Source organism: Thunnus maccoyii, chromosome 9, assembly GCF_910596095.1.
Source record: "Thunnus maccoyii chromosome 9, fThuMac1.1, whole genome shotgun sequence".
Taxonomy (NCBI): domain Eukaryota; kingdom Metazoa; phylum Chordata; class Actinopteri; order Scombriformes; family Scombridae; genus Thunnus; species Thunnus maccoyii.
Genome location: NC_056541.1, coordinates 3224176 through 3368354, shown reverse-complemented (window position 1 = coordinate 3368354; position 144179 = coordinate 3224176). Strand labels below are relative to the sequence as shown.

General features: G+C 40.0%; 7 protein-coding genes across 18 annotated transcripts in view; 4 read left to right on the top strand and 3 right to left on the bottom strand.

The window, feature by feature from the left end:
- The window catches only part of adamtsl2 (ADAMTS-like 2), a 44347-nt gene extending 1304 nt beyond the window's left edge, over window positions 1-43043 (bottom strand). The window contains exons 1-18 of one of the 6 annotated variants that reach the window (XM_042420328.1): window positions 42656-43043; window positions 27758-27863; window positions 22631-22773; window positions 22258-22333; window positions 21835-21937; window positions 20875-21020; window positions 19359-19482; window positions 19106-19186; window positions 18798-18973; window positions 14372-14675; window positions 10571-10925; window positions 7108-7211; window positions 6857-6983; window positions 6226-6439; window positions 5053-5208; window positions 3817-3987; window positions 2298-2474; window positions 1045-1189 (exon numbers count right to left, since the gene is read on the bottom strand). In XM_042420328.1, the coding sequence (XP_042276262.1) occupies window positions 1045-1189; window positions 2298-2474; window positions 3817-3987; window positions 5053-5208; window positions 6226-6439; window positions 6857-6983; window positions 7108-7211; window positions 10571-10925; window positions 14372-14675; window positions 18798-18973; window positions 19106-19186; window positions 19359-19482; window positions 20875-21020; window positions 21835-21937; window positions 22258-22333; window positions 22631-22773; window positions 27758-27862 (2707 nt within the window). In that variant the 5' untranslated portion in view covers window position 27863; window positions 42656-43043. Of the gene's footprint in view, window positions 1-1044; window positions 1190-2297; window positions 2475-3816; window positions 3988-5052; window positions 5209-6225; window positions 6440-6856; window positions 6984-7107; window positions 7212-10570; window positions 10926-14371; window positions 14676-18797; window positions 18974-19105; window positions 19187-19358; window positions 19483-20874; window positions 21021-21834; window positions 21938-22257; window positions 22334-22630; window positions 22774-27757; window positions 27864-28794; window positions 28889-29619; window positions 29650-33236; window positions 33952-38649; window positions 38709-42655 lie in introns of those variants that run through there. The other 5 variants (XM_042420330.1, XM_042420327.1, XM_042420332.1 and 2 more) reach the window with 5 other exon arrangements.
- A 16260-nt stretch (window positions 43044-59303) lies between these two features.
- On the top strand, window positions 59304-65113 carry mymk (myomaker, myoblast fusion factor). Its single transcript, XM_042420435.1, has 6 exons — window positions 59304-59452; window positions 60322-60436; window positions 61761-61909; window positions 62353-62469; window positions 62703-62843; window positions 63508-65113. Exons 1-6 carry the CDS (start codon window positions 59318-59320, stop codon window positions 63709-63711), a joined length of 861 nt encoding a protein of 286 aa, XP_042276369.1. The 5' UTR covers window positions 59304-59317; the 3' UTR covers window positions 63712-65113.
- A 1657-nt stretch (window positions 65114-66770) lies between these two features.
- On the bottom strand, window positions 66771-75340 carry LOC121903385 (tetratricopeptide repeat protein 16). 3 transcript variants are annotated; one of them, XM_042420355.1, is made up of 13 exons: window positions 75211-75340; window positions 73820-74007; window positions 73475-73565; window positions 73212-73349; window positions 72698-72798; window positions 72343-72472; window positions 71478-71692; window positions 70777-71066; window positions 69699-69843; window positions 69372-69537; window positions 68470-68609; window positions 68113-68257; window positions 66771-67628 (listed from the first exon to the last, which is right to left on the bottom strand). In XM_042420355.1, the coding sequence occupies exons 1-13, from the start codon at window positions 75241-75243 to the stop codon at window positions 67458-67460; spliced, it is 1953 nt and encodes a 650-aa protein (XP_042276289.1). In that variant the 5' UTR covers window positions 75244-75340; the 3' UTR covers window positions 66771-67457. The 3 variants fall into 3 exon arrangements, with proteins under 3 accessions (XP_042276289.1, XP_042276290.1, XP_042276292.1); XM_042420356.1 differs by having other exon boundaries at window positions 73820-74001; XM_042420358.1 differs by having other exon boundaries at window positions 73820-73998.
- slc2a8 (solute carrier family 2 member 8) lies at window positions 75278-90415 on the top strand. 3 transcript variants are annotated; one of them, XM_042420364.1, is made up of 11 exons: window positions 75278-75441; window positions 76119-76248; window positions 77552-77714; window positions 79831-80037; window positions 81054-81153; window positions 83213-83424; window positions 83742-83891; window positions 84668-84776; window positions 84885-85061; window positions 85949-86094; window positions 87704-90415. In XM_042420364.1, exons 1-11 carry the CDS (start codon window positions 75363-75365, stop codon window positions 87848-87850), a joined length of 1620 nt encoding a protein of 539 aa, XP_042276298.1. In that variant the 5' UTR covers window positions 75278-75362; the 3' UTR covers window positions 87851-90415. The 3 variants fall into 3 exon arrangements, with proteins under 3 accessions (XP_042276298.1, XP_042276299.1, XP_042276300.1); XM_042420365.1 differs by lacking the exon at window positions 75278-75441 and adding an exon at window positions 75451-75688; XM_042420366.1 differs by lacking the exon at window positions 75278-75441 and adding an exon at window positions 75695-75938 and having other exon boundaries at window positions 76058-76248.
- A 2215-nt stretch (window positions 90416-92630) lies between these two features.
- LOC121903375 (protein HIRA) lies at window positions 92631-113849 on the top strand. The gene is made up of 25 exons (XM_042420323.1): window positions 92631-92901; window positions 94220-94282; window positions 95741-95851; window positions 97272-97362; window positions 97580-97674; window positions 97801-97896; window positions 98515-98675; window positions 99666-99833; window positions 99921-100034; window positions 100445-100515; window positions 101089-101194; window positions 102036-102257; window positions 102527-102612; window positions 103536-103736; window positions 103863-104006; window positions 104134-104350; window positions 104708-104815; window positions 105422-105570; window positions 106446-106607; window positions 107559-107617; window positions 108163-108268; window positions 108486-108608; window positions 108702-108865; window positions 108955-109043; window positions 111154-113849. The coding sequence occupies exons 1-25, from the start codon at window positions 92865-92867 to the stop codon at window positions 111268-111270; spliced, it is 3060 nt and encodes a 1019-aa protein (XP_042276257.1). The 5' UTR covers window positions 92631-92864; the 3' UTR covers window positions 111271-113849.
- Window positions 113850-126182: 12333 nt separating this feature from the next.
- LOC121903781 (interleukin-6 receptor subunit beta) lies at window positions 126183-141949 on the top strand. Its single transcript, XM_042421168.1, has 15 exons — window positions 126183-126742; window positions 127535-127639; window positions 129245-129353; window positions 129455-129588; window positions 129671-129795; window positions 131931-132081; window positions 132260-132342; window positions 133568-133793; window positions 135123-135302; window positions 136278-136376; window positions 137271-137411; window positions 137665-137790; window positions 139129-139213; window positions 140286-140367; window positions 141617-141949. Exons 1-15 carry the CDS (start codon window positions 126673-126675, stop codon window positions 141947-141949), a joined length of 2049 nt encoding a protein of 682 aa, XP_042277102.1. The 5' UTR covers window positions 126183-126672.
- The window catches only part of nudt12 (nudix (nucleoside diphosphate linked moiety X)-type motif 12), an 18239-nt gene continuing 9281 nt past the window's right edge, over window positions 135222-144179 (bottom strand). Inside the window, exons 8-9 of one of the 3 annotated variants that reach the window (XM_042420374.1) lie at window positions 143324-143465; window positions 135222-135290 (exon numbers count right to left, since the gene is read on the bottom strand). In XM_042420374.1, coding sequence (XP_042276308.1) covers window positions 143355-143465 — 111 coding nt within the window. In that variant the 3' untranslated portion in view covers window positions 135222-135290; window positions 143324-143354. Of the gene's footprint in view, window positions 135291-141883; window positions 141900-142708; window positions 143466-144179 lie in introns of those variants that run through there. The other 2 variants (XM_042420375.1, XM_042420373.1) reach the window with 2 other exon arrangements.

The following is a 144179-nucleotide window of genomic DNA, read 5'->3' as shown; positions in this document are numbered from 1 at the left end:
GGTAAACAATGCTTATTTTGAGACCTTACTTTGAGAAAATATAAACATGTTTTCTACAAAACTGCAAAACTTTTTTTCATTTAACAACAGAACTCAGGGATCTCAAAAGTTAAATGTTGCCTAAGAACAAATAGCTGTATAAGAACTTGAACTTTAACCTAAATAAAATGCCGTCTAAAATCAGCAAAATTATTATTCAAATCACCAAACATCTTGCTGCCAGAAATACTCAATAAAGAAGAGCAACAAATGTGGATTCATCCGCTGCTGAAAATAGTCCCCAACAAACTCACAGTTTCCTTCTTTTTAACCTTCTGAGTAACATTTGCTAAAATCTCCAGTGTCTTAGGAAATTATTGAGCCTTTTAAAAAAGTGAAACTATATATTTGTGAGAAGTAGAATATAATATTCATAAATATGTTTTAATTAGTATATAATCACCTGAACATAAGACTTGTGTTTTCGTTAGCTTAGAATGAGCCTTTATATCTACAGAGGGAGCGGCTCCTCTTCCAGCCCACTATGTTGCACCACCATGTTTCTACGGTAGCCCAGAACGGACAAACCAAACACTGGCTCTAGAGAGGAACTTTCCCGTTTCTCACGAGTTTCACGGCCACCGTAGGTTCTCTTGCACACTCGGAAGGGGGGGATGGGTGTTCAGTTTGTTGCAATCTGCAACCTCACCACTAGATGCCACTAAACCCTGCACACTGGTCCTTTAAAGATTTACGTTTTCAGCAGGAACCAATGGGCTTGAAGCTGAGAGTAGGGAAGTCTGAAAGTATTGAGAGACAGATTGCTGGTTTTGATCGCTTCAATAAGAAAAATACAGAGTAAAACCAGCTTTATCCTATAAATATTGCAGTGAAAACAACAGCTTGTAAGATGCTGTCTGGCTATGTGCTACTATAACTACTGCAACTATTAAGAGTTATATTTTTGTGGCTATAATGATCAATATGAGCTCGACAGGCCGCTTTTGCTCTATGAAATAGTTGCAGGACGTCACTGAATGAGACTCTCTCTTCCTGCCGTGTTACCTGGAGGCTCAGTGGGGCAGGGCTGCAGAGTGCAGGTCTGTTTGGCCACCGGTTTGGTGAGGGGGTCGCAGCCTCGGACCAGCTCCCTGCCCTGGTAACACTTCACGTCCCTCATCCTCACGCCCACACCGCACGTCTTAGTGCACTGAGGACACACAAGGGGCAGAAACACACATCGTTACACATCGATGATCAACCGGAGGCAAAGATATTTTATTCATTTGTCCTACAGAATAAAATAACAAAGAAGTATGAATGCAAACTTAGCAGAGAGAGAGAATAAAACAAGATGGAGGTAGTCCTGACACACTAAACTAAAAGCCAGTCAGGTTTTTACTACATATTGACAGCAGTAAAAAGCTAAATTATCATCTGCAGAGCTGCAACGATTAATCGATTAGTTGATTGACAGAAATTTAATCAGCAGCTATATTTTGATAAGCAAATAGTTTCTTGTCAAGCAAAAATGTCAGAACCACCTTTGACTTTGAGGAAATTATAGCAAAACATACAAGAAAACAATCATCAGGTCGATCAATAATTTAAATAATGATTAGTTGCCCTAATCATCTGCAAATAAAAGATGATTTTTGACACTACTCTTCTGTGCAGGCATCTGTGAATATTGTCCATCAGCATGATACTGGACTGAAAGTGATTTTAAGGTTTGAGGTTTATTTGAGTTTTGTTGTGTTATCATTGGACAAACCATCCTCGTAGCTCAAACCTGTGTGGAATTTACCTTTTCCTGACACATTTGCACTTTTTGTACATTTTTCTGAATCATATCTTGAATGAAAAGATTTAAACAACTTATAGTTTTGCTTTGCTTTTGCTCTGATCTCTCCTCTGTTGTATTTAAGCAGAGCAGCAGCTACTGTATGAACAGCAAATCTGAAAAATGAAATATATATTTAGTATATAGACTATCTCTTGTGTGTTGTTGGAATAGTGTGTCTGAGTCAGAGGTCCAGAGGTCCAGCTTTAGCAGCACCAAACTGTGAATTTCACAGTTTGAATTTATGAGCCGCATTACTTGGATAAAACTGTGTCTGCCGCTGCTGTGACACGAGGCAGTTAAAACCAAATCTACTCAAACTTTATGCATTCCAGTCATGGAAAAAAGGCAAATGTCTTTCAAATGAACAAAAACAACTAACTGTGCTCCAGCAGCTCCAGAGACTCCTACATTATTATGATCCACTCTTGATATCAGGAGCGTGTAAAGGTGAAATGTAAAAGCGTGTTATTACCTCAGACCAGGGTGTCGTGTACCATTTGAAACATGGCCTCTCAAAGCAGGTATTTTCGTCCTCGGGCTTCTCGGCGCCGCCGCATGCCTCGTCATCTAAGATCTGGAACTTTCCGCTGCTGATGCCGACACACAGGACGATCCTCCGCTTCACACCGCGACCGCAGGTGGTGTTACACTACAAACGGGAACTTAAAGTTACTGGGTTCATGTCTACATTTGTTCAGTTTTTTCCAGAACAACTCAGTGGACACAATGCAATTATTACACAAAACGAAGACAGCATTTCAATCATGCTTCACTCACTCTTTAAGAGTAAAAAACTAAATCAAACAAAAACTGAGAGAGATACATGGAGCATTTTGTCCTTAGCACCAGTTGCTGCATCTAGCTTATTGTGGGTTTTTAAATTCCAACAAGCATTTGAACCAATATGGAAAACTTTCCATAGCAGTAATGAAAATGTTACACAATTGAAAGAAGATGAGGTGTTAAATGGATGGATTATCTTTCAAGCAAGTTTCAAGCCTGTAAAAATTTAGATTTTTTATAGCGTAGTGAAATGAAACAAAAAAAGGCTGCCTGGAGAATAGATGCTCCGTTTAAACTTCAGATGTTTTTTAAGACATTTGACTGTAAATCTGGAGCCAAACACTAATATTATCCCCAGTTGTTCTGTGGACAATGAAACAAAAGCATCTGATGATTCACCTGAACTGAATTTGAAAACAAGACTCACTGACTTTGTGTTTTAAATCATCATTAAATTTAAGTTGGTCTCATTTATATACAGTAATGTACTTTTTTCAGATATATATCGATGGCTGAAGAGCAAAACCTCCTATCTGAATAATGCACTTTTTTGAGAAAACTAAATTCTTGCAGAATGCTATTTGTTAAGGATACCCAATATATAACACACTTTGTTTGGACTATATTACTATATTATGTGTTAGCAATACCGTAATAACCATACAAAGATACGGTAAACAACACCACATAATATAGTAGTATAGTCCAAACACAGTGTGTTATGTATCGGGTATCCTTAACAAATAGCATTCTGCAACAAGTTTTCTCAAAAAAGTGCATTTTTCGATATCATTAATGCTGCTACGTTAAGGAGAACTGTGATCAAAAAGGGGGGAATGTAATTTCTCATGCATTTCAAAAACACTACTTAATAATTAATAATAGGGCTGTATTGAACAGTTGTTTCGGTCATTGATTAATCCGTCGATATTTTCATTTTTTGTCTATAAACCGTCAAACAAATGTGAAATCTGCCCATCAGAGTCTCCAAGGTCTTGATGGTGACGCCTTGAAACGTTTTATTGTGTTGGATTTGTTTGTGGCAGCAAAAGATTTTTACAACAATATAAAATAGAGAAAAACACTAAATCCTCACGTTGGAGAAGCTGGAACCAAAGAATCGATTGATTTTCACAATAGTTGAATAAAAATAACTGTGTGTCGATTAGCTGATCGATTAATGGACTTGATGGAAATCATGAACTCACCCTCTCCCAGTCCTGACTCAGCCAGTGCGGAGTGCAGTCTCTCTCCCCACAGGGGTGGATGGCCAGCGGCTTGTCCTCCGCGGAGCACTGGTTCTCAGGAACCACGCGACCCTCAGGAGCCTTACAGTACACATGACGCACCATCTTCCCCTGGCCGCACGACCCCGAGCACTGCAAACAAGGGTCAAAGGTCAGAATTTTATGATTCATAAGAAGAAGAAGAAAAAAAAAAAGCAGGAATCCCCTCATTACTGCCTTCTGCCAGCCAAGTTTTATCACGGAGCTAAAACAGAAACAAAAGGTCAGATCAGCTCACCTCACATCGTATTAAATAAAATCAAACATTCAGATGAATTCATAGCACATAACGTCACTTTGTAACATCAACATTGTAACTTATATTTTTTATAATATGAGTTATTGCATGGGGAATTACATTTTACAGAATATCTCACAGCCGTCCATGTTTCTGCTCCACGGGTTATAAATTCGACCTCATAGTTTCCAAACTCTGACTTGAACATCAGAATCTACATTTATCTCAACAACATGATGCGGAGCTGAAGTTTTACACACCTGTAGATCGACAGGTGCGTCAGAGAGAAGACAAGTCAGGTGCAGACGACGGCAGAACAAAGATGAACGCCGTCTTCTTCGCTTACAATTAGAGAAGATTTATTGGGAACGTTTATGGTACAAAGACCTTCAGAATAACCTGATGAAGGTCTGTGTACCGAAACGTTGTTCCCAATAAATCTGCTCTCAACAACACAATAAATTCACACTGTAGCACTTATAAAAATGGTTATAAAGTGTTTCACTGTGTTTTTTTTTTTTTTGATAAATCCTATTAATCTCAAAATTATCAGATGGAGGAAAAAATCTAAAGCAGTGGTTCCCAATCTTTTTGGCTTTGACCCCTTAAAATGAAGCAAAGTCTATCTGTGACCCCATGTCACATGTTCCAGCATCTACCAATTAAATACTAGAGGACTTTCTTTTGTTTTATTTGAATATTTTTAGATGCTTGAAGAGATAAAGTAAAGTAATTTGCTGTACATAAAGCAAAAAGTGGAGGAAAGCTGACGTGTCCTGTCATCTCGTGACCCCTTAGATGAATCCAGTGACCCCTTGTGGGGGGAACCCTAGTTTGGGAACCATTAATCTGAGGGAACAATCCAGATTCTGTCATTACATACTATATTTATTGTATTCAGAGAGTAAAGATACACTCACAGGCCCCCACTCGGACACGGTCCAGTGGCGTTCGCAGGGCGGACCGGTGCAGTTTTTGATATTTAGTGGTCTGGTCATCGGGTCACATGGTCTGGTTTCATCAGAGCAGCGGACATCGCGGGTCACCTGGGCTCTGCGGCCACATTTAGCAGGACACTGGAGCGAGAAGAGACACGCAGAGACACACATTCAAACTGCATATGTAGTAAAATATACATATATATATATATATATATATATATATATATATATATATATATATATATATATATATATATATATTCATGTAGTATTAATGCAACAGGCAGGTCTTTAATCAGGGAATCACTGTTCTGAAGCACTTTAGGGAAACATTTAGCTTTTGAAAAGACTCAAGACACCTTTCATGTAATCTCCACTTTAAATGTACAAGACACCATCTGATCTGAAGAATCCAGAGATTACAATTAATCCTTTAAATCATAATCCAGATAACTAACTCTGCACTCTAATATAAGCTGTTGTAGTTGTTTTTACTGCGGTTTGTGTTGCTGAACCTCTGAATTAGTTCTTGTTTGATACAGCATATAAATTTAAAAAAGGTGAAATATTTACAACTTACTTTTGAAAACAGGGCAAGTGACTGCTGCGAGACTTCATGTGAAATAACACAAGATAATAAAATAATAATCATAATAAATGTTTTCAGGAATTGCATTTAAAATGCAGTGGAAACGACTGATTTAGTGTGAATTAATGGCTGGTTATGGTTAAGAATGATCAGTGAGTTTTGCATATAAATAATGTTTCTATGTTGTTTTTCAAACCTTATTGGCCCAAATCACATCTAAGGTTTTTGGTGTCTCGTAAGTCTCTCTGGAGAATCCATCAGTGACCACAATCAGACAATCATAAGACTGCAGCTGCTAAACCAGAGCCTGACAAGTGCAAGAGAGAGATGTCTGCACTTCAAGAAAAATAAGTCCCTCTGAGTTATGGGGGAGATCATTTCAGGTGCCTTTCTTCAAAAAATCAAACATAACAAAAATCAAAATGATTAAAAACCAGGAAAAAAAATCCAAAGAGGGAAACTGGTTGAAAAAAATACTAAAAATTATTTTCTTGAGCAACAAAATAAGAAAAAACTCTGCTTGACTATCTTTAAATGTTCTAGTTTCCACCCAGCAGAGGTACCTCGGTCCACTCGGCCACCTCCCACTGCGGGCCGCAGGCGGGGCTCTTGCAGGCTCGTCTCTCCATGGGTCTCTCCAGGTCGGTCATGGTGCAGAGGTCGCTGTAGACCGAGCTGTCCAGGCCGGGCGAGAGCATCTTCCAGCAGCGCACCTGACGAAACTGGAAACCTTCCCCGCAGGTCCTGGAACACTCGCTCCAGCTGCTCGCCTCCCACCTGAAAGACGAGATGTGATCCAATCTGATCAGCTCGGTTCAGATCAAAATACGATCTATTATATTTAGAGTCATATTAGACACTAATCAGGGAGTCTCGTGTTTGTATTAGATTACATGAAACTCCCAGCAGCTGCAGCAAAGAGTAAACGAGTGTCAAAGAATTAAAAGGTAAGAATGAAAGAAAAATATGAACTGGCTACAGCGCCATGAGGGCAGTTACAGCAGCGAGAAAATAATTAACATGCAAATGTTAAAATAACTTCTTTAGCTCATGAGTGAGCTACTGCACACTGTGTGGATCTAAGGATGTACGATCCGATACGCTGCATCGGTAACAGTTGATGAGCCTGAGTCAAGGTATCTGAATTATTTATTTCGTTCAGATTTATCCAGATGTTTCGCTCCTGGATGGTACCTGGGCTGACATTCTCTCCCGATGCAGAAGTCGTGAACCGGCTCCGGTCTGGTCAGAGCGTCGCAGTACATGTCGTGCACCTCGATGCCGTCGTAACGAACGCATGAGACGAAGGACTTGGACACTCCTGGAAGAGACAAACGACATAGCAGCATCTCATAGCAGGAATGTTACAGCTACAGTGCATCACTCCTGCAGTCTGTTTGGTTTGATGTTCAGTGATGATGAGGGTGTTTATGAACTTTTTGTACCTATAGAGCAGGTCATGCTGCACGGCTCCTGAGAGGAAAGTTTCCAGCGGTACATGTCAGCAGGACTCAGCTTCAGGTTCTTCTGGTAGAATCTCTGATTCCCTCTGAACACGAACACAAACAAAAACGTATGATGATTAACAGAAACTGTGTGTTTAGTCAGTGGAGAAGCGGATGATAGTGCAGGGTGCTGTTAACATGCTGTTATCAGGCTAAAATAATCCTGTTAATTCTCATACAGCTAGTTTGGTTTTTTGATTGCAGTTTGATTTGTTAATCCTGGATGAAGTTATCTTAAATTATAGGAACAAAACAAGTAGAGAGTCTAAACCTGAAAAGTTCTACATTGGTTCTACATACATCCTGTTAAACTATCAGACGATACTGGTGAATGTGGTCAGACTGGGAGTGTTGTTGGGTGCATGACTGGTCAGGTTCTCCTCATTGGACATGCAAGAGACGTTTAAGTGATAAATATAAACCCGCCATGAAAATGAAACCATACTAAAACTACCAAAAAGCAGCTTTAATTACATAAACAATTTACAGCAACTGAATTCTGAAATTAATTTAGTGTTCAAATATACCATTCTGCGTATATTCCACCATGAGTGAATGTGTATTTCCCTCCTTTTTCTGTTCCTCTCTGTCACTTCTGCTTTCCCACGCTGTCAAAATCCCTTCATTCACAATTCTGACGTCACCACACCTGACCGGCGATCTTTCTCCGCCCTTCCTTCCTCAAGCCAATCAGCCCCCAGATGCTGCTCTTTAAATATTGCTGCATATATGTCATTCTGTCTTTTAGACGCACTATTGCACAACCCACCTCCTGCCCATCACCACCATGACCTCCATGGTATCCAGAGAGACTCATCCAAAGGTTTTCATCCACCACCACCAGTGTATAGACTTTGAGAGGGGGTGGGGGGGATCCTATCCTATCAAAACTCTTTTCGTCACATCAATAAATATTGTTATGCACTTCCAATTGATCTCTCCTTATTGAACTGTCCATAAGCTGTACTTTTGCAGGTTTGGGCTTAAGGAATTGTTGCGACAGTTCCAGATGAATTTCAAGCCAGCTTCAAAGAACCAAAAGATCCAGATTTGTGTCAAATCGTCAACAGTCTAATCTGGGTAACTCGTTTATCTAAAGAACGGGGCCCAGTGCAGGAGTGGTTTTAAGTGTCTATAAAATGAACCGTTGTAACTGCCGGGAATCCAAACTGACTACAGTACGACTTTTTCAGAGCCACATTGTAAGAGTTAAATGATAGATTTTCAGTGAAATATTCCTTTAAGGATATTTAAGGATATACTAGAAGTGCAGAGCGTGAAGCACACACTCACACAGTGAGAGAGTCTCCCAGGCCTCAGACGACCACAGTGTGACAGCTGATTCACAGCCTGCGTCCCAGCAGATGCAGTTTGTTTTTTCATCACATCACATAAAAGTCATGTGCACATTCTTGTCATAACACCGGTCGTTGCCTCCGCCAGCCTCCAGACGTTTATTTAAAAATCACAGGCACTTTGAGTTATACCTCGCCGGCATCTCTCCATGTAAGCCAGACTGATTCCTGCACATTATTTTCTCCCCAGAGGTGACTCCAGTCTGACAGAAACACTCTTCCCCTTTGCATCATATTTTTCACTTTTCTTGCGAATACCTTGAATTATTTGTTTCTAAGTGTGGCTGCATTTCCCCGCTCCCCCCCTCTGAGCTCCTCTGCTCGGCTCGTTTCCTCTCCTCTCTCTCTCTCTGTCTCTCAGAGGAAAGGGCGTGTCATCGTGTGTTTTATAGCTGCTGGCTGCAGAACTGGTGAAGCCGTGTTTGGACACAGAGCAGCAAAGTCAACATGAATTATAAATATGATGAATGCAAAAACCTGCCAGGTCTACCTGTCTGTCTCTTTACAGCCTGTATATCTACCTGTCTGTCTCTTTACAGTCTGTATATCTACCTGTCTGTCTCTTTACAGTCTGTATATCTACCTGTCTGTCTCTTTACAGCCTGTATATCTACCTGTCTGTCTCTTTACAGTCTGTTTATGTACCTGTCTGTCTCTTTACAGCCTGTTTACCTACCTGTCTGTCTCTTTACAGCCTGTATATCTACCTGTCTCTCTCTTTACAGCCTGTTTACGTACCTGTCTGTCTCTTTACAGCCTGTTTACGTACCTGTCTGTCTCTTTACAGCCTGTTTACCTACCTGTCTGTCTCTTTACAGCCTGTATATCTACCTGTCTGTCTCTTTACAGCCTGTATATCTACCTGTCTGTCTCTTTACAGTCTGTTTATGTACCTGTCTGTCTCTTTACACCCTGTATATCTACCTGTCTGTCTCTTTACAGCCTGTATATCTACCTGTCTGTCTCTTTACAGCCTGTATATCTACCTGTCTGTCTCTTTACAGCCTGTTTACCTACCTGTCTGTCTCTTTACAGTCTGTTTATCTACCTGTTTGTCTCTTTACAGCCTATATATCTGCCTGTCTGTCTCTCTACAGCCTGTATATCTACCTGTCTGCCTCACTTTCAGCCTGTATATCTACCTGTCTTACTGCCCGTAGTGTATATTTACCTCTCTGTCTCTCCTACAGCCTGTTTATCTACCTGTTTACCTTACTGTCTGCTTATCTACAGTGCCTACTGCCTCACAACCAGGCAGTCTACTTGTCTTCACCATTTTACTGCCCTTCTACCTGTCTAACTGTGTTTTCTGTCTCGCTGCCTTACTGCCTGTCTGTCAACCTGCCTAATAGCTTTACAGTGTGTATATCTACCTATTTACCAGCCTCACTGCCTGCATATCAATCTAACTACTCTGTTGCCTGACAAACCACATATCAGTCTGTTCTACTGTTGTCTGTCTACCTGTCTGTTTGTCTGCAATCCTAGCTGGCTGTTTTTCCTACCTGTCTATCTGTCTTAATTGCCTTGTAATAAATCTGTCTTGCTGCTTTTCTTTGTAACTGGTTGTTTGTCTACTTGTCTGCCTGGTACAATACTTTCCTCTACTTGCTCGCCTTGCTGCCTGCACTCCTGTCGTCTTGCTTTGTTTCTTGTCTTTTTCTCACCGTCTCACTCGCTTTTTTCTGCCCTTCCTGCCTCACTGCATGTTTTGTTTTCTACCTGATAATCTGCCTGTCTGGCTTACTGCACCTGCCTGTGTTTTTCATTGTTCCGTCTGCTTCTCCTGCTGCCTTGCAATGTTCTCGCTGCTGCTCGCTTCCCTGTGTTGTTGTCTTGTCTTGCTGCCTCCTTCACCGCCTGTGTTCATTTGGCTACTGTGTCTCCGAGGAAGTCTTTAGAGGAAACGAGTGTCCAGTTCTCTGAATGGAAAAGGCTTTTTGGGAGCCCAAACCTGATTGAAACTGTGAACAGTAGAACTCTGCTGTGTGTAAGCTTTAGACAAACTCAGTTCAGATTTGATGTACTTTGTTTGTCAGTTGGATTACCTGGTTCTGTTGGAGCGGCTGGAGGTCCTCCCACCACTCTGCACTGTTTTGTTCTGATAGGGAGCATCTCCGCTGTCGTTGCGTTTGCGACCCAGAGTGAACTCCAACGTGTCATTTAGACTGTCTCGCTCCAGGCTGCTCAGTTCCACCTCCACTGGTCCCACTTCCGATGAGAACAAACTGTCTCCTTCTGTCAGCAGCTGATTGGTTGAGATGTTAATAAGCAGCTCATCTGGGCCTATTCGGCCATCCAGGAGGACCCTCCAGATGAGGTTTGGGGAGTCTGGTCCTGCGTCCAGGGGCCCCCCGGCAGGGGCAGGGTGAGCAGTGCTTCCTGTATGGCTGCTATTTCCTTCTGATGGATAAAAGTGCAAAAATACATCTTTATTCAAAGCACAAACTGTGAAGTAGTTTTTAAGCATGTTTGTACTAATTTACATATTCAGCTTGGCTTGAGTGACTTGCAGCTGTTGTCTGGCCCATATTTGTTTTCAGTGGGAATTCATTTCTTGTACACTAAGGCACCACTTTATTAAGTACAGCTGTACAACCTAATGCCAATTCAACAGCCCTGCAAAACATTCTGTCTCTGTGAATCTTATAAAGTTCAGTCTTTGAATTTACAGTATATAACAAAACTGAGTCAACTCCAGGTCAATATCACTAAATGTTATGTCATTACAAATCCTGTCCATTTAATACAATTTTATTTGTTTTTAGACAAAACCCAAGAAGAATTAAGCCAAATAATTAAAAAAAACATAATGTTGGACTAATTAAACTATAAAGAAAGGTCCATATATTTAAAAACAACAATCACTTACATTAAAAGCATGTTTGAAGAGGATCTGACTGTTGTTTTAAGACATACATGAAAAATTGTGAACCTACCCTTTAATCGAACAACCTAAAGATGCTTAAGAGTGATCAAAAGGGGTGTAAAATGTACTTTAAGGGTTTTTTTTAACTGGGTTTCTAATGGGGGCTAGAAGGCCTCAATGTAATGCAGTCCAATAGATCACCATCACCACCACTGGTCTCATAGATAACCACAGAGTTGAGTCGACTTCTATCTGACACAGGCATCAAAAACTGAACAATATAAGCATCACAAAGGAAGGATTTATTCACAGGCTGATAAGTAGGTATGTGCTGGTCCGTACTATACATTTAACTCCAGAGCTCATAATTTAAAACAACATTTTTTGCAGGAAATTTCTAAAAGACTGAATGAAATAAAAAATATCACAGAGAGATAAGAAGAAAGAAAATGAGAAGAGAAACTCAGCATGTGGTGTGTAGTATGACATCAGTCTGTGTAGAAAGTGCATGATGAGCCTTTCAAGCACCTCTCCATCTCATCTCACCACCCAAAGCGGTGGTGTAATGGCCTCGGCAGTCAGCTGAGCGAGCTAAGAGCCCGCAGGAAGGCCATTACCGCTCATGTTTGTGATGCAGCCATTTTTAAAAGGAGAACACACCGCAAAACTGAATTTTTCATCTGCTCCTGATCCTCTTTATGTGTCTGTAGCATGAATAATTCAGAGCTCTAAAAGGCCATCACACACACACACACACACACACACACACACACACACAGGAAAAGAGTCTCAGCGAGAGAGAGGATTAAAAATCTGACCTGTTTCGTCTCATCTACCAACGGACCACAGAACCACCCTCTGAGTTTTTAGGTTTCTTTCCCTTTCTCACACACTCTTTTTCTCTCTCGGCATCCGATCAATATATCAGCACAGCATATTAGCTTGTCACCAATGTTTAAGTATGGCTGTTGATAAGTTACGAGAAATTACGGTTCAGAAATGTCAAATATAAGTTTAAGTTTAATTTAGAAACAGTCCCGATCAGTATACATGTTGGTCACAACTCTTTAATAATCTAATTTAATGAATCCTAATCAAAAATGTTTGTTGATTAATGTTAAAAAAGGGACTTTTTCAGACTCAACGCTTCCACCGTTTCATTGTTACCAGGAGCATATTTCAGTCAACCAACTGTAATAACTGGACTGAAATAGATACAGTGTGATATTTGACATTTAGGTTTTGACCTCATTGTTCGCCACGAGGAAGCTCAGCACAGCGGGGAGTGAGGAGTTACATTAATAACTTCCCCTTATAGCTCTCAGGTGAGCGGTGTGGCAGATGGCACGCGATAAAAGAGCGAGCAGAGCGCTGATGGCTTAAGTGCACTGGCATGATGAAAGGGCTGTTTTGGATACTGTATATGTCACAGTGAGGAGAGTAGTGCTCATACAGAATATGTCACTATTTGGCACAAGCAGACATAGAGGAAAAAGTATCAGACCTATTTCTCAGAGGATCTGCAACACTGTTTATTTGCTGTAATCTACACTGTGTTCCTTACTGTTACATTGGTGTTTGTGTCAAGGCTTTATTGAACATCAAAGCAATGACCTCTTATTACCAAAGTTGTTGGCAGATTCATTTGAAAATCTCACAGATGATTAGTTCAGCCTGTCTATGACCTCTAATATTTAAGAGTATAAATCTAGGTCATCAGAGGTCACATGGTCTGTCCATGGGGGAAGTTTTTCCTTTTCCGAATTGAGGGTCTAAGAATAGAGGATGTTGTATTGGTGTACAGATTGTAAAATATGTGATTTGTGACAATGGGCTGTACAAATAACTTGACTTGACTTGACTAGATAAAGAGAAATATCTTCAATTTAACCTTGACCACCAAGGGTTTAGATAGATAGACCAATAGATAGATAGATAGATAGATAGACCAATAGATAGATAGATAGATAGATAGACCAATAGATAGATAGATAGATAGATAGACCAATAGATAGATAGATAGATAGATAGACCAATAGATAGATAGATAGATATATAGATAGATTGTCCTTGAGCCAGACACTGAACCTATGGACAGACCGGTGCCTTGCATGGCAGCTCTACTGCCATTGGTGCGTACGTGTTGGTACGTGTTTTTGTTACCTTGTGGAGACCGTTTCTGGTATAAACACTGACCTTATTGGGACCAATAGTCCTCATGGGGACCAAAACCTGGTCCTAATGCGGCAAAATGTCATTTCAGAGGTCCCGGTTAAGGTTAGGGGTAAGGTGTCAATTGAGATTAGGTTAATGTTAGGGTTAGGCATGAATTGGTTAGGGTTAGGGTTAGGGGTTGGGGTTAGGATGAGGGTTAAGGGTTAGGGTTAGGGTTAGGGTTGGGGTTAGGGTTAAGGTAGCTGCAAAAACTGCACAAATCATAAATCGCTTTGTCAGTTAAGGTAAAAAAGTGATACATAGTGCAGTCCATTTACCCTTGATGCCTTGAACCGAGCATACAGCACATTATTCATCTTCAGTATGAGGGTAAAAAAATCTCCAGAAAGTACTTGAAAGTACTTCCATCTAGTACTGAAATGATTAGCCAATTAACCAATTAGCCAACTGACAGAAAATTAATCGGTTTTGATAATCAAGTAATTTAAGTCAGTTATAAATCAAAAACTGTGATTTGCTGTTTCTCTCTGTTTTTATATTATTGTACATTGAATATATTTGGGTTTTGGTCTGCTGGTCAGACAAAACAAGGAATTTGAAGGGCTCCAGGAAAACTCTCTGTGATACGCATTAAATAGTTGTAGTCTTTCTACCTTCAATGCATACATTTTTAGGATTTTGGTAGAAATCAAACCCTTATGCTTCTGACCCTGGCAGTGTTACTGTCTTGTTAGATATGGTGTCTGAAATGTTTCAGAGTCACACAACCAGACATATCAAAGGTGTTACATGCAGCAGTCCCTACCTGTAAATTTTGGTGCAGGTACTCCATCCTGGTCGCAGTCGATGTCCGCCGTCTCCTCATACACCTCGTTGGTCTCTTGGCCCTTCTGTCCGTCGCCACCACCCGGCTCTAACTGGCCGTCGGGGGCTGTCTGGTCGTAAAGGCTGCTGTTGGGGGCCAGCATACCTCCCACCTCCACAGAGACTTCCCCGGCTGAGGTGTCCGTTCCAGTGTAGACAGGAGGAGGTGGGACAGGGGGCAGGGAGTCTCGGAGGACGGTGTATTCGTAGGTGATGTACGGCGTGCGACCGTTCTGGTTCCACACCTGAGTGATGAGAGGAGAGTGAGAAATGAAACTAAAGATCAGGTTATTTCATATTGCATAAAGATCAGTAACAAGCAGAGTAGCTAACAAGACAGCAGCATGCAGAGGAAGAAATCCTCCAAAGACGCTGACGGAGACGGATTGGTCACACTCTTCACAAGTCTACATCCAGAACCACAAGACATACTCTCTTTTGGAATCCACAAGGGAAAAGGAAAAGAGCCAGACCAAGAAACACCTGGCGCCGTGACCTGGAGGCAGACGTGAAGAGAACTGGCCATACATGGGGACAGCTGGAGAAATTGGCCCAGGACCGGGATGCCTGGAGAGCCTTTGTTGGCGGCCTATGCCCAAAGTGGGGTCACAGGCTTAAAGTAAGTAAGTAACAAGGAAAGTCAGAAACAAAACCAGGATCAATACAAACTGAAGCAAATTTACAATTAAAGACTTTGTACAGAGAGTCTGTTATTTCTGTCCAACCTCATGTTCAACTTCATGTTTAGTTTATTCTGTTCACACAACAACTCTGAAACTTTTGTGCCTCATTGTCATGTTGACACCGGCTTTTTTTTCCCTTTTCAGCCTCAGACTTTCCTCCTCCCCCTTCAACTTTGTGAAACCCTGTCATCGATCACCTCTACACCAATAACCCTCAGTCAGCGCATTTACATGTACTCAAAGGACAAGTTCACAGTTTTTAAGTTCTGTCCTAAAACAACAGTCAGGAGCCCAAATCAACATTGATGCATGTTTTTCTTGCTGTAATCATTCTTCCTGTTCATACTGACCATTAGAAGATCCCTTCATAATGACCTTACAATGTAAGTGATTGGGGACAAAATCCACAGTCCTCCTTCTGTGCAAAAATGTATTTAAAAGTTCATCTGAAGCTAATATGAAGCTTCACTGTCCAAATGAGTCAAATCAAGTCAAAATCTTTCAAAGTTAAAGTCTTTTTAGTGCCAAATTCCCTCTTTTTGTTATGATCCTTCCACTGCAGCTGAAGAGGAAAACACTGTCCTTCGAGACACAAAGAGGGACATTTTTTACTAAAAAGACTGTAACTGTGGAAGACATCCAGTTTATTTGTGGATTTTTGATCAAAACAAGGACTGTGGATTTTTTCCTCCATCAATTACACTGAAAGCACATTTGACTTCTACTTCTAATAGCCAGTACGAACAGGAGGAATGATTACAGCGAGGAAAACCTGTTTCAGTGTTCATATGGACACCTGTCTGTTGCTTAAAGACACACTTGAGAAAACTGTGAACCTGTCCTGAAAGGAGATATAATTATACGGAGCGATGCATCCTCATATTTAAATTAAAATTCAATTTGAGGTCTGATTTATTGTCGTCTGTATATAAACCACAGGGATTTATACAATGAAATACTTGAACCAGGTGCACTCTTGATTAAAAACACAAAAATTTAAATCTAAATATAACAGAATACAGTATAAAATGTAAAATTTAAGGTGGACAGTGTGTTTAAAATAATACCACTGCCCTTTTTTCATCTGACAAAACACTCAAAGGTCAAAGGTGGACTTTTTATTTACAGTATGAATGAACACATGTAAATAATAAGATACCTTATTTTCTTAAAATAAGTATAAAAATCATCTTATGCAGCAAGTTTTGGACAGATATCTACTAGTTTCATTACTTTTCTATAGATTAGTGTCTGTATCTTCTAAAAGGAACACTAAGGCTGGTTAATGCACTCGAATCAAGGACAATAAAACTTGATTTAAGGTAGTAATTGAAACAATACACTCAAGTAAAGTCAAAACATTGACTTGACAAGAAGATATTTTGCAGTTTGCATGCATCTTGGCTCACTAAGCATCCAGGACAGTCTGATCCATATGACGAGAGATAAATATCAGATATCATCCAGACTCCTACGGGTCCATCTGATGATAAAAGCTCCGTGAGAGCAGAGATGAACCAGCAGAGTCGCAGCGAGCGTCTGCGAGCAGCTCTGTGTTCCAGCATCCTGCAGAGAGATCTATCAAACCTGGCTCGTGATGTGGATGCTGCTCGGGATATATGGCCACTGTCAGAACACAAGGCCTGCACTCAATCAGAGCGAGACACAGACTCACAATCATGTCTGCATTATATTTACATCTTAGCCATTAGACAGGCACTCTTAAAAAAAAAAAAAGGCAATGACACACCTATTTTGGGCATCTCTAATGGGCTGCAGGGGCTTCACTCCTACAACATCACATCTTTAATCACACAAGAGCATCTCGCTGCCAGGAAATATCTGACCAGACTCTGTTTTCACTTTTGTCTGTTGTTGCTGTAAGTGTTGGCAGTCTCTGCTGCTCTGCCAAAAAGCTGCTTCATGAGTCAGCAGTCTTAATCAGAGTGACCTTTATGAAGTTCAAGAGTTAAGAACAGCAGCCTTAAGCTTAAAATCCTGGGCTTCTTATTATACAATTAGCCAGCGAGGACTGCCAAGGCCATAACAACAAATATGTCTTTGTTTCTGTAATTTAAAGGGATTTAGGGAGATTCAGTTGAATATTACAGTGTAATTAGGAGTAACTTTTTGCCTTTCATTAATGTGCACATTCACAGGGGGGGGGTTAGAGGTAGGAGGGCAGGGGGGTCAGAGTTCCTTTACAGACACAGAGGAGGTTACTACACCGAACAAAGTGGTGTAGATGAGTTCCACTGGCCTTTAGAGAAGGATTTAGGTAATAAAACAAATTAAACATGTAAAAAGGACTGCAAATTAAGAAAGAAAAAACCCTACAAGCCCTCAGAGTCAGCCACACGCTGATGCAGACGCTTTGAGATATCAAAGGATATTCTTGCCTCTGGAAGTTTGTGTAAATAATTTGATTTTATTACGTTACATTCACGCTAGAGGGCTTTTAATTTGTATGTCGTCTGGTTACCATCAGACGGCAGCATTTTTAAGATGTTTGTTTTGTTTATTTATTAGTAAAGCACTTTTGATAAAGTAGTTGTGACTCAAGTTGCTGCACACATAAGAAAAAACATTAAAAATACATAAAATACATTGTGCCAGATTTTGAGTGTAGACTATATGGTGCTGTTGAAAGAAGGGTTGAGTTAAGATTGAAGCTTTTTTTCAGTGTGTTTTATAAATTATTTCATTTACCCACAACCCGAAAATAGTTTTAATGCAGTAACTATCAGGTTAATCATTAATGCTAACTGTGTCTGTTACATATGTTCTGTTTGAATTAAAGAGAAGCTTGACTTCAACCAACCTCAGCCTATTGATAATTTATCCTTCAGACCCCAACACAGTGTGTTTCCTTCCTAAATGTATTTGTTGTATTGCTTTTTTATTTTATTTACTATGAACCTGGAAATGCTTTATTTTGAAAAGACACTAGACGCATGTAACATGTGGAAATTGACAGAAAGTCACACTGGCGACGCACAGATCCTCTTCTCACGTAAATGTCACATGACAGAGTCTCCTTCGGTGGGTAATCGTGGCACTATGCGCTCACCATAGACTGCTAGTAGCTGACACCCGGTCAGCAGCTCCTCACGTCTCCAAAAACATCAGAAAAAATAGGTGTTATTTGGATAAACTGACCACATATTGGGAATCTAAATGTTTACTTTCTAGCCTGAAAAAATATTAAAATTCAATAAATTGACATATTAACAGTCCTACAGTGAAAATTACAACAGTTTAATCTCCAGCACTGCTGTCGGTTGGTGCAAAATGCATTCTGGGATACTTAGCTTTGGCTGCCTTTGGCCGACCATTAGTGTAACTTCATCACTCAGTCAGTAACAGACATTCGCCCCGCTGTTGCAGTCCAGCCAAAAACCGGATTGCTTTTATATTGATTTTCATTTGTTTGGACTTCAACAGCCAGTAAAACGTTTCCTAAATTCTCTCTGAATCCGTTTGAGTGCTCAGTTGCACAACAACTCTTTACCACTGCAGCGGTGTTTACATGGTTACTTCCCAGTTTAATTTACAATGTAGTTGCTGACCGTTACTCTTATCTCCTATTACACATGAAGTTTGAAGATGAAGAGGCAAAAGATGAGGAGGAGGAGGAGGAGTTAAAGTGAGACTGGTGGACAGAGGGAGGAAGGAGAGTTGTACCAGGATATTGATGGCCTGGTCAATGGGCCCTTTGGCGACAATGTACTCGATCCCGGTCTCGTACACGTCCATGGGTCGGCGGTATTTGAAGACGGTGCCTGCAGCGTGGAAGTTCTGGGGACTGTCCACCTTGTAGGCCCCGTTGAAGAAGAAGTTGCCGGCCTGATCGGTCACAGCTGGGAAACGAGAGAAACACAAAACTCAGATTCTAGTAAAAACGAACCATTTCCATTAAACGCTTGTCTTTTTGAGAGCATAATATATGAAATCAAGACACAGATATACTGTAGATATTAGCAAATGCCAACCTAGAACATCAGCAGACTTTTTCCTCTCAATGATCTGGATGTCCCATGATCCTTCAGGGATTTGAGTGATAAAGGAGTAACCTTGACGACAGGAAACGGCAAAAGGTGAGCGTCAACTTATTTATCTCATAATGACTGCAATCAACTCAGTTTCTCTCTAAATGTTTAAGTGTTAACATCCAGATCTTAAAATGTAAATCACAGAATAAATATTTCTTAAAACTTTTGTGGTCAGACAGGAAGCGACGCTCACCCAGAGTCGTGGCGCCGCGGCGGAAGTTTCCGGTGACTCTGCTGCAGCTGCTGCCGTCGCCCTGACAGACGCCGCACTTATCCAGGATGTTGGAGGAGAAGAGTACGCCGTCACATCCGATCGGCTGAGCAGCGAAGAAGAAGGAAGTGGAAGTAGAGAGGATGGAATAAAAAATATCACGAATGAATTATAAACATATTGAATTACTTGTAATAACGGTGACGACGCAGAAGTATTTCTAATGATAATATTCATTCAGTCGTGTTGCTCCGTCTTTTGGGAAAGTGATTGAAAAACATTACGTGTGACATTAAATGATTCATCTTAAGAATAAAGTGAACAAAATGCTTCACAAAGGCAGTAAAATACAAAACAGACAAATCATAAAATCATTAGGTTTTAAAAAAAACAGAGAAAACCAATTTAGAATAAGATAAAACAAGAGAAATAAAAACAAAACTATAAGACAGTTCAAAAGGCTCTCTGATAAAAGTATGTTTTAAGAAGAGACTTAAAAGAAATCACTGATCTGTGTTACTGACACTTCAACTCTTCATGTTTACTGTCAACATACTGTGTTCAGTTTTTTATATAAAGGTTTTTTTTGTGTGTGTTGTCATCTTTATTTCATGCCGTCACATCAGATGTTTCTGCGTTTTCTTTCAGCCTTTAGAAAGTTCAAATTATGAACACATGTTATCAAATGGAAATAAACACTGGTCACAAACAAATGTGTTGTTTTTAAAGCATATGAGTAATCTTTTGTGTAAAAAATAATTTTCATAGAGCTTGACGCGGCTGTTTCTTATTAAACATTGCGTCTGACTGACAGTTATTGTATCTAAAGAGGACAGGAGAAACTGTTGCGATGCCAAGGGAGAAAACAAATAACCAAATCTGATTTTATTTTTCATTTTTTAAACACTAAAAACATTTAACAGTAGAATGTTTATGAAAAGTCATGCAGTTTATTTTTATAGAAGCTTTCAACAACGAGGAAATCTGAAGTAGTTTACATGAGACATAATAGACATTAACATTAAGATAAACAAAAAAAAGACAAAATAAAAAGACATTTAAAACATTTACATAGGAAACAGTAAAATAAAACATATTAAGCTAAAAAAAGAATAAAACAGGAGAATAAAAATGACAGCACATTACATTGCAGTGCAAGAAATGAATAAATAGTTTTATTTTGAGTGTTGTTGGAAATAAGACACCGACACCAATGTCTCAACACCCTTTAAACGCTCTCAACAAACCTTTATTAGTAGTAAAGGTTTGTTCAAACACATCACCATTTTACTGCAAAAGTTACCTCTAACTTATTTACTTGTTTGTTTGTTTGTCTGCAGCTGCATGTCTGTTTGTCGCACAAACTTCAGCAACGCTACAAAAAACAGAAACTGGAGTTGATAACGACGGCATTTTCATTCTGTGGTTTAGTAAAATCACATACATGTGTTAAGAGGAAGTAAAAACAGGTACAAAGTAAATAAGAAGCTGGACTCACCTCACACTTACCGTCCACACAGACGCCGCGGTAGCTGCTGTACTTGCAGGAAGTGCCGTCTCGCGCCGTCACCATCAGCTGCCTCTGGCCGTCGGTTGTGGTGCAGTGGAGGTCGCAGGGGTTACTGGAGATGTGAACGTAGTCGTCTGGAGATGGACGGCACAGTACAGGTCAGAGGTCACTGTCTTCTTACCGCCAACGCTCAAAATGAGACAATTACTACTTTTAATTATACGTTTCTGATCACTTCAGTTAACACAACGATTTCTTTTACTACAACTGACATTATTACTTCTGCATTACTTATACTGTTATTTCTATTTCTGTTTCTGCTACTTCTGCTTTTATTAAGGACGTTGTTGTAGCTTAAAACTGCAGTAAACCCACAGCCTTATTATGGCCTTATGAATTATTACGGCTAATATGTTTGCAAACAGTTGGAGTCGTGTTTCTGTCCACCTGGTGAATGTAAGTCCAATATTCACTCTCTACCAACTCCTGAGGGAAATATCTGGCTCTTTAGCTGCTAAATGCTCCACTATGTTCACCAGCTAGTCTACAGCTAACTGTGTCTGTTTGCTGTTTGGTGCTGAGCAGGTAGTGTACAGTGGCTTTTTAGAGCTTTTCTTCTGAAAACAGCGCTGCCATGAGAGCGCTGAGCAGTAAAGTTGCTGCCGGACAGATAAACAATGAGATGAAACTCGCTATAAAGCTCCGTGAAGCCGAGAGGAGCTGCAGAGTCGCTGATAATTCTCTGTAGGTTCATCACTACGAGCCACGACTAACATATTACACACTGACAGCTGTGTTATTATAAAAAATATCGATTATAGCCGGTATACATGTATGCTACTGATTTGGAGGTAATGCATGTTGAGCAGCAAAGACCTCAGTCACCTCTGGTTCGTTTACTGCGGTAAAAAAAAAGGCTGTCAAGGCGTTTTGTGGGTGTTATTATACCAGGATACAGAGGTTTCCACTGATAGTTCCTCCCATTGTAAAGCTGGGAGTTGAAGGACCAGCACTGCTCCTCTCTGAAACTCCTCCCAGTGGCAGGGCATTCCTGCAGAACAGAGAGACAACACAGATCATTAAAACAGGTCTGTTTCACACTTGTTAAGACTCGGTTTGACAGTATGTTATACAAATATATTCTTTTGAAGCGTTTATTTGAGCAGGGACGGTTTTTCTGACCACGCACGATCATTTTTCGAGCCCCCGCCCGGCTTCTCTTTCAAACAGCTACATACAGTCGGGCCTGAGAGCTGCCCGGTACAACCACAGTCCTCCCACTGTCAGCCAGTCAGAAGGACTGTGTTTGTTTTTTTAATGAAGACGTGAAATAAAGAGATGAGAAATTAGCTGGAAGAGTGTGTGACTCACTTTAGTGTTGCAGAGGTGATATTTCTTAGCGGTTCCTGTACAAGTCATGTTGTCCTTCCCAGCAGCAACTTTCTTTCTTTGGACAGAAAACAAACATTTGGAGAAATAACAGCATATTTTAAAACAAAAGATTGGATATAATGAAACAATATTAGGTATTATATCAGGTTGAGATCTGTCATCTCCAGTTCAGCTTAAATCTATTACTCGATTAAATTTGATTTATTCTAGTTTGCTTGCAAAAAAGAGGAGTTGACTGTTTCCCCTGCTGAAGTAGAGGGTGCGTGTACAACACATGCATTAATGTGTGTGTGTGTGTGTGTGTGTGTGTGTGTGTGTGTGTGTGTGTGTGTGTGTGTGTGGGCTGACTGACCTCTGTTTGAGGCAGTGTCTCTCCTGTGCCATCACTCCTCCTCCACAGGTGCGGGTGCAGGCCGTCCACTTGGCCCACTCCCCCCACCAGTATGTGGTCACCTCCAGCTCCTCCTCCAGACTGTTGGAGGCCACGCCCTCCTCCTGCACACACACACACACACACACACACACACACACACACAAACAGCGGCAATTCATTTGACAGTTGTTGTCGATCAAATCAGAAGACTTTCGCTATTTCATTTATCTTTTTCTACAGCTGTGCACTCCTAGCAGTTTTGCGTGAAGAGTTTAATCAAATAACATGTGATTTTGTTTGATTTATGATACGATACAGCACTGGGACTGAGCGATGAATCCATCTGAATGCAACGAGACAGTAGCCATGTGGTAGACTCGAGCTTAATCACTGAGTTCAGGTTTTACATCCTCCAAGCGAGCCAACAGCCACGCCTGTCTGTATCCCTACAAGCAGATTACATCTGATTTGTTGCATTTGGGCCAGAATCCCAATTCTGCCTCACTCCAAATAATACATCTTTCATGTGGTTGGTTACTTTTTTAACTTTTATTCATCCAAGGGAAACTTCAGTGAAAGTAATGCTCTCTTTTTCAAAAGGGCCACAGTACTGCTGCTGTTGCCATAACAGCCTAAATTCAACCATGTTTTGGCCATGTTGTAGTTGCTGAGTAACACCAGCAAAAGTAGCAGTAGAAGTGGTTGTCATAGCATTAATGGGAGTGGTACAAAAAAAAAAAAGTAAACAGGGCTGTTTAGCTGGTGTGAGAGATTGAATGTCACAAATGTTTTTGTCCTTATCATCAGTCCTGAGCACCTCCATAAACCAGTCCAGCCGCTGCTTGGTCCTTTAAAGGGCAGTGGGTTCACTGGTGGTGTTATCTTTGACAGCAAGCTAAACTTCAAACAACACACCAAAAAATTATTCCAATCATGTTTTTTATCAACTCAGGAATCTTTCCAAGATCTGAACCATGTTGTCTTCTAGCAAATACCAAAACATTTTTCATGCTTAATATCTTCATGCCTGAACTATTATAACTCTTTGTTTACCTGCTTTAATGCTGCTGCTGTTGCTGCTGGAGCTTCAGACTGAGCAGAACAAACGTTCTTCTCACATCACCACAGTTTTAGCCCCTTTGCACTGGTTACCAGTTTCTTTCCATTTTAAAATCCTACTCATGGGCTTTACATGGCGCCCGAGTACATCAGTGAACTTTTAACTCCTTACTGTCCAAAAAAGGCCCCTTAGATCTGCTGGGTTAGACCTGTTAGCTGTTCCAGGTTAAGCTCAAAGGGTGATTGAGCGTTTTCTGTACTGGATCTTCAGCTTTTGAATAGTCTTCCATTTAGTATTCGGTCTGCTGATGCTGCCTCAGCTTTAACCCTCCTGTTGTCTTCCAGTCGACCGTGCAACTTTTGTCCTCCCGGGTCAAAATTGACCCGGGAGGACAAAAGTCCACAGATGCTATAAATTTTAATAAAACACCCAAAATTCAATGAAAGTAGTGATCATTACTTTTACTTGCAAAGTGTGTGGTATGGAACCATCCATGTGATTTTCAGGCAATTAGATGAAAGAAATCCATATTTCTGATGTAAAAACATTTGAAAACGGGTCAAATTTGACCCGAGGACAACAAGAGGGTTAAAATCCTTAAAACACATTTAGAATGAAAAAATGATTATAATTATTGTTATTATTATTATTGTTATTAGTAGTAGAGATAATAGTTGGAGTAGAAGCAGAATAGAATTAGTACAAGCCGTTGCAGTGGTACTTGTGACAGTGTTAGCGACAGAAACACCAGTAGCAGTGGTTGTAATAGTTTTTGTTGTATTCTGACTCCACTGTGTAAAACACAGCCTGTAAGGAGTCCATCAGAGCCAAATAGAACCACAGTAGATGAGCGTCAGGAGTGTTTTTCTACTGAGACTCCACAGTGTGAAGATGGTCAAGGTTTCACACATTCCTGATGTGCAGGAGCAGCATTATTTCAGACCGATGGCTGCGTCCCTTCATTCAGACAGATCCTTCAGAGCGACCGCTGGAATGTGTGCACTGAGCTCCTTGTAAAGGTGTGAGACAGAGCAGCTGTGAGAGAGGGCGAGAGACACTGGAAATACCAGACGGAGAGCGTAAGTGAGAGAGATGCAAGGAGAGATGGGTACAGAGAGACCATGAGAGTGAAGAGAGGGAATGACGGGTGGACTGACAGCAGCCCATCATAGCGCTCAAATTAGTCGAGTTAGTGTTTACTTTACTATGTTTTAGTTTGGTTACACTTTTAATTTTTTAATTGACATTTTTAGCCATTTTTTTAGCAGTATGATCTCTTTAAGATGTTAATACCATGTTTAAGAGAACAAAAAGGCAACAACAAGGCAGACAAACCAACGCAGAGTCAACTATCACTGAAGAAAGAAGAGTAAGGACAGGAGGAAAACCTAAAAAAGGACCAAACAACAAGTATAAAAGGCATTAAAACACATTAAAACGCAACATTTCCAACTGAAAGTACATCTAAGCATTAAAACCAGTAGTGAAAGAAGTGCTGAGATCCTTTACTTAAGTAAAAGTACCAATGCAGCAATGTCAAAATACTCCATTACAAGTAAAAGTTCTGCATGAAAAATCCTACTTAAGTAAAGCAGCAAAATGTAGTTGAAGTATTAAAGTAAAAGTAGTGGTTTGGTCCCTCTGACTCATATGTTATTATATATGACATCATTAGATTATTAATACTGAAGCATCTGTGTGTTTACTGGTAAGAGTGGAAATCCTGCAGGACATCATGCAGACAACATGGTATTGGTTAAATCCCAGTCTACTGTATCCTGACTCAAAAATCAATGAATTTGGTGTCCTTTTTTGACAAGCTGCATCCACTTACATGTAGTTACCTACTGGCTGACTGATCAAGACACAGTATCCGGCCAGATTTCTGCTCATTTTACTGGCATGCTAATAATCAGTGAAAGAAAAGATTAACTGCAGTGAAGTCAAAGATCCAGCTGAGAGTTAAAATGTCAGACAACATCATCATCAGCAGGGATTGACAATAGAAAAAGTGATTCCAGCCTTACTGGTGATGACCAGACGCTGTGACTCTGATCTAAACAGTCTGGAAGACTTTAATGTCACTGCTGAGGAAGTGGGTGTTGTTTTGCGAGGGAACTTTTTCTTCCTAATTTGTCATGTCATGTCGTCGTTGAGGGAAAATGTCAACAGGTGCGGATGCTGCGACTGATTTGATCTGCAGAAGTTTACAGAGAGCTGCAGTCCTGACGCACTTATGAGCTACAGTAGCCTTTGTTCCACTAGTACTATCCAGACAATGCTCTTATCTACTACTCAATCTCATAGAAGGTTTCTCTCATTGGCTTTTCATAAAATAAATATAGATATAGATAAAAATAGGTAAATGGGCATATACTATACAGTAAAAGTAAAACAAAAAGTATTATATTAACATTTAAGAACCACATAAGGTTATGATAATGTGTCTATGGCTAAATGGTAGGGATGTACAGAGAGCTCAGTATTTGTATTTGTATCTGTATTTGTTGAGGCAGCAAAATTATTTGTATTTGTATTCGAATACAAGTGGAAAGAGGCTTAAAAATCCTGTTTTTGTTTTTATTACGCTTATAATTTTAGAAAATTAAAGATGAAAATTAAAGTGATGTCCAAATAAGGAAATGTGCGTCATGTAGCAGGTGGATGTGACTCCCCTCGTTGAGACCTGCTGATAGAGATAACAGCGGAGCAGAGGAGAGAGACTGAGATAGCGACTATAACTGACCTGTGTGCTGGTATTTGACATGTTTTTTTTTCTTCCCAAAAACAAATAATTTTTAAAATATTTGTATGAAACAAATATTCATTTAAAAAAAAAAAACCCACTATTTGTGCTTTACCGAATAACGTATTTGTATTTGAGTACATCCCTACTAAATGGTGAAACAAACCAGCCAGATGTCATAATGTCATGTTATATGATTATTCGTAGCACACACAGGACACAGAAAAAGTGGTCAGTGGACAATAGTCAGAAGGTTGCTGCCCATTTACCTTAGAACAAAATCCCAGTTTCATATTTCAGCTTTTCAGAAAGAGCGATGAACAAAACATCCCAAGTGAAAATACTAAATACTGATAGTCAAACGATAGTAGACCACAAGCTGGTCCAGAGAGAGACTTTGACCCTCTGATTCTTCCCAGATTTGGTGATCAACAGGTTTAGACATTCAGGTAAAACTGGGATAAATTTGGTTGAAAGATTCTTAGATGTCTCGGCTATATATGACCATTGTTTGACCATTTCAGTGTATATATTCTAAGGTGTAACTACAACCTGATTCAATATTTAGACAAATTTATATAAGTTATAAAGTTATAAATTTAAAAGACGGGTTCACAATTTTACAAGTGTGTCTTAAAACAACAGTCAGGAGCCCAAATGAACATTAAAACGTGTTTTTCTTGCTACTGACCATTAGAAGATCCCTTCATAATGCACTTACAATGGAAGTGATGGGAGACAAAATCCACAGTCTTTCTGTGCAAAAATGTATTTAAAAGTTTATCTGAAGCTAATATGAAGCTTCAGCATCCAAATGAGTCAAATCAAGTAGATATCTTTCAACGTTACAGTCTTTTTAGTGTCAAAGTCCCTCTTTTTGTTACTATACTTCCACCTGCAGCTCAACAGGGAAACACTGTGGATTTTGGCCTCCATCACTTACATTGAAAGCACATTTGAAGGATCTTTTAACAACCAGTATGAACAGGAAGAATGATTACAGCGAGGAAAACCTCTTTCACTGTTCATTTTGACACCTGACTGCTGGTTTAAGACAGATTGGGAAACTTGTGAACCTGTCCTTTCAGTATTAAGTTTAACTTAAACTGCAGATCACTAAGACAATGCTTACTGGGCTGAAAAGACAGCAAAATATAAGAATAGTACTTTTTAAATAAATCAGCACAATCCAGTCAAACGTGTCACACACACACTCACTGGATTTTATCCCCCTCCCCGAAAAACACTGTGGAAGACAAAAACAGTTGGTCATCAGTGTTTTGTTGCATGTGTTGTTTACCTGCAGGCCCCTGGTGGACAGGTTCCCCACAGACACCGCCAGTGTAAGGAAGCCCAGGAGGACCACGCCTGTCTCCCCACACTGTTCCAATGACCACACCCTCATCCTGGCCAATCAGAGAGACGGAAAGACAGAAAGAACATTAATATGGAGACAAATTTGGAGGATTTCATGTCTTCACTACGGCAGCCTTAAGTGTCCTGAAACAATGAAGAAATTTCCTTTATTTCATAGACTAAACCATTAATCAGTGAATAAAAAATGAATAAATAGCAGATTAATTGATTATGAAAATTGTTAAATGCGCTAAATAACATCACATAACAATAGAATAATACATATAATGTAAAGGTTATAGTCATATAATTTCTGACATGCAACATGCACTTGCACATTGGCACTTGGCGCTATTAAACAGTTGAAAATAAACAGACTGACGTCAACAAAGAGAAAGGAAAACCCTTGCTGTTAGTAATGTTGGGAAAATGTGAAGCTACGCTGCAATAATTCTGCCTAAATCTGCCTTGTGTCCTGTTTGTGATGAAAGACAGTCAACTGCCAGAAATCAGCAACCTCTCAAGCGCTCAACACTCAGACTGACATCATACACGTGACAGTTTTCACTAAACACAGAGCAGCCAACATTATGATTAATGGAGGCGGTCAGAGCCAGAAACCTGTCTGTGTTTCTAGATGGAAGCACCCAGTGCTGAGTCTTTAACAATGGCTTAGGGGTATGAAGGGAAATATCATGACCACTAATGAGTTCTCGTGGCATTAAAAACCCCAGGTCCAGGCACTTATGTGAATTGTGGATGAAAGCATATTGCTGAGATGTGTGGGTGTTTTTTCATGTTTTTTTCCCTCTCCAAATTGAGGCTTCTCAACTTCCAAACCCACAGAAGGGCCTGAAGTTGGGTTTTTTTTTTTTTTTTTTTACGCCGCGAGAACACATTGTGGTCGTAATATTTCCTTTCTGACTCTCCAGTGAAATCCCTCGCCTCCAAGAACATCTGTGGTTGTTTAGGGGGGGATACCTGAAGTGCTGCTGCTGCTTTTTACCTTTGCAGAGAGAGGAGGCCGGGTGCCTGACAGTAAACCACATCAGTGTTGATCCAAGATTCAAGAGCACAGAGCGGTAATAAAATAGACAATTTGAAACAGCAGAAAGTCAATGCACAACTAAGCTGCTTTAACTTATTGCTGTGATTTAAATTAAGACAAATTTACATTTTAGGACCCCGATAAGTTTAATTTATCCTAATCAAAAAGGTTAATAATAGATAAAGAGTTTAGATGATTCAATTATTTGTTTTTGACAATTCAAAAAGAAATTAAAAACTGAGCTTCATCATCAACAACGTGAGGACTTCATGCCACTTAAAGAAAGAGTTATACGTTTTGGGACATATGCTTACTCGCTTTATTTCCGAGACTTAGATGAGAAGATCAAAATCACTCTCATGTGTACAAAGAGAATAAAGCTGGAGCTGCTAACCTAGCTTAGCATCATTACTGTAAGCGGCTAGCCTGGCTCTGTCCAAAATTTAAAAAAAACACAGACTAACACCTCTAACACAAACTAATTTGTTGTACCTTGTACATTTAATATGTACAAAAACTGAAATGTAAAAAGGACAATTTGGGGTTTTAAGGGCAGTTATGTGCTGGAACTATTTCTTAGTTTTGACAAAGTACCGGGCTGAAGCCAATTATACTTTAGTGGGTTGTCAAATACAGTTTAGGTTTTTACTTTTGGTCTCTGTACAGGTAAAACGTGGAAAGGGCTAGGGTTGTCACTGAGCCCAGCTGTTAGAAGACATTTCAGTCATTACCCCCCCCCCCCCATGCTAAAACCATACCTTGTAGTTTTTTCTGTTTGAGTAAGTTTGATGTGTCCATTTTCTTTACTGTGTGTTCAGATAGAACACAAAGTGAATTTTAAATGTGTTGCAATTACGTACAAAGTCAATGCAAAGATGTGAGTAAACGCAAATTTGCTCCCGACGACACGAATTGACATGAATACGAAATTTAAAATGTTTCAACTTGACAGAAATTCTCATGTATCCCAGCGGTTTATGTACTTTAGTAACATTCAGAGAAGAGAGGGGATAAAGAGAGAGAAATAGGGGGAAATAACAGAAAGAACCAGAGTTTTTGGTGAGTTCTGAGTTCAGTCAGAGGCTGACACAGACACGGTCAGTGCGTCTGTTGCTAGCTAGCATACAGCTAACGTAGTAATGTATTTTGGTTGTTTGGGGTGAATAAACACAAATGGTCCAGCGGTCAAATATGCGTGAATGATGCAAGGCGAAAATTTGCTTCACGTTCTGTCTGAATACACCTTTGGAGGTGTTTGTTTGTTTGTTTGTTTTTACTGCTTCCAGTCTTTATGCTAAGCTAAGCTAATCGCCTCCTGACTCCAGCTCTGTTCTTAATCCACAGACATGAAAGTGGTCCTCTGATCTAATGTGTATTAACTATTCCTTTAAATGATTAATGCAATTAAAATCTATTAATGCAACTATAATTCTAATTCACATTTCAAAGATTAACAATAAAAAAGGCCCAACTGACCAGTTTTAATCAAAATATGGAAACATGTTACACCATACAAGAAAATAACTTTTATGATTACTGGTTTTGGAAAAGGTAAATATAGTAGGATGGTAGTTCTTGCCACCAATACTAGTTTTAGTAATTCTAATTTTTTGTCAGATTGTTTCTAATGCCTCTAGCTGTTGCATCGAACTCTCCATTCTGTGTCTCCCTGAAGGGACTCTTCTTCTGTCTAAAGGTTTCATAAAAGCTCTCACATAAACAGAGTAAAGTGTTTATAAAACTCCTGCCTGACTTTCATTATTTTCATGATTGCATTAGACTTGTATCTTATGAGTGCATGTAAGGCTGATAGTTGAAAGATATTCTGGATTACAGCATCAGGTAAATCTGCTTCGAATGTAACCCAGTATGCGCTGTCAGGTTTCCAAGCACGTCAGAGAAACGCCAGTGTAACAACAGCATGGCAAGTGAGGGGCATTTTCTCAGACAACGAACACTCACGCCAAAACCAGCGTGCCGGCTGCAGGTATTTGAATGTGTTGGCAGTCCGCGGCGTGCTGGCGCTGGCGGGTGGAGGGTGACACAGACAGACTGTTGAGAGGCCACAGGTGTTGGAGACGGGAGTTGGACGGCGGAGGGGCCCGTGTAAAAGTTAAACAAGACCCAGTGTGCTGGAAGGACGAAGGTAAGTTTCCTAGACCTTAACACAGGTACAGTAAGCCTTTGTTTGGCTCCGCTGTAGGAAGGCAGCAGACTGCCTCAGGCTATAGGGAAATGTACTGTAGATGTCTGTATGTAAAGGCTGACACGAACAGGCACGGACACACAAGAAAAGAAGATTATCTGAAGAGTTCTTTGGGTGCAGACAAAAATGTTTAGATAATCAAACATTTGGCTTTAAAGGCAAAGTCCGTTGATATTCTATATTTTTCTCATTGCCAACAAATTCCACAAAAAGAATAAAACCAACAATGTATTGATCTACTAACAAGCATTTTTGTATCCAAAGCCTAATATATTATCCCTCTGTGCCATAAAACTCTGTTATTGTCCAAAAACTATTAAAAACATGTTGTTAACGAGCCTCACCGCTGCATTGGGTGACATGCTCCTTCATTACCACACCATGAACACACACAATGTAGTTTATTTTGACTCAATCCCACACACACCATCCTGCTGCCAGAACTACTCACTAGCACATCATATCTGTGGGTGAAAATAGGCCCCAACAAATGCACTACTTCCTCCTGTTTGAGTATTATTTTCTAAAAACTACAGCGTCCTGCTGTTTTAGGAAATTAGACACTTCTTTAAAAATGAAACTATATATTTGTAAGTTGTTTTTAAAGACTGAAAAAAAGAGTGCCACAGACAGGGTAGAGAAGTCTTGAGTGGTGGACTAACACACTAACTGGGTCTCCATCCAAATTTAACGCAGAAAATCGACAGAAGAAAATGCAAATTAATGTGCATTTCTATCCACTACTATTATGAATGAATAACTACTATGAATATCTGGAGCAACAAGATGATGTAATAAGAAGTAAGCAGTCAAACCTGTTGTTTTTTTGGTTAATCTCAGTCCCTCTCCTTGTGAGGAGCCTGGCATGCAAATGCATGTATGTATACACAAAGGCTCACACTGGTTTAATCATACATATATAAATGCATTCTAACGTACTGACAAACACACACTGTGCTTGCAGAAAATATTTAACCTGCTCGACTTGACTGTGTTGAGTGTCTTGAGTTGTTTTTGTCTAAACTTAGAATCAAATTAGGATTATTCCTCAAAAATGAAAATTGGCGAATGTGTTAATTAGTATGTGTTACAAATTTATTGAAAATTGAAACCCATGAAAATATTTCACTTTCTGAGCCAAAGCTCCTAGGAATCACTTTTGGTTGCAGCTTCTGAATCAGCAAAAGTTGGGGAGCTGAATGATTTCTGGAGGCTGTGCTGCACACATGCACACATATACATCCATACACACACACACACACACACTGAGCTTCTAGGAAAGGGCTTATAGTACATCCCGTGTCCTCAGGTCCAGTTAGGCAGCCTTGTTAAAATAAGCAAACAGCTCGTCTCGCCCTGTTTGCAGTCTGGCTTTCTCTGGCACTAAATATTGGTGACAGGTGTCTTAAAGCAGGCGCAGCAGCACCTGGACTTCATTATCCAACCAGACACAGCTGGAGCCCGGCCAGCTGCCAAACACACACACACACACACACACACACACACACACACACACACACACACACATACACACACAGACGAACACTGAGTCAGACACAGCTACACATGCGTATGCACTCAGCCAGTGGCGTAAGTGAGTGCACACACTCATACACACACAGTCAGCCGTGCACACTTATGCTGAAGCATGAGCCATGTGCACTTACAGGTATGCAAACGATCTAGTATGAACGTACACACTCAAACTTGCTCTTGCTGTGTGCTGCTTACGCACATATATACATTTATATGGCTTTACTCATGGCCCTAATCTTAATCAGCACAACTACCTTAACATTAACATAGACCTAAACCTGAGTCTAAACTTAAATCTAAAAGTTATTGCCCTAAAATGGCCCCTTGAAGAAGTGCGGACTGGGCCAGAATGTCTGTTTTGGTCAATCCTCCTCATTTTGACACAATGTCCTCACTTTACCTCAGTTTGCAGCAGTGTCCTGACTATGCCACAATCCTCTTACATTGCTAAAATGTCTGCACTTTGCCACAATTTACCCACTTCACCGCAAAGTCCTCACTTTGGTCAACCATCCTTGTTTTGCCACAATGGCCTCTTTTTGCCAAAACGTCCTCTCTCAACCACCAACATTCTCATTTTGCCAGGATGTCTTCATTTGTTCAAATTTCATCACTTTGGTTCAGGGTCCTCACCTTATAGCAATGCCCTGATTTGACAAAATCTCCTCGATTTGCCAAAATGTCTTCACTTTGTCCAAGTGTCCATAGTCAAGTCACCTATTGGGTCAGCTGATCACAACTGGGTGCTCCTTGTCCCAGTCTACGAAACCGTTCTGAGATGGGAGAAAACACAGACTAAGAAGGTGAAAGCTTGGACTGATGATTCCATCCAACGTCTGCTGGGTGCTATGACTGCATAGATTGGAAGGTATTTACTGTCTCTTGTTCTGATATAGATGAGCTCACCGATGTTATCAGAAGCTATGTCACCTTTTGTGAAGACATGGTAATTCCAATGAAATCTGTTGAAGTGTGTCCAAATAATAAGCCCTGGGTTACAAAGCCAATAAAGGCCCTCATAAATGAGAGAAACAAGACATTTCACAAGGGAGAATTTAGTTGAGAAGCACAGACTGCAGCGTGAAATCAAATGTGAAATAAGGAGGGCAAAACAAGACTATAAGAAAAAGCTAGAGAGAGACTTGAGTACAAATACTTTGGGGTCTGCTGGGATGGAATGCACACAATCACTGGAGCTAAAGCAAAAAGCAATAGGAGGTTTGATATTGATGGGTCCAAATCTGATAAGCAGCTGGCAGAGGAGCTGAATGAATTCTATCTCAGGTTTGATGTTCTAGATTTTGCAAATGAAATTCGAGCTCTGAGGTTAGAAACTACCCCCCTCCCCCCTCCCCCCTTTTTTTTGGATGAACAAAGTATGATCAGTCAGGAAGGGTCCAGGGACGGATACGATAGGTGGTCGTCTGCTCAAGTCGTGCTAAGCAGCTGTCTTCTGTCTTCTGTAACATATCACTTAAACAACAGACAATGCCTGAACTATGGAAGCAGGCCACAGTTGTTCCCATAGCAAAAGTCAAACACCCCAAAGTCCTTTATGATTTTGCAGTTTGCTTACAGGGTCAATCGAAGGGTGGAAGACACGACACACACTGCAACTGCTTTTTATTGATTTTTCATCTGCTTTTAATATGATAGTGCCCAATATTTTAGCTAATAAACTCATTGCAAATCTAGATATGAATGTGGGGATTTTAGACTTTTTAATCCAGAGAACCCAGAGGGTCAAAGTCAATGGCTGCCTCTCTGAACCGCTGGTGTCCTCTACTGGATCTCCACAGGGGTGTGTCCTGTCACCTCTGTTGTATATCCTGTACACAAATGACTGCTGTAGTCAGTACAAAAACAGACACATTGTGGAGTTTACTGATGATTCTGTTATTGTCAGCTTACTGGAGGTGGAAGAGACAGGCCATAGTCCAGTTGTTGATGATTTTGTTGCTTGGAGTGATGCGGCCTTTTTACAGCGTAATGCAACCAAAACCAAGGAGATGTCCATTGATTTTAGACAAAAACCCCTGGCTGCTATACATACCACCATCAAGGACTAGATGGTGGAGAGTGTCGAGACATATAAGCATCTGGGAATTGTCATTGACAGCAAACTATGCTTTGACGCAAATACTGATGTCTTATGTAGGAAGGGTCAACAACACTTGTTTTGCTTGAGGAAACTGAGGTCTTTCAATGTTGACAAGACACTAATGACAATTCTTTTCAAATATTTCATTAGTCAGTATTGTGTTTTTCTACGGTTTGTTGGTCTGGAAATCTAAGTGTGAAAAGTAAACGATCTTAGCAGGATCATGAAGCACTGTAGAAAGGTTATAGGAGTCGGACAGGCTGGACTGCTCAAATTATTCAAGAGACAAGCCCTGCAGGAAGCCCATGCCATCCAATCTTGATGTTGACCACCCATTACACTCAGATTTCTGCACTCTCCCCTCAGGTACCCATTTCAAGGATTAAAACAGACACAAGCACTCATTTCTTCCAACAGCTATTAACCTGTTAAACAGACACGCACTCGCACCTTGTTTTAGTAATGTTTTGCTATAATGCACTTTATTTTACCCTTGACTACCCTAAGAAACCCACAGCAATGTGTGTTTGATTATGTCTTTTTTAACTTTTGTATTGTTCTTTGTGCTGTCTATTGTAGTGTTACTCTTGGCCTGTGAGACAGTCGCCCTCTGGGATAATAATAATAAAGTTAAATTTGAACTCCTTAATATGTGCAATCTCCTAACTTTAAGAAATGTCCTCATAAAACAGTTTAGTCCTTACAGAGACAGAAGTGCAAGCGCACGCACATACTGAAATGCCCTAATTTTGCCAAAATGTCCTCACTATACCAACATGTCCTCACTTCCCCAAAATGTCCTCATTATACCAACATGTCCTCACTTTGCCAGAATGTCCTCACTATACCAACATGTCCTCACTTCCCCAAAATGTCGTCATTATACCAACATGTCCTCACTTTGCCAAAATGTCCTCACTATACCAACATGTCCTCACTTTGCCAAAATATCCTCATTATACCAACATGTCCTCACTTTCCCAAAATGTCGTCATTATACCAACATGTCCTCACTTTGCCAAAATGTCCTCACTATACCAACATGCCCTCACTTTCCCAAAATGTCCTCATTATACCAACATGTCCTCACTTTACCAAAATGTCCTCACTATACCAACATGTCCTCACTTTCCCAAAATGTCCTCACTATACCAACATGCCCTCACTTTCCCAAAATGTCCTCATTATACCAACATGTCCTCACTTTGCCAACATGTCCTCATTATACCAACATATCCTCACTTTACCAAATTGTCCTCACTATACCAACATGTCCTCACTTTCCCAAAATGTCCTCATTATACCAACATGTCCTCACTTTACCAAAATGTCCTCACTATACCAACATGTCCTCACTTTCCCAAAATGTCCTCATTATACCAACATGTCCTCACTTTGCCAAAATATCCTCATTATACCAACATGTCACTCGCTTTGCCAAAATGTCCTCACTATACCAACATGTCCTCATTATACCAAAATGTCCTCACTATACCAACATGTCCTCACTTTCCCAAAATGTCCTCATTATACCAACATGTCCTCACTTTGCCAAAATATCCTCATTATACCAACATGTCACTCGCTTCACCAAAATGTCCTCACTATACCAACATGTCCTCACTTCGCCAAAATGTCCTCACTATACCAACATGTCCTCACTTTGCCAAAATGTCCTCACTATACCAACATGTCGCTCACTTTGCCAAAATGTCCTCACTATACCAACATGTCCTCACTTTCCCAAAATGTCCTCACTATACCAACATGTCCTCACTTTGCCAAAATGTCCTCACTATAACAACATGTCCTCACTATACCAACATGTCCTCACTTTGCCAAAATGTCCTCACTATACCAAAATGTCCTCACTATACCAACATGTCCTCACTTTGCCAAAATGTCTTCACTTTACCAACATGTCACTCACTGTGCCAAATTGTCCTCACTATACCAACATGTCCTCACTTTCCCAAAATGTCCTCATTATACCAACATGTCACTCACTTTGCCAAATTGTCCTCACTATACCAACATGTCGCTCACTTTGCCAAAATGTCCTCACCATACCAACATGTCGCTCACTTTGCCAAAATGTCCTCACTATACCAACATGTCCTCACTTTGCCAAAATGTCCTCACTATACCAACATGTCACTCACTTTGCCAAATTGTCCTCACTATACCAACATGTGCTCACTTTGCCAGAATGTCCTCACTATACCAACATGTCCTCACTTCGCCAAATTGTCCTCACTATACCAACATGTCCTCACTTCGCCAAATTGTCCTCACTATACCAACATGTCCTCACTTTGCCAAAATATCCTCACTATGCCAACATGTCCTCACTTTGCCAAATTGTCCTCACTATATCAACATGTCCTCACTTCACCAAATTGTCCTCACTATACCAACATGTGCTCACTTTGCCAGAATGTCCTCATTATACCAACATGTCCTCATTATACCAACATGTCACTCACTTTGCCAAAATGTCCTCACTATACCAACATGTGCTCACTTTTCCAGAATGTCTTCACTATACCAACATGTCCTCACTATACCAACATGTCCTCACTTTTCCAGAATGTTTTCAATTTGTCAAAGTGTCCTTAATATTTGTAATGTCCTAACTTTGCTAAAATGTCCTCATAAAACACAATTTGGTCCTTACAGCAATAGAAGCGCAAGAGCACACACATACCCAAGCCCATGCACACATAGAGAAACACCCAGAACCTCTGCATCTTTCCATCGCATGCTCTCATGGGTCTCCCTGGCTCACAAACACAAACACACACACAGAATCAGAATTGGCCTGTTGCCTCTCGCTCGCCCAGACAGGGTCTTCCTCCTTCCTCCTCCCCTCCGCTGTCGTTTCCCAGCCAGCCGGGCAGGGCAGGCACAGAGAACAAAAGTAAACACAGTCCCCTTATCCTCGCTGTCTCCCCCCCTCCCTCACCTCTGTGCCTTCCCCACCCTGACGGCCCCCTGGGGCCCCTCGCCGTCCTGTTTTTGTAGCGCTGGCAGCCTCAGCAGACAGACAGGACAGCGGTAGTCTGTCCCATGGGAGGCTGGAGAAGAGCGGTCAGACCGATATATCAGGCCGATACTGGACATTTATTATCTAACACTGAACATCAGCCAGTCACTGTTGGTCACCTGTGATATGAATGATATTATTTAGTTCAGAACTGATCAATATTTTACTAGTTTGCTTTATTGTTTAAAACTTTATTTTGTTTTATGTTTAAAAAACTATATATACATATATATATAGTGCTGAAATGATGAGTTGATTAATTGATTAGTCGACTGAGAATTTATTCACAACTGATTTATTTATAACTCATTTATCCAGCAAAAGTGCATGTGAATATCTTTAAGTTTGATCTTAGAAAACAAGCAATTTGAAGACGTGGGCTCTGGAAACTTGTGATGGGCTTTTTCCACTATTTTGATATTTTTAGATGAAACAATGAATTGGAAAAATACTCAATAGATTCAGTGATACTGAAAATAATCATGAGTTGCAGCCCTACAATAATGTATTATTGAATCTTAATGGCAACAGAAAGCGAGGGGCGACGTTGGTGCAGCTGTTTCAAGACAGACGAAGACAATGGACCTTGAAGTCAGGCCAAAGACGAGGTGTTGGACAGAGTTGAAAATGTTTTAACATGAATGAAAGATTTGTGCTTATTCTGAGGTTTTATGAATGACAGATGATAGGAAAAATAGAAAGAGACTGGAGGAAAAATAACTGAAAGAGCTGGATTTCCTTGTAGGAGCTATTGTCTGTACAGTCAGTAAAACTTTGTGGTGAAAGCAGTGAAAGTTTGCTTCATGTTCTGTCTGAACACACCAATAAGATCTTAGCAAGACTATTAGTATCATCTCCTCTGCAGACTCCGTAACCGTTGATGTGTTCGTCCTGCTCACCTCTTGTCCTTGCATGATTTGCCACTGCACTCTGATATTGTAGATCATCTTGTGCAAACATCTACAGCAAGCAAACCAGAAAGGTTTACTGAAGATTCCTTTCTACAACATCATCTGGCGCTGAAGTAAATATGAGTTTGTCTGTATTTTTAAAGTTAATCCACTATTACCACAGTTTACTCCGGGCTGATGCATTGACTCGGGGGAAATCAAGGAAATCAAAAGTGTGCGACCTGGTCATACAGTAGTTCAGTAACTGTTTGTCTCTCCTGTGTGGCTGCCGACAGCTGAAGAGTCGATCCCACTGGACGACAGTAGAGGAGGATGTACCAGCATCTGATTCATAAGTAGTTAACATTCAACACCTGAGTCGACAAGCAGTAAGCAGAAACAAGTCGCGCACTGTTCTGTGTTCCCATCACAGTTGTGTAGTTAGTTAATTTCAATACAAAACTCTGTGTGTTTACAGCCTGTCATGCTGTTATCTTTCGTTACTCTGTGTACAATCATGTACAATCGACTCGGGCTTCTCGACTGATGATTCAAGTCATGGATGCTTACAGCTAATCCACACAGAAGGTGTAAAGACGTCCGTCAGTCACACGTCTCATAGAACAGTTTTATCAAACGTATCAATCTACACTAACTCCAAGACACACGCTGGGACCTCCTGTATTTTTACGTTCCGAGTCTTTTTTTTTTCCCCTCTGGCACGTTTATTAAAGCGTTACAGTTGTACTTATGCTGTGCTTACGTCTCGCTTTTGATATGGATTCCCAGTTAGGGGGAAGCACTACAGTTTACCCAGGATACTTCAGCACGTTTGGGAAGACATATCAGAACTGTGTTCAATGCAAGTTGGCAAAAGAACATCAGTCTGTGAGACCAAGAGATAATTCGGAGTGTTAGAAGTGAACAAGGAGTCATGTGCTGTAAGGGCCTTACGGTAAGACACACTGAGGATAAAAAGCATGTAGTAACCCTTGGTGTATGTGACAAATACATTGCAAACCAAGGTCCACTGACAGTTTTCAACCACATCTAACTGTCTTCATCAGCAAATGGAGTTTTGTCACAAAGAGCTTTCTGATCCCTAGGTCAAGTATTTTCGAGTTACAAGTTCAAGTCCTAATAAAGGTTTAGACAGCTGAGAATAGACAGGATGAAGGGAAATGTAGCAGGTCAGATTTAAACCCAGGATATTGCTGTTTCATGGTGGTAACAGATGTCGTCTAGATAGTACCAGCGATAGTAAGATGCAACGTTTTAGTAAAGGGTTTGATGGATTTATGAAAAAACTACATGAAAACAGTCAAAAATGATAAAAAGCGGTACAAGGTACGGACAATTAGACACATCCCAGTGTGTTGCAGTCTGCCCTCCTAAGCCAGTATCGGTCCAACTCAAGGAGGAGTGTGTGTGTGAGAGGTGGGGTTGGGGGGAGTGGGGGGGAGTGGGGGGGGGGTGTCTGCTTGTCAGCGGGCAGACTCATCCTTTCTGCCTTCTGCTCCACGAGCCAGACTTTCTTCTTTTTTCTCAGCGGCAGTCCCTTCTCAAGTACACATGCAAAGTGGAAAATGGATCTGGGCTCTCCTCAGCCTCATGTATACGCAAAAAAAACAAAATAAAAGAGGGCCGACAGACAGATGGATAAGATGATGGATAAGAGACAAAGTGAGCGAGAGAAAGAGGGAGAGAGAGAGAGTCAGAGGATGAGTAAGCGGGGCAGTCTGAGAAGTTGAGGGGAGGTCAGCAGAGTTTAGTTGCCCCCAGGGCAAACAGAGGCCGGAGTGGATTGCTCACACTTGAACTCTGACCTATTTATTGACTAGCTCTTTGGGGCCGGCTTTCCCAGGAACACAACCAGCCAGTTCATCTGTATTACATTTACTCGCAATGAAACAAAAATGAAATTACTCTCAGGCAGGTTTTTGCAAAGGCAAGTGAGGCCATTAGTGGTTTTTTGACCACCAGACTTCTTGGAGAAAGTCTGTGCAGTTTAATAGCACACTGGTAAAACACACAATGCTGCCGCTCCACAAAAAGACTTTTACCTATTAACAAGCTGCACAGTGATGTTGTCTTCATGTGTATTCAGTATGAAAAAGGTTTCGTTCAGAAAAATAAATGGAGATTCTGGCAGTTATTTTGAGCAGTGATAAGCAACATGGCGATACCAACAGCCACAGCTTCAGTATCGCAAAACCGCCTTTCTCGATGCTCCGAAGTGAAGGAGAAGTCAATGTATTTAGTCATATTTGGGAAAAACAAAAACTGTTCGGAACATTCTTAGCATAAAAATATACAGCGGAGAAATGGATCATGTTGTAGGAGTGATTTGAGAAGTTTCTACAGATATTTTAGTTCTCTTTATGAAAGTTTCTTGCGTAAAATGTGTCATGATTGAAATCCACTTTTTGCACGAAGAAACTTTACGGTCACCTTTCAAGTCTACAGAGAGTCAAAAAAAAACAAAAAACATTTTGGATGGAATATCCCTTTAAGTTGTAAAAGTTGAGAGATGTGTTTTTGAGGCATCATTTACTGGAGACTTGTGTTTGTTCCTTAGTTGTTGTAATATATTGATGTAATGTAATTTGTAGCTCTAACTTAAGACTCACATTAGAACGATTTAGAACAAGTTCATGCATAAGTTAACTGGATAAGTTAGATAAATAGGACAAGATACATTAATACTGTTGCTGTAATGCCACTTGAAGACCACTATTAGACATCGGAGGATACTAATCTTTATCGTAAATAACATTAAGTTTTAATTTTATCCAAAAAACTAGAGCATCTCCTCATTTTTAGCCCTAAAACAACTCTGGCAAGTACACTAACTTTAACTCTTAACTGATGAGTTAACTGTTCCATTATTTAACTATATTTCAACTCAAAATTTATTGGGGCATTTTAAGCCTTTATTAGATAGCACCAGCAGAGAGATGACAGGAAATGAGTTGGCGAGAGATGCAACAAAGGCCGGACTCGAACCAGCAACATTGAGGTTCATGATCCATGGACGCCCCTCAACTCATAAGTCAAAAGACTTTAACTAATGATTATAAGGTTTGAAATAGTTTTAAATGTGGTAACTAGATACTTATAAGTTGTCCTCACATGAAACTGAATGGATTGAAAAGTGAATGTTTTTAGACAAGTAGGTTACAGATGACTGCTTTAACAGTATTTAAATGCATTTAAATTTAATATGGATTAAAAAAAAAAAGCTTGATGTTTGCACCAAGAGTCACTTTGTGCACATTTTTACACTATCAAGAGAGAGTTTAGCAAGTTTTGAGAGTGAAACTCGACAGGCAGGACGTGGGGAGGTTTTATCCTGTAATTCTCTGCAACAGTTTACAGCCACAAAAACCAGAATCCACAGTTTGACAAGTAGCATTGGCATGAATATTAGCCTCTAACTCACTAGTTTACACACACACACACACACACACACACACACACACAAACTCACACACACACAAACTCACACACACATCTCCCATCAGCTGACAAGTTTCCAGACAGACTCTGGCCTCTCTGGGTACACACACTCACAAACACATGCGTGCATGCACAAACACACACGCACACACGTCTGAAAGAGAGTCAGCATTATTTTGTGGATTTGTTTTGGTCTGGTGCAAAACACAAGTCTCATTGGCTCTGGTGTGCCTCGTAAAACACACACGCTAACACACACACACACACACACACACACACACAGACACACACAGACACAAACACACACAAACACACATAGGCAGAGTAGATGCAAGAGAAACCACACCAGCACATGCAGACATACAAACAGCCATACACACACACACAAACACACAAGAGGGCATGTGCACACACACACTGAATCACAAAACACACAAAGAAGCACACACCAAACACACTTAACACAACTTACACAAACTCCAATAGTCACAATCACATGCACAAACATGCACATACACACACACACAGAGGAGGTTTCAAATATTTACCCACTCACCTCGCCTGCAGCAGTCCAAGGGCGTCTCGGTCTGTGTTGAGGATGCCGCTCAGTGTGTGTATGTGTGTGTTTTTGTGTGTATGTGTGTGTGTGTGTGAATGTGTGTGTGTGTGTGTTAGCGTGCCAGCGACAGCGGTGGTGTGTTGTGGTGTGTTGGTGAGTGCGGCTGTCGCTGTGGAGTGAAGAGGGAGAGACAGAGAGAGGGAGGAAGAAAGAGAGGAAGGGAGGGAGGTAAGGTGTGCTCTCCCTGCATCCCTCTTCCTCCTCCCTCCTCCTCCTCCTTAGTCAGCAGGAGAAGCAGAGTGGCAGCGCAGGGAGAAGGTGGGAGGATCAGAGGAGTTAGGAGAAAAAAACAGGAGCAATCCTGGCTGGCTGCTCTCTGAATGTCTGTTGTTTTTTTTTTGTTTTTTTTTTTCTCTAAGTCAGACTGAGTTTATTAACATCTCAAGTCTACCAAAGCACTTGTGGATATTAAAAATCAACACAAACAATTCACAAACTTTACACCTTCACACTGTTTGCCCTCATCTTTCCTCTTTAATCTGTTCTTTTGGGTAAAGATTATCACTCTGAGAGACAGACAGACAGGAGACAGAGGAGAACTCACTATTTCCCACAGTGCTCTCCTCCCTCGGGTCCTCCAGACGGAGCTGAAACATCAGTTTCCGGAAGAAACGTTCTCATTCATTTCTCTAGGGTTGCACTGATAGGGTTGTTTTGAAAGCCAATACCAACATCTGAAAACTCCAAACTCAATAAAAACAATATGTCTTCCAGTAAGACAGTGGTAGATGCAAAAAATATAACACTGCTAATATGACAGCTGTGACACATCCCTTGAAAAAACAGAGTTGAAGTCCGATAACCAGTTCAATAACTGTTCTAGAGCTTTAGTCGGTTCATCTATTAGTCGATTGATAGAAATTTAATTGATTAAAGGGGACATATTACGCTTTGCCGATGCCGATGAGCTGACATTGGCTCTTCGTGCATGCCCATAAACGGGTGTCCATTCTGTAGCCTTGGTTGCTAAGGTTGTTCCTTGTGTTGTTCACGTTGTCTCTCAACTCTCATATTTCACATCGGATATCGGCTCCAACATATACGAATGTATTTGAGAAGCTGACGTTTCAAGTAAAGATCGAGAAAAAGTAGTGAAATCCTGCTACTGTTGTCTGTTTACGTAGCTTCCCTGCCGCTAAAAGTCTGGCAAGACACAGCTTCCGGAAACTAACCAATCAGAACAGAGTGGGCTCATCAGGAGGGGGCCTTATGGCTTGATCCCACCGAGTGAGCTGCACTGAGCAGATTAGCCGGACAGGAAGTCAGACACAGGAACGGCAAAGAGCATCCAGTCAATTTTCAAAATAAAACACCCTTTGCAGACTCCCGATCGTATATCATATCACTACATCAACATTACGTTATAACCGGTGACACCAGGCCAGAAGTCAACCAGTCAGAGGATATTTGTCACCATGGACGACAAGAGGTTCATCTTGGACGTGGAAAATCACAAGATTTTATATGACATCACTGCTGCCATGACTGCCCCGGTCCCCGGTTTCCTCTTCAGGTAAAGGGGTGGCTCTCTTCTCTCTGGCGCTGCCACAGTAAAACGCTCCGCTTCTGAAATGCTCCTGGTGGGGTATGACGCCATGCAGAGGACGGAGCAACAGGACACAACCATGCCTGGTGGAATAAAGGCATTAAAGAGCCAGGAGCTATAACAGCCTGTTTCATAGAGAGGCTGAGGAGCTGCATAAAAGGTCAATGTGAGTTAAATAAGGAGCTTTTTGAAGTCATGCAGAGCCCCAGATTCAGAATATAAACCTGTAAATGTGCAAAATATGTCCTCTTTAAGTGATCACGGAAAAATGCCAAACTTCCTATCAAGAAGCCTGCAGTACCTTCCAATCCAAACTGCGCACCCTTAAGAATGATTGTTGGATTGCCCTCACAGAACATATTCAACGTCTTACTGATGCAGGGGACATCGGCTCCCTCTATGAGGCACTCAGGGCAGTGTATGGCCCCCATGACCAAACCCAAGCTCCACTACACTCTGTTGATGGGTCAACCCTTCTGATGGACAAGGATGCAATCATGCAGTGCTGGTCGGAGCACTTTGAGAGCCTCTTCGGCAACAAGCATTCCATGCCAGAGTCCTCGCTGGACCTGATCCCCTAGGTGGAAGTAAAGCTGAACCTTGACCACCCACCAGACTTCCTTGGGATTGAGAAGGCTATTACCCAGCTGAGACCCGGGAAGTCACCTGGCAGTGGTGGAATCCCAGCAGAAGTCGTCCAGCAAGGTGGCGACCCAGTGGGAGACGGACTAGAGAGCCTGTTCACTTCTTGCTGGGAGTGTCGGATCATTCCACAAGACCTCAGAGATGCAAATGTCAGCCCCCTGTACAAGAACAAGAGTGAGAAATCAGACTGTTCCAATTACAGGGGCATCACACCAGAGCCCTGCACCGGACTGTTTTCTTAATCCCACTCTCACCCACTCCTGCTGGATTTCTGACCATTACTGCCCAGTCCCGCAATGTGTGTGTCCACTCCCGCCTGCACCCACAAACACCATTCACACCCTTATTGATTTTGTGTCTTCTCCTGTCCCGCAGGGAAAACATGTTATTTTTCTATATAGTGTTAATAAAGAGATGCATATCTGTCGGTAATAACGTAGCGATATTATGTACTAGTGCATAATTACTCTGCCTGGCTCTGTGAGAGTCCGCTTGCAGTGCAAGCTGAATCCCAGGACTGGCAGTTTATTTTTTGACCGCTGATTCCCACCCACAGCAAAGTTAAAACTGCCTGCTCCTGTGAGATTTCCATTCTTGCCGGACCCACAGTGTCCCATTCCCAATGCAGTCCTCTACATCACACTACTCTCCATCGCTGGCAAGATCCTAGCCCAAGTCCTCCTGAACAGGCTCACGCTACGATTGCAGAGAACACACCAGAAAATCAGTGCAGCTGCCGTGTAAAAAGGGGCACCACAGGTATGATCTTTGTGCTGAGGCAGTTACAGGAGAGGTGCAAAGAGCAAAACATGGGTCTCTACACCGCCCTCATAGACCTGACCAAAGTCAAAGTCAAAACAGTGAGCCGTGAGGGTCTGTGGAAAATTCTAGCAAATCTCAGCCTCACCATCCTCCGCTAGCTCCACGAGGATCAGTTAGAGCAGGTCAAGCTAGCCGGCTCCCTGTCAGACAGCTTTCCCATCTCCAATGGCGTCAAGCAGAGATGTGTACTTGCCCCAACACTGTTCTCCATCTTCTTCAGTATGATGCTCCACGAAGCCAAGAGAAACATAGCCAAGGACAACACAGCAGATGGCACCTACAACCGCTTCCGAATCGACGGCAGCATCCTCAACCTACAGCATCTGTTTGCCAAGACGAAGACCCTGGAGCAACTGGTCCTGGTGCTCCTGTTCATGGATGACTGTGCCTTGATTGTTCATATAAAGGAAGCATTACAAAGCATAGTCCACCGCTTTGCAAAGGCGGCAAAGGCCTTTGGCCTCACAATCAGCCCGAAGAAGACAGAAGTGATGTACCAACCTCCACCTGGTGAACCCTATAGTCCACCACACATCCCCATTGACGGCATCAAGTTCAACACACTGGAGCACTTCACATACCTGGGTAGTATCATGTCCAACGATGCCACAACCAGCAAAGACCTAGACAACTACCAAAAGACCACTATCTGTGCCCCTCCATGAAGCAAAAGGTATACAGAGCGGTTGTAGTCCCCACTCTCCTATATTGAGCAGAAACATGAGTCGTGTACAGGAAACAGGTGCATCTGCTAGAGCACTTCCACCAACGAAACCTTTGAACCATCCTCAACACAAATGGCAGGAGTACATCTCCATTGAGGAAGTGCTGGAGAAGGCACATCTACTGAGCATCGCAGCCATGGTACTGAAACACCAGCTGTGATGGACGGGGCATGTCACTAGGACGGAGAGCTTGTGACTGCCAAAGGCTGTCTTCTTTGGCAAACTCCGTGAAGGAAAGTGCAAGAAGCCCACAGAAAGCGCTTCAAAGACCAGTTCAAGCAGCTATCTTTATTTTCTGACATTTTATAGACAACACGATTATTTGAGAAAATAACCAACAGATTAATTGATAATAACAATAATTGTTTAGTTGCAGCCCTAATCAGCTGTAAAAACAAGACTGGTAAACTGGTGCTACCCTGTATTTTACCCAGTTTATCATCAAGTTGTGAAACTGAACGGATACTGGAGGAACTTTGAGTTGGATAATTGTGTTTTTTGCCTTCAACAGATGATGGCAACAGGTGGCAAATGGAATCACAAGAAAAAGTAGGAGTAGGAGTGGTAGTCATTTGGAAAATGATATAACTCAGCACAAAATATGTAACTTTTGACTGAATAGAACATGGTAAATGTATTTTCTCCAACACTTAAATTATGAATTATTTTGACTGCTTAGAGCAAGTTTATTGTTTACATCTTTTATCACTTTATCACATTTAAAGTCTAAAGCTGCATTAGTGGCACCTAGAGGCTTCAATGTTCATCACAGCTGAGCTGCATTGAACAAACAACATATTGCCGATTTTCCCATTCTGCATTGCACCATTCTGTGTAGAGCATCATTTACTTTTTTTTAAAGAAAAATAACTCCATAACATGTTGAAAGACACATACCTCTGGAATATAATCCTCTAATAAAGTTGTTATGGCTAATGCGTTATTAGTTAGTCCAATATTCACTTTCCTTTTAGCTCTGGTTTAGTCTCCACTAACTCCTGAGAAAAATATCTGGTTCTTTAGCTGCTAGAAGTTCCACTTTCTTCACCAGCTAGTGTCTAACTTTGTCTGCTATTTGGTGCTGAGTAGGTAGTGTGTGACAGTTTCTTAACAGAAAACGTCACTTTCTCTGGGTTCAACACTACAACTGACTCCTACATACTCAAAGAACATTTGATTCATTGTTAATTTAAAAAATAGTGATGAATAGATTTAGGGTCCATTCAGACTAATGGCAAAGCAGAAATTTGAGGCAGCTAAAATATAGATGAAGTCAAGTGAAATTAAATTGTCTATAATTAAATAAAAATGAACTCCAATATCACTATAATCATGATGAAACAACAGATAAATACAAATGTTTCAACTCAGTCTGTCACAATGGACTGTGAAGAACAAATTTCTCTAAAAACTCCAGCAGTTTTATGACCAATATGAGTTTCAGCAGATAATCTTATCAATCAGCATCTACTTTTCCTTTTCATGCGAACTATTCCTTTAAGTGATGGTGAACCGAGATTCCTCCTTTTCCGAAACACACTGAGAAACCAAGAGAAAGCCAAAAACAGATGGGAGGACGGCAATTCAGACGGAGGAATGAGAGACAAGGAGAGAAGAGTGAATGATGAGAGGAGGACGAGCAGACGTCTGAGGACCACCATGTCTGCCCACCATGTCGTCTTCCCCTCTTTTTCCTCATCTGTCTGTCTCATTCCCTCCTGCTTTATTACTATTTCTCCTCTTCTCTCTCTCATGTTTTTCCCTATCTTCTTCTGCTGTTATTTCTCACCCCTCCCTCTCTTGCTCTCTGTATGTTTCTTTCTCTCTTCTTTCGCTCACGCTCTTTTCTTCGCTTCTCTGTTTCTACAGCTGTCTCCTTTTCTCTCCATTGCCTCAGCTCTTCCTTTCTTTCTCTAATCCCCTCAATCTTTGCACTTGTTCTCTCCGTTACTCCTTCATGTCTGTCTCTGTCCTCTGTCTTGATCTTGATCGTTTAATTCTGTTCACGTCACAGGGATTCAGCAGCTTGAATGAATTGTTCACACAACTTTAAATGTATGATGTTTAAGTTATAATTCTTAAAGGATAAAACTGGCATTATTATATGTTTTTTATTGTCATCAGATCCCATAAGAAAATGAAAACCAACAATATGTTTGTCCGTCTCTTAATACTTTCTGACCTCCCTACCCCGTCTGTGTCTGGGGCCCCAAGCCCGCTGGTTTCTGCTGAACTGTCTCACAAATATGTAGTTTCACTATTAAAAATGGCTGAGTAACTCTCCAAAAACAGCTGGTCATTGTAGTTTTTAGCAATTATTACTTGAATCGGAATAAATATTGCGTTTGCTGAGGACTGTTTTCAGCGGTGGATGAATCTACATTTGGTGCTCTCGTGAGTATTTCTGGCAGCAGGCTGGTGTGTGTGAATTGAGTCGAAATAAATTAGTGTGTGTGTGTGTGTTCATGGTGATGAAGGAACATGTCACCTAGTGCAGCGGTGTGGCTCATTGACATGATTTTAACAGTTTGTGGACAACAACAGAGGTCTACAACACAGAGGAATAAGATGGATGAACACACAATACTTGTTAGTAGATCAAGTATGAAAAATATAGAGTATCACCAGCCTTATCACTTAAGTCGGGATATTTGTGGTTACTGGTGGTAACAGCTTGTGGGTTCATGCAGCGTCCACTGGGGGCAGCAAACACATTCTGAGGAAGCAGCAACTTACCACGACTTGCCTCTAAAGTCAATGCAGAATAGCGTTGTGCCCAAATACAAATACGTTATTCGGCAAAGCACAAATAGTGGGGTTTTTTTTGTTGTTGTTTTTTTTTTTTTACAAATATTTGTTTTATACAAATATTTTTTAAATTATTTGTTTTTGGGGAGAAAAAAAAAGTCAAATACCAGCGCACAGGTCGGTTACATCACTATCTCAGTGTCTCTCCTCTGCTCCGCTGTGACGTCTATCAGCAGGTCTCAACGAGGGGAGTCACATCCACCTGCTACATGACGCACATTTCCTAATTTGGACATCAGTCCCAGAGTTGGGGGTGTTCCCCAGAGATAAAGCTGAGCTACTGACACAAGCAAAGTGCTCCCAAGAGACTCTCCATAACCTGTTGTTCCCTTTCTCCTTTCCACAAATTTAGGTTGTAAAAAATAGGCAATAAATGTGCAAAGCAAGAATCACCTTTGAAGTTCTTCTCTACACATTACATGCTGTGTCTCTGTGTTATGGGTGTATAAATAGGTAGAGGTCTGTCTGCAATGAGGTGATGAGTAAAGTTTTAGCTCAGTAGTCAGCGCAGTCATCTATGATCTGGGAGATTTCAGTTCGAGACCTGGTGTGGGGACCTCCTTCATAAGATAGCTTATTCATGAACACTTATTGTAACACTTTAATTTTCTTTTATTCGAATACAAATACAAATAATTTTGCTGCCTCAACAAATACAGATACAAACACAAATACTGGGCTCTCTGCACATCCCTAGCACCAACAATGGCTGCTAGATGCTCCGACTGACTCCTGTTCAAAAAACCTCAACTTCTCACTAGAAATATCAGACCTGCCAACACTCCCGTTTTTCTTGGGTTTCACCTGTATTTTCACACCCTCTCTCGCTGTGCTACCGTTTTGTTGTTTTTCCCAGGAAACTCCCGTAATTTGCATGGTCCTCAGCCTTCATTATGAATAATCGTCATACACACGGATCCATAAGTTTTGTATGTTTGTCTGATGTTACTCAGGTTGCCAGATCATCTATGAAACACAATCCACACGACATACAATTTGAACTCATCTGTCACCACTTGTGCACAGCAGCTCTCTGTCCTCCTCCCTCTGCAGCTGATGTGATTCACTGCCTGCAGGTACCTCTTGTAGAGAGGACGGGCTGCTTTGTCTCAGCCAGCGGCTAAGTTTACAAGAATTTGCCAGACTTTAAGGCAGATAAACACTTAAACTCAGATAAACAGCTGGACTACATACAGACAGCTTTCATGTTATTAGCTTATCCAGCACACTGTGGTTATGTAAAACATACCGGTAGTGGATGGGACAAAGCAGTCGTAAATATCGCTTTTCTACATGTTTATGCTTGTTGAACAGGTAGTTTGATAGAGTACTTATTGGCTTTTATCCCGTAACAGTTTAATGACGTCACACCTGGTTACGTCCATCTATATATACAGACTATGGCTTTTAGCTGCTACTCTGTCAGAAATACTACAGTAGAAGAGCAACTGTTATATATGTTTACAGCACAGCCAAACAAACTGTTAGATAAGACAACTCAGCATGTCAATGATCATACTGAACTCATGATCAAATGCTGTCTTTTGCATTACGTGAAATGAGTGCACGTCTTCTGCAATGACACTGTTCATCATCAGAACAGTGACAGCAATGGTCAATAGTTTAAATGCCTAAAATGACAAACAAAACAAAGGTGATGGTAGCCTGACGATGTTACAGAGCCACAAAACCTCTTGTAGAGGAGGTCAACGTGGATGGATGGGTCCATTAAGTTTGTGACAAAAAAGTTTTCCCCTAATGCAGTGGGGTCCTTGATTCCATCCATAAGAAACACAATGACAGAACTGTTTTGGTCATGGGTTTCATACACTTTCTGTAATGAAAAATCTTATCAGATGGGGTTCCGTGGTCTAATTTGTGTTCTTGATGTGAAAAAGTTTGAGAACCATTGTCCTGATGTTCTTTTCCTCTTAACCTCCTCTCACTTTCTTTTTCTCCCACTTTCATGTCCATGTCCCTCTACTTCTCTCTTCCTCTTTGTCTCACGCTCCATCACTTCATGTATTCCTCTTACTTCCCCCTGATCTGCCTCTTTCTTTCTTACCTCTCTCTCCCTCCTCTCTCTGTACCTCTCAACCTCTTGCACCCTTTCTATCCCTCTCTGCTGCCAGTGTGTCTGCTGGCTACATTAGCTGCCGCTTTGCTCCATCGCCAGATTTATAAGCTGATACACAAAATTCTGGGTGGCTGTCAGACCCAGAAGAATAAGCTCCGCCCATCACCAATAAAAGCCCCCAACCCTCCAACAAACCAAAAAAAAAAAAGTACAAGAAAATGTGTTGCACAAGGGCTTACAACACTCCCATGGGTGTGTTTGTGTTTGTGTGTGTGCGCCCATTTGCAAGATGCCAAACAAAGTCTGGAGTCATTAGGGTTGGCGCAAGAAAGGGCAATTAAAAAGTTATAAACACAACTGCAAATAGAGAAAAAAAAGAGAAAAGAAAAGAAAAAAAGTTGCCCGTTCTGGCTTCACCTCGGAATGTGTGAAACAAAACACCCTTCTTCCTGAAAAGACTTCCAGAAATATAGATATTTATATATAATAGTTTTCTGTCTGTTTCTCTCTAAAAAAGGCAACAAACACTAGTGATGAATGACATCTGCACTTATTATTTCCTGTGTGAACACACACACTGGTGGCTCTCTGACACCAGCTGGTTGGGATGCACCGTGTTGTCCTATTTCTCAGTGTGAAAAGCAGCAATTTTATCGCATTTGCTACATGCACTCAAGAAACCAGGTTACTCAGAGAAATCAGGTTACGCAGGTAATCGGAGAACACGTTTGCATGCACTTTAGTAACTTACTTACTGTAAATCCATGTATAAATGCAGCAGGCAGGTCAATAATCAGATTTGTCTCCTCGCCTGATCTTATTTTAGAGGTATCTCTGACTGATTTACTTACTGATTTTTATTTTGTTTTTCTTTTTTGTGAGTGTGTATGTGCACTGACAGCGCAGTGAAAGGACGGGCAGACAGAGAAGAACCTCTTGAGGCTACTTTTAGTTGTGATTCAACTTTTGATGGAATTATCTTAAGTGTGAGAACACATCACATGTTAATCATGTCTCCTTTCATCCTGCTGCTCTGCTGTCTGAAAGTCTTTATTATGCACACATGGGCTTGTAAGATGCTGATTAGAAACCTGTGTCACAACCCGGATCAAGGCCGGACAAAAAATAGATGTATTGTACATAACGAAGAGATAAATGAAACTAAACACAGAACCAAACATGGCAGAAGCCAGAGGAGAGAGGGCAAGTGACTGACTGCCACCAGCTTATATAGAAGCTTGTCAGTCCAGCTGAGCTGAATCTCCCTGATGACCCGACTCGACCCACCAGCCTCCTGCAGGGAGAGTCTGTCACACCTGGTTGCATGTATACATGGGCAAGAAATCAACGTTCTCCAGGAGAAATCTAGCTGGTGAAATCAAGTTTCACTAATTCCCCACCCCCGTCTGGAAACTGGATTTCTCGTTTTTATGACATTTAGGAAATCAGCATACTGGAGAAAGCTGACTGTAACCTGGTTAAATGTATGTGAACATACTGCTTCTGTCTGTATGACATCTGGCATGTGCGTCAAGTGCATCAACACTCTTGCACCACTTACCAAAGAAAACAAAACAGAAAAACATCCATATTTCAATTTTTTTTTATTAAAAGCATCATTTAACTATTGGAACTATCTATAGAAGTTATGATATTCTGCAGAGAGATCTTGTGTTCTTCTTCAGTTTGGTGATGTTTATCATAATAACTGATCACTGCTTTGGTGCTTTATATACATATATAATAGTGTCAGCACTGAGTTGACATTGTGTACTAAAAACCACAGTCACTGTACACTCTGGCTGATGAAAAGATGAAACGCATCAGTTCCTGCGGAGCTCAGAAAAATTTTCCAGGTAAAACTAACGGGGGAAGCTCCTCATTTGCTCAGTTTACAGTGGCGGATTCTCTGTACTGTGTCCAGATTTAATCATTTCTGGATGTGATCAAAATGTTGCAATCACCACTACTGCCACTGTGAAACATGATCTCACACAGTTTAGCATAAAATAATTGATTACATTTTTCTCCTCTTTAAACTTTTGTTAGTTTTACTTTGCCCTGCGCTGACAAAAAATCCAAAGGTAGTAGATCAAGTTCTCTTCCAACATACTACAGTGTTTATACCCTCTAGGAAAAACTCATTAGCTGGAGTTTAGCTGTCAGTGAAAGTGCAATAACTTTGTCATATGACACCTTAAATGGCCCTCTATCTAATACAAAGTGTCATGATTTGGCTTAATTTTGTGCTTTGAATCATTTTGTAAGATAGTGCAGCTGTCATTTTTTGAATGGTGGAAGAAAACTATATTTTAAACATTATCTGACTCATATGCAAATGTTTTTTGGTCTGAGAGAAAGAAACCGACTGTCCTCCAAAAGACGGCATCCAGAGAAAAACGAGGCTGAGCTCTTAATTAAAGTTTGATGAAAAAGAAGAATGGGAAGGGAAACTGTAGGAAAAATATAATTTCCTGCTTATTAAGCTGTTTTATATCATTAAAAGGGCAAACAGGGGTTTTTTAGTGGAATTTAAATCAAAACAAAGAATGACAAAGAATCAAATATCTGATGAACTAAAAGCAACAATGAAAATATTACGGTCACGGTGACCATTTGTACACAAAGTAGAATAACACCAGTACTGAGGTGAAGAACTCTACTGGCTCCCATTTGTCCTGAGTGACTGGCTGGCTGAAACATAAGCTCTGCCCTCCAATTATTTGTGAAAGAAGGCCCGGGGTCAGAGGTCACGGCTATTTATTACTGAATCAAAAGGAAGCCCGGTGTTTTTTCAGATGCGTCCAGGAAGTCTGCTCTACATTCCCACACTAACCCGCCGTGTTTAGACTGAGGGGTCCTGAGGTGAAAGTCACCACGGGCCACAAACTCTCCTGGACAAGAGGAACTGAGGGTCCTCACATTTCACTGCATCAAAAATCCAGAAGACATTTAGTCCAGAAGTGAATGTAAAAGCTGCACCAGACACGCTTTTTTATGTTAAAATATCCATGTTGCCTCAATGATCCTGACTGACTAAGATGCTGCTGGTTCAGTCTTTTACCCAGATGACTACTGATGTCAGGATGGTCATCAGTAGGAACTCTTTTGTACTGTTAGATATATTTCCTGTCTTGTACCATGTGACTCCTTTGGTTTGAAGCATCGTTTGACACGTGTCAATTTAGAATTTTGTTTTCCATCAGACGATTTCTTTCAAGATTTATATTCAAATAATTTCACCAGCATCAAGAAACTGTCACTGGGTTAACATTATTCTATGATTTTGCTTTGAAAACCATTAAAACCTGATGAAAAGTTCTCTTTTAACTAAGATTTTACAGCACTAAATGTTGTGGTACAGTTTATATTTCTCTGCCTGCTCTCTTTATTTTAATCTAAACTGGCTCATTGCCTTAAAAACTGTTCCAAATTGTAAAAGTTCAAAAGGAAAATTCTCTTCTGACAACCAGCTCTCTCCCACTTTCACATGGCACCATACTGACATTCCCAAGTACATCCAGACCTGGACCTTTTGACCTTCTGACCACCGGGTCTTAAAGGGTGAAGAATGTCTTGGGGCGGGGTCGTTTAAGGTCAGCTGACTCATTTCAGTCCAATGACAGTGGTAGTAATGAAGAATGTCTCTTCTGCATCAGTTTACCTCACCGTAGCAAAGTACTTTTCACCCACAGGTGTGTTGGACACATGCGCATTCCTCTCTGCTGGGTACTGCAGCGAAAAAACAGGGTCACCATTGTAGATAGAGCCACTTATTTTAAACTCTTCTTACACATGAACATCAGATACAACAGATCATCATGATATATGATTCACTGGTCAGTATACAGTACTAGTTTAAAGGAGGTCTGAATTTTCACAGTTTTGGCTAAGTGACACCTTTCAAACATGGATTTAGCAGCCTTTTCTTTTCTGTTAGGGCTGATCATCTGTCCCTCAGCAGAGTTGCAGATATTGTGGCTTGTTGTCCTATTTTGGCTGCAATTTTTGTCCTAAATGAGACACAGTAAGATAAAATATTTGGTTTTATACTTGTTATTATACTACTTATGTTTCTTTATACAGTACAGTATGTATGTTTGTATGTGTGTATACTGTATGTAAATGTATGTTTTTGTTCATAAGCACACTTGTTACTGTTTTATTTTGTGTTTATGTAAAGCCCATTGAACTGCTTTTGTGTGAGATGGTGCTATACATCAAATTATGTTATATAACAGTTACATCAGACTGGGAATCATTTGGGAACACAAAGGCACGTTGGGAACGCAACAGGAGGGTTACATTTGCAGAGAAAGTTCCCGGCAGAGGGCAGGGTTAGGCCAAAGCAGCGTTTCCACAACCATCCGGTCCTCTTTTTTTTTTTTTTCCCAGCTTCGGCCACGGCAGCTCGGGTTTCTGAAACACTCCGAGAATCTGAGGCGTGGGGTAAAAATCCTTCAACATTACTGCACCCTTTGTGTTGCTGCCTCAAGCGCAAGAGCAGGTGTAACAGCTGAGGGGCGGGCAACTGCTGCCTGCCTCACTACCAACATGGGACCAATCCATACAGAAAGCCTCTCTGGGAACAGCAGTGCAGTGTAGAGTCAAATATGGCTTCACTAAGAGGAGACAAGCAGAAATTAGCCATATATGGCATCAACTCACATACTGCTCTAACTCAGTTAAGATTTACAGGGCTGGAACTCCCAAAATATACAAAAACATACTTACTGTTGGTGTATAGAAGAGATCTTTATGGGAGACATGGATCCAAATTATATCCAGTCCAATCAGGTCTGCAACTGGTCTCAGGTCTGTGTGTCTATATGTGTAATACCCAACAGAACAGGCTTTCTATCAGCTTTGATCTCTTGGTGCAGCATCACCATCACAAGAAAAACATCTTTTTTGAGGCAGACAGAGAGTTTGAACTGTTAAGTGCAGCAAAAATGAAATGTATGTATTGTTGCTGTTTTCCAGAGCAGATGTTTGTTAATTGGTGGAGCATCATACTCCCGAGTTGCTATCCGCACCATGTCTGACTGTTCATTGTTTCGTTGTTGAAGGGGTTCTTAGATGTTTTTACTGAAAATGAAATCATGCATGTCAGGCTCAGATACGTTTTCCAAGGGTCTGTTTCGGATCTTCAGCTCTTCACAGCTCAGAAACTTTTGGGGTCATCAAGACCTCTATTATCAAGCCATAAATACAGTTTGAGTTTTATTTGTCCAGGTTTTGAGACGCCTCAGTTGCAACACCACTGAGGTGAACAGAATAAATGCAGCTTACACCATTGAAGAATGATATTAAAAAAGTCTCTCCTGGAAGAAGTGATGCTCGGAGAATTTTCCTCAACCTTTTTACGTTTCATTTTTTTGGTAGAGTCATATTATTCTCTGGCTATCTGAGCTATTGTACTAGACAGTTCTGGATGATGTGAGAATACTTTCAATTCTAACTCTAAATTTCTTGAGCTAGTATAGGAAAGAAAAAAAGAATCTTTGCTTGGCTTTTTTGGTGATGTGCCTCGTGTTAATGTCCCTTTTGAGTATATTGCCAATGTGAGTGCCAAGATGTTTGACTGACACAGTACTAGGAGCCAGAATTACATTTATGATACTATGAATGAATGGGAATGTCCTTAATTAGGCCAATACCCAATAAGATCAAATGCCAGGAAAGCAGCAGCACAGTCAGCTGTGAATGAGGACAAACTGAACTTAATTTTGTTTTCCGATTCATTATGAGATACTGGAACTGAAATATCCAGAAAAACAATATTTCTCCGGTATGTTGTTACTGCTCTTTCACAGCCAGAGCTGCAGAAAGGGGCGTTTTTCCACACCAAAAGTATTTACCACCCTACCCAGTGCTTGGTGAATGTCTTTAACTCAACAGGGTGGGCTCTGCGCCACATCACACAGCCACAACAAACAGAAACCCATGACAGCTGTTTTAATGTCTCCTACAAGATTCCATCTGTTAACTTGGAGCGTCTTGGTTAAATTATAATTTGCAAAAAATCCTTAGTGTTTGTTTTAACCTAATTGAGCAGCATATGGTTGTATTTGTTAGACTGGATGATACAGGAGTGCCAACTGATACAGATGCAATATCTGAAGAAATGAAGAAATACCCTCGTCTGAAATCACAAGAAGAGCAGCCACAGAGAAGAGCCTGCCATAAAATCTACTCCCCACAGGAAGTGACAAATAAAAACTACAAACGGTCTCCAAACAGCGGTGAGCAAACACACCGTCTGGAGAAAGCTGGACTCACCAACTGTACATTTTTTCCCTTTCTCGTCCATTTGATATAAAGCATCACAGTCTGGCCAGGGCTGTGGCAGTTTACTGACAGTCACCTCATAGCTTTTCTGGAGAATGAAATTAAAACTTTACATCTTGTTGCCATTTGGAATAGTCAGTGTATAAACCTGACTAGAGACCTCATTGATGAGGTCAGCTGCAGCATCCTCGGAGATGGGAGCAGCAATCCACAAACCCAAAAAACAGAACATTAGTATTGGACGATTCACTAAAATCAATGATGATGTTTTTGAATGTTTATTCTCAATGATTTAAATGAACAGTTCCTACAATATGTCACAGCAGCTTCTGTATAGTATCATGTAGATTAAGGTTAATAAAGATTGTAATCATGGTTGAAAAAAGGCAACATTAATTAATGGTCTAAGATGAAACAGACCACAGTCTTTGGTGTCTGAACCTCCACAGCAATACTTTGTGTCATGCTACATAAAGGACCGTTGGGCATATAAAGACTGCAACGTTGACATTTGGCGTCTTGTGTCCAACCAAAAGTCAACTTCATCCAAGTAGGTTTAGCCTAAATATACACTGAACTAAACTTAACCAAACTCACCCTGGTAGCCTACTGGTTAAGAACAAGCAGCAACTACCACGATCTGAGGCTGAAGCCAATGTGGAAATACCTTAATGTGCCACCGATGGCATTCAAAAACCCTCAACTTCTCTTTAGAAATACTAAGTCAATCAACCGGCTCCAATGTAAATCAATGGATGACGCCAAACCTCGCTACGTCCATCTTTATGTATGGTTGAGATGCATGCTACATAATCATGGCATGTCATTTCCTGTGTCTCTCTCCCTTTGTTTCCTGTCATCTCTCAACTGTCACAATCCAATAAAAACCCATAAAATGCTTCTCAAAAATAAGCATTAAAAATAGCTAACCAAACCTTAACCACAGACATGTTGGTCTTGGAACGGCCTTATAGGTCAACTTGGACGGCACTGACTGGCAAGCAGCATATTTTGGTGTTGTGGTATGAGAAGCAGTTGGTCTAGTTGGTCTCAAGAAAACTTTGGGACAGATGTTCGCCAACAGAGCAACATGAGCTTGAACTCTGCTTTTTACTAGCCGAAAGTGTCGATCCACAAAGTCACAGTCTTTGAACTCCCTGTTTATTGCCACAAAACAATCCCTCGAAATAATTTAGCAGATATGTTCAATCCATGCTTCATAGTCATGGCCTGCCTAGCCCTTGCCCTGCCCCACACCCCTCCCATGTTGCACTGGTATGCAGACAGCTGCCCATCGATGACACTGCACATACAGGCCTGTGTGGACCTGCCAGCCTGGGGGACGTTTAAACTTTAAAGGGCCAAACTGGACAGCTGGGTGTGTGTTTATGCTGCGTGGGAGTGTGTACATGAGTTCTCTACCTCATCCACCCACTACAAGACTCACTAGTCACACATATCAAGGACTAAGGGACCTGAAGACATCTCCTTATCTGAGCAGATAACTCATTTTTAATTTAGTTAACACTTTGGTTTGAGCTGAATGTGTGTACACAGCATATGTGGCTCTTCAACCATTGATTAGATCATTGCAGCAGACAAAGACTGAGGAACTTCTGAAGCCCACAGGATATCTTCATCTACAAGTCTCTGTCTCTAAGTGTTTGATTTGCTGTCCATCCATCATGGGTGCATTTATTGCCAAGATGCTGCTGCCTACAGTCAGCAGCCTGGTGTTCCTGCCTGCAGCCAGTGTGGCTGCCAAGAGGGGCTTCCACATGGAGTCCATGGTCTACTTCTTCACCATGTTCTTCACTGCGGTGAGAGTCACACACACACAACACTGCACTGATGCTTATAGCTGCTGTAAAGAATTTTACTGTCTGGTTCTGTATTCATGAGACAGACTGAAACATCCACTAGTGAAATGTGTTACACGTGGTTGTGTTGATTGGTTAGTTGACAGCAGAAATATTTCTGTTACCGTTTTGGGAGATTTTATATGATCTGTTAATCTAAAGTGCTTTGTTTTCAGGTTTTCTTTTTAAACTTAGCAGCATGTGATGAATATTAGTGTCAAGAAAGTTGTAAAGCAAGTATGTTGTGTTGGGTTCGCTAGAATTTGATCAAATCTGAATCTACCATCAATTCCTAATCCAACTGGATCCCTTATTTAATAGGTTTTAGGTATGGCTTTCAACACTTTAATAACTGGGCTCATAAATTGTTTGATATCCAAAAGCAAAAACTCAAAGATTGGCATTCAAGGACCAAAACCTCAAAGTTTTCCAGATTACTCATTTGCTATCTCTCTGACTACCTGTGTGATTTATGTATAGCTCTTTGCAGATAAAAAACAGAGAGGAAATAAAGGGTCTGCTTAACAAATCCAGGCATTTTACAAACTTGGAACTGGATAGAACTGGCTATGGAAGCCATACACAATTCACAAGTTAGATGGGGTATATATATTTATTTTAATGATAAAATGACCTGATATTCCAAAGACTTACTATGCTGATAAAAACTGACGTGTTCTGTATGTAAAGATCTTGAATTTAGTAACAAACTTTAGTAACAAACCATGATACATTTTACTTCAATACAATCAGGTGAAAATACTTTGGAACCTGTGGTCTTCCTGGATGCTGTGACTGTCTGTTTGACGTGACTCTGTATCTTTTTGTAGATGTATCATGCATGCGATGGACCAGTCTTTTCCATCCTGTGTTTCATGAGATACGACATTCTGGAGTATTTCAGTGTTTATGGCACTGCCCTCTCCATGTGGGTCACTCTTATAGGTAAGTCCTGGGATACAATCTGCCACACTCTACATATAATAACAGCAAGTGTTTTGGTGAAAGCAGTGATTGTGAGGTTCGTCTGTAAATCAAAGGCTTAATGGCTCCGTGTCCATAATCATCTTGACCTTGTGCAAGACTCTACCAGACCTTCCACTGGCAAATAATTTCTTTAATTGATCTTTCTAAAGATAAAAGACTAATAAACAAATCTAATATGAACAACATTTTAACAACAACATAGTGATTATCTTGTTAGCATTGAACAACAACAATTCCCATGAGGCTTTCACACAGGCGTTCTATTAAAACTGATCTGCTCTGCGGGCAACACAGCAGAGCAGTTGTTGATAACATATGTTGTGTTCTGCTCACATGTGGTAAGAAATGCTCGCTCTTATCCTCACATATGATCTCACACACACACACACACACACACACAGTCCTCTCTCATCTGGGCCCCTGAGGTTCTGCAGCAAGGGATTTAAATCACATGTTGCAGAGGGTTTTATTTTGAAGCAACAGCTATGACAGCTGACAACGTAGATTGGACCATCATCTTTAGTGGAGGGTGTGTTTATTAAAACAAATAGATGGTTAAATATCAAATCAAAGCTCAAATAAGCTTTCAAAATGTTCCAAATTTAACCTCAACAAGCAGGAAAAGAAGATTTTTACAGATTGAAATGATTTTTAAAATCGACAACACGCAAATCACCTGTTGGACAAAGTGTATTGTTCTTGCACTGAATGTTGGGGCTTCTGATTGATTGATTGATTTTACACTTCCTCGTTCCTATTTTTGTTCTGCATTCATGCTCTGACTGTTAGATATTACAAAAATGGAACTTCATGGAGGTGACTGATAATGCAAACTAAGAAAAGGCTTTGGTGACCTTTGATGACTCTTTTGGACCATTTGAGACAAATGGTTGGACTACCAGATAGTGCTCATTGAAACCCCTTATTTTACAGTTTGAACATCTCTAGTTCACTGGAAAGTTGACAATGAAGAGAGAAAAAGAGAAAAATGAGATAAACTTGACTCCTTAGTCAACTGAGCCACAAGGATGTCAAACACTACATCAGTGCTTCTTATACTTACTTCATGGGACTTCCAGGGTTCCTTAAGGTGCTTCAGGGAGCCTCCAGCCAAATTAGGATTATATTATTTATTAATTTTGATAATTAGTCTGAGGAGAGAATATATAGGAATAACAATTCTGATTTGAAGAGTTTGCAGTCTTGAGTTTCTTTTTAAAAATCTAGCAGAAACACTTTTGGAACCCCTGTCTCACATACAGTCTGTGTCTCCCTCTTCCAGCTCTGGGTGACTTTGACGAACCACAGCGCGCCAGTATAACCATGTTTGGAGTGTTAACCATCGCTGTGAGGATCTACCAGGATCGCTGGGGCTACGGGATCTACTCTGGACCAATCGGATCAGCTGTCTTCATCATCATGATCAAATGGGTGAGTGAATGCTGCCTTAGAATTGCAGCCAAAGTAGCAATAACAGCTTATTGTCTATGGCCAAGTAATCTGTAAACCGTAGCATGGTGTATGTTGAGTCAAGTAGAAAAATGTATATTCTATTTATAGAGTTCCTTTCTTTCATAGATTTCTTATACAATCTTTTCCACCTTTGTGATCTCCTTCAACAACTTTTACTCCTCTTGTTTACTCTCTTGCACTTTCTTCTACCTGTCCGTCATCTTCACATCCTTATTTTTCCCAACTTTCACTGTCTTCTCTTCTCTTTCTTAACATTTGTCTTTCTCCTCCCCCACTTTCCTTATTCTCCTTTCTTCTCTTTATGTTTCTTCTTCTCCTCTCCTCTTCCTTTCTCTTTCTTTTTTCTTCCTTTTGCCCCATGAATACATAACTCACTCTCTCATTGTTTCATGGTGTTTCAGCTGCAGAAGATGAGGCAGTTGAAGGCGGTGTATCCGGAGAAGACTGTATATACGCAGCAGGTCGGCCCAGGCTGCTGCTTCGGCGCTCTTGCTCTGATGCTGCGTTTCTACTTTGAGGTGACTGTCATCACGATCAGCTCTTATAAACATTACAAAATGCTCAGATCATTGCTTGGCAGCCAGTTTTGCCATTATTTCAATGGATAATAATTTCTATATTCCTCACGAGGATTATTAAACATGCTTTTTCTATTTGTCTGAAGTTGCTGATGTGTGACTTTATTTTTTGTTTAATATCGATGTGCTTTTAACAATTCGATGCACCGCTTTCTGTATTCTCGTCACCGCAGGAGTGGGACTATGCCTACGTCCACAGCTTCTACCATCTGTCTCTGGCTGTGTCCTTCGTCCTGCTGCTGCCCAAGAAGAATCGCTATGCAGGGACGGGACAAAACGCCGCCAAACTAAGCTGCTTCACCCTCTGCTGCTGTGTATGTTACTTTCATTTAATCTAAAAGGAAACAAAAACAGAAGTGGCAGCTAAACAGGTCATACCGTATGTGAGGGGCAGGGTTATTTAACTCATCACCTGTTGAAAGTACATTCATTCTTTTGTCCAAAACGATTTAGTTTACCCTCATTTCACTTGGACACACTTGAGGAGCAATTTTGGGGTTCAGTGTCCTCAAAGACACCTCAACATGTGTCAATACAACAGAGAGTAAATGCCTGCACTGTAAATGTATTTAATTCATGGATGTTGCTCTTCATAATATGTTGAAAATGTATTCAGGTAGCCACGTCCAGCCATTCATTTATACTACCTATAGACAATTTTGATGATGTGCCAAGTTATTATTGGGAGTATTTCTTTGGTAGAAAGTAGTTCAAGTAGTAATAGTTAATTTGTCTAACAGTCCAAAACCCAAAGATATTCAGTTTACAAAGAGAAAAAAAACAGAACTTCACTTTGGAGAAGCTGCAACTGAAGAATTTTTGCTTAAAAAAAACAATCAACTGTCAAAGTAGCTGCTGATTAATTCTCTGTCAATCTACTAATAGTTGCAGCTCTAAAACCAACACAGCTCACTGTCAGGCAAGTTCAAATATCCTTCACGTTGTCCTAATCACATTTCCCATTTATCCCCTCACCAGACTATGTCCCCTGGTACTTCTAAAGAGAAGACAGACAAACCTAAGAAGAAGTCGTCCCGCACTGTGTGGACAGTCCCCATCAAGAAGTCATGGACGCCAGACTGCAGCACCCCCACCCTCCCTCTCTACAACACCACCCCACCCTCCACACCTATCAAAGGGACCAGCATCAGCAAGCTCAAAGAGATGAACGGTTGGAAGTGACCCCAAAAACACAACTGACAATCTGTCTAATGTCGTCGGACTTCATCCTGAAGAACAGGCATAGCGAGTGGTGGGTTATGAGCGGGAAATGGGAAGATAACCAAATAACTGTCAGCTAAATGCTGATAAACTTGTACGTGGCTGGTAAGTTAATTTACTTCAGCAGGAAACCAACCATCATGTGGACATCCTTTCTACTCCAAAACTCATTTTTGGCTGGTAGAATATTTAAGGTCAACAGCGACTTTTGGAATCCACCAGCCACTGTAGCCAACAGGTAAAGAAACAGTATCGTCCTGTCATGGTTATAAAAATTTAGAGGCAAGGACAAAAGGTGAATCGGGACTCTGGTGCCCTCGAAGACCCGATAAGAACACAGCTGTCTGAAGCACTTGTCCAAATCTGAGGACAGGCAGCATGCTACGAAGAACACACACAGCACGAACAGGGAGACGGTGGCTGAGACAAGCCAGTAAAACTGACTGGAAAATTTATGAGAAGAACAAACAGGCAGATGGTTTATCTCTCCAAAATATATAAATTGTCTTTAGAAATGTTCCTCAGGGGACTCCCTTCGTCTGCTCGCCTCTGTCTGTCCGTTCTCCCTCCTCTTTCTCTTTCCCGTCTCTCGCAGGGAAGGGAAACACGCGGTCGAACTCGGCTATGAAAATTACAAGACTGTAAAGCACATTTTACCGTTTTTATACGTCCTCGAGGTGCCAAATGTGTCATGTGGAGCATCAGACGATGGAGCGAGGGATAGCAGCGGCCCAGACGTCGGGCTGTAACCCGCCTGAAGCATCTTGATGTGTTTCTGGATCAGCAGGTGGACTCTTCTGTCTGTTAACTTTACTTTACTGACCGAGCAGCTTTGGATATGATTTCTGTCCCCAATGTGCATTGTTCAGACAGTGTAATGTTTCTGGTGAAAACTTTTATGAGTATATTGCTATTTATTACAGTATGGAAGATTGTATATTCTGTATACAGTATATAACTGTGTGTTTGATTTTTTTATAATTTTGTAATATTTTCTAAATAAAATGAAATGTTGAATACCTGTTTTTAACTGGTCTTCAGGGACTGGATGGAATTTTTACAGCCTCAAGCGTCCCAGCCATTATCATAATGAAGTGATATGGATTTTACAGAAGCCGGCCATTGACAAAAACCCTGACTGGCACAAACTTCAAGGCCCACTTCAGTCTAGCAAGACTAATCCAATTCCAAACCCACATATCTCGTTTCACTTTCACTTCAGGAGAACATGCGTCCATGCACGTCACCTGCCCGCGAACACTACCCAAAGACTACAAACGTGTTCTGCGTATCTTAGACAAAACAGTCTCCGGCCAGAACGTGAATGAACCTCCACCTCCACCAGGGAATGTTTTGAGCCGGGGCCAAGCCACCAGCTCCTGTGCCCAGAGAAAGGTGTTTTTGTCTGGGCTCAGAAACCTGGCTGGCTGGGCCACCGGCACCTCCCGGCTGGCTGCGCCTCCCGGCCCTGACAGGACGGTAACTCGAGCCTTTTATTGCACAAGTGTGAAACACTTTTCAGCTCCTTTACGACCACTGTCTATCCCGCACCACTCTGCTGAGGGGCTACAGCCCACACACATGCAGGACTGTATTACCTTAGACTTTCCACTGTCTATAATCCCTGATTTTAACCAGAGCACTTCAATTAACACTAATCTAATCCTAATCTTGGCCCTAATTTTAGATGAGCTGTTAGAAAAAACAATAACCAGAAAAAAAAAACCTAATTTTGAAGAATTGTCGAGATTGATCGAACCTTTGAATGACAGCTTGTCCTCACATGAACAGAAACACACACACACACCGTCTGAAGGCCTGTCCACCACAAGTTGTGTTGGGCCGCTGCGCTGCTCAGCAGACATCGACAACATCAACACAATAATTGTTGATTGACACAAGTATGAGCGTGGTCGTCTGCGCCCACATTCCTCGGCGGCGTGGAATTTCAGTGGGTATCGAAATATAATAAAGAAATACATCTGGAGAAATAAAAAAATATGACTTCTTCACCAGTGAAAAGAGCACTTTCTCTAATATTCCACATGCAGCGGAGACGCTGAAGAGAATGTTTGCTGGATCAATTTTCATTAGTGTCAATTAAGCACAAAAAGTGCACCGCGTGAAAGTAACTGCGACAGAGTCTGGTATGTTTGGTATGTTTGTGCTTTTAGCTATGTGGTGTGGGTACTTTATATTGTGAGACAGCAGCCAGTGTGCCACAGGTCCTTTCTCTGTGTGTCAGCTGTTGCCACAGCTGTTGTTAATGCTGCGAGGTCAGCTGCCTCCTAGGAAACACCGCAGAGCTGCAGCCACAACACATCTTCACTCTGCTGACACCGATTACCAGTGTTACACTACAACACTCAATCAGATTCACTACTTCTGCTGAACAACAAGACTGCCAGCATTAGTTTGGGCTCACTGGAAAGAAATGATTAAGGTATAATAATGTTATTTTTAAAAAAGCTAATAAATGGAGCTTAAATTAATATCATTTTGCCAACAATAACCACTTCTCTCTTGAGCTCTTTTTCTCTTTCCACACTACTTCTGTCACTTTTCACATGTAATTGTGAGTGCAACATCATGAAGGCCTTTGCAGAGAGACTGTGCATCATGTCTCAGCTATCTCTATGGTGACAGACTTTTCACCCAGACTTTCAGCATCACCATTTGGAAAAACAAGTATAAATATTTTTGCCTTTAGACATGATCACATGACACACCATACATCCTCGTCAGAGCTGTTTCAGATCTTCAGACAGTGTGACGGCTTGAGCTTGTTAAGTTAAGACAACTCTTGTGCTGTTTATTGCTACATAATTTACAGTAATTAAGACCATCTGCTGCACTTCAACGTTAAATAAAAATGTCGTCTTGGGTTTTATAATAAATTGTCAGAGAAAGTAATCCCCCTTTCAAAACGACGGAGTGACGCAGCTTCGGTTTGCTGTGAATCTGACAGGATTGACGTGCATCACAACCCTCCTCCTGACCCAAACTGAACGCAGGTCTGCTTCAGGGATGGACGGGAATTTAATTTAATATTATGAATGTTTATGAACATTTACATACTATATAACTACTTGAAAAATGACATAAAGTGACATAAAGACATGGAGAAAAACATAAAAAAAGATCCACAGTTCAACACACAGTTTGACCAAAGAAACATTTGAATCAGTGGTTTTAAAAAACTCACTCATTCATGTTTGAGGTTACGTCTCAGTTTACATGTCACAGAATTATTCTCAATTAAGCAAATCAGATAAATTAGATCACCTGGACAATGTAGATGAAGAGCTGTTGCAGAGCCAGAACCCAAACATTTAGTTGCACAGCAGTTGAGGACTCAAGAGTAATGTTATCAAGCTAAATTTGAGCCTCTGCTGCCACCTATCGGACTACATAATAACATCCTGATTAAAGGATCATACCACAGTGTTGTGCTGTCATTACTGTCACTGCTGTTCTGTCTTGTTGTGTTTTTTCTTGTGCTGAATGATTTCTCTCTACTGTTCTATCTTCAAATCATAAGTTCAGGTTGAAGGAGCAGAATGGTGGTTTTGTGTATTTTAAGTCATTAACTACAAACGGTAGTCGGCTATAAACACTAACTGTCTACTTTGATTATTTTAAAGTCTGAGTCAAGGAGAAATTAAAATGAAAAATGCAAGCAAAAAGCACAGTGAGTAATTCCACCATCATTTCTTAGATGTGGACTCCAAACACCCCAAATCTCTTGTTGCAGTATGACTTCCTCTCATGTCTACAGGTGGTTTGGTGCGGTTCCTCTGTGTAGAAGGAGGCGGTGGGCCGGTGTGGTGCAGAGCTGGACGCTGATGGAGAAGCGATTGAACCGCTTCATTCGTCTGCTGCAGTCGACAGAGAGGAACAGCTGGAGTTCAGCACGATAACACAGATAAATGTTTCAAAAACGACATGAACTACATCAACCAAGAAAGGAAATGAGCCCATGTTGCACATCACAACTCACAGATTTTTTTAAGCTTGCCTACAAACATTAAAAGTTTATTTGGACATGTCCTGTAGATCTAATCTGAATCTACTGAATTTAAGGTAAAATGCTTGAAAAGGGTTCTGAAACATGGAGGACCTTTATTATTTTATTAATCATTTAATAAATATCAAGGTATTATTCCTGCATGGCTTTGTGTGGTTTTACATGGATTTTTATTATTATTATATGATATTTTATTTGACCTTTTTACTATTTAGATATTATTTTTAAAACTACTTTCAAAATTAGTAGAGTTTTGTTCAAATCTGAATTTAATGAGGAACTATATCTATAACTACGGCTGTGCTACTGATCAGCTATCATCTTCCCTTTAGTACCTGCAGAGTGCTCTTCATCATCATCATCTGCAGCTCTTGTTGATTTACATTCAACTTCAACTCCTTCCCTGCTTCAGATGAGTCTTCTGATTGGCTCGCTGTGTTGTCACTGGTCAGAGTCATCATTTGGAGCTTCTCACTCAGTCTGTGAACACGTCATAGCACACAAGACACATGCATCTTAATTTGGCAAAAAAGGAACAGTTGTATTTTTACAGATTAACAGTGAGCTGAGTGTCATTTCAGTCCATAAAAACATTCATTCTATTCATTCATTAACACAGAATCATTAATGTGCTTCTGTTTTCTGCTGCTGATGTTCTGTCAGCTGTTCTACAGTCAGCGTGAAGCGGGTACGTGTCGCTTTGCTGATCTGGCGAGGAGCTGCAGGCCTGGATGGTGTCCGTCAGCTGGGCTCTGACTGCTTGTCCTGTTTGACTGGACAGAACATCTGACATGCTGCGTCCGGGGAACAGGCTCATCAGCATAGGAGGCAGCTAAACACACAAGATTAAAGAAAATTATTTATTCAGTAATATTGTTGTTATTGTCACAGCAGTATCTCAATATCGATGTGTTGTATTACTGAAGGACTCAATATGATATGGAAAAAAGGCCACGTTCACACTAACACGTTTTCAATTTAAAACTATACATATCACATGACCGCTCACGTACACTGGGCACGCATGTAATGAGTGTGGGTGATTCTTACAGTATCTGTTGCCCAGAGCTGCTTTATTCTGTGTGAAAAGCTTCACCTTCAGTTAATTAAATCCCTGCGGCATATGAAGGTGTTTATTATTCAAATTTCAACTGAGGGTGCAATGCATGCTTTTGCACACTCGTAGAAGCGGGTCTGTTGTGTCATTGACTAAAATGCAACCCCCTGGGGTTTCAAAATAAAACGGAGTCAACAGCTTTTCATAAGTCTCTGTTTTAGGGGTTTGAAAACGCCGCAGTAGTGTGGATGCTGGGTGTAAATGTAGCAAAAGTTATGTGTTTAAAAATGAAAATATATTAGTGTGGATGTAGCCTAAAGTATGTTCCTCTCACTGAATGAAAAGATCAAAGAAAAATTCAGTAGATGGTGACACATTTACAAATGAAAGTTCTATTGACAGACAACAACAGCTAATATAATAATAATGTAAAAGTTTGAGATGACAATGAGACACGTTGTATTTAAGTGCATTCAGAGGCAGTCTTCTGTTGCTGTGTGACGTCTGAGGATCCGGAGGGTGAGATGAAGTTCTGACCTCCTTGTTGGTGGGATCCAGGATCAGCGTGCGGATGAAGTCCGATCTGGCTCCCTCCAGGTTCAGGAGCTTTCGGAAAGCCTTGGCTCTGCTCTCATAGTAGTGACCTACTGTTGGGTTGTACTGGATGGCCAGAGAAAACCTGTCAGCCGCCTCCTGGAAACACCTACAGATGTACACAAACATACTCACATCAACAACACCATCATTATCTAATCAAGATGACTTTACTCTCTTGCTTTCTCTTGTTTATTGACGTGTTTATGAGGATGTTAGCATATCACCTGTGTGTTTCTATGCATGTTAATGTGTTTGTGTGTGTCTGACCCCTCCTGGAAGCAGAGGGAGCCCAGCGTGTTGTAGAGGACAGAGAGGCGGAGCCTGACAGCCGGGTCATCAGGTCTCATCATCTCCTCTGCCTGCCGGTAGTCAGCCAGAGCGTAACACCACTCCCCCTGCATAAAGAAACAGTCTGACACACACACACACACACACACACACACAATTTTAGTTCATTTAGTTCATTTAGTCACTTCATGTCATAGATCAGGGATCTGTTTCATGACAGAGATCTGCAGGTGCTGCTTACATGCAGATTATACAGATACATTTGCAAGTCCTACAGTCCTATCACTCACTCATGGGTCAAAATTAACAACAGAAGAAATGATCTCATGTTGCAAGTCACGGCTTGCATGTTGCAAATTTGGTGAAATAGGCCCCAGTTGTGATTTTAATTAAACTTTAATTTTAATTTCCATTCCTGTCAATTAGTTTGTCAATTCATTGTTTGGTCGAAAAGTTAGAAAATAGCAAAAAAGTCCAAAACCCAAAAATATTCAATTTACAACTAAATCAATGAGAGAAAAGCAGCAAATCCACACATTTGAGCAGGTGGAATCAATAAATGAGAATCAATTAGCCAAATTGTTGTTTATTTTTGACTTATTGATAAATCGACTAATTGTTTATGTGTTTGTGTGTATCTATGTCCTGACCAAATTTTTACTGTTTCATCACTCTGTAAAGCACTTTGAATTGCTTCTGTATAATATGATCAACACTTCTGAGAATATATTCAGTAACTTAAAACCCTTTTCAGTTAATATCAGTTTATTGTATCTATATGTAAGTTGTGGTGAAACAGTAAAAACTGTGCATAGATTGTTGGAAACACTCTCCAAACTCTACTGCTGAAAAAAGTTGATCAGGTTTGTCAAGTTGCACCTTTTCAGTTTCACTTAATATGTTCATCTTACTTTGTAGGTTCATGTCATTTTCACTACATGCCAACAACAAGTTAAACTTCACAAACATCTCACTAGATGTTCTTTCTTTTCAGCTTGCAGATTTAAAAGGACAACTTGTGTTTTCTCCCCCATCACACACACGTGTACGGCCTCACCTCCTCGGTTCAGGTACAGGCCCGCCTGGCTCTTCTCCTCCTGAATGCCTTTGTTGAGTAGCAGCACCGCCTCAGCGTAGAGGCCCCTGCTGAAGCACTGAACGGCAAAATCATTGTAGGTGAGAACCAGCTGAAACTGCGCCTCCTTCTGCACGGAGCCGCACTCCTCCTCATCTGTGGCCTCCACCTGACCTCTGGACTCCTCACCAACCTCCTCGTCTAGCTCGACAGCCTGGACCAGATCCTCGATGGCTGCTGTGAAGTCTTTCAGACGCCGGTACAGAATCCCTCTGATGGAGAGAATTGAATTAAACTAAACTAAACTGAATTTAGATCAACGGGATTTAATTGAAATGAAGATTAAACTGAAATAGATTCAAATGAATTACTGTAGAAATGAGGAGTTGATAAAACAATTAGCCAATAGATGGAAAAAGTCATTTTAAATCTAATTCTAAGTTTAAACTGTTCACATCTTGTCAGTTATTAAATATACCAACATTTACAGTATTTTACTGTCGAAGGCTTCAGACTAAACAAGCTCATTAGAAACATCACTTTGAACTCTAGTAACTTGTAACTGACCCTTGTCACCTTTTTCATAGTTTTTATACTAGATGATAAACTGATTGATTGAAGAAGTAATCAATTGGTTCATCAACACTGAGAAAACGATTGTTTGAGTGTTTCATGTTGTCCACCTGAACAGGTAGAGGCGTCCGTCCTGCGGGCTGTTGGCCAGAGCGATGTTGATCATACAGAGGGCTTCAGGCAGCTGGCCGCTCAGAGATCTGTCCACGGCCTTCTGTCTGGCCCATTCGCTGGTCTCCTGCAGCTGCAGCAGCAGCGCTCCGGCCTCCGGACACGTCGGGTTCAACGCCAGAGCCGACTTCACGTCTTGGTAACATCGTGACGCCTGGATGGGAGAGACGATCACTGGTGGTTATTTGATTGCGTGTTTAGAGTAGCTGCAGTAGATTTAAGATACATGATACATGTCTATGTAACTGTATACAGTTTGACCAACTCATTTACTGTGTATAAATACTTAAAACAGTATCCTGACTAAACTTGTCTGCCATAATCCCTTAACATATTTTCCTCTGATCTCAACTATATTTAAAATAATTCATAATTTCTTAGTCAGGATGCTGTTTTAAAACCATTTCAATTTTTTTGATGACAGTACATAATGACACCTGTTGTCATCGGGTCAGAATTGACCCGATGACAACAGGAGGGTTAGAAACTCTTGTGTCTTGTTCATTTATTCACATTTGAAATGTTTTTATAAGGTTGTTCCTTTTTTGCTTCAACCATGAAGATTATGTCAATGTGTTCAAGTTTAAGGTAATAGAAAAGTCTCTTTATCTGAACTTTACTTTGTCAAAAAGGAGAAACTAAAAACATTTTGTTATTTCAGCGCTGCAGTGCTGTTGACCTACAGATTTAAGGTCATTTTACTTTTCTATTTTACTACCTGATTCTTTACAGCAGCAGCTTTCTTTACAATAAAGTGTATATGCTGCTGGTTTCTAGGTATTTGAAGCTTCCTGCAGTTGTGACCTGGTTGAGATGTCTGTGCAGTCGGGCTCTGAGGACGAAAAGGTCAGACGTGGGACCGTCTACAAACATCCAGTTGTTCACCAGCTTCAGACAGTCACTGTACTGACCTGCTGCTGACAGACAGGCCAGACTGGGACATTAAGTACAAAAAACATGAATGAATAATGTGTGTGAGTTAGAAATAAAACTAGACAGGGAACCTCAAGCTGCTATAATAGGATTAATTTATCTATAACATGCATTACTATACAGACTGTAAAGAGCAAGGTTTTTACATTTTTTATAAGACAATCTTAGTAAACCTGATCACACACACTCAGCTTTCATTCAGATCTCAGTAACGGAGGGTCCTGACCTTCTATACTCGTAGGCCCTGCAGCCAGGCTTCACCTCAGCAGCTTTGCTGAAGGCCTCCAGAGCCTCCAAGAAAGAGCCTCCATCAAACAAACACTGACCCTGAGGACAGAAGGAAGGAGAAAGATTGTCATTAGATTATTTTATGATTTGTCTTATGGCTGAAACATTTATCAAGAGTACCTTATAATCAGTGAGACAGCAGAATAAGCCTGAATTCCTGAGTAAACAATATATATGACTGCATACATAAACCAGCCAATAAATTACAGGTACTTGTTCTTGCACAAATTGTCAGTACCAGGTGCAAACTTTTAACCCAAAAACTACCAAATTCTCCTCATATCTATTGTTTTTAAGGATCACAGAATCATTTTGTCAAGTTTCATTGGTTTGTGATTTCTTCTTCTACTGTTGTGCTTTTACTCTAAATCACACTACGCTACAGTGTACATGTAACAGTAGCAATAAAGTGCAGCAGCTAGAACAGAGGAGTGTGGAGAGGAGACTCTTACCTGGAGGTAGTAGATAAAGGCCAAGCGGGCGCTGAAGGCTTCAGGCTCCAGAAGCCAGGCCTGTTTATAACAGGCTGCTGCTGACTGGAAGTCACACAGCTGCAGGTACGCCTCCCCCTGGTTCACATACAGCTGAGTCTAAAACACACAACAGCACAGGTTAGCACACTGAGATAGACCAGCAGGTAGAAAACACACAGTATTATTACTACAGGTAATTTAGAAACATAGACCTCTTTAACAGAAAAAACTTGTTTGTCCACCTGTTCTGGCTGCAGTGCGATGGCTTTGGAGAAGCAGATCACAGCCTTCTCATACTGGGACTTTCCCATTGCCTCTTTTCCCTCAGTGTAACTGCAAAGAAAAACATCATAAGCTGCATACTGGATAACCTGCTCCAACTTTGCACATATTTTCATCACATGTCCCTCATATGTAGCCTTCAAATATCTGTAACACAGATATGATCTTTGGCCAGTGTTGCTTCTCTTACAGAGAACGTACCTGAGCATCAAAATAAAACACTATCATTTCACACGGCTAAAGTAGAACCTTTTCGTTCACTTTTGAAAATATTTTTTTCTTTAATTTCTGTTCATGAATCTCACTGCTGTGCAGCCTTGTTCTGTATGATGAGGCTCCCCTGCAGGTCTGGTCTTTGAGGGTGTTTCTCTCCTGCCAGAAAGATTTTACTGGAGCCAAAAAGCTGCTTGAAGGTGTTTTTCCTCCGGGCTTCATCCAGCTCCTCTTCTGACACAGCAGTGGGAAATAAACTCTGCTCTTCTACCTGCTGGGACACATTCAAATGACAAAGGTTTATTATTAAATTCCAACACATTTCAGCTTTTCTAGGGAATGAAAACACAACAAATGAGCTTCAAGTTCAAAATTTGTTGATTGAATGGATATATTTTTCTTGAAAAATAAAAAACACAATCTTATGTAGACTATATTAAGCACTACTTACTATGAACTGATGAATCTGATTAATAATTACAGTGTATCAGTTCACACACAGTGTATCAGAAAGGTGGGTTAGCAGCACTACTTATACAACCAGATGAACAACGTTAAGGCGGGTTTACCCTCTACTGCATATTCTAAAAAGAAGATTGTAAATATATATTTTCTCAACACCAGATCACTGTTTCCAAAGGTTTTTAGTTAGTTTGTTATTTAGTTAATTAGGTATGAGGGTAGTTATGTGAAAATATTGTTGATTTTGATATCCAGTTTTGTTTGTGGGCAATTTTCAGCATCAGTGACAGTTTGATAACTGCTTTTATGTTGAATAATAATAATAATAATAATAATAATAGTACATTCAATTTGAAGTGCCTTCCATGTAATCCAAAGACAACTGACTGCTGTGGTGGAAGTATAGTAACAAAAAGAGGGACTTTGGCACTAAAAAGACTGTAATGTTGAAAGATATCTACTTGATTTGACTCATTTGGACGCTGAAGCTTCATATTAGCTTCAGATAAATTTTTAAATACATTTTTGCACAGAAGGAGGACTGTTTCTGTCCCCCATCACTTACATTGTAAGTGCATTATGAAGGGATCTTCTAATGGTCAGTATGAAAAGGAGGAATGATTACAGCAAGAAAAACATGTTTCAATGTTCATTTGGGCTCCTGACTGTTGTTTTAAGACAGACTTGAAAAATTGTAAAGCTGTCCTTTAATGCTGGGTCACTGTAATTTTTGTAACTTCTTTTAATAGTTTAGCTAACTAGCTAAATGTTTTAAAAGGAAATGTTCAAACTTTACTTTAATAACTTTTGGGATGTGTTAATATAGTTACTAAAAAAACAGCTTGCTAGTTAGCTTCAAATTAACAGGTGAACAGTGAACTCATTTCAAGTTTAACCATACAATGGTAACCTTGTTAGTGTTAGTTAACTGAGCTAACCGCCAGTCAGTAACCGTTAGTAACTTAACGTTAGTAACTTTTTAACAAACGTTACTGCTTCTCAACGAAATATTAGAGATTACCGTTTGTTCATTTCTCTTCTCAGAAGTGTCCATTGTATCAAATAGCTGACATGAATTATCTAACTGAAGTTTAGTTAGTTCCCCTCTTTGTTTCACTTAGCAGGTAAACGTTAACTATGGATGTCACCATGGAAACCAATGGCTAACTATAGATGTTACCATGGAAACCAACCTCCAACAAGCCAAGCGGCTGGAGGAAGAGGCTTTTATTTTCTAAACAGAGTCTCGACAGTGAGTGAGAGTTCATCTCCTGTCACTTCCGCCGTCGTTGAACTGTCGTCTATACAGCGTTAAACCGCGTAATAATCCGGTTTCAGTAGCGCTGATAGTGTTGTAGCTAAGATGTTAACTTTAAACAGATGTTAAAAACATCACGTCTGTGCTTCTGTCTTCACAGCTGCGACGTTATGGCTAATAATCTAGCTAACAGCTTTGCTAATGGAAGTGGCTTTAGCTAGGTTAATTCTCAATGGAAACGGTGAATGCCAAAAAGTCTGTGTTTCAGTTTGATAGTGATAAAAGCGCACATCTGTGTTTCCTCTATATGTAGTTAAACGATTAAATAACAAGCGCTTAACTAGCTCGCTACGTGAATACTTGTATTTTGAAAACGGAAACCATATCCGGGATAACAGGCGTGCACATGATCAGCTGACTGAAACGTTGACAAAGCAAGTTAGCACTGGTGGAGGAAGCAAGAATCATCGCTGACAGGCGATTATTAGATGGTCAGATACTCTCAGCTGAAATGTCTGATGTTTACTTCTCGGCTCCCTGTGATTCCGTTTAGTTCATTTTCTCTGATCCCGTCCCCGTGTGGCTGCACGGTGTCCTGTTTGTACTGCAGCCGCTGTTGGTTTTCTTCAGGAGTTGTTTTGGTGTGGACTGACTTGTGATCCATGTAAAAGGAGAACAACAAGAGAGGGCAAACATCAGGATCAGTATGGACATCCAGAACGAGAGGAGAAGGCTCCTGGATGCGGAGGGAGGTGATGAGGATCCGACTGGACTCATGTCTGAGCATGAGGCTTATCTGAGGTGAATAACACACAGTTCACTGCATGATCGACACAAAAATCAATTGATAAAGGACCATATTCCACTGGTTTTGCATGTTTCCGCCCATTCATTACTTATCATGTATACTTTGCATATATATAACCATCCTGCAAACAGTGCTGCTGTGTTTTAGACGTCTGAATGCACTTTTCTACTATTGAGGGGTTCATTCATTTCCATTCACTCCTGTGCCATATGAAAATCAATTAGCAGACACTTGAAGGTGGCTTATGTTGTGTTATTCACACTGAACCTCAAGTTTACATAGAGTTTAAGTTGTTATCATCATGAGGTAATGCAGTCAATCTTCACTTATTGTCAGGTCAAGTCATTCGAGTACATTTTTATTTGTATAGTCCAATATCACAAGGAAGAAGAAACCTCAGGAGGAACAACAGAGGAGGGATCCGTCATCCAGGATGAACAAACATGCAATACATGTGTACACATAACAGACCAAGAAAGCAAACTGTACTGTAGGTACAGGTACTGTTAATTGTAACAAGGAAACAATGTCTTTGAGAAAAAGTAACACAACTCAAGCAAGTTTCAAGTCAGGACCCAGGACCAGGCAATATGGTTAAAATCATTATCGCAATATAAAAAAAGAATTAAAAATGATTGTTTTTGATGTCAATATATTTAAAATGTATGCAAAGTCAGATATTAAATGATCAAATAGTTATTCAAAGTGATGAACTGTTGTACATTATATGAAACTAAACTCTTCATATGTGTAAAACAATAAACTTTAATAACTCATTTTGCTAGTTTTGAGTTACAGCTTGCTTGGAGGGCAACAGCAATGTGTAGAATGATAACATGGTGAGATCATATCATCATCATATGATCCAATAATATTGAATATGTAACCAACTCATTAAGGTCATGTAGTATTATTGCTGCTGCCCCACTTGGAGCAGTAGGAAAAGTCACCCAAGTTAACCTCATAAACCATAAACCATAAAAATAAATCATCCTTAGTGTTTAAAATGTTTATAAAATGTAACATTACTGTGCTAAAATCAATGTTACTGTGATAAGATCATACTTCACTGTGTGATTGCAGTGAAACAAGACATTTTTTAACAGTGATTTTATCATGCAATGTGAAACATGAATGGATTATAAATCAATCTGCAGAATTCTGCTCTTTATCTGAAGTACTTTATTGTGGAAACATACCTACATAAGCAGCTGAACTGACCTTTGATCGTGTGTGACACTGTAACCTTTAACCTTTACTGTCTACCTTCTGCTCTGTTCCTCTTTATGTCCACAGCAAAGTGAAGAACAGGAAGTTGTACCTTGCAACATTTGCGTCCGTCCTGGGCCCCATGAGCTTCGGGTTTGTTTTGGGCTACAGCTCTCCTGCCATCCCTGACCTCACCCAGATCTCAGACCCTCGGCTGCGGCTGGACGATGTCCAGGCCTCCTGGTTTGGGGTATGATGGAAAAGCCATAATGATTTAAAGGACAGGTTCACAGGTTTTCAAGTGTGTCTTAACAGCAGTCCTCGCTGTAATCATTCCTCCTGTTCATACTGGATATTAAAAGATCCTTCAAATGTGCTTTCAATGGAAGTGATGGAGGCCAAAATCCACAGTGTGTCCACGCAGTCATTTAAAAGTCCTTGTGAAGCTTCTATGAGGCTTCAGCAGTCTGAGTTAGTCATATCAAGTGGATATCTGACACATTTACAGTCTTTTTAGCATCAAATTTCCTCTTTGTGTTTCCTCGGACAGTGTTTCCCTGTTGAGCTGCGGTGGAAGTATAGTAACAAAAAGAGGGACTTTGGCACTAAAAAGACTGTAACGTTGAAAGATATCTACTTGATTTGACTTATTTGGATGCTGAAGCTTCATATTAGCTTCAGATAAACTTTGAAATACATTTTTGCACAGAAGGAGGACTGTGGATTTTGTCCCCCATCACTTCCATTGTAAGGTCATTATGAAGAGATCTTCTAATGGTCAGTATGAACAGGAGGAATGATTACAGCAAGAAAAACAGGTTTAATGTTCATTTGGGCTCCTGACTGTTGTTTTAAGACACACTTGTGAACCCTTCTTTAATATCACATGCTTCAAAGCCATTTTTTTTAACTTTCTCAGCAGTTTTATGTATCACATGTCGTCCAAACACGTCTGACTGATTCATTTGAGTTGAAAAACCTATTTATAGTATAAAAGAAACACAGAAAAGACTCTCACACTAATCAAAGTCAAATGCAAAATCAAAAATGTAGTTGAAATTAAATCTTGCTTAATTATGTGTGAAGCTAAATATGGAAGAATTACAGAAGTTATTTACATCTAGAGCGAAACTGCATTTTTTAATAAGTAAAGAAGAATTGGACAGAACAAAGTTAATAAACGACATGAAAATCCATCTGATTATGGCAAGGAAGCATTACCAGCAAAGTGGGCAACTGCCCTCTGACCCCACAGACCCCCAGGAGCCCCACAGACCCCCAGAAGCCCCAGGGGCCCCAGGTTCATTGTCAATCAGTTGTGTGGAATTTGTTTGGGAATTTGCACCATTAAACCACAATATCAACTCAGGCATATCTTCCATTATAGACTTTAATTTTACATGCAATCATGACATCTATTTATTATGGCTGCAGCTAGCAATTATTTTCATTATTAAGACCATTTTCTCCTTTAATTGATCAAATAAAACGTCTATAAAATGTGAGAAAATAGTGATAAACGCCCATCACATTTTCCTGGCGTCCTTGCTGATGTCATCAGATGTCTTGTTTTGTCCAACCGACAGTCCAAAGATATTTAATACACAAAGAGAAAACCAGCAACTCTTGTTTCAAAAGTCAAATAAATGAATGAACAAATGCATCACTGCCAGCAAAAGGAAATTTGCTAAAGTTTAGACAAGTCATAAGTTAAATTGATTTTGCCAATAAGACAGAAGACAATGAAATTATGTTTCTGTATTTTATTCCTTATTAAGACTCATATACAGCAGTAAATTCAGATTTTCCTCTACAGCCAACTGAAGTATTTATCAAAACTGAATGACGTCATACAAACAGTCTGTTTACAGGTTTCACTGTTTCAGTGTGTCTCATATTCGCAGTAAGAACTTTACAGTAACAGTAATATGAAATAGAAATACAAATGTCTACATGATGTTTTACTATTTTGTTATATTCTTGTATTTATTGTCTTTTAGCAAAATATTTTTTTTTAAATGAGATTTTGTGAGATCAGCAAACATACTTTTACATGATCATTTTTATATCTTCCTGATCCTTTTTAGTGATTTAATGTGTATAATCATAAATTGTATGTGTATGTAAATGGGAATTTGTGAAAATTTGGGAAAAATGTTTATCACCATTTTCCCAAAGTCCAAGATGAAACCTACCAACAGTCCACAAAGCAAAGATATTCAGTTTACTGTCACAGAGGACTAAAGAGACCTGGAACCAGAGAATTTAGACATTTACCTCTACATACAGTATGCTGGAGGAAAATGTTGATTAAATCATAGAAAGTATTCTGTCAACATTAAGCTCTGTGTCGTCTGTGTCTTCAGTCCATCGTGACGTTGGGAGCGGCGGCGGGCGGCCTGCTGGGCGGCTGGATGGTGGAGAAAATCGGCAGGAAGCTCAGTCTGATGTTCTGCTCGCTGCCGTTTGTCTTCGGTTTCACCATCATCATCGCGGCGCAGAACGTTTGGATGCTTCACCTCGGCAGGGTGCTCACCGGCGTCGCCAGCGGAGTCACCTCGCTGGTCGTCCCGGTAAGAAGCACCTGTTGTTTGTCTCATCTCCTCCGCCATGACACTGACATGTTCTGGCTGTTCTTCCTCTTGTCCTCTTGTTGTTGCTGTAACGTCCCGCCCTGTGTCCACCAGCCTCGCTACAATTATATGCACATTAAAAAACAGATGAGTAATCAGTTAAAGGCAGGAATTTTATTATTCTTAAACCATTTAGATCAGATTTCTTCACCTGCATATTTGTTTGTGGTATTTTCACAGTAATACTGGAATATGCTTAAGTCTGCAGACTGATGATGATCAGCTGATCTCTTTATGCAACTCAGAGAAATAAAGTTAATGTTCTTACGCTGAGGTTTAATGATCTACAAACGTCTTTCCCAAAATGTTGGACTGTTGCTCAGTTAAACTTATTCTACTGTTGGAGTCATTGTAATGTAGCTGTGAGTAGAGTTTAGCAGTTTAACAGACTGTCAGGTACTTGAAATTAAGCTGCAACTAATGATTCTTTTCATTCTGATCTGTTCATTTCTCTATTATTTTTCTTATTAATAATTAATCTATTGAATGGCAGCAAAGTCCAAGGTGTTCATTTACTTGTTTTGTCTGACCAACAGTCCAATAAAACCCATTAAAGGGGTGATGGGTATCAAATCCTCACATTTGAGAATTTGGCACTTTTTCTTGATAAATGTCTTATCATAGTATTATCATCTCTATTTCTAATATCCCCACAATTATATTATTATCGTTATCAAAACTATTGGTTTTTCTGTCAATCATCTGTTTAATCTCCTGAACTTTTCAGAACTTGTTTAAGCGTCTTTGAGCAAAGCAGTAAATCATTGTTTGTTCTCAAGTCTTTTAAAATGCCTGAAATTAATTGGTTTGACGCAAGTTGCACGTCATCCCCCCATCTCTTTCTCTCTTTCTCCTTGTTTCCTGTCATCTCTCTACTATCACTATCAAAATGCCAAAAAAAAAATAATAACAATAAATCCTTCACTAATTTGACCTGTTTTTCTCTCTTTGATCAGCTGTATATCTCTGAGATGTGTCATGAGCGCGTTCGAGGGACGTTAGGCTCCTGCGTGCAGCTCATGGTGGTGCTCGGCATCATGGGAGTGTATCTCGCAGGTACGTATCTGCTGCGGCCTTAAACTTCTTTTTTCTCAGCATGTGAAGGAACTTAATAAACTTCACATTGATGTCATGTGAGGTTACTCTGCCACAGCAGTTTACAAGCTGTAAATCATTGAGAGAGTTTTTTCCATGATGAAACATACAACTTACTATGCAAACCCACAAATCTGCCTGTCTTATCTATCAAATGTGTGATATCTTAATTGTTTCTTGTCATCATCTGTATTGATTCCTTCGTCACTCGCTATCCAACACCCAGTGACGACATCAATCGATTATTCTGAGGATGTTACACTGCTTTAAAGCTCTAGATCAAAGGTTGTGTAGAAGAGATGACCAAAACCTGGCTGTCATGTGATGTGATCATCCTCAGATACGATCACATTCCTCCGCGGCCACTTCGACAGCAGCCCTATTGAACCTAGCTGCTTGCTGCTAATCTCGTTAGCTGCATACCATTCACGTTTACCCAATAGAAGAATCTGCTGTGTCACGTGTGGTGGGATGTCTCGAGTTTCTTTAAGGTCCTCTGGTGACCGGAGCGGGATTCATTCAGCTGCATCACAAACCAATTGCTGTTCGGCTGAAAGGTTAATAGTGTAGAAAATAAAGCGTAACAATCGGTTCAGCAGAGAAATGTGTTTTTAGACGCAGCAGATGAAGACAGTCGCGAGTGTAAAGTCACTCGGCATGTTTGGAACACTTCTGGGAAAACCTCAGATCTTGGAGTTTTAAGAAGTGGGACAAAAGGACAAAGTCAAGTTTAATCCAGAATAGGACTCATCTTTCAATCAGGAGGTCCCTTAAAGGAGGTTCAGGACCCCTCAGCGTCCCCTCAGTCTGATTCCTGATTCATAGAACAAAGTAATTTTGTTGTTCAGTAAATTTTGCGTCTTAGTTAGACTGTTGTTTTTCTAGTTCATCAGTGATTCCGTGTTTTAAAGTAGTAAAATCAGAAAATAGAAGCAACACAGGAGATAACTGTGTGTTATTAAATTAGTGTTATGAAAAACCAAATGTGATGCAACTGTTGTACAACCATCTTGTTATAAATCTATAAAAGTATGATCTTTACAGTCTTTTTCTTGGTATTATGGCGACAATGAAAATAGGTTGTATAACAAAAGGTCAAGAACGTAACACACGGTGTGACAGTTGTTAAGTGAAATCAAAGAAAATGAAATTAAAAGTGAAGAGGAACAGAAAAAAAACGTTTTGTTAGCTAACCACAGTATGTAGGAAGGTGGGTGGAACATGAGAGATAAATGAAGACAACGTCACCATTGTGCCGTTAGGTGGTTGCAAAACAAAAACAGGAAATACTGTTGAAACCGTTGGAACTTTGCAAATTTACATAAATATAAATTAAATACAGAAGGTCAGTGTTATTTAGAAAGTGTCAGAATGGAGCAGTGACATCACAAACATCAATAAACATCAGTCAGTGGCATCAGAAATAATAATAATATAATACTAATAAAGTTTATTTATATAACACGTATCAAAACCCAGAGATTACAAAATGAAAAACATACATGCAGACAAATTTTCTAAAATTGAGGGAATGATGTAAAATATATTTTCAGAAGTAAAATAATAGTAATAAAAACAAATTTTAAATAAAATATATAAAAGAGCTTATTAAAAAGCCTTTTGAAATTAATTTGTTTCAGAAGCGATTTAAAAGAAAACACTGAATTTGCAAACTTGAGTTCATCAGGCAGGTTGCTCCAGAGTTGAGATGCTCCCACAGCAAAAGCTCCGTCAAAGTCTTAAACCTGGACGACACTCAGACTACGTTCAGCTTGATAAGAGGCGAATAATTCAGAAATACAGTCTGGAGCCATGAAGTGCTTTAAAAGTCATGATTAGAATCTTAAAATTGATTCTGTAATAAACTGGTAACGAATGTAGAGACATTAAGAGGGCGGTAATATGATCTCTTATCTTAGTTTTTGTCAATAGTCTATGAATTGTTTCCTGGTGTCGTGTGAGTGATGGACAGACTGAGACTGATCCGTAGTCCCTCCCAATCCTTCGCCCGCTCCTGCAGGTCTATACCTGGACTGGCGCTGGCTGGCGATCTGCAGCTCCATCCCACCGACGCTGCTGATGGTGTGTATGTGCTTCATGCCGGAGACGCCCAGGTTCCTGCTGTCCCAGGGCAAGAGGCGGGAAGCCGAGGAGGCGCTGCGCTTCCTGCGAGGACCTGATGCCCCCGTCGAATGGGAGTGCGCCCGCATTGAGGACGCCTGTGACGAGCAGGTGAGTTGGCGGTCAGCCGGTTTAAAGAGAAGCGTTGGACGGCGTCTACATATAACAGTATGGTTCATGAAGTCACCACAGTAGACGCTGTTTAAAACCAGGAGCTACAACACTACTACAACAGCTCCTTCCTCTTCCGTGGTAATGCAATCACTACTGGAAACATTGAAGAAAACACAGAGACTGTTTGGGTCAGAAGGTCAAGTCTGCAGCTCCAGACAATGAAGTCGCAGTCTGCTGATCGTATCTATCTATTGAGAGTTTTGTCAATGAGAACATTTTCAGCCGATGACCGTTATCTTCCTGTTTCCTCTCAGGGGTCTAGTTTCCAGATGTCCGACCTGAAGGACCCTGGTGTCTACAAGCCTCTGGTGATCGGCATCATGCTGATGATCTTTCAGCAGCTGACTGGGATCAATGCCATCATGTTCTACGCTGAAAACATATTTGAACAGGCACATTTCAAGGTGAGGTGGCTTTAAACATGTATTTGTTTAGAGGGAGATCAAGGCAAACTCAACTAAATGCTCAGTTTAATTACAAAAATGTTTTTGGCACATGCCCACTACATAGACATGTATTGTCAGTGTTTCCATAGATACCTGTTTCTACTGGGTGTTAGGCCGGCGATATACTACAATGGACACCCCCTTCCATATACGTTTGTTTACTTTTCCTGGTTTGGACTAGGCTGCTTACTTCCAATGAAGAGAAATCTTAATGCTGCAGCATACATTGATATTTTGGACAATAGTGTTCTTCCAACTTTTGGTCAACAGTTTGTGTTTGTTCCTCTCCTGTTTCAACATAACAATCCATAAAGAAATGATTTTCCCAGTTTGGTATGGAAGAACTTGACTGGCCTGCACAGAGCCCTGACCTCAACCCCATCCAACACTTTTGCGGTGATCTGGAGTGACGTCCTATCACTCAACATCAGTGGTGGACCTTACTGATGGTCTTGTGGTTGAATGGGAACAAATCTCTGCAACCAGGTTCCAACATGTGGTGGAAATCCTGAAACCAGAAGAATGGAGGCTGTTATAGCAGTAGATTAATGAAATGACATGTTGCAGATATGGCTGAAATGTTTGGTCTGAAATGGTGTTCACGTACTTTTGGTCATATAGTAGCCAAAACTAGGAAACCCACACTGAACAAATAACTGTTAGCTTATTATAAGAAGGATTCAGAAACAGTTGTATCTGAAAGAATAAACGAATGTTTAATTGTTGTCTTTCAGGACAGTGACCTGGCCTCAGTGATCGTGGGTCTGATTCAGGTGGTCTTCACAGGAGTGGCAGCGCTGATCATGGACAAGGCCGGAAGAAAACTTCTTCTCATCATGTCAGGTATCAAGAGTATTCAAATGTATTGTATCCTTTATGATTTTACATCTCTCTTTAAGCAGGATTGCGATGTCGTGACAGATTTTGTTTGATTTCTCACTCATCGTCAAGGTGTTGCCATGGCGATCAGCACCACAGCGTTCGGGGTTTATTTCTACCTGATATCCAAAGTTCACAGCACCACCTTGACGAGCGACCTGGTGCTGGGCGTCCAGAGCCAGGTGGGTGAGGAGCCCCACGCTGACCTGGCCTGGCTGGCCCTGGCCAGTATGGCCATCTTCATCACAGGTGAGCTCCTGGGTCACATAACTCTTAATCCAGTCAAGGATATTATTGTTGACTTACCAGTAACATAAAACATTTATATTCGAATGCTCAGGAAGAATGAAGGTGTTGAATCAAGATTCCAAAGACACAGTGAAATAATTTTGTGTCTTTAGGAAAATAAGACAAAAGCAATCTCAAGACAAAGAATGGCTGCACACTGAGTAGATGTTCCAAAAAGTCAATTTATTAAGTCTAACTGTGACATTTTAACATTACATCATTATCAAGTAATACATATTTCCAATTGGTTTTTGATCATACTTTCATATTTTGACCGGTTTGATCCTAAAACAGGTATTAAATTGCTTTCTATGTGATATTAAAAAGGTCTTAAAAGTTTTCTTTCCTGGACTGTCTTGTAGTTGCACTATACTAGACATCAAGATAATGTGATACAAGTCTTTTTTGTTGCCCCCCTTGAGTTGCTTTTGTGTAAAGCTTGATTTCTTGGCCGTCTAGCTTTTGGCTGCAGACCCAGGTGAACCCCTCACAGTCTTCCCTCCTCTCCTGTCGTTCCAAAAGTCTTTTCCATAAACTTTCTATAAATCCCATCTGTACATCAATATTTACCTCTACAATATACATGTCCACGTTTTTTTGAAAATTTGCTTCAGTCATCAACAGATCTTGTCTGGATAATGTTAGATAATGCTTCTTAAATTCATGAAGATACATTCGGGAGTCATCTGCAAAGCGTCTAATCCTGCATAAGGCCCAAATTAAGCAACCATACTGGTGATGATGATTTTCAGGATTAAATGGGTGTAAATTCAGATGTTCCTGAAACAGTACATCATGACAGTCTCCTCCACAGAAGCTGCTTCATTAAACTTTGTTTCTGTGTTCAGGTTTCGCTCTGGGTTGGGGTCCAATCCCGTGGCTGATCATGTCGGAGATTTTCCCACTCAAAGTGAGAGGGTTTGCCAGCGCCGTCTGTGTGCTCACCAACTGGAGCATGGCGTTCATAGTCACCAAAACCTTCCAGGATATGATGGTGAGTACTTAACAGGACACCATTTCAAGGGCTTTGCTGAAAATTTTCTTATCTTCTTTGCTTTTTTCTATTTTTCTTGATCATGAAAAGGTGGTTGTGTGATCTCTATATAAATTCAGGTTTTCTTGATATTCCGAAACCGTTTCCCTTATAATTTCACTTCCTCAGCATTAATTAACTCAGTGAATTCACAATAACATCCTGTTAAAACCACTTCCTCATGATCACGGACTAACTTGTTTCATCAGCTCAATGTAAAGTCTGACTGTTTTCTTGCAATCATGACAGCAATATTTCATCTTCACAGAATAACGTACAGCAGCTTCTAATGTCAAGAGCTTGAATGTGATTATGAGGAAAGGAAACACGAGAAACATTTCACACACACGTCCTTGCTGGCTTTCCATATATTTGGATGTTTATGTGGGATTATTTTTGGATCTGTTATTGTTCGTTCAGTCAGAAGCTCTACTCCACCACTTTAACTGAAACTAGAGCTGAAACAATGACAATGAAGTCATTTATCAAGAAAAATGCCAAACATTCTCTGGTTCCTGTTTTTCTAATGTGAGGATTTGTTACTTTTCTCTGTTTTATATCATTATTAACTGAATATATTTGGGATCGGTCAGACAAAATAAGCAATCTGAAGAATTTGAAGTCACTTTGGGAAATTTCAGAAATATTTTTTAAAAGTTTTTTCAGACATTTTATAAACCATTAATCAATTAAATGAAAACATAATCAACAAATTATTCAATAATTATTTTTAAAAAAATGTAGTTTCAGCCCAAGAATAAAATGGCACTTCATTCATTATTCATAATTGTCTGTAGCTCTTTGCATGGCTTGCTCTGTCCTCCAGTTTTATGTACAGTCTTGTTGCCTTTGTGCGTGTTATTGTATTTTTTAGAGCCATTTAAATATTTTGTTGATGTATATTCAAGGGAGCAACACTCCCTGGGGGCTTAAACAGTAGCTACTTTATCACAGACATACAGTATGAACACACATATCTTAGTTTTTCCTATCAGTAACTCAGTTTTCCATTTTGTTTACCTGACAACTCTTAATGCCAACATGTTTTTGTTTCTCCTTGTCCCCTTTTTATTTTTCCTCTTCCGTTGGTTTTGTGTTTTTTTCCCATATTCTCTGACAGTGTCAGAAATTTGGCACTAAATTCTCACAATGTTACTGCTGCTATGACCCACAGCTACAAACCAACCAATCAGAAGACAATATGACGTGAAATGACAACAAATACACCGGCCAGCACTACATTTCATGAAAGCATTTTTGAATAAAGTTACATATGGGGGGAAAAACACAAAGCAATTAGATTGAGGCAGAGCAAAAAAGAAGTTTGTTGGACTCTGGCAAAGAGAAGAAAACCTTTCTTGCTTTGCATTTTCAAAGCAAAAGAGCCGCCTGCAATCACACATAAGGGTTCCTATAAACCACAAACAGAACACGTTGAACATGCTTAACATCTATATTAGAGAAGTGGAACTTGCAGCTACATTATCTATTGTGAGAATATGAACCCTCCTCTCGGTTTCCTTTCCTTGACTGAAGCGTCTCCGTCTATAATGACTCTGATCTCTTCCAGATTCTTCTAACCAGCGCTGGAACCTTCTGGCTGTTCGCCTCCATGTGCACCCTCAACGTCATCTTCACCATCGCCTTAATCCCAGAAACCAAGGGCAAGACACTCGAGCAGATCGAAGCCATATTCAGAGGGACATCAGGTCCATAAAGCTCCCCCGACCCACCTGCCAAAAAAAAAAATCACTCACATCAAAAACTGAAAACCGTATTAATTCAAACCTCAGATAGTTGAACTGACTGGTCCTCGGGACACTGTGTGGGCATTTTTTTTTAAAATCTTTGTTAAGCCTGTGAAGCTGATCGAAACACTTTCTTCTGATTTATTTTTATCCCTGAAACATGGGGGTTAGTCGACAGGTCAGGTAGAGTTATGAACTGTATAAAGACAGTTTCACTTCCTGCCAGCTGCTCAGTACAGCGTCACTATTAGCTACTGATGAGTTTTACTGAAGCGCTCAGTGGAAACCTGATGTTTTGAATGACGAGAGTGTTTCTTCTTCACTGCCCCTGTCAGCTAAAGCCTTCTAGTAATAAACTCACTTTTTCAAAATGGAGCAAACAGGTAACGTAAAATAGTCAAATTTGGAACTTTGACTATATTTAACATCTAAGATTTTAACAGTATAAAAATGACAGAAAGTCACAAAAAGCATGTTATGCTCCGTCTAACTTGTTCCATCACAGATTTGTGTTTCCAAGGCTCAGACTGAATCTCTACACTCTAAATGTTACTGTTTCATTGTCTGCAGCCAAGATGTCAGTTGAGTCCAATCAAATTAAAGGCCAGACCTAAAGGCGGTCAAGATAAAATCAAGTCCAAGAGAAGAATTAATTAAGTTCTATGCAAAACCAAATGTACAAAAAAATATCTTTAGAATGCAAAATAATGAGTTCAATTAGTTTATAAAGGATGATCAAACCTGTTCACTCAGTTGCCAGTTTATTAAATCCACTCAGCTAAACTTACTGCACACTAACGCAACATTTTCTGCAATAAATCCAATAATGTTCAGTTTCTGTTGAAACTGTTTCAGAGTGTTGATTCAACTTTATAGTCATTTCACTGTAGTTTGTGGTACTGTTTTTTTTTTGTTTGTAATATTTTGTCCTCCATAACTGGCATCTGAGTGTACATCATCTGTTTCTGTAGGAATTATGAACTAAACCCTTCAATGTCCAATAATTTGATCAGTCAGGTAATTATATACAGTTTTCCACAGGTCATATCCTTTAAATTATTTGTAGTGCTGAGAAAAAACAGCAACAAAATAACCTTCTGTACTGCCATTGAGACATCAGAGAAGTGTTTTTGATGCAGATCATGACTCCTGGTGAGCAGGTTCAGTGTCACAAACACTTGAATGTGACGTCTAAACGGTCAGATCAGCTCTGATGTTCTTCGTTATAAGGTTTCCTCAGGTGTTGGGCAGTTTGACAGTTTTCCCGTTTTAATATATGCACTAAAATTTTACAGAAAGCTGTTATACTGGAGTTCAGGTGCATAGTGAAGGTTATATCTAACGCTGGGATCTTTATACTTTGCGGGTCTGTGTTTCTTACTGTTAAGAATGAAATGATGAAGAGTGAAATGGATGTTAAATGTGTACTCTAAAATCTCTCCTTTTGTGTACCAAAACTTTTGAAAAGTTCTTAATATCATTGTGATAAGTTTAAATTAATGCCAGTTATAATAGATTCCAATGGAGATGCGGTTTCACTGTAAGATGTTAAAGTTTTTCTCAAACCACTGCTGCAGTATAATCTGCTTCTCCGCCGTCACCAAAAACAACAGCTTCTGTCTTAATCATCACCTCACTGAGTTAGCTCAGTCGCTTAATTAAATGTCCTAAAAAGATCTTTGTTTTTTTTTACACTGAGAATATATTTGGTCGGAAAAAAAAAAAGAAATATTGTCTACACTTCTATCAATGTGAAGTCCCATTTGAAAAAAGCTTGCATGGTGCTAAAGCAACATGTAGACAAGTGCAGGGAGTCCTCAGAAACTATATTTGTGATTTATACGGTGCCAAATGCATCAGAATTATTTTCTTCCTTTTACTGGGTAAGAATAATGTCTGTGTCCTCGCTCCTTAAACTGAAAACAAAGTGCATCTCAAAGTTGTTTTGCAGAAACGTACAGTAAACATACCGCTGTGTTGGACAGTGAATGCATCATGACTGTTTACACTGACTGTAATGACTGTTAATGTAACTCTGCATAGTTTACATCATCTTTTTGTTACATCCATCAACAGAATCAAAAAAGAATATGGTGTGTTTTTGTTATGTATTTTGTAATATAATGATTTCCTCCTGGGATATTCTTGTAAATTAAATGTTTTAAACATCATCTGAATTGGACGCTTGAGATGATAATGACATCCATAGTTCATACTTTAAAAGAAGTTACTTGTCTGATGAAAACATCTCATCCACCTCCTCTTTCCTGTTTTTTTAATGTATTCACTCGTCTTCCTGTTTTTGTTGTTTGTTTGCTACGAGTTCAGTTAAGCTATGAATGAGATAAATCATCCTCAAACCCTTTTTCTGGATGTTTGTAATATATATATATATAATTTTCAAATTCACTCTGTAAATGCACAATAAGTCTGAACAGGATCGAATGAAAGTCCTCGCCAGTTTCTTTGTCATGAACTTCCACTTGTGTTCCTAAACATGAACTATGAATAAAATCACTGCGTGGTTTTGAACATGTTGTTTTGTGATCTTCAGCTTTATTATTACTTCAATAGGAGTTTACACGCGCATCCAAACTGAGGAGAGAAGGTGCTGGGCTGAAAGTGAGCAAATGTAAAAAAAATCACACTGCAGGGCTCCGATGTCCACGTAGAATTTATTGCACCAAGGTGACGTTTTTCTCCTACATTTACTTCAAATTACAGCCTGCAGATGGGCTTCATTGTTATTATTTGCTTACTTTTATTAATTTTTTTAGGTATTGTACTTATCCACCTGGTTTAAGTTTTGGTTTAAGGTTGTTTTATTATGTATGCAAAACCACTCAAAATAAAATGTTCAAAAGTACAACCTGCAGTTGTCAAAAGTGTAAAACATTCAAATAAAATCATTAAATTTACACTCAAGGAGCATAAAACAAATATTAAATATTTTTACAGGTTATATATTTATCTAAAATACATGTTCTTAGAAAAATGTCACAATTTGAAAGACAATATTTAGCTCTAACCTGTTAAAAAATGATTGTCTGTGAAGGAAAAGTGTTTCAGACATCTTGTTGCAGAAGAAATACTTTATTTTATTCATACTAACTAAATAAAGTGTGGACACACAAAGCCTCACAAATTCATGCAAACTTTTATCACAGCTGAGACCTGAAAAATAAGATGCAAGATTACTGTCTGTTAATGAAGTTTGTAAGCTACTGGCAGGAAACATCATTGTTTTATTGTGTTTGAATAATTAACTCGACATTATGTTTATGATATTTATCATTTATGTTTTCATTTTAAATTTAACTTATTTATTTTTTAAATGTAAGTTATTCTTTTCAACCCAGTTTCAAGATGTGTTTTCAAAATGCTTTTATCTATAAATCCTACTGTAAAGTCTTCAAAAGTAATCAATATATATCAATATAATCAAATTTGAATGATTATACTCTGATGCTTACAGAGGATCTTGCTGTAAATGTTCCTGCATATTACAGAAGAGCCTAATGTTACTCAGTTTAAACACAAAAGTGACCTTTGCACATACAGTAACACGGCCTATGTGTATATGTAAATTAATTACAAAATGGTAATTAAATAAATCAATCATCACAGAATAATCAAGCATAAACAAAAAAGTTCTGACAGCTTTAATAGCCTTTTAGTGCAACTAGAGAAATACATTCATATCATGTTTGACATGATTTATAACAGCAGAAAGCGAAATACTCCTGTTAAATTTGTTTGTATTGTATTTATTGGGACCATTTGATGTACTGCACCAGAGTGAGTTTATTTATGTAGTCTGTTTCAGTCCTACAGAGATATGGTATTTAGGTTCATAAATCCAATATAATTATGATGAGTTGATCATGTCAGTTGAATAACTGTCTTAACAATAAAATATTATTACTAAACCACTGGGAAAAAATATTTATTTATATACAAAATACATCCATTGTTCCAGATTTAAAAAAAAAAAACCCTGAGGAGTGAAGTGATGCTTGTAAATGAAACACCATGCCAGTAGCATTTGTTTATCTTCACAGTTTTTTTTGTTTTTGCTTACATCTTTATTTTATTAATACAATCTGGCCATTACAATAACAAGTTGGCAAAAACATGCAAACTGTACAAATCCTAGACTGAACTGTTACGACTTATTGTAATATAACAAAAAGCAGTAGAAATAAGGAATAAATAAATAAATAAATAAGGGGTCAGAGGTATAGTCGGAAATCTGCATCTGTAAATAAATTCTTAATCCATAATAAAGTTATTGCACATCATTTACATCTTTTGTCCTGCATTTTAACCCCAAATTTAATGTCATTATAATTACAAGCAAAGAACAAATGTTCTTAAGTTTCAATATCAGAATCACAAATCATACAATTGTTTTTTATCAATGTTGAATCTTTGTCTCAGAAACTCGTTAAATTGACAATTTAAATTCCGAGTCTGCGCATTAGAATTTACATGACTTTTCCAAATAAAAGCCGCATCAGGTGAACTCTATCCCGACGTGACAATCATGGAAGATTTTTTGCTCTTACGTTTGATTCATCACTTCAAAAAAAATAAACACAAACATGAACATCATAAAAACATCTTACTAGCTATTTTCTTCTATACTGTTTTTAAAAAGTCTACAATATTTACCCCTGAGGATTTATTGTGACAGCCGCTTCCTTTCCGCGGTCAAAATGAACATGAGCACTTCCTGCGCTGCGTGCGTGGTGTCACCTCGTCAATCGTCCGGGTCGCTGCTGCCGCCGCCGCCGCCGTTGCTGCTGCTGCTGGTGGAGATGCTGCTGCAGAGATGGAGCTGAACCACAAAAACAGCAAAGTATCGGGCAGAGTTTGAAACAAAGGGAGGGGGCTTAGCGTTAGTTCTCCAGCTGAACTGATCGCTGGAGGGATTTGTGTTGAAAATAAGATAAGTTTTTTACAAAAACATATCGGTTGAAGATGAAGCTGCTGAAGCCGAGCTGGGTGAGCCACAACGGTAAGCTTGTGCAGGAATCTGTTGGACCAAGTTGGGCTTTTGTTATCGGAGGGGGGCGAACTGATAAGGAGGCATGATGGTGGAGGTGGTCGACACTTGTTTGACTTGTTTGTCACTTGATAGCCACTCACAGGCCAGACTTTCTTCAACAACTGAACACACACACACACGTGGTGTTTTTTTTTGTCATTATCAGTATCACTCCTCTCTGCCCCAAATGTATTAATGTTTGCTAACCTTAGCTAGCTGGCTAGTTAGCCCCCCCGGCTAGCTCGGATGCCCTGACTGTTAGCTAACTTAACTTACCTGCCAAATGACCCACATCGAAGTTGTTGTCTAAAGTGACTTATTGTTTAATATTTTTGGGCGTCCAGTACGGACATCTTATTTTAATGACAGAGAAGGAGCTACTGAAGTGTCTGTTTGTGAAATCTCACAGCTGTCAGTTTGGAAAGTTAGCCGTTAGGAGTCGAATTTGGGCAACAGTAAACGGTTATTTTCATAAAATGTTTCGTTTTTATTGTATTTTTAGCGGGAATGTGAAATGTCAAACATTAGCAGCTGTGGGCCTGATTCAGTACAGAAACAGTGAGGACAGAAGCAGTGAAGTATAAAGCAAAACAGGCAGATAATCAAAGTTGACAAGTTAGACGAAGAACATCCTTCATATATGTGGGCTGAAACGTTCCTGCTCTCAAGAGTGTTATTGTCAATAAAAGACTATAGAGTTCAGCCAAAAATAACAAGAGTAAACAAACATACAAACAAAACACTCCAAGATATGCAGTGTACAATGATGTCAAAACATCACATTGGGAGTGATGAATGTTTGGCATTTTTAATTAAAAAGGGATTAAATTTCTACTGACAGACAAATAGATTAATCGACTAATTCTTTCACTTCTAGAAATTTCCAACTGGTCATTTTACAGATGTATCTCAGAATATTCGTGTAGGGTTTACTCCACATGTGGATCAAACAAACTCTTACAAAACCAGAAAAGAAAGAAACATCACACTGACTCAGCTGTGGACATTTACAGAACAGTTGAAGGATTTTCCATCAGGCTCACTGTAAAATACCTGGATCTTAAGAAAAAAAGCCCCCAGAGGTTACTGTGAAATGTCTTGTGTGTCCCGTATAATGTTTTGTCCTTCAACAACTACTTATGTCTTCTGTTGTGGATTGTTATTGTTTATCAGTCGATCTACAGTATCTGTCTGTGAATCTAATAAAAGTGTAATTTGACTAATTGTTTTTTCAGAGCTATTGATTATAATATAATAAATGGTGTGTTATGTGTTTTGTTTATCACAGGCAAACCCATATTTTCAGTTGACATTCACCCTGATGGGACAAAATTTGCAACTGGTGGGCAAGGTAACACACACACACACACACACACACACACACACACACACACACACACACACACACACACACACACACACACACACACACAGAGGGAGTGTTGTGATATATTTCTTCATCCTCTGGCACTGAACCTGCATCAACCTCTTGTGGGATTTAGTTCTGAAATAGACATCTGTGTTCTGTACTTAAGGTTCATATTCATGGTGTACAGCATATAGTGTAGTACTGGGATGCCAAATGTCTTTTTGTACACCCTCCTGCAGAACAAAGAGTATATATTATTACATATAAAAATTTGTGTTCTTTACTTATCTCTCTTTGTGTGGAGTCTACAAATTAAAACACCAGAAATAAAATGTGTCTTCATTCCACCATAAAACCAAAACTGGTCAAAACTCCTCCAGCACTCGTAGTGCAACTTGCATCCGTCCGTTTTCTTTACTGCTTATCCTCTAGAGGGTTGCGGGGGGGCTGGAGCCAGACTCACCCTGGACATGCTGCCAGTCAGTCACATAACATAACATATAATATAGACACAGACCACCTAGCAGTTACACTCAAAGCCCCTGAACAGGGACCTGAACCCTGGACCTTCAGAGTAAAAGTCTGATTCTCTACCGTCTGAACTGCGCAGACTCCGGGTCTATTTATTGAGTAACTTTAATTAATTCAACACATGGCGTATATACATGTTCCAGACAGTTTTTCATTATAAAAGTTGCTGTAAATTTATATCACAGTACAAAAATAATATACAAATAAATTAAATTGTACAACAAATAACAAAATGTAGGGAAAAGAAAGAAGAACAAAAACCTTCTGCTAAACAACTGGAGGAAATCTGAAATGTTTAAATAATCTAATAGTTTTTGCAAATTATAAGTTTTGATTTTAAGTTTTCAATAGTTGTCAAATATGTTTTAAAGGTATGTTGAGGGTAACTCATTTCATATGGATATAATATTTTGCCAAGATATTAATCAAGTTAATTAAGTTTCGTCTGCTGAGAAGTTGGGATTATTAAAAATAAGTAATGTATCAGTCTTTGTTAATATGATACTTACTGAAATTTTAAAAGGAAGTGTTTCTTCTTCAGGTTCATCATACAACACGTCATAAAGAACATTAAAATAACATTTATATAGGAGTGTGTATGTGGAGCAGGTTGGTCACTAAATCACTTCCATTGTTTGTGTGAAGTGACTTATTTTAATAAGACATGTAGTTAGACTGTTGCACATTTATCCACCTGCTACAGTCAGATAGTAAGTTTATGACTTCTTTTATTTATCCATGTTCGCTGGCTTTTTTTGGAATCGTCTGATTGGTTGTTTATACGAGATGATTTATCGTTGTGTTATTGTCAGATTTATGTTTGTGTATGTTAAATAAATAAAATCTAATTTGTTTAAGTATATGGAGGGAAAAAGGTAGATGTGAATCATCTGCTGAATCTGTTTTCAGGGGAGGATTCGGGGAAGGTGATGATCTGGAACATGGCGCCTGTCCTCCGAGACGAGGATGAGAAGAACGAGAATATTCCCAAGATGCTTTGCCAGATGGACAATCACTTAGGTAACAAGCCTCCTCAGGAAACTGTTTTTATCTTCATGTTGATTAAAAAAAAGAAAGAGTGTTGAATATAGAATCGTTCGATTAATTCAGGTACTCGTTGATCAGTAGACGTCTGTGATCAGTTCCTCATGAGATACAGTTTCTACTGGTTTATCTAATACTGAAACCACTTCTGCTGCTACATAGTTGTGGATAGAACAAGGTTGGATGATGTGTCGTCCGTCACACTGAAAAAGAAAAAATTTGATGTTTACCTTCATAGTTTAGGTTTGTGTGTAAACCAGCTGTGAGAGTATAGTTCAGAAACATGGAGTCTGTCTGTTAGCTTTAGCTTAAAGTACAGTTTCCATGTCTGCCAGGGTCCAAAATTTATGACTGCACTGATCACGTCTGTGTTTGGACGATATCCAACCCTTTAGATCTGTCTTTAAATCTCCTCCTCTGACACAGAAGCCATCAGTACAGATTTATAGTGAACGCAAGCAGCGGAGGAACTGTGTGAGAATACGCAGAGAAGAATTTACAGACAATTAAAAAAAACTGCCATTTTCATCACTTTTTGTTGTTGTTGTTGGTATTTTGCTTTTATCTGACAGTCACAGTGATAGAGAGAGAGACCAGTGTAGAGGTATGACATGTAACACAGGCTGATATTGTCTCGTATGCAACCTTTAACTGCTCATTGTGAGAATTCTTTTAAATTAATGTGCAGAAAGAAGCTTTTCACTGCTGTCAGACCGTCAGCACAACACGTCTGAAACAGCGCAGACGAGCCATAAAATTTCATTTACATGTTGAGTTATTTCTAAGACAGTTTTCACCGCCAGTACTAGACTAAGAAAACCTGGTCTGACCTGCCAAATATGACAACAACTAATCTTTCCACGTTTTAACTCTTCTGTTCTGCAAACACACAGATTCTTCTCCTCTCCTCTTCTCCCACAATCAGCACCAAACGTCCTTGAAGTTACAGACTTGCTTTGATTCATTTTTTCTTTTTTTGCCAACAACTTGAATCAGCAGTGCTCCTTCTATGACCTTTTCTCCTACATTTAAATCTATTGTCAGTACTTCTAGTATCAGTACTAACAGCAGTGACCTGCCAGTAGCTTAAGTTTGGAGACATCTGAAGGAAAAAGAAATCAAATTGAAGTTGTTACTGTTTGTAAAGAAGCAATTTATTGAAATATATTCACTGTTCATTGCAAGAACCGGATTAAAAATAACTACATCTGTTCAGCATTAACGACAAAAAAACACACACAATCTGCTGCGGTATGAAAGAGACACAACAAATGCACAGGCGGTCAGATTGAACAATAAGAGCGTCTCACACACCGCTGCTATAACTGCCTCCTCAGCAGAAATCCAAACCAGTTACATTTATAACCTGAGTAAGCAGAAGTGTTTGTCTGTGCAGCGTGTGTGAACTGTGTGCGCTGGTCCAACAACGGGCTGTACCTGGCATCCGGAGGAGACGACAAGCTGGTCATGGTGTGGAAGAGAGCCGCGTACGTACACGTGCACGCACACACACACACACACACACACACACACACACACACACACACACACACACAGTGATTCATCTTTTGTTGTCTTGAGTTTATGCAGATTTAAATTTATTGTAGAAAACTGTTTGATCTGTACAGTCGGAGCTGGTGGTTGTTGATGTTTGATATTTGCTGTGTGTGTGTGTGTGTGTGTGTGTGTGTGTTTTCTCTGCAGCTTCATCGGTCCGAGCACGGTGTTCGGGTCGAGCAGTAAGCTGGCCAACGTGGAGCAGTGGAGGTGTGTCACCATCCTGAGGAACCACACTGGAGGTTTGATACACACACAAAACCCACTTCCACAAAAATGCACACAGAAAAAAACACCGTCTCTGGACTCAGGTTGTGATGTGTGTGTGTGTGTGTGTGTGTGTGTGTGTGTGTGTGTTTTGCGTGTAGATGTGATGGACGTGGCGTGGTCTCCTCATGACGTGTGGCTGGCTTCCTGCAGCGTCGACAACACCATCGTCATCTGGAACGCTCGTAAATTCCCAGGTAGGAGACTCAGCTGAGAGAGAGACCAGAGCTCAGTCTGTCTGTAGCATCAACACAACAACAAGAGGAAACTGGTTGACTGATTAAAGGGAAAGTTTTTATTACACGGAAAAGTTCCACTCGACTACATGTCATTTTATTTGTGAGAAGAAGAGTTTTAAGCAAACTTCGCGGTCAAGATTCATTTTTCAAAAGTGATTCAACTTAAAGTTCTTGAGAGGCTGCAGATATTTTTTTGAGTGATGGATCATAACGTAACACTCTGCTGCTGAGCCCAATCAGTAACCAATAAATTAAAAACAACAATCTTGGATTGTGCAGTTTACATTACAGGAATTATTGTTACATATAGCTGGGAAATACTGACAAAAATGTGATAATAAATGTCACTAAATTCATGCACTCAATAAATAATTGAGGGCTTTATTTTCCTTACTGTATAACAGTGACACGGGTATTAAATTACATCTTTTATCTGTTAATAAAAACCCTGCAGAAATCCTTTAACCTCCTTCTAAAAACTCACTACAGCGTCTTACTCTTACTAAATCATTATCCAGTATAACCAGTCAGTAGAGCAGGAACTTTTTTACCACTCTCCCTGTTTTGTGTCTCCAGAGATGGTGACGTGTCTTCGGGGACACACCGGGCTGGTCAAAGGCCTGACGTGGGATCCGGTGGGGAAATACATCGCCTCCCAGGCCGACGACCACAGCCTCAAAGTGTGGAGGACGGTGGACTGGCAGATGGAGGCAAACATCACCAAACCCTTCAGTGAGGTACGGTCACGCTCAGTTGTTAGTTAATATAATGAGAAGTAGGGATGCACAATATTATCGGCACGTCATCGGTATCGGCTGATAAAAGCTCTAAGATGAAATATCGGCATCGGCCATTTTCTGCTGATTATGAGAGGCCGAGTTGTTGCCTTCTCCTCCGCAGGCTCCACTTCACTCAGGCTGCCCGTCAGACCCGCTGCTTCTGCCCTCTTTAACCTGAATAACAAACCAGGGCTCGGCGCTCTGGTTGGATTCACATGCAGAACCGGGGCTAATGTTAGCTAAGAGGCTAGCAGAGGCTAGCTGGCTGTGCTTCCCTCCAGTCATGCTGCGGCTAACGCTCTGCTAGCCTCTCAGCTAACGTTAGCCCCGGCTTGTTATTCAGGTTAAAGTAGGAAGAAGCAGCAGGTCTGACAGGCAGCTGAGTGAAGTGGAGTCTGCAGAGGAAGCACCGGGACCGTCAGGGTGAAACAGTCCATCGAGGTGCTGCGGTGTTCCCCTGCAAAGGTAGGAAACACCTCGGCTGACAGGATGTACCACTCTGTTTGGAAAAAAAATCTTTTTGGTTTATAACGGCGGTTGGCAACCAGCGTATTAGGTGCATTACCGCCACCTTCTGCTCTGGAGTGTGGACCAGAGATTAAATCCTACACATTAATCCTGTCTGTCTAATAAACTCAAAGAAAACTCTGCTGCTCCCACTTGGCAGGTTCATTAAAGGCTTCCTGACTTCTTCCATCATATATTTTCTTTCTTGATCATACTTAGTACAATCTAAGCTTGCATACATAATAGTCTCCTCACCCATCTGGAAAAAAATATGTGCAAGTATCTCGGTATCAGCACACATTGAGTTACATTGAGTTGGAAATATCGGCATATCGGATATCGGCAAAAAGTCCAATATCGTGCATCCCTAATTAGAAGTTGGTGACAAATAAAAGGAAAAAAAACTGATAAACCGAGTGTCTGTTTCTGTCTCTGCCTCAGTGTGGTGGGACGACACACGTCCTGCGTCTGTCCTGGTCTCCAGACGGTCAGTATCTGGTCTCGGCTCACGCCATGAACAACTCCGGCCCCACCGCTCAGATCGTGGAGAGAGACGGCTGGAAGACCAACATGGACTTTGTGGGCCACCGTAAAGCCGTCACCGTAGTGGTGAGTGCTACAGAAACTTTAGAGATAAAAACGCTACTTTTTACCTTGAAGTGTCTTTTTTTAATTTTCTGGTTTCTGTTTCTGTAGAAATTCAACCCAAAGATTTTTAAGAAGAAGCAGAAGAACGGCAGCTCTCCGAAGCCCAGCTGTCCGTACTGCTGCTGCGCCGTCGGCAGCAAAGACCGATCGCTCTCCGTCTGGGTCAGTTCACGCTTCAGTTAGTCGTGAAGTGGAAGGAAATGAAAACACATGTAAATCAGTATCAGTGGGGGACCGGGAGCTCAGTCAAGTTTCAGTTTTCACAGCTCGCTTCTGTTCTTCAGAAGATGTTTTCTGACGTTCGTTCCTGTTCAGCGTCCTCAGAGATGATCCGTCTCACAAAATATAACAACTCGCTGATTTGTCTCATTGAGTCTTGAGTGTGAAGAAACAGGCACCAAACTGAGCTGTTAGTTTTGGGTATTAGTGGTTTTAATTTTAATTACACACATTTTTACAAAAAAAATGTTGAATTAAATAACTTTTAAGTACAAAACCTCCATTCTGGTTCATTTTTAACAAGGAAAACTGTCGTAATCGTGATACTAATTTAGTCTCTTTGTTCTGTCCAGCTGACGTCTCTGAAGCGCCCCCTGGTGGTCATCCATGATCTGTTTGACAAATCAATTATGGACATTTCCTGGTGAGTTTTGTATTTGGACAACTGCACACCATGTTCCAGATAGAACCCAGTCATCCCAGTGAATCGTCACATAGACCTTATATTGGGATGACATCTAGCACATAAAAACAGCTTTGAGATCATCTTGAGAAGGACGAACTATTCATGGTTTACAGTTTTATAATACAAACAGTGATATTTGACCTTGTTTGCAGTTCAGTGTCTCCAATCAACAGTTAACAGATATCTCTTTTATAATGGCCCGTACATGTCGGGCACCAGGGGAGTTCTGTTGCATTACAAAAAAAAATGTTTTCAGGGTTTGAAAGATAATGAAATGTTAATTTCTGTTGGACCCAATGATTCAAATTGTGGTAATACATGGAGTCATTTTCAATGTTTGTGTTGCTTAGGAAAATGTATTCATTATTTTAAGTTGCGTACAGGAAAAATGCATCATGTGACCTGTAATACCAAATGTGGCCACTACACCAAAAAACACAACATCACAGCCCAGCGCTGTTCCTCTGGGCTTGGTTATTACATCCACGGCCTGATTCTGACTCTGTGTGTGTGTGTGTTTGTGTTTGTCAGGACTCTGACAGGTCTGGGGATGTTGGTGTGTTCGATGGACGGTACTGTGGCCTACCTGGACTTCTCATTAGATGAACTGGGAGACCCTCTGAGTGAGGAGGAGAAGGTCAGACACACATCATGTAATCACATCAGGCTGTTGTTCTGTACAGAAAACCACTTGTTAAATTAAACACTTGACTAAAAGCTTTGAGTTAAAGATCTGCTACAGACATGCTTTAAGCATAGACTGTATAAAAATATGGACGTAGTTACCGTGACGTCACCCGTTGGTTTCTGAAAAGCGGTTTTGAAGCTCAAAGTGAGCCGCTCCGGCCGTCGCCATCTTGGCAGTGCGTGATGCTGCCTAACTCCCAGCCAATCAAAAATGGGCAAAGAGGCGGGCCGAATGGCTGAAACAAGCCATCTAGCGGCTGGCGGACCTGTCACTCAAAGCAGCCATGTCCTTCATTATGCAGAACTTTACAGCTTAATAAAATTTAAACGGGTGAGTTATAAAAAAATTCACCCCCGTACAGTTGTCATGAAAGAGGAAATTAACTACAGAGACCTAAAGCGTTTTTTGTACCAGGCTGTAAACATGTTTATTTCTGCTGTAAAGTTGGACATTTTAACATGTGGGTCTATGGGGATTTTGGAGCCTCTAGTGGCCGTTAGAGGAACTTAGACTCTATGAATATGTGAATATTGTTCATTTCAAAAGTTTTCCTGCTGGACACAAGTTGTCTCCTCCTTCACTATAAAGTTCATTCTCAGTGTTTGTGAACTGGAGGCTTCCAGTGAAGTTTCCACATCACTCTTGTGTAAGTTTCATACTGGACCACAATTGGCTCCAAACCAGTTGTGTTGTCACACCAGCTTCCTGTTTGTTATTTTGTTCTTTTCTTCAAGTCATCAAAAACATTAAAAACATGAATCTCTCTCTTTTCTCTCCCTGTCGTGTGCAGAACACCATCCATCAGAACATCTACGGTAAGAGTCTGGCTATCACCAGCACCGGAGCCCAGCTCTCCACCACCATCATCGAGAACCCAGAGATGCTCAAATACCAGCAAGAGAGACAGAACTCGGCCCAGGCCCACTCGGGACCGGTCGGCGCCGGTCCCGAAGCCTCCGCCCCCAAACTCAACAGCGTCATGAACGGAGAGTCTCTGGAGGACATCAGGAAGGTGGGAAACAGGAAGTAGACCAACACTGAATCCTGATGCATTTGTAGTTAATCCTAATTTGTTCAGTTGTGTGATTTTTTTTTATACACAAAGTCACATAAAATGACATAATTTATACATATTTATGAAAAATGCATGCATTTAGTTTACCTGCTATGATGTAAACTGACACATATTCAAACATCAGTGTGTTGTATTTTTAAAAGCTTTCAAAACAAACACTTTTTTAAAATATTTTTTGTATCTTGAATTTGTTTGTCGTCTTGCAGAACCTTCTGAAGAAGCAGGTGGAGACGAGAACCGCCGACGGCAGAAGACGAATCACGCCGCTGTGTATCGCTCAGCTGGACACGGGGTAGAAAACATTAAACACGCCGTTCAGTTTGTTTTATTGTTTGACAGAAGTGATGCCTTCATTTTAAAAGCCGTTAGCTGTGGTTTGTATTGTAGCCCGACTGATACTGGATGTTTGAAGTTGACAGAAAATTCTCGCACGATGTTCACGTTTTTACATAAACGCATCAGGATCCCTTAAACAAGTGTGAATAATATAATTATCATTAAAGTATTTAATAGTTTCTAAATGATCTCAAACATCCACGAAAAATCCACCCAAACCTGACAAACATAAATTACTTCTCAGAATAAAGACACACGATCTAATTAGGGCGGCAGTCAACCAAAGAAAATCTTGGTCGACTAAAATCGCACATAATCTTCAACTCATCGATTAGTCGTGGGGGGGGGGGATATCAGATATTAAAAAATATTTTTTTGGCCTGGCGGGGGTTCTCGTTGTGTCATTATGGATAAACACTGATGTAGCTGTTGATGTAGCACTTTTCTCCTTATGAAAATAACACGGAGATTATTCGACCAATGAGAATTTAGTTGGACGAGAGCATATCGACCAACTAATTGACCAGCAGACTACAGCCCTAGATCTAAAAGAGACCTGATGAAAGTCAGATCCTGATGGAATAGACTCTCCACAGTTCTGTCTCTGCCTCAAAACACATCTGTTTCTGCTGTGGTGGTGATCATCATCATCATCATCATCATCATCACCATGTGATCAGAGCTGATACAGAGTTTGGACCCAGTCTCACTCAGGTTGTGGATCAGGTCTCAGTCACTAGGAAATGAGCCAACCCATAAAAACCTCTGCCAGTAGTAGTAGTAGTAGTAGTTAGTAGTAGTAGAGGCAGTAGTATTAATAGTACCAGAGGTAGTGATAGAAGTATGAACTGCAGTAGTTGACTGTCGTTCTCTCTGCAGGGATTTCTCGCCGGCTTTGTTCAACAGCGCTCCCATCCTGCCTTCGGGATCCTCCATGTCCAACCAGCTCACCTCCCAGCTCAGCTCTGACTCCAGCCCAGGACAGGCCTCCTCTCTGGGGCTCAGGCCCACACACGACCCCATGCTCAACCTGCCTCCACCCAACAGCACCAGCAAGGGCCTGGAGGACAACAAGGACGGGTACGCAGACCCGCTTCTATGATGTTCTGTTTCTTCTTCCTGTTGTCTTTTTTTTTTTATCCTTCACTTACGACTCATCTCATTTCATTCTTCTCGTCCTTATTTTCTGGTTTCTCTGTCTTCCAGTTCGAAGTCCAACCTGCTGCTCACTTCTGCCTCCAAGATCGAGCCAATGAAAGCTCTGGACTCCAGGTTCACAGAGAGGTCAAAGGCGACGCCGGGCGTCACAGCCGCCATCACCTCCACCACGGGACTCTCGCCTCTGGACAGGTGACCCACTCGATATTAGTGAAACTGTACAATAAAAATGCTACAAATTATGAAGCGAACCAAAGCTCAAAAAGAAGAAAAACTTAGAAAAAACTGTTCCTTTAAATAATTTCTGTCTTTCCTGCAGGACAAAAGACGGCATCTCCGCCCTCAAAGACATAAAAACCAAAGAAGACACCAGCAGCGACAGCGAGGACAAGATGGCCGCCATCAACAAGAACCTGGCGTTCACCAAGAGGAAACCCGAGATGCTGATGGACGGAGGCGAGGTGGTGGAGAAGAGGAAAAAGGGACGACCCAGGAAAGACAAGATGGCCACTCCTGTCGCCCAACCCTTCACTCAGGTAGAGAGATGGAGAGATGGAGGGACGAGTTTTCAGCCTCTTATGTTGATTTTATCATGAAAAACCAGAAAATAAGAACAAACTGCTGTTCAAGCTTTAAATAAAGTCTTTAGTTCTGTAATTATGGGAAGTCAGAGGGTAAAAATATGGTTTCAAACTATGAATTAAGTGTTTTAATCCAGAACTATTTGGCCTTTTTCCTCCTATTTGGTTTTTAAAGTACAAGCTGTACCTAAAACAAGTTCAGTAAAAGCTTCATGAAATGTTCTGACGTCCTTGGAATTAAACGTGTGGAGACGAAAGCAGACAAAAGATAAAAAAGAGTAAATTGTTTTTTTCCCTCCCTCTTCCTGTCAGATAACTCCTCCAGCAGAGCGGGAGTCCAGCAGGGTGGCAGCTCCTCCAGCTCCCGCAGCTGTTCTCAAACTCCCGACGCCGAGCATCCAGAAGGCCTTCAGCCTGCAGGTAACAAACACGCAGTTAGACGATCTATCAGCAGGACTTTATTACATTTAGGAGAACATACATGTAAAGTTTGTTTTGGATTTTCACTCACTTGAATCACTTGAATCAGTATCCAAACTCTATTTGTTGCAAACCAAACCAAAATTAAGTGCTATTACTATTTTATATTTGTACCTGAAAGGAAACCATCACTTTCAAGCTCCCTAATTAATATTAATGCAAAAACTGAACTGTAAAAACATCAATTCGACATTTTTTCGGGGGTTATGCGCCAAATCTCTGCTGTTGTCGCTGCTTCTGGTTGTTGGTAGCATGAAATAAACAAAACTGCAGTGATTGCAGTGGTGTTTTCTCACAGTATTTGACATGATGATACTTTCTTACTACACTATTCTGCTCTTTATCACCTTCTACTGGTGACCAGTATGAACTGCAGCACCATGAATAATCTCTGCTGTCTGTTAAAGTCTTTCTACCCAGAAACCCTGATGTGTTGTTGATGTGATCATTACCAGTCAGTCATTAGATATGAGGTGAACTCTATATGTGTGTGTGTGTGTGTGCGCGTGTGTGCGTGTGTGTGTGTGTGTGTGTGTGTGTGTTTAGGTGAGCATGGAGCCCTCGGTGTTCCTGGAGGTGGAGAACGAGGTCTCGGTGGTCGCGGGTACGAAGCTCAGCCAGCTGCGATGCTCCAGAGACGGACGAGACTGGAACACGCTGCTGCCCAGCTCGGTGGTCACCGCTGCAGGGAGCAGGTAGCAGCTTCCCCTGAGACCTGAGACACAAAATACATCTTGTCTTCATGGTTGATGGATTCATTTTGGGGTGTAACGATTCTCTAAATCCACGGTTCAGTTCAGACCTCTTTTTAACTTTATAAATGAACTTCACTCAAATTAACTAAGTAAACACAAATTAATAAATTAAAAAACACTTCTCTTAAGTCCAGTCTATATATATATTAACTAAGTATATAAGATTACCATATTTCTTCTAATAGCGGCCAAGGCCTTTATTTACCTCACTGTAGAGGCTTCCAGGCTTTACTGGAAGCAGGTTTATATTAGAAAGGCCTTTATTTCTAATTACCTCTGTCTGATAAGTACATTTGCTCATATTTTAGTTTCTGATCTGCTTTTGTTAATTATTTGTTACTGCATTACCAGTAATTACGGTAATCTGCAGCAGAGCCAGCTAACCTCCAGTTAGCTCTCTGCTAACTGGAATTTAATCATGTGACTATTCTCAAACTTTTCATAAAGTGACACATCAGACCTCCATCTGATAAGATTTCTGCTTTTAGATGTTTTATTACAGAAAGTGTATGAAACCTGTCACCAAAATAGTCAAATATTCTGTTATTGTTACTTATGAAGGAATTACAGTGAAAGTAAATTACTCCCCTTTTTCCTGGGGACCTCCTCAAACCCCCTCAAGGACCCCTGGGGTTACCTGAACCCCACTTTGAGAACCGCTGCTCTAGAGTTTCTAAATGTAATCAGACTGAATGGATTAAATTCTGATAGGAACCGTTACACCCCTAGAAATATTTAAGAAGGTCATATGAATACATGTATAATAAGAGCCACAGATATCTGACTCCGTGCTTCCTCCTCCTCCTCTCCCTCAGTGACGTCATAGCCGTCGCCTGTCAGGACAGGATGTTGTCGGTGTTCTCTTCCTGTGGGCGTCGGCTCCTTCCTGCCATCCAGCTGGCCACGCCCGCCTCAGCCCTGCACTGCTCCGCCCACTTCGTCATGGCTCTGACGGCCGGAGCGACGCTGTTCGTCTGGTCAGTTAAACATCGACGACGTCGACTTGATCCGTATCGATGATGTTTCGTTGTCGTCTTTGAGTTTGACTCTTTTTATGTCTCAACTCAACTGATTCTGACCCTAAAAAGTCAGAAGTATCTTAAAAAGCTTTGAATTCTGTTTTAAACTTCATGTACAACAGTCTTAAATATTTCCTCCCACCTGCTGTAGACGGTAACAGCAGCTGTTAGCTGTTAGTGTTATTTGTGTGTTTACAGGCTGTCAGCAGACGTTCTACATCTATAAACTATAAGTGAGATGGTTGATTGTAGGAAGCTGCATCATCATATCTGTAGCAGATACTGCAGCTACAGTATCTTATTGTCTCAGAACGGATGAATAAATGAATAAATGTTAATTATTCTGTTAATTTTAGGACTCTTAACTGGGTCCAGGTTGCATTCATTTAATTAGGTATTAAAACATTAGGAATTCTTCTAATAATTATCTATCGTCCTGTCATATTTTCATATTTTTTTTAAATTAATTAATTAATTTTTTATTAGTGATACAGTTAACGAGACACAGTGGAAAGAAAAGAGCAACTAAGCAATATAGATTTATTATAGGTGATAGAGAAAGGGGAAGAAAGGGGGAGGAAGAAAAAGTGAGAGAGATAATAATTATTATAATAATGATAATTACAACAATATATAGCATAATGATAATAGTCTTGTTTGTTAGTATATTTTGGCTGTTATGATCCTGAAACAGGTATTAAAAAGGTCTTAAATCTCACTCTGTGAACGCTGCATCACTGAAATTGCAGAGATATTTATATATATATAGATTTATATTGGTAATGTGTTGTTTTTCTTCTGTTCTAGTTCTGTAGTTTCTGACAATCAAGACTTTTCATATAGAAGTAAATAAAGAGCAGTAATGAGTTTTCTGCTTGTAATAACATCATTTTGTTGTCTGTCTTGCAGGGACGTTCAGAAACAGAAAGCTCTGGTGAAGAACGAGTCTCTGCTGACTATTTTATCTGGTGAGACGCTGCAGCATGTTAGGACACGTTAAAGGAACAGTTCAACAGTTTTCTTTCTTTCCTAGAAGGCACTGAGACGATCTATCGGTGTGTTAGATATGAAGCTGGAGTCACGATGTGATGAGCTACTTAAAGAGGAAATAGTCCAGCATGTTATTGACTCCCTCTAAAATGATCTTATGTCTGTTTATGTAGAGTTTAAGTTAATATGTTTCAACATGTTAATGCTTTACAGGAGTTTGTAAGTGTATCTTTCAGCCATGGATAGAGCCAGGCTAGCTGTTTCCATCTACTTCCAGTCTTTATGCTAAGCTAGGCTAACCATCAAGACATGAGCCTGATATCCATCTGACTCTTGGAAAGAAAGCAAATAAGTGTTTTTCCTTTTTGAAAAGTGTTTTTTTATGAATAACATGTAAAAACCTCACATTTAATTGTATTCATGAAAGCTGCAAACGACAGTAAAGCTGCTTAAAAACCACGTTTATTCTGGAGGATGCAGGCCAGAATTCATATTATGTGTGTTTGTGTGTGCGTGTGCGTAGGCGCTGACATCACGGTGTCTCAGTCCATGCTGACTCAGCAGGGAGTTCCAGTCATCGGTCTGTCCAACGGGAAGTCGTACTGCTTCAGCTCCTCACTGGAGACGTGGTGAGACACTGAAACCCTGTTAGACTCTGTAGAGACGACCAAGAAACACTTTGAGCTAAAAATACTTAAAGGATTCTTATAAACAAATATCGATCAATAAAGTAAATTAAATGATTACGTAATGAATCTGTAGGACATCCATCAACAGCTCTGAATGAACCATTTTTAATAAAAAACCGACATAAACTTCAAGAGTTTTACTGCGTTTTTCTCTCAGGACGCTGATAGCAGATAAAGGAGACTCTCTGGTCCAGTGCGCCGACTTCAGGAGCTGCCTACCTACCCAGGATGCACCTGTGTCCTCGGGGCCACTGGCCGTCATGCAGGGACGCAACCTCAAGTATGACAGCAATTTTTAATCTCCACTCCTTACCAGCCGGTAGTCTTTATTACCAGATAAAATGTAACAGAGAGAACGTGTGTCTGTCCGCAGCGCTGGCCGGCTGGCGTCCCGGCTCTCCTCCACCCCTCACCACCTGCAGCAGAGCATGACGCTGGCCTTCCTGGAGAACCAGCTGGCGTCCGCTCTGACTCTGCAGTCGGCGCAGGAGTATCGCTACTGGATGCTCATCTACGCCCGATTCCTCGTCAACGAAGGTCTGAACCACTTTCTACAGACTGCAGCGATACGAGGACACACAAATAAATCCATGCAGTGTTTCATATCCTTTGTTTTCTCTCTGCAGGCTCAGAGTATCGTCTCCGAGAACTCTGTAAGGAGCTGCTAGGTCCTGTTCACAAATCAGCTGCTACAGCCTGGGAGCCCACCACGCTGGTACGACAACAACACTGTTCTGTTGTGATAAATGTGGATAAACATGTATTATATAATATGTGTATAAATCAGAGCAACTTTACCCACAAAGACCACATACAGTCAGTAAAGTGATAACTATCTCGGTAGAAACGGTGGTTTCCATCAGAGACTCTCATATCAGCACTACAGGTAGCTTCTGATTAACTCTGCAGCTCTGCAAGGTTGCCATCCTACTGAGTTTTGGGTTATTTCTATTGTTTCTTGTTTCATATTGTCATATGTCGCCGTCCTGTACAGTCATCTCACAGAGTTCAGAGCCTGTTGCTGCAGAAACTTCATTATGACTAATGCACCCATGAGTTTAAAGGTTCATCAGATAACAGTTTAATTCTTCGAGACAAGATGTTAAAACTCTCTAGAAAGTTATCACAGCCTGAGTCGGTTTATCCCCCGTCGCCATGGTATCTACCAGGAATGTGTTAACAGAGCAGAGGTGTGTTCTGGGGTGATGACGTGTTGCATCTGTGTCGATGTGGAAATGAAGACGATCGTTCTCAGCGCGCTCAGTCGGTGTCGTCCAGCGTTCAGACTGAATTAAAACAAGGCGTGATGCTGCGGTGGTGGAGGGCGTGTTGTTTAATATGATTTAGTGTCCAGATTAATGTGTGTCAGACGCCAAAACAGAGCAGTTTGTAAAACTCACTGACAGGATTTTGCAACTCTGGAAAGTTTTCACGGCGGCAAATATTTTATCTTTTGTCACAGTCGGGAGGAAGAAAGTAGAAACATGATGTTCACGCTACGCAGTAAATCCACCAGGAATGTGCGCATGCATGTATGTGATTGGATGACGTCACGTTGCGTCACAGTTAAAGTTGAGCCCGGTTTTAGCTCCACTGTGTTGTCAGACTGGATCCGTTCAGATGACGGCTGCATGTTGGTCTGAATGAAGCCTTATTCTTCATTTTCTGTTTCCCTGTTGAATAAAATGGAATAATAATGATCTAGTCCTGTCTGAACGAAGCTAATGAGTTAGCTTAATCACCCCCCTACCAGTGGTGGAAAGTAACTAAGTACATTTACTCAAGTTCTGTATTTAAGTACAATTTTGAGGTACTTGTACTTTACTTGAGTATTTCCATGTGATGCTACTTTCTACATTTCAGAGGGAAATATTGTACTTTCTATTCCACTACATTTATTTGACAGCTTTAGTTACTTTTCAGATGAAGATTTGACACAATGGATAATATAACAAGCTTTTAAAATACAACACATTGTTAAAGATGAAACCAGTGGTTTCCAACCTTTTTGGCTTTTGACGTCTTACAAAAAGCAGTGTGTAGTCGGGGTCACATTTCACATGTCTATGAGTTGTTAACAGCTCCACCAAATAGTGATTTTTCCCTCTAAACTTCTCACATGCTTTCATTTCAATAAATGTTCAAATGATCCAATATTTCAGCAAAAATCAAAGATTAGAGAAAAAGTCCAAAAACTGAAAACAGATTTGTGTATCAGAACTTTGTTTTTTCTTCTTTCCTCTCCCATTAATCATCTCACGACCCCTCAGATTTATCTGCTGACCCTTTGGAGGGGCCCGACCCCTAGGTTGGGAACCACTGGACTAAACTAGCTAACTGTATATAAAGTAGTGTAAACTAGCTCCACCTCCAGCAGCTACAACAGTAACATGCTGCTCTAACACTGATGCTTCACTATTAATAATCTAATGATGTCATATATAATAATATATCAGTCAGAGGGATCAAACCACTACTTTTACTGCAATACTTTAACTACATCAAGCTCATAATACTTATGTACTTTTACTGCAATACTTTAACTACATCAAGCTCATAATACTTATGTACTTTTACTGCAATACTTTAACTACATCAAGCTCATAATACTTATGTACTTTTACTGCAATACTTTAACTACATCAAGCTCATAATACTTATGTACTTTTACTGTAGTAGGATTTTTTTCATGCAGTTTTTACTTGTAATGGAGTATTTTCCATGGCTGTATTGGTACTTTTACTTCAGTAAAGGATCTCAGCTGCTCTACACACAGACATCTTGTTATGAACTGTCTCTCTTCATTGTTTTCTGTGTTTTTTCAGGGTTTACGGAAGCGGGAGCTGCTGCGGGAAGTGTTACCCGTCATCGGTGAAAACCTGCGATTCCAGAGACTATTCACCGAATACCAGGATCAGCTGGAGCTGCTGCGCAACAAATAACACACACACACACACACATACACACACACATATATAAACATATATACTGCCATACACACACACACAGACAAACACACTCGGACTCATCATGAAACCAGTTCGGTTCATCCCGGATTAGCTCGGCTCGGCTCGGCTCGGGTAAATACTGACTGCTTTCATCAACTTTGGGAAGCTTGGAAGGCTGTCCTGGCTGAGACCTGAACAGGGAGAACTCTAATAACAGCCAGTCCACAGATTTTCAAGCGCTGGGACTTTTCAGTGCTGTGGTCACTGGGCAGATGTGGGTGCTTCTTTCTTTTTTTCTAATCACGATTTTTTGGTTTGAACAGTTGTCTTTTGTCTTTTTTTTTTCCTGCTAAATGTGTTTCTTCTCCTGACCCTACGCACCTCTCTCCCGCCCTCCTAATCATGAACTTAAATGATTCACTCAAGAGAGACGGTGATAGAAAAGGTTCGGTTCCCGTTAACTGCCATAATTCAGCATCAGCAGCTGTGTGTCCGGTTGAATCATAATCCAGTCTGTTTTCTGCCCTCAGACAGAAAGAGCAGAAGTGGGGAAAAAAGACAAAATATGAGTCATAATGGATGTAATGAAGCAATACGCTTGAACCAAAGTGATGCCTTTTAAACGTAGAAATAAGAAAAACACACCTGCACATGCGAAGAGAAGGAAATGAAGGGCATTCAAAGATTCAACCGGGGGGTTTTTTTTTTTAAGGCTGCCGATTAGCCGACGTTTTCTGAGTACGTCGTTTTTAAAAGCGGCAGCGAAGCAGAAAAAAAAACTGCCGCTACTACTGAAACCCAGGACGGACCACGGAGGAAATGGAGTCTTTTTTGTGTCCAACTTGCAGCTGATTCGAACCCACGAAAGCGTTCACACACACCAGTCAGAAGAGCACTTAAAGCAGCTCACGTATGAAAACTCTTTTTTGTGCGTCTTTTTATTGTATTGTAACGATTTATAAAAAATCCAGGCGAAACTACTAACAATTTAACCATCAAACTCTTGAATACTTGCTTCTCTTCAAGCTGTCGATTACAAGAAGCCATTTTTTTAAAACGTCCATCTTCCATAATGTTATAAACAGAAAGAATCATTAAGCTGAATTTCGCCTCTAAAATCAAAGGCGATCAAGTGTTTTCAAGCTGTTTCATCAAACATGGGATTTAACAGGAGGTTTGTTTTTTTTATCATGTCAGATAAATGAATTTAAAACCAAACTCAAGTCGGGGTCAAAAACTTTTCTCATAACATCTCACATGAAATCATAGTTACTGTATCTCATATTCTGCAGGTGTTTAAGCTTAGGAATGTTTGCTGAAAACACTCAGCGAAGCAAAGAAAACAGAATTTATTATTTTTTTTATTTTATATATATATATATAAACACACTTCTGACCCGCAGCTTCGTTCGTCTGAGCTGCGTTCATGTCAAAACACATTTATCATAAACAGCTGCTGCACAACACAGATTCCCAGAAGTCCTGAGAGATTTCGCACCAGATCAAATATCTCAGGACTTGGGAAGCCCTCCCCCCCTCCCCCTCCTCCCCCACCTGTAGCTCTCATACCTGCATTACAGATGATGGAAAAAAAGACAATATTATCTCTTACATGTTAATGATTTCACTTACACTATGATGATATGACTCCTAATACTTCTGCTGCAGCTTTTTATACTTTAAATCCAACAATAAGTCAGTTTTTTTTTTTTTGGATGTTTTTCTTGAGATTGTAGCGTCGTCATAATGTTCTTGAAATCATCTGACCGTCTCATCTGACCAGAGAGGGCCAGCGGGGGGGGAGGGGGGGAAGGGGGGAGAAATGCTATGTATAATTTTTGTGTGTGTGTTTCACTTCTTGTCGTTTTTTTTTTTTTAAATCAGAGCTTCAACAGAAACACGACCGTCAGTCTTGTAAAAGGCTTCAAATTCTCTTTGTTTTTCTGTTGCCGGGCGAAAACCACTGCGAGGAAAAATCAGTTTTTCAGGACAAAAAAGGGGGAAATTTTTTTGTTTGTTTTTTTTTTGTGTGTGTCTGACATCCATTAACTTGATATTTTAACAGGTTTCAATGACCCCGAAAGGTCACGAAACCTTAAAAAAAAAAAACACATCAATGAACTTGTCTGTTTTTGTCTACAGCAGCAGTAACGCACTCCTCTGCCAGCTGAGTGTGTGTTGGTGTGTGTGTGTGTGTGTGTGAGTGACAGAGTGAGTGTGTGAGAGTGTGTGTGTGTGTGTGAATGGAGAGTGTAATCAGAAAGCTTGTTTACTGCTGTATTTCACTGCACAGTGTCAAACAGCACTGAAGCAGACACACACACACACACACACACAGAGAAAGGAGTGAATCCCGTTTTCTTTACTAATCTGTACAGCGTTTCTTTTGTTTATTTGTTTAATTTCTCTATTTTGTTTGTTGTTGTTTTTTTTGCTGTTAGTCATTTTTAAATGTTTGTACAAGGCAATTTTTTTTTTGTTTCAATTTTTCTATAAGAAAAAGAAAAGATGAGCAGAGACGAGTTGAAATTTTGCTTTTGAGAGAAAAAAAAAAATTAAACAAATGAGGAACATTTGGCAATTTCCTGTCTTGTATTTTCTCTACTCAGCGTTTGTGAACATGAGAGACAGTAATTATGGGTTGAATGCCTCGTTCAAGAGAACATCGTTTATAATAGAACAACATATTAATGTACAAACATGTGATGGTCTTTTTGTGTAACTTAAATATCACATGATGAACTTAAAAGACAACATAAACTCCATCACCCTGAGAGATTTCTTACTAGACTGAACTCAGCTGCTAAATTACAGAATATTTTCACTTTATTTGATCAGTTTATCTGTTCTCTGTATCTTCTTTCATCTGGACGTTGTGCATCTACCTGCCACACATGGATGTAGATAAGTGGAACAGTCACATTTAAAAAGATAAAAAATAACTTTACCTTGTTCTTAAGGGTGTTTTTTAGTTACAGATCAGATCTTTTTAACTTGTTGTATAAAGTGCTCTATAAATTAAATGAGTTATTACTAAAATAAACATGTTGAGGCAGCAGAACTTCACTGCTTACACACCAAAAAACTACATATATGTCACTGGATTTATATTAAAACATAGAACAGCTTTGCTATTCTGAATTCTTTGCCACTAGTGGGGTAAAAATATTAAGTTTGTCCTGAGGATGGCACCGTAGGGAAAGGTTCATACCCATGTGACGTTTATTTTAGATCTGCTCGGCCAAACTGACACACATGATGTGACCAAAAGCAGGAAATAATGCAAGAGAGGGTGTACACTGTGTTGCAAAATGTTTTGTTTTTCTAAACTTTTTACTTAATCTGGTGAGTAAAAATAGTTTTTTGGGTGTGTTGAGATAATTTGGGCTACTTGTTGTTCTAATGACGAAGAGTTCAGCTGTAGTAAACAAAACAAAAGCACACTTGTGCAATATCACTAACATGTTAAAAGATTTAAAATTGTATCATCTTACAATAATTGTAGGTATTTTAAGGTGATCTTATTTGTGAAACAAACAGGTGAGACTACACTGAAAATACAGACAATAAAGTACAATTTCAGTGCAACAGAATCTGTCATCAAATATAAGGGCAGGAATACCAAATACTGACATATATTATAAATATGGATCTTTTATTATCCTTTAATTAGTCAAACATTCTGTTTTTCAAATGAATTGACATCATTCTTCTTGGCTTTTGTCTAAGAACATAAAATTGAATTAAATTGACAGGATTTGTAATAACTTCACATTTTAGTGATATAACTTTTGTTATATATCGTATATTCCAATAAATCAATCCATTTTCTCATTTAAGTACAATGATATTGACACTTTACTGAGTTCATCAGGTTAACAACACATTCACATCATATCAGAGTTACTGTAGTTACGAGTTTCCGACCTGGAACTTAATAATACAGAAGTGTCTGAAAACCAAACAAACATGGCTGCCAAAGACTGATGTTGAATGTTGACTAATTATACCAACATATAGTTAATATGTTGTTATATTTACACCACAGACTCTGTAACCAGATGCTAAATGTGTTGATGATGTGAATGTTTACAAGTTGTTAACATGGACATCTTTCCGTCTCTACCGTCCATCATGTGTTAAAGGACGGATTCACAATATTTGTGAACACATTCCCCTCTTTTTGTTACTATACTTCCACCGCAGCTCATCAGGGAAACACAAAGAGGGAATTTGATGCTAAAAAGACTGTAAATGTAAGTAAAACTTTATTTATATAGCACCTTTTTTAACACAGGTTACAAAGTGCTTTACAGTGACATTGGGACACAAAGAAAATAGGACACAAAAAACCATGAAAGACACATTCAAGAACACATACAGACATACGAACACCGCAAGCATACAGTCATCACCCAGAGCACACGCTTGAATTTATGAAATGTTATGAGAAAGCGATTCCAAAAAAAAAAAAAGTAGGTTTTTAGGTGTTTTTTTGAAACAGTCAACAGATTTAGCTGATCTGATGGAAGTGAGGAGATTGTTCCAAAGTCTGGGTGGGGTTGGGGTTGGGGTTAGGGTTAGGGTTAGGGTTAGGTTTAGGGTTAGGGGGTTGGGGTTAGGGTTAGGTTTAGGGTTAGGGGGTTGGGGTTAGGGTTAGGTTTAGGGTTAGGGTTAGGTTTAGGGTCGGGGTTAGGGTGTTGGGGTTACGTTTAGGGTTGGGGTTAGGGTCAGGGTCGGGGTTAGGGTCAGGGTTATGGTTGGGGCTAGGGCTAGGGTCAGGGTTAGGGTCAGGGTTATGGTTGGGGTTGAGGATCTGATGGAAGTGGGGAGATTTTTCCAAAGTCTGGGTGGGGTGGGGTCAGGTTTAGGGTCGGGGTTAGGGTCAGGGTTTGGTTGGAGTTGGGGATCTGATGGAAGTGAGGAGATTGTTCCAAAGTCTGGGTGGGGTTGGGGTCAGGGTTAGGGTTTGGGTTTGGGTCGGGGTTAGGGTTTGGGTTGGGGTTAGGTTTAGGGTTAGGGTTGGGGTTACGTTCAGGGTTATGGTTGGGGATCTGATGGAAGTGGGGAGATTGTTCCAAAGTCTGGGTGGGGTTAGGGTTAGGGTTAGAGTTTGGGTTAGGGTTAGGGGGTTAGGTTTAGGGTCGGGGTTAGGGTCAGGGTTATGGTTGGAGTTGGGGATCTGATGGAAGTAAGGAGATTGTTCCAAAGTCTGGGTGGGGTTGGGGTCAGGGTTTGGGTTATGGTTAGGGTTAGGTTTAGGGTTAGGGTCAGGGTTGGGGTTAGGTTTAGGGTTTGGGGGTTAGGGTTAACAAAAGCAGTCGCCTTTGGTTTTTAGTTTGGCACGTGGTACGGCCTACAGGTTTTGGTTGGAAGACCTAAGTGACTGCATGGTAGTATACGGGCTCAGTAGCTCGGATATATATGCAGGAGCTAAACCGTGTAAGGCCTTATAAGTGATTAAGAGAATCTTGAAATCAATCCTGAACTTCACTAAAACAGGAGTGATGTGGGATCTGCGGCCAGTCCTAGTTAATAGCCTCGCCGCTGCATTTAGTACAAGCTGAAGACGTGAGAGGTCAGCTCGGCTAAGGCAAGTGAAAAGGGAGTTACAGTAATCGAGACGGGGAAAAAATGAAGATATCCACTTGATATGACTAACTCAGACTGCTGAAGCTGAATATAAGCTTCACATCAACTTTTAAATGACTGTGTGGACACACTGTGGATTTCGGCCTCCATCACTTACACTGAAAGCACATTTAAAGGATTTTAATATCCAGTATGAACAGGAGGAATGATTACAGTGAGGAAAACCTCTTTCACTGTTCATATGGACACCTGACTGCTGGTTTAAGACTGGTTCTCAACTGGTCTCACCCTGGGACCCACATTTTCCCACGGTCATTAAGTCGCGACCCACTGTTATAGAATTCAAACCAAGCAAATTTATTTTTTCAAAAATATCCTTGGAAACACACGTATATCATCTTTTTTTAACATAAATACATATATATGTGTATGTATGTATGTATGTATATATATACACATACGTCATATTTGCCTCCGAACAGCAACACAAACTTAAAGTGAACGTCAATCAAAGATGGTTATGGCGCAAGACTGCTGCACATCTCTGACGTATGTCTGTCAAAATATTTATTTTTTCAAAATAAAAGACAAGTCCAACATCAGATGCGCATTAAATATTATTTTTGATCGCGACACACCAGTTGAGGAATCACTGTTTTAAGACACACTTGAAAAACTGTGAACCCGTCCTTTAAAGACAACCAATGACTGTCTAAACCAAACATTATTTTACTTTATTACAAGTAAACTGAAACTTTCTTCCTTTTCCAGTAATTATTCTGTCACGTCTGTGATAAAACACATGTAACAGCTGTTCATACGAGTGAAAACCTTTAAATAAATTTTTCATTATTGTAACTGTGGTGTTGAGTCTAATTATACTGATAAAACAGAAGACTGGAGGCCACTATAGGTAATTGGGCTACTTTAATGATTATCAGGTTGGGCTCTAGCCTGTGATTGTCCTACTTTTTGTCAGTGATATCTGGCAAAACTGGTTGTAAACATAAACTGCGTAACTGTAAATTATAGTGTTTTTCTCATCCCAGAGCTGCCGTGTGGCTAAAAAAGTAAATAATGAAAGTTCACCACATTTTAATTGCGCAAGTTCTGTTTGCATAGGAGGCTGTGGACCAGCAGTGGTTTCTTTTCATACACACATCTGACGGGTGTCACTTACAAGCATGGAGCAATTTCCTGACAACAGACTCTGTAGAGGGTTGAGCTGAGTTCATCGACCACTTCCTCATATGCAAATTTAACCCATCAGACATATAAATGACACGTGTTGGTGTTAGTTTGTCTTTAGTTCATTTAAATAAGGGAAATACGTGGCTGCAGAAAGTGGTTTTTGGATGACAGGGAAGAGCTGGCTTTGTTATTTATTTTTGTGTTAGCAGTGAAGATGGATATTTGGTGTCTTAAACAGCTTTCTGCTTGGACAGTTGTGAGCCTCCTCTGTGTCTCCTCTCATAGTGAGTTACCCACAAAGCTTTTCATTAGAAGAGCTGTGTGTTTTGAATTAATTAAGTTATAGGATTTTTTTTTTTTTTTACTCTAGAACAATTAGCTTTCTCAGATATGTAATGCGATAGATCTAGATTTAGTTTAACCATGAAAGAACTGCTTTTCAGAAGGAAAACAACTTTAAATTAAGCTTCTCAACAGAAGATGTAACTTATATTAATGCTGTCTGTCATTGTTATCTGAGTCAAGTCTTTCATTTTGCTTTTCAGCTGTGAATTCTTTACAAATTATCTTTAAATTCAGCAGCAGAGGTTTGATGTTTTTACACGTTTCTCCTCCTGTTTCTACCAAACTAAAGTGTTTTTATGTTCATGCTCAAGTCCAGTTTCCAACCTTTTTCAGCTTTTGTTCCTGTAAAATGAAACAACTTGTGACAGGTTAAATCAGATATGTATCAACTGAGTGATTTTCCTTTCTCTGAATGTTGAATTTGAATTATTTTAGAGGCTTGAAAGAATAAAACGATCCAGTATTTCACAAGAAAATAGAAAAATAATCATAAAACGTCTGGATCTTGATCCTGACACTGAATTAATCCACATTTAAGATGTAATGTAGAAACAGATACGGTGTCTAGATGTCTGCTTTAATTTATAACATGCTCAAGGTCATATATCTTAAAATAAAGGTTTAGATTGTCAAAAACTCATGACGGAGGTTTCTGATGCTGATAAGCAGAATCCACAGATGTATTTCTAGTGTGAATCTTAACTCTAGTTTTCTGTGTGTTTGTGTGTCAGAGGTGACAGTGAAGGACACTGACTTGAACCTGTGTGAGAAGGATGACAAAGTGTGTGTCACCGACTTCAGAGACTGCAACCCCCGAACGTCTACATCTATACTGAGTGAGTCGACACACTTTGTTGTTCTTATCATTGTCGGTTTTTATCTTGTTTTTCAGTGGCTTCTATCGCTTCAGTTTGTTCAAAAGATAAAGAAACTCTGACCTCAGTTTGACAGTTCAAATATAGTCCTACACATAAATAATGACTTGACGGTAAACTCAGTCGTCTTGTTACAGAACTTAATAAGTTAGTTCAGTTTTATTTATTCAGGAAATCTCATTGAGATCAAGATCTGTGTGTGAGAGAGAGATCTGAAACCAAGTCACATATACACACGATAAGACACACACACTAATTAAAACAATCATAAATTTTATTGATAAAGACATCAGCTAGTAAAACTCTCTAACTTCAAGCTGTGTTGCAGTTTATTCCAGTAGTGAGGTGCAAAGTACTGCACTGAGCTCAATAAGGATGTTAAAGAGGACACATTTGTTTGTTTTTTTGTGTTTTTCTGTTATGTTTTTTTTTTTTTTACTGTTATAATGTTGGAATATAATGTTCAACATGGTCAAAGATTGAAAGATTGTGTAAAAATGCTCCCTGAAAGTCAAAAGTCAGGGCTTCAACCTGCTCTGAACGCTTCGTTTGTAAAGTTACTTCCTCCTCGAACTAACATTAAATCATATTATCAGATCTGATTGGAACAGATGGATTTAAGAAGTTTATATTTCGAGTAAAGAAGGAGAAAAAGAAGTGAAATCCTGCTATTATAGTTCGTTTACAAAACCTGAAAGTAAATTGATATTTGCTGCCGTGAGAAATCTTCAGGTCAACCACAACTTCATCATTCAACTCAAAACTTGTAAGAGAAAGACTCAAAACATACACTTGAAGCTGGTAGAGTTCAACCTGAATAGGTTTACTGTTCATAAAGAGCAATACGAAGCAAACCGAGGCCTTGATACCTGCTGCAAAATCATAAAACAATCCCACCTAAGACTCCACCTCGTTTTTTTATAACCATATTCAAAACTATTCTGCCATTATCGCTGAGTTCATTAGTGACCTTGACGCTTTAGTAACGATTCAAGTATGATTCATCTTAGACACAATGGTGTCTCACACTTCTCTAAAATGTATCAGTTGCACGTGGCTTAGAGATAATAATGTCTCTTCCACTTTTCTCAGAATGAAAATGTGCTTAATGACCTTTTAATCACCTCACACAGAACCAAAATATTATATATTACTGATTAGCCTTCTGATTAACTTCCCTTTTTGATATAAATGCTGTCTTTGCACATTCACTGGCACATCCGTTTGATAAAGGAGAAAGCAGCCTCCACCACACAGCTTTGCCTTTAAAACAGCAGCAGTTCTTCTTCTGTGGATTTTGGCGTTTCGGCTACTTCTGTCTCTTAATCCCAGACTGACTCCGTGATGTTGAGATATCAGAGACCATCTGTTGCATCCTTGTTCTTCTTGTCGATGAAGATAGTTCTTAATGACTCTGGCTGGATGTTTGGACTAGTTGTCCTGCTGTAGAATAACTTTAGGACCAATCAGACGCCTCCATGATCGACTGCATTATGAGGAAGAACGTTTTGCACAGTATTGTACATGACACATTATGACACTGTTGCTCTTGTTGTTTCCCTGCAGAGACCCTGAACATGTCTTGTTACTACCAGATGTCAAACAGATCTGTGACATGTGAGTGGGGTCAGTCTGACGGCGCCACTGAGTCTGACGCCTCTCTGATCTTCAGCAGGTAAACACTCAACACTGTAATTCATGTCGAGCAAACGCCCTCATGTCTTCATCAAGATGATTTCCCTTCCCTTCTCTTTCTTCTCTGTCTTTTGCATCTTCAGTGACGATACAGTCATCTCCTGTAAGGGCATCTTCATCCCGGTAGCCAAGCTCAAAGTGACAGCCAAAGTGAAAGACTACACGTTGGGGAGAGAGATCTGGTCCCAGCCTCATAATGTGTATCTGTACGATATAAGTGAGTGGCTGTCTGACTTGTGAATCACTCCGCTAACCAGACGTTACAGTAATACTCTCGTCTCTTTGCTTCCTCTCCTCAGTGAAACCCTCTCGGCCTGTTTAAACTCTACTCGGCTCCACTGAGGACTCTGTCACCGTGTCTTGGAACGGTGGGGGGGGGGGGGGGAAATGCTATGTATAATTTTTGTGTGTGTGTTTCACTTCTTGTTTTTTTTTTTTTTTAAATCAGAGCTTCAACAGAAACACGACCGTCAGTCTTGTAAAAGGCTTCAAATTCTCTGTTTGTTTTTCTGTTGCCGGGCGAAAACCACTGCGAGGAAAAATCAGTTTTTCAGGACAAAAAAGGGGGAAATTTTTTTTTTTTTTTTTTTTGTGTGTGTGTCTGACATCCATTAACTTGATATTTTAACAGGTTTCAATGACCCACGAAAGGTCATGAAACCTTAAAAAAAAAAAAACACATCAATGAACTTGTCTGTTTTTGTCTACAGCAGCAGTAACGCACTCCTCTGCCAGCTGAGTGTGTGTTGGTGTGTGTGTGTGTGTGTGTGTGTGTGTGTGACAGAGTGAGTGTGTGTGTGTGTGAATGGAGAGTGTAATCAGAAAGCTTGTTTACTGCTGTATTTCACTGCACAGTGTCAAACAGCACTGAAGCAGACACACACACACACAGAGAAAGGTGTGAATCCCGTTTTCTTTACTAATCTGTACAGCGTTTCTTTTGTTTGTTTGTTTAATTTCTCTATTTTGTTTGTTGTTGTTTTTTTTTGCTGTTAGTCATTTTTAAATGTTTGTACAAGGCAATTTTTTTTTTGTTTCAATTTTTCTATAAGAAAAAGAAAAGATGAGCAGAGACGAGTTGAAATTTTGCTTTTGAGAGAAAAAAAAAAATTAAACAAATGAGGAACATTTGGCAATTTCCTGTCTTGTATTTTCTCTACTCAGCGTTTGTGAACATGAGAGACAGTAATTATGGGTTGAATGCCTCGTTCAAGAGAATATGGTTTATAATAGAACAACATATTAACGTACAAACACATGTGATGGTCTTTTTGTGTAACTTAAATATCACATGATAAAAGACATCATAAGCTCCGTCACCCTGAGAGATTTCTGACTAGACTGAACCCAGCTGCTAAATTACAGAATATTTTCACTTTATTTGATCAGTTTATCTGTTCTCTGTATCTTTACTTCTTTCATCTGGATGTTGTGCATCTACCTGCCACACATGGATGTAGATAAGTGGAACAGTCACATTTAAAAAGAACATTTAAAAAGATAAAAATAACTTTACCTTTTTTAGTTACAGATCAGATCTTTTTAACTTGTTGTATAAAGTGCTCTATAAATTAAATGAGTTATTACTAAAATAAACATGTTGAGGCAGCAGAACTTCACTGCTTACACACCAAAAAACTACATATATGTCACTGGATTTATATTAAAACATAGAACAACTTTGCTATTCTGAATTCTTTGCCACTAGTGGGGTAAAAATATTAAGTTTGTCCTGAGGATGGCACCGTAGGAAAAGGTTCATACCCATGTGACGTTTATTTTAGATCTGCTCGGCCAAACTGACTCACATGATGTGACCAAAATCAGGAAATAATGCAAGAAAGGGTGTACACTCTGTTGCAAAATGTTTTGTTTTTCTAAACTTTTTACTTAATCTGGTGAGTAAAAATAGTTTTTTGGGTGTGTTGAGATAATTTGGGCTACTTGTTGTTCTAATGACGAAGAGTTCAGCTGTAGTAAACAAAACAAAAGCACACTTGTGCAACATCACTAACATGTTAAAAGATTTAAAATTGTATCATCTTACAATAATTGTAGGTATTTTAAGGTGTATTTGATCTTATTTGTAAAACAAACAGGTGAGACTACACTGAAAATACAGACAATAAAGTACAATTTCAGTGCAACAGAATCTGTCATCAAATATAAGGGCAGGAATACCAAATACTGACATATATTATAAATATGGATCTTTTATTATCCTTTAATTAGTCAAACATTCTGTTTTTCAAATGAATTGACATCATTCTTCTTGGCTTTTGTCGAAGAACATAAAATTGCATTAAATTGACAGGATTTGTAATAACTTCACATTTTAGTGATATAACTTTTGTTATATATCGTATATTCCAATAAATCAATCAATGTTCTCATTTAAGTACAATGATATTGACACTTTACTGAGTTCAGCAGGTTAACAACACATTCACATCATATCAGAGTTACTGTAGTTACAAGTTTCCGACCTGGAACTTAATAATACAGAAGTGTCTGAAAACCAAACAAACATGGCTGCCAAAGACTGATGTTGAATGTTGACTAATTATACCAACATATAATTAATATGTTGTTATATTTACACCACAGACTCTGTAACCAGATGCTAAACGTGTTGATGATGTGAATGTTTGCAAGTCGTTAACATGGACATCTTTCCGTCTCTACCGTCCATCACGTGTTAAAGGACGGATTCACAATATTTGTGAACACATTCCCCTCTTTTTGTTACTATACTTCCACCGCAGCTCATCAGGGAAACACAAAGAGGGAATTTGATGCTAAAAAGACTAAATGTAAGTAAGTAAGTAAAACTTTATTTATATAGCACCTTTTTTAACACAGGTTACAAAGTGCTTTACAGTGACATTGGGACACAAAGAAAATAGGACACAAAAAACCATGAAAGACACATTCAAAAACACATACAGACATACGAACACTGCAAGAATACAGTCATCACCCAGAGTGCACGCTTGAATTTATGAAATGTTATGAGAAAGCGATTCTAAAAAAAAAAAAAAAGTAGGTTTTTAGGTGTTTTTTTGAAACAGTCAACAGATTTAGCTGATCTGATGGAAGTGAGGAGATTGTTCCAAAGTCTGGGTGGGGTTGGGGTTAGGGTTGGGGTTAGGGGGTTAGGGTTAGGTTTAGGGTCCGGGCTAGGGGGTTGGGGTTAGGGTCAGGGTTAGGGGGTTGGGGTTAGGTTTAGGGTTGAGGTTAGGGGGTTGGGGTTAGGGTTAGGGTTAGGTTTAGGGTCGGGGTTAGGGGGTTGGGGTTAGGTTTAGGGTTAGGGTTAAGGTCAGGGTTAGGGTTAGGGGGTTAGGGTTAGGGTCAGGTTTAGGGGGTTGGGGTTACGTTTAGGGTTGGGGTTAGGGTCAGGGTTAGGTTTAGGGTCAGGGTCGGGGTTAGGGTCAGCGTTATGGTTGGGGCTAGGGCTAGGGTCGGGGTTAGGGTCAGGGTTGGGGTTGGGGATCTGATGGAAGTGGGGAGATTGTTCCAAAGTCTGGGTGGGGTGGGGTCAGGGTTAGAGTTAGGGTTTTGGTCAGGGTTAGGGTTGGGGTTAGGGTTAGGGTCAGGGTTTGGTTGGAGTTGGGGATCTGATGGAAGTGAGGAGATTGTTCCAAAGTCTGGGTGGGGTTGGGGTCAGGGTCGGGGTTAGGGTTTGGGTCGGGGTTAGGGTTATGGTTGGGGTTAGGTTTAGGGTCAGGGTTATGGTTGGGGTTGGGGATCTGATGGAAGTGGGGAGGTTGTTCCAAAGTCTGGGTGGGGTTAGGGTTAGAGTTTGGGTTAGGGGGTTAGGGTTAGGTTTAGGGTCGGGGTTATGGTTGGAGTTGGGGATCTGAGGGAAGTGAGGAGATTGATCCAAAGTCTGGGTGGGGTTGGGGTTATGGTTGGGGTTAGGTTTAGGGTTAGGGTTGGGGTTAGGGTCAGGGCTAGGATTAGGGTCAGGGTTGGGGTTAGGTTTAGGGTTAGGGGGTTAGGGTTAACAAAAGCACAGTCGCCTTTGGTTTTTAGTTTGGCACGTGGTACGGCCAACAGGTTTTGGTTGGAAGACCTAAGTGACCGTATGGTAGTATACAGGCTCAGTAGCTCGGATATATATGCAGGAGCTAAACCGTGTAAAGCCTTATAAGTGATTAAGAGAATCTTGAAATCAATCCTGAACTTCACTAAAACAGGAGTGATGTGGGATCTGCGGCCAGTCCTAGTTAATAGCCTCACCGCTGCATTTAGTACAAGCTGAAGACGTGAGAGGTCAGCTCGGCTAAGGCAAGTGAAAAGGGAGTTACAGTAACCGAGACGGGGAAAAAAATGAAGATATCCACTTGATATGACGAACTCAGACTGCTGAAGCCTCATATAAGCTTCACATCAACTTTTAAATGACTGTGTGGACACTCTGTGGATTTCGGCCTCCATCACTTACACTGAAAGCACATTTAAAGGATTTTAATATCCAGTATGAACAGGAGGAATGATTACAGCGAGGAAAACCTCTTTCACTGTTCATATGGACACCTGACTGATGTTTTAAGACAGGGGTTCTCAACTGGTCTCACCCTGGGACCCACATTTTCCCACGGTCATTAAGTCGCGACCCACTGTTATAGAATTCAAACCAAGCTAATTTATTTTTTCAAAAATATCCTTGGAAACACACGTATATCATCTTTTTTTAACATAAATACATATATATGTGTATGTATGTATGTATGTATATATATACACATACGTCATATTTGCCTCCGAACAGCAACACAAACTTAAAGTGAACGTCAATCAAATTATGGCTATGGCGCAAGACTGCTGCACATCTCTGACGCATGCCTGTCAAAATATTTATTTTTTCAAAATAAAAGACAAGTCCAACATCAGATGCGCATTAAATATTATTTTTGATCGCGACCCACCAGTTGAGGAATCACTGTTTTAAGACACACTTGAAAAATTGTGAACCCGTCCTTTAAAGACAACCGATGACTGTCTAAACCAAACATTATTTTACTTTATTACAAGTAAACTGAAACTTTCTTCCTTTTCCAGTAATTATTCTGTCACGTCTGTGATAAAACACATGTAACAGCTGTTCATACGAGTGAAAACCTTTAAATAAATTTGTCATTATTGTAACTGTGGTGTTGAGTCTAATTATACTGATAAAACAGAAGACTAAAGGCCACTATAGGTAATTAGGCTACTTTTATGATTATCAGGTTGGGCTCTAGCCTGTGATTGTCCTACTTTTTGTCAGTGATATCTGGCAAAACTGGTTGTAAACATAAACTGCGTAACTGTAAATTATAGTGTTTTTCTCATCCCAGAGCTGCCGTGTGGCTAAAAAAGTAAATAATGAAAGTTCACCACATTTTAATTGCGCAAGTTTTGTTTGCATAGGAGGCTGTGGACCAGCAGTGGTTTCTTTTCATACACACATCTGACGGGTGTCACTTACAAGCATGGAGCAATTTCCTGACAACAGACTCTGTAGAGGGTTGAGCTGAGTTCATCGACCACTTCCTCATATGCAAATTTAACCCATCAGACATATAAATGACACGTGTTGGTGTTAGTTTGTCTTTAGTTCATTTAAATAAGGGAAATACGTGGCTGCAGAAAGTGGTTTTTGGATGACAGGGAAGAGCTGGCTTTGTTATTTATTTTTGTGTTAGCAGTGAAGATGGATATTTGGTGTCTTAAACAGCTTTCTGCTTGGACAGTTGTGAGCCTCCTCTGTGTCTCCTCTCATAGTGAGTTACCCACAAAGCTTTTCATTAGAAGAGCTGTGTGTTTTGAATTAATTAAGTTATAGGATTTTTTTTTTTTTTTACTCTAGAACAATTAGCTTTCTCAGATATGTAATGCGATAGATCTAGATTTAGTTTAACCATGAAAGAACTGCTTTTCAGAAGGAAAACAACTTTAAATTAAGCTTCTCAACAGAAGATGTAACTTATATTAATGCTGTCTGTCATTGTTATCTGAGTCAAGTCTTTCATTTTGCTTTTCAGCTGTGAATTCTTTACAAATTATCTTTAAATTCAGCAGCAGAGGTTTGATGTTTTTACACGTTTCTCCTCCTGTTTCTACCAAACTAAAGTGTTTTTATGTTCATGCTCAAGTCCAGTTTCCAACCTTTTTCAGCTTTTGTTCCTGTAAAATGAAACAACTTGTGACAGGTTAAATCAGATATGTATCAACTGAGTGATTTTCCTTTCTCTGAATGTTGAATTTGAATTATTTTAGAGGCTTGAAAGAATAAAACGATCCAGTATTTCACAAGAAAATAGAAAAATAATCATAAAACGTCTGGATCTTGATCCTGACACTGAATTAATCCACATTTAAGATGTAATGTAGAAACAGATACGGTGTCTAGATGTCTGCTTTAATTTATAACATGCTCAAGGTCATATATCTTAAAATAAAGGTTTAGATTGTCAAAAACTCATGACGGAGGTTTCTCATGCTGATAAGCAGAATCCACAGATGTATTTCTAGTGTGAATCTTAACTCTAGTTTTCTGTGTGTTTGTGTGTCAGAGGTGACAGTGAAGGAAACTGACTTGAACCTGTGTGAGAAGGATGACAAAGTGTGTGTCACCGACTTCAGAGACTGCAACCCCCGAACGTCTACATCTATACTGAGTGAGTCGACACACTTTGTTGTTCTTATCATTGTCGGTTTTTATCTTGTTTTTCAGTGGCTTCTATCGCTTCAGTTTGTTCAAAAGATAAAGAAACTCTGACCTCAGTTTGACAGTTCAAATATAGTCCTACACATAAATAATGACTTGACGGTAAACTCAGTCGTCTTGTGACAGAACTTAATAAGTTAGTTCAGCTTTATTTATTCAGGAAATCTCATTGAGATCAAGATCTGTGTGTGAGAGAGAGATCTGAAACCAAGTCACATATACACACGATAAGACACACACACTCACTAATTAAAACAATCATAAATGTTATTGATAAAGACATCAGCTAGTAAAACTCTCTAACTTCAAGCTGTGTTGCAGTTTATTCCAGTAGTGAGGTGCAAAGTACTGCACTGAGCTCAATAAGGATGTTGAAGAGGACACATTTGTTTGTTTTTTTGTGTTTTTCTGTTTTGTTTTTGTTTTTTTTACTGTTATTATGTTGGAATATAATGTTCAACATGGTCATAGATGAAAGATTGTGTAAAAATGCTCCCTGAAAGTCAAAAGTCAGGGCTTCAACCTGCTCTGAACGCTTCGTTTGTAAAGTTACTTCCTCCTCGAACTAACATTAGATCATATTATCAGATCTGATTGGAACAGATGGATTAAAGAAGTTTATATTTCGAGTAAAGGAGAAAAAGAAGTGAAATCCTGCTATTATAGTTCGTTTACAAAACCTGAAAGTAAATTGATATTTGCTGTCGTGAGAAATCTTCAGGTCAACCACAACTTCATCATTCAACTCAAAACTTGTAAGAGAAAGACTCAAAACATACACTTGAGGCCGGTAGAGTTCAACCTGAATAGGTTTACTGTTCATAAAGAGCAATACGAAGCAAACCGAGGCCTTGATACCTGCTGCAAAATCATAAAACAATCCCACCTAAGACTCCACCTCGTTTTTTTATAACCATATTCAAAACTATTCTGCCATTATCGCTGAGTTCATTAGTGACCTTGACGCTTTAGTAGCGATCCAAGTATGATTCATCTTAGACACAATGGTGTCTCACACTTCTCTAAAATGTATCAGTTGCACGTGGCTTAGAGATAATAATGTCTCTTCCACTTTTCTCAGAATGAAAATGTGCTTAATGACCTTTTAATCACCTCACACAGAACCAAAATATTATATATTACTGATTAGCCTTCTGATTAACTTCCTTTTTTGATATAAATGCTGTCTTTGCACATTCACTGGCACATCCGTTTGATAAGGGAGAAAGCAGCCTCCACCACACAGCTTTGCCTTTAAAACAGCAGCAGTTCTTCTTCTGTGGATTTTGGCGTTTCGGCTACTTCTGTCTCTTAATCCCAGACTGACTCCGTGATGTTGAGATATCAGAGACCATCTGTTGCATCCTTGTTCTCCTTGTCGATGAAGATAGTTCTTAATGACTCTGGCTGGATGTTTGGACTCGTTGTCCTGCTGCAGAATAACTTTAGGACCAATCAGACGCCTCCATGATTGATTGCATTATGAGGAACAACGTTTTGCACAGTATTGTACATGACACATTATGACACTGTTGCTCTTGTTGTTTCCCTGCAGAGACCCTGAACATGTCTTGTTTCTACCAGATGTCGAACAGATCTGTGACATGTGAGTGGGGTCAGTCTGACGGCGCCACTGAGTCTGACGCCTCTCTGATCTTCAGCAGGTAAACACTCAACACTGTAATTCATGTCTAGCAAACGCCCTCATGTCTTCATCAAGATGATTTCCCTCCTTCTCTTTCTTCTCTGTCTTTTGCATCTTCAGTGACGATAAAGTCATCTCCTGTAAGGGCATCTTCATCCCGGTAGCCAACCTCAAAGTGACAGCCAAAGTGAAAGACTACACGTTGGGGAGAGAGATCTGGTCCCAGCCTCATAATGTGTTTCTGTTCGATATAAGTGAGTGGCTGTCTGACTTGTGAATCACTCCGCTAACCAGACGTTACCGTAATACTCTCGTCTCTTCGCTTCCTCTCCTCAGTGAAACCCTCTCAGCCTGCTTTAACTCTACTCGGCTCCACTGAGGACTCTGTCACCGTGTCTTGGAACGGTTCACGCCGCTGTCGGCTTCGCTACAGAGTCAACAACACTCACACATGGACTCAGGTTACGGAGACACAAAAACTTGTATTTGTTGTTTATACGATATGATACGAGGACACTGTATTGACCTACTGTCATTCCTCCTGTTCATACTGGCCTTTAAATGATACTTACTTACTAAACCTTCCACAGTTTTGCGTAAAAATGTATTTGGAAGTTAATCAGAAGTCGTCCAAATGAGTCAAATCAAGTGGATATATTCCAGAGTTACCTTTTACTAACGTCTCACTGCTACTCAACAGAGAAACACTCCATCCAGGGAAACACAAAGAGGAACATTTTTACTAAACTACAAATACGTTATTCAGCAAAGCACAAATAGTGGGGTTTTTTTGGGGGTTTTTTTACGAATATTTGTTTCATACAAATATTTTTAAAATTATTTGTTTTTGGGAAGAAAAAAACCAAAACATGTGAAATACCAGGGAGCAGGTCAGTTATAGTTGCTATCTCAGCGTCTCTCCTCTGCTCCGCTGTTACGTCTATCAGCAGGTCTCAACGAGGGGAGTCACATCCACCTGCTACATGACGCACATTTCCTTTAATTTTCTAAAATTATAAGCGTAATAAAAACAGGATTTTTAAGCCTCTTTCCACTTTTATTTGAATACAAATACTGGGCTCTCTGCACATCCCTATACTAAACACACTCTAACTGTGGACGATATCCACTTAATTTGACTGATGCGGATGTCTTACGCCTCACATTAGCTTCAGATAAACAAGAGGACTGTGGATTTTGGCCTCCATCACTTCCATTAAAAGCACATTTGAAGGATCTTTTAATATCCAGTATGAACAGGAGGAATGATTACAGCAAGGAAAAACCTCTTTCACTGTTCATATGGACACCTGACTGCTGTTTTAAGACCTGTGCTTTAACTACAATATAACCGTTACACGCTGAACACCAAACCCTCCCCTACTAGCATCGCATGTTTAATTATAACCTCAAGTGAAAACTAAACACCCACACTTACAGTCTTGAGCATCTACGTGTCAGGAGGTAGAAGGCAAGTGTGTCCCACTTCTGAAGACACTTAACCCACTTCTAACAAACTTCTCATAAAATTACTTCGAAGCGACATTCACAGCCAAGTGAACGATTCACCCCGGCATACTGCACCTTACCAGTTCAGCTGTAGGCAGAAATGAGTCAAGCTGGTTTTGTGACTGATAATAATAAACACACATGAAAAAGTTTACAATGTTGGATTCAGCTTGATGAGACTGATAAGAATATTATTGTATATCTGACACAGGCCGTCCATCCAAAGTAGTCAAACAAAGTGGATATCATCCAGAGCAAAAGCCTTTTCAGGACAAATGTCCCTCTTTTGTCACCATTCCTCCACTGTAGTTCAACCGGGAATCACAAAGGGGGAATCTGTGCTAAAAGACTAACGTTGAATGATGTCTACTTGATATGACTCATTTGAAGTTTCATATTAGCTTCAGATAAACTATTTTTGCACATAAGGAGGACTGTGGATTTTGTCCTCCATCAATTCCATTGTAAGTGCATTATGAAGGGATCTTCTAATGGTCAGTATGAACAGGAGGAATAATTACAGCAAGAAAAACATGTTTCAGTGTTCATGTGGGCTCCTGACTGTTGTTTTAAGACAGAATTTATCTTTTAAGACTTCATCCTTCCTCCGGTTTACTTGTTTTGGACCTTGTAGCCTTTGCAAAATAAATAAGGAATAAAAACCACAGGTAAATACTGACAGTAAAGTAGCAGCAGTCCATCTTTTGTCTTCTTTTTTGTGTTTGTTAACAGCAGATTGCGTCCAGTCTTATGTTGCTTTACTGCCTGTTTTTCTAGACTTGCTCACTCACTGTTATGGTGATAACATAACAGATATCTTTCAAAACCAGTTGTAGTGATCAGAGGGTTGTTTGGACGGAGGGAGGACGGCTAAAAGATACATTTACGGAGCAAGTCAGAAGGTTGGAGGGTTGAGAAGAAGGCTGGGAATGAAATAGGACAGAAGGTGTATCTTTAAAATTTGTTTTGCTTAAACATGACTGATGGAAACACAAACCTTTTCTTTTCTTGTTTTTTTTTTTAAAAAACTGTGCTCTTGATTTAGTCTTTCTGCTTGACATTTTTCTCTCTTATCCTGCGTTTACAGGCTCCAGATTTGATCTCTGCACGTCCACAGAACTACACGATCAAAGACCTTCTGCCGTTCACCGTCTACAGAGCCTCTGTGGCCTGCAAGGAGGATTACGGCATCTGGAGCGACTGGAGCTCTGACATCACGGCGAGGACGCTGGAAAGAGGTAACAGTTTACAATCACATAGAGCAAAAAACCCCATGACGAGAAACCTGAAATGATTTAAATACTCTCCCAGCATGCCTGGCACTGCAAGAGACAACTCCATAAACCAGTGACGTTAAATCAGTGTTTTTAACGAGCTGTGATTAACTGAGAGTGTTAACTTGTGTGTCTTCGCCAGCGCCCTCCAGACCTCCGGAGGTGTGTTACAGAGTGGAGAAAACAGACTCTGGTGAACGTCCTCAGCTGCGTCTCATGTGGAAGGTACATTGTATAAAATACTTGGAATAATCATCTAGTTTCTTGTACGATACGATAAGTTATCGTCTTTAAGTGTCAAGTTCTCGCTTGACTTGTTCGTTTTGTTCAATCTCTGGAAAACAGATTTGATCTTTATAACATCCAAAGTGTCCCAGAAAAATCTTTGAGTTGTTGTTCCTTCAGTTAAAATGTGTTAAAATCATAGACTGTATGTAAATGTAAATGTAAATATGGACATAGTTACAGTGACGTCACCCGTTGGTTTCTGAAGAGCGGTTTTGAAACTCAAAGTGAGCCGCTCCGGCCGTCGCCATCTTGGCAGTGCGTGACGCTGCCTAACTCCCAGCCAATCAAAAATGGGCAAAGAGGCGGGCCAAATGGCTGAAACAAGCCACCTAGCGGCTGGCGGACCTGTCACTCAAAGCAGCCATGTCCTTCATTATGCAGAACTTTACAACTTAATAAAATTTAAACAGGTGAGTTATAAAAAAAATTCACCCCCCGTACAGTTGTCATGAAAGGGGAAATTAGCTAGTAAACAATAAACATGTTTATTTCTGCTGTAAAGTTGGACATTTTAACATGGGCGTCTATGGGGATTGACTCGCTTTTAGAGCCTCAAGTGATCATTCAAGGAACTGCAGTTTTTGGCTTCATTTTACAGCCCCGGAGGTTGCTGCTTGGATAAAATAGTCTGTAAGAAGCAAATGTTTATCTTTTAAAGCTGTTGGAGGGAGAACAGCGCCCCCTATCTGTTTTGTGCTGTAAAGCAATAAAAATTTCCCTCCAAATCTGACCCAGTGGCTCGAAGTCAATGTGGCAAACAAGCAAAGAAGCTAATAATATTCTTCCATGTGTGTCCGTGTGATAAAAACAACCTCATCTAAGTTGCTTAGTAAGAGCGAAATTTCATTATGTGTTTGCTCTAAAAGAAAGTGAGACTTTATCAAGAGATACAGATACAGGCGAATACTTCAAACACCTTCCTCCTCATAACCAGAATTTACTCTCATTATAACGAGAAAGTCTACTCATTTAAACACAAGTATCTCATTGTATCCAGTTGTTTTTCTTCTTATTATGAGAAAAATGATTGTTAGAACAATTGTTAGAACTCTCACTATAACGTGATACTTTCTCGTTATAACGTGAACGTTTTCTCTCGTTACGCTATCGCACGAAACAAATGGCGTATAAAATGTCTTTGTGCAAACGTCTCGTCTCTCAGGATCTTGACCTCAGTGAGGCCGGAGGTCGTATCCTTGGATACCAGGTGAGCTACAAGCCGGTGAAGGAGTGGCCTCTTCAGGACAGAACGCTGATTCAAAACGTCACAGAGGTGACGGCGCTCCTAGTGGTGGAGGAGGGGAACTGCAACGTCACGGTTAAAGCCTTCAACGAAGCCGGATACGGACCTGCTACGTGTCTCAAGATCGACACACACAGACAGAACAGTGAGTGGTTATTAAACATACTGATACTAGATCAATGTCATGGTAACAAAGTTTAAATTAATAGTGAAAAACCATCATTAAAGTTATCATATTATTATCACACAGCTGAATGTCTCTGCTCAGTTGCCAATCATGGTTCAACTTTTAAACGTTATGTTATTTATATGTAATAAAGATTTCACTGTAAAGTTTTGCAATATCCTGTGTACGTGTGTGTGTGTGTGTTGTTATCAAGGAAGCTACACAGCAGTGACAAGATGTTCAGATAAAACTGAAGGCCTCTTTAGTTTAATGCTTGTTCCTCGTTTCATGTGTTACGATGTTTAACTGCACAGGAAACAAACTACTGACCTGTGAGGAAAGCAAATCGACTGCAGGACTGCATGGTCATCGCATTTACTGTGTGGCAAATTATTATTGTTTTGGTCAATATTTAAATCTGTTTTTATGTAAACGTAACTCTTATGCAAACGTTATTCAGCTGAGTAACAGACATCTTACAGTATATGATATAGTATATATATGTATCTTACAGTATACTCTGAACTAAACTGGATAAAGTATGAAAACTTTTTTTAAAATTAAGCATTGGGGGGGGTTTACTTTAAAACCATCATCAGGAGCAGGTGGAGGTGGCAGTTTAACCCTTTCATGCATGGTGGATATTTGGAAGCCATCTTGAACCTTTTAAGTTGTAGTACGATGTCCCAACTACCAGGTTTTGAACCCCCAAAGTGTCGTCTACACTTCCATCTGAATAATATTTTTGACTCTCTGTGATTTTGAGATATTGAATCATAAATTCAAAATGGCGGAGGGTGGAGGAAATGCACCGAGTAGCTCAGGAATATCTGTTAAATACTTTTATTCTCAGAGAAAAAAACAGGTAAAATATATATTCTTCAACTAAATAAGATGTTTGAAATACTTTTATCAAGTTTTTAATAATATTTTTCTTGTACATTATATTCTGTGAAAATCTGTCCGCTCCAGTGGACGTCATGCAACAAAGGGTACATTCTGTCTATTAGGCCTCGGTCTTGTTTTTCAAATATCCTCTATATTGTTGTTGTTATCTAATGTTCCTATGTGTGTTCATACCATTTGTTGCCAATATTCACATCTCTGATGTCAGACCTGCTCACAAGCAAGTGAATGCATCACATTTTCAATTACACTTGCTTGTGAGCAGGTCTGAAATCAGAGATGTGAATATTGGAAGCTAATTATATTGGTTTGTTGGCGTTGCTGATTATGTTGATGAGTACAGAGATTAAGTTGTTCAACTATTATTTATTATGACACTAATAATCCTGCTGGTCTCTGCAGCTCTCCCCTCAGTCAGGAACCTCTGGGTCTCCAGTTCTGTGAAAGACCTTCTGGTCCAATGGGAGATCCCCGCCGCCCCGCCTGTCAGTCATTATGATGTTCAGTGGCGCCCAGAGACACGTCCGTCCACCTGCTGCTGGACCAGAGTGGGCGGCTTAAACACCTCCGCTGTCATTAAAGGTACAGAAAAGTCTAAAAAGTATTCAGCAGTGAAGATACTTACTGGTAACACTTGACCTCAAGTCCCCTTATTAAGCATGAATAAACAGGATGTAAACTGCTAATTAATGGATTATCACACATTAAAGCTGCTGTATAAACAAATAACCAATGATGATATAGTAAAAAACATTTGCATTAATATAAAATGTCTTCATGAGAGGTTTTAACTGACGAATACTGTGCATTAATAAAAACTTAAAGCTTGTCCTTTTATCTGCTTATGACTACTTTATAGTGTTAATAAATGCATAATAGTGGACTTTAGTGATACCCCCTTTTATCATTTCTTTGATAAAATAGAAAAACTTTGAACTTATGCATCATTCAGCATGACTGTTACCACATGAAGGAAATAATATCTGCTGACACATGATGTTTCTGCTTCGTGCACACATTGACAGGAAACTAAGTTAAAAAAATATGTTTTTAAAAAAAAAAAGATAAAATCGTCATTTTTGGTGAGAGACTGAGCAAACAAGTCCTGGCAGCAGGTGGACCGGGGAGGTAGTTATTTACACACATCTCATAACTGAAAGTCAGATATATATATATATATTTTTGCACGTCTCATGAAAGAAGCATGTCTGAGTTCCTCTGTAATCTCACACCATCTGCAAACTGTTACATACATATTTACCAAAAGCGAGCACAGCTTTTCTGTACTTCCTTCGTAAGGGCTGCAACACAAACTGTATCATAACGTGATTTTTGTTACAACTGGCTCATGTTTGTCAGAATTGTGTGAAGTTGCTGTGGGAAGTGTTTCACAGTAAAGGCCTTCCTGCAAGAGAGAGAGGTGCACTGTGTTTGCTGAAAAAGCTTTTACTGGGAAAACAGCTGCAGGACGAAACAGACCAATAATAACCCGTCTCACTCACACTCAGTTGATGTCAGTTGATGTGAACAGTGTGCATGCTCTGTGTGTGTTTACAGATGTTGACCCTGATGTTTCCTACATGATCAGTGTGTTCCCTGTCGTCAAGCAGCAGTGCGGATCTCCTCAGTCGCTGGCTGCCAGTCTGCAGCAGGGAGGTAAACATCATCATCAACCCTGCTCTCTACCTCTAAGCAAGGCACTCATTTCTTACTTCTGTCATGTTTTTCTTGCTGTAATCATCCCTCCTGCTCATACCGACCATTAGATTAGATCCCTTCTAACGTCCTCCTTCTGTACAAAAATGTGTTTAAAAGTTTATATGAAGCTAAATGAGTCAAATCAAGTAGATATCTTTCAACGTTTCAGTCTTTTTAGCGCTCAAGTCCCTCTTCTTGTTACTATACTTCCACCGCAGCTAAACAGGGAAACACCACCACATGTTGCGTAACACCACTCGTTGATACATACATGCAAAGGTCAACATGTGAAGTTAGGAAATGAGGGTGTGGTTAAAAAGTATCTAACATCTTTTTTTTTTAAAGGACGATTTCACAATTTTTCAAGTCTGTCTGAAAAACAACAGTCAGGAGCCCGAATGAACTTTGACACACAAATCCTTCATCTGTGGAAAAAATCAAGTAGATATCTTTCAACGTTTCAGTCTTTTTAGTGCCAAAGTCCTTCTTTTTGTTACTATACTTCCACCACAGCTCAACAGGGAAACACAATTGCTAAAAAGACTGTAAATGTGTCAGAAATCCACTTGATACGACCTAACTGCTGTTTTAAGACTGTCCTTTAATATTTACTTACAGCACCTTCACAAAGGATTCACTTTATTTTATCTTTTGGCCCCTAAAACTCACTTTCGGAGATTATCTCACAGCTCACGATGCTTCAGTCACTTCCTGTTTACATAGTTTGTTGCCTCTGACTTTACAGATGTTTCCTTTCAAACCAATTACCACGTTACAAAAGTGTTTACTGACTTACACAGAAAAAACTTCCCCAGTGACGGCTGACAGGATGTGTTTTCACGTTTTTCTCAGCTCTGATGGAGGTGGTCAGACCGAAGGTGGTGGACACGACCAAAACGACAGTAACGGTGGCGTGGGCGTGGCAGAGGAAGACCGCACCAATCAGAGTGAACAGATACGCTTTGATGCTGAGGAAAGACGCAGAGACGCAAAGTACGTTTTTCTTCTCATATGTGTCGCTCCGGCAGTCTTTGGCTTAAAACTGACCTTTATATAACTCATTAATGTCACAGTATAACAGCAATAAATGCATATTATTACTTATCATTGGATTACTTGTCTTATTATATCACTTGTCTTTAAGTTTATCTTCATTTTTTGATTGCCGTCAGCATCTGAATGTGAATGGATTTCGAGTAAATTGGAAATATACGAATGAATACTGATAATATTCCTTCTTTTCCAGCTCTGTTGCTGTGGCCGGACCAGTGGCAGCACACCTTCCTCCACCTGGAACCCAACACTGAATACTCCCTCCACCTGTTGGCTGATAACGTGTCCAGAAACATCATCCCTGTCAGGACACATTTCGGTGAGTTTCTCTGGTTCATCTTCATGAATCTAAAGAACTTGCTTGACTTCACGTTTCTACGTCGTCCGCTGAAGAGTTTTCTTTCGTCTTGGTTCTAATTTAAAAGCAGAATTTCACATCTAAAGTGTTGATTATTAAATAGATGTTCTGTGGACTTCCTTTACATAAACAATGTCACATTCCAGAGATAATTATCTAACTAATTAGAGCAGAGATCGAAGAGATACACTATCATTGTAGTGTAATTTTGAGTAAAAGTACAGTATGTACCATTACATATATGCATGTACAGGATTTGAAGTAAGGAAGTAACAACCTGGGAACTTAAAGGACAAGTTCAGTGTTTCCAGTGTGTCTTAAACCAGCAGTCAGGCGTCCTTATGAACAGTGAAAGAGGTTTTTCCTCGCTGTGATCATTCCTCCTGTTCATACTGGATATTAAAAGATCCTTCAAATGTGCTTTCAATGGAAGTGATGGAGGCGCAAAATCCACAGTGTGTCCACACAGTCATTTAAAAGTCTCTGTGAAGCTTCTATGAGGCTTCAGCAGTCTGAGTTAGTCATATCAAGTGGATATCTGACACATTTACAGTCTTTTTAGCATCAAATTCCCTCTTTGTGTTTCCTCGGACAGTGTTTCCCTGTTGAGCTGCAGGTGGAAGTATAGTAACAAAAAGAGGAACTTTGGCACTAAAAAGACTGAAACGTTGAAAGATATCTACTTGATTTGACTCATTTGGACGCTGAAGCTTCATATTAGCTTCAGATAAACTTTTAAATACATTTTTTGCACAGAAGGAGGACTGTGGATTTTACATTGTAAGGTCATTATGAAGGGATTTTCTAATGGTCGGTATGAACAAGAGGAATGATTACAGCAAGAAAAACATGTTTAAAGTTCATTTGAGCTCCAGACCCTTGCATGTATGTATCAATACATGGTGTACCGGTACATTGTTGGTACAAAAATACCACTGTAAATTATGCAGAATTATGTTGGATGCTGCTTTACCAAATATCCTCTAATATTAAGGTAATAAAACTGTTCTGTCATTTTACTTTTTGGCCAGAAAATTGTGCTTTTCATTCTCCATAACTGTTAATTTGTCACTTGTGTTTGTCGTAAAACATAAACAAAGCCAAGAAAACAAATTTCAAAGGTGGAAATCTCATTAAATGATGATTCAGTCACTATTATGTGTGTCTGTGTCATTATACAAGAAAACCAGAACTATCACACCTTCACCTTCCCTTGTTTACTGTGTTATATAGAGCGTGATGTCAGATTTATTTTATTTTGAAACAACAAAGTTATAATAATATGTTTTTCCTCTCCAGATGAGATTCCAGTGGTGGCTGCAGTCACTCCTCTGCTGCTGCTGGCTGTTACTGTGCTCATCATCTCCATCCTGTCCAGGACTGTGTGAGTGTTTATGAGTCTATGCACGTTCTTCACATCAGTATCTCTGTCATTTCATCTGTAGTCTGAACAGTTTATGGAAGATTAAAGACGCTGCAATGTTGAAAAGATTATCAAACTTTGCTCCAGGCGTCGAAATACACTCACCAGCATCAGACTGGTTCATTTTATGGATCTTTTAGTTGCAAACAAAATGTTAATCATTGTTCTTGAACTATACTTACTGTAGACGTAACTTTAAGATGAAAATTCATAAAAGTGATGTTTAGGTATTAAAACTGTATTAAAGCTGCGTATAACAGCTGTAGTATCTCATATTTTAGACTACAAGCCAAATAAGGAGCAAAAGGGCCTGATTCACCGTACATCAATCACAGCAACTAATCAAAGCCTAAAGCTGCAGTGTTCGTTCCGTACAGGAGTTAAAGGCTGTTCCTGGTTTTCTGTTGTTTACATCCTGTTCTGATGTCGGATGCTAAACGTGGTCAAAGTTCCAAAACTTGAGGTGAACAAATGTAGAAATGCTGCCTGCAAGACAAAACCTGTTTTTTTCTACCTTGCCGACAAGCTGATGTCAGCTCATCGCACATGCCCTAAATGGCCGTCTGGTCCTTGGTTGCTAAGGTTGTTGCTAAGGTTTTTCCATGTGTTGTCCTCTCTCATATTTTGGATAGTTGACATTTGGAGTAAAGACGGAGAAAAAGAAGTGAAATCCTGCTACTATAGTTTGTTTTGCGTAGCCTCCGGAGCCGGAGGAAGCTTCCTGAAGCTGACCAATCAGAACAGAGTGGGCTCATCAGGAGGCGGGGCCTTAAAGAGACAGGAGCTAAAACGGCCTGTTTCAGAGAGAGGCTGAACTGAGGGGCTGCATAAAGGACCAGTATGAGATAAATAAGGAGTTTTTAACTGGAAATCATGCAAAGATATTCCAGTAGAGCCCCAGATTAAAACTATAAACCTAGAAATGTGCATGATATCTTTAATCAGATCAAGGGGAAGAATATGCCCTTTGAAAAAAGTGAATTTCTTGATCCAGTTGTCAAATTCTAAATACTGTCAATAATGTCACCTACAGGTACAAGTCATACTTCTTCCCACGGATCTCCAGCCCTCGGGGCAGCACCACAGGCCAGTGGCTGATGTACCAACATCACGAGGTAATCCGTGTCTCACCTCAGTCTAAATGTGTCACAGAAAACATCCATTTGTTTCATATTCAGAACTCAAGACCAACAATTCTGTGTAGTTTTCCTTCTTTATGAATCTTCTAGAAATGAGTCTCAGTATCTTGAAACAAGAGAGAATCAGCCTGAACACTGCTAGAATAAAAAAGTTTAGAGTTTGTTCCTAGAAAATTCTCAGATATGTTAATTCATGTTCAGTATAAATTGAAATAATCCAATCTAATTGGCAGATAGATTAAATGTCTCGTGTTTTTGTTGTGTTTAGTTTTTGCAGTGTATATAAGCTTGTTGTCATAAAATGTCTGTATAGTCAAGTATTGCAGTAAAAGTACATAAGTATTATGAGCTTGATGTAGTTAAAGTATTGCAGTAAAAGTACATAAGTATTATGAGCTTGATGTAGTTAAAGTATTGCAGTAAAAGTAGTGGTTTGGTCCCTCTGACTGATATATTATTATATATGACATCATTAGATTATTAATAGTGAAGCATCAGTGTTAGAGCAGCATGTTACTGTTGTAGCTGCTGGAGGTGGAGCTAGTTTACACTACTTTATATACAGTTAGCTAGTTTAGTCCAGTGGTTCTCAACCTAGGGGTCGGGCCCCTCCAAAGGGTCAGCAGATAAATCTGAGGGGTTGTGAGATGATTAATGGGAGAGGAAAGAAGAAAAAACAAAGTTCTGATACACAAATCTGTTTTCAGTTTTTGGACTTTGTCTCTAATCTTTGATTTTTGCTGAAATATTGGATCATTTGAACATTTATTGAAATGAAAGCATGTGAGAAGTTTAGAGGGAAAAATCACTATTTGGTGGAGCTGTTAACAACTCATAGACATGTGAAATGTGACCCCGACTACACACTGCTTTTTGTAAGATGTCAAAAGACAAAAAGGTTGGAAACCACTGGTTTCATCTTTAACAATGTGTTGTATTTTAAAAGCTTGTTATATTATCCATTGTGTCAAATCTTCATCTGAAAAGTAAATAAAGCTGTCAAATAAATGTAGTAGAGTAGAAAGTACAATATTTCCCTCTGAAATGTAGAAAGTAGCATCACATGGAAATACTCAAGTAAAGTACAAGTACCTCAACATTGTACTTAAGTACAGTACTTATTTACTTTCAGTACTAACGATGGAAACACCAGTAGAGCTGCAGTTTAATCAGCCTGAACTTTCTTTAATCAACTAATCTTGTGTTCATTTCTTCCCTCCGACAGAGAACTAGAGAGAGAAGCATCCTGGATATCGAGGACTTCCAGGTGACGGATGGACTCAGAGTGAAAAGCGTCATCATGGTGGGACCGAACTCGCAGCCCTCCATGGAAGAGGACCTGCATGAAGACACGCCGGTGCTGTCGCTCAGTCACCTCATCATCAAGCTGGACTTGGACTACGTTTCTGACAGTCAACCAGACACGGAGCAGCAGCCGGATTCTCTGCAGTCCTTTCATCCCAACTACACCGTGAAGGGCTGTTACCCTGACGACACAGTCTTCACGTCTGAGGAGAACCGAGAGGCCAACTATCAGACGCACGGAGTCAACGGCTAATCTCCTCAGAAAGAGGAAGAGAGCAGGCAGGTTTCACATCAGGAGGGAACTGCTGTAAACTCATGAAGTCATGGCTAACGCAGACGGTTGTTTTTATCAAGACGACCTGTGAGGCCCAGTGTGTGGTAAACTCTTCCTGATGTTGAAACGGAGAATGGACGGACTCTTATCTGATCTGTGAGTCAGATGCAAACAGTTGCTTTTTCTGCAAAAAAAACACTGCCGATGGAGACGCAACCAACGGCGTCGGTGCTTCATGCTCGGTCAGCGGCGAAGACAGAAGACTTCCAGTTCAATCAATCAATCAATCATCCGTTCAGTACGTCACAAATTACCGCACGGATTTCTCCTTTATTGGGGAAACTGGTTTCAGTGCAACGATCAGTCGATTAGGTGCCAACTATTGAATTAAGACGTTTTTCTCTGATTCCAGCTTCTCAAAGATGAATATTTCCTGTTTTCTTTAGTCCTCTATGACAGTTAACAGAATATATTTGGGTTGAGGAAGTCGTCTTGGCTCCGGAAAACATTTTCTGAAAGTTTATAGACCAAACAACAGATTAATCTATAATGAAACTAATCGTTACAATCAGTTTATCATCTCAGCAATGTGAATACCAGGCGGAGGAGTGTGAGATTGCCAAGTGTGTTGAAGTGTGATATCGATGGTTAAGCTGCAGTATCTTGTCAAGATTAGAAAACTGTTTAATATCACTGTGTAACTTTTCTGAAGGTGCTTGAAAATTGAAAAATTCAGACTTTTATTAAAAGTAAAGTTTATTTTTTTAAATATGACTTTAAATCATGCTTTAAAATGTAAATGTTGCTTTTGTTACACTGTAAGTATCGGTGCTGTTGACATTGTTTACTGTGAAAACGTAGCTGTGGGTTGGTCCACACGGCTCATACGACTGTTTGTGAAATAAATAAATTGGCGCTATTACACATGAGTGATACAAGCTTCCTGTTTTCGTCCGGTATTTATTACCCAACAGTGCACAATTTCACTATTTCCTCCTTGTCAAATCATCAAACTGCAAGTTCTCAAATAGGAAATCAGAGCTGAGATCCAAATTGAGCATCTAGTGTTTATCACATTTCCTCACTTTGTGCACTTTGTCTTCTCCTTTAACGTTAGCTACTACAAAAGTCGGGTTATTCCTCACACGAGCAGAGCTTTTTATATGACCGGGAGTCATTTATCAGTAAATACAAACCAAATCAAAGCGCTGTGTCGAGAAGCGTCCTCCGTCGTATCCGGCGACGTCATTGACTGGCAGCTGGTTTGTGGTAATTAAGCAGCAACCGTTCGGACAGCTGCTGGTTGTTTTTTTTTTTTTTTTTTTAGACTCATCTGACAGTTTGCAGGTTTACCTCAACTGGCTGGGAGGTCGCAGGCTAAAGGTCAGAGGTTAGAGTTCATGCCGATCCAGTGTCGGATCAGCTGGTGGGCGATGGTCTGTCTGGGAGGGACGGTGAAGGTCGGACGGGATCCTCTGAACAGCGAGTCGATCACCTGCAGGAGAGAGAAGGTTTAATTTACAGAGTAAATGTCTGTCAGTACGACGTGTTTAAAGGCTTTAAGATTCATTTTATGATTAAATCACTCAGATAATCATCACATCAAGACAAAAAAAAGACATTTTTATCCAGAATATTTATCTATTGTCAGTTTTTACAATTTTGCCAGAGAAGCATTTTTTTAAAATTTATTTACAGGTGTTATAACTGAAGTAATTGTAATTTTCTATTTAATATTCACAAAATAATAACATTTAACAATAGATTAATGTCATTACATTACAGTATTACATTTTCAACACATGAATTATAATTATTACTGGTAGTAGATGTAGTGGTATAGATCCTTTAAATGTAATTAGTAGTGTAAAATAACTAAATACATTTACTCAAGTACAATTTTGAAGTATTTGTACTTTACTTGAGTATTTCCATTTGATGCTACTTTATACTTCCACTCCACTACATTTACAGCTTTAACTACTTTACAAATTATTAATACAAAATACAATCAACTAAACAAATTCTGATGTTATATTATAGATTAAGGAAACTATAGCCGCAGTATATAAAGTACTAACAATGAGCTGCAACCTTAAAGTGATGTTTACACATTAATGCACCCACAGTTATAATCTAATAATATAATATATATGATTCTGAAATGGGCAACTCTGTATAATTTGTACTTTTGGTACTTTGAGTATAT

Bases quoted from the DNA above. Each gene is read 5' to 3' on its own strand.
- mymk (XM_042420435.1), top strand. From the start codon at position 59,318: ATGGGTGCATTTATTGCCAAGATGCTGCTGCCTACAGTCAGCAGCCTG. The intron at 60,437-61,760 runs GTAAGTCCTGGG...TCCCTCTTCCAG, and splicing joins CATGTGGGTCACTCTTATAG to CTCTGGGTGACTTTGACGAA. The intron at 61,910-62,352 runs GTGAGTGAATGC...ATGGTGTTTCAG, and splicing joins TCATCATCATGATCAAATGG to CTGCAGAAGATGAGGCAGTT.
- LOC121903375 (XM_042420323.1), top strand. From the start codon at position 92,865: ATGAAGCTGCTGAAGCCGAGCTGGGTGAGCCACAACG. The intron at 103,737-103,862 runs GTACGCAGACCC...TCTGTCTTCCAG, and splicing joins CTGGAGGACAACAAGGACGG to TTCGAAGTCCAACCTGCTGC. The intron at 105,571-106,445 runs GTAGCAGCTTCC...CCTCTCCCTCAG, and splicing joins GTCACCGCTGCAGGGAGCAG to TGACGTCATAGCCGTCGCCT.
- LOC121903385 (XM_042420355.1), bottom strand. From the start codon at position 75,243: ATGGACACTTCTGAGAAGAGAAATGAACAAACG. The intron at 72,473-72,697 runs GTCAGGACCCTC...TTAATGTCCCAG, and splicing joins AGGGCCTACGAGTATAGAAG to TCTGGCCTGTCTGTCAGCAG. The intron at 67,629-68,112 runs GTACTAAAGGGA...TGTCGACTGCAG, and splicing joins TGATGAAGAGCACTCTGCAG to CAGACGAATGAAGCGGTTCA.
- slc2a8 (XM_042420364.1), top strand. From the start codon at position 75,363: ATGTTACCATGGAAACCAACCTCCAACAAGCCAAGCGGCTGGAGGAAG. The intron at 80,038-81,053 runs GTAAGAAGCACC...CTCTTTGATCAG, and splicing joins TCACCTCGCTGGTCGTCCCG to CTGTATATCTCTGAGATGTG. The intron at 81,154-83,212 runs GTACGTATCTGC...CCGCTCCTGCAG, and splicing joins CATGGGAGTGTATCTCGCAG to GTCTATACCTGGACTGGCGC.
- LOC121903781 (XM_042421168.1), top strand. From the start codon at position 126,673: ATGGATATTTGGTGTCTTAAACAGCTTTCTGCTTGGACAGTTGTGAGC. The intron at 127,640-129,244 runs GTGAGTCGACAC...GTTTCCCTGCAG, and splicing joins AACGTCTACATCTATACTGA to AGACCCTGAACATGTCTTGT. The intron at 140,368-141,616 runs GTAATCCGTGTC...TCCCTCCGACAG, and splicing joins TGATGTACCAACATCACGAG to AGAACTAGAGAGAGAAGCAT.